We start from the raw sequence: 144179 nt of genomic DNA, 5'->3' as shown, positions 1-144179 counted from the left end.
TTGAACCTCCCCCACCCTCATTCAGATCTGGCGTTTGAAATTATTTTGGTTTTCATGTGACGTATGACCCTGAAGGTAAGCGAGTCATGGACTAAAGTAAAACAGTATGTTGGATGTGCCACGCATTGCTCAATTACATGGGTGGGAGCTAGTGTGTTAGCGCAGTTAGCTCATTAACGTGTTGGCCGTCCAGCCCCATGCACGGGGCGATCCGCGGTAGCTCATTAACGGAGATTTGCCGTGTTGTGGCGTTAATGTCATTTCAACGAGATTTACGGTGACAGCACTAGTGGGAACACAACGAATATGACTGCACATTTACGCCGACAAACAACAAGCACGCATGCTACAAACTTTACCCGAGTTATTTAGACAGCCGTTAGCACATGATTCTCCTTATGGGGACCTGATATGTTTAATATGCTGCTGAGAATATAGCCCAGAAGAAGCGTATAGTATATCTTTTATTTTGGAAAGAGCCATTTCTCTGTAATAAACTCTCTTTTCCAAAGATGAGTGATTCCTCAATCAGATACAGGGCTCACAAAATCGCTAGCCCGACGTCCCGGGCCTAGTGATTTTTCCAGTCGGGCTACCAAGATCTATCTCTGCCCTGCCCGTCGGCCTATCGTGGGAAGGAAAAATATTGTTACAACTTTGTTTTATTGATTTCAACAATGACATACAAAGTTAGCAACAGCTAAGTCAATCTTGATTTCAGAACAGTGGTATGTCCATTATACCCTCCAACCCCCCAACCCGAATTCTCCCCCTACCAGGTCCACACTAGACAAAACACCGCAGAGAACCAGTCTCTGCCCACACACACAAAAAAAACAAAAACAACATCTCAGGACCCATACACATAACAAGCATAACCCCCCCCCCCCGCAACCAAACAAACAAACAAAATCAAGCAAAGCAAAAAAAGAGAAAACAAAAGCAGAGAAAGTACCAAACAAAACAAAAGGAAAAAGAAATAGATAAGGTATAAGTAAGATTTAAAAAAGACAAAAAAAAAAACAAAAAAAAAAACATTATAATGTAGCTTCGCTCAGTTCACTTCAGACTCAGGAAGTAAAGTAATGGTGTCCACCAGCAAGAGAAATGATTTCCAGATTTTGTTAAATTCCCTAATAGAACCTTTTAGAGAGAATCTAAGTTTTTCCAACTTTAAGTTAAAGAGTACATCTCTCACCCAATGATCATGAGTTGGGGGGTGGGGAAGCTTCCACTTCAACAGAATAAGCCTCCAGGCCAGTAAAGTGGTAAAGGCTAGGGCCTGTTTGAGGGGACCAGATAAGTTCAAGTCAGGAGGAATGCCAAAAATTGTGGAGAGTGGGTTAGGAAGGACAGTCTGGCCATATGCTTGGCTAAGTGTGTCGAATATATTCCTCCAAAATGCACTCCATTTCGAACAAGACCAAAACATGTGGACATGGTTGGCAGGCGATAGTCCGCATCTGCTACAGGCATCACTGATGGTTGGATAGATTTTAGATAATTTTGCGTTTGTATAGTGTACTTTATAGACCACCTTGCACTGAATCAAAGCATGGCGAGCACAAATTGAGGACGAGTGAATCAATTTCAAAGCATTTGGATTATCTCCAATAAAGGTTGGAGAAAAAGGGAGTGGTGAGCTGAGTATTGATGATAATGAGTAACAGCTAGATGCAGTTTCCATTTGTACCCAGACTGTTGCAGGGGGGTCGTTATGAACCCAATGTAAAAGTTTTTGTATGCTAGCTGCCTAATAGTAGTGTCTAAAATTGGGCAGACCAAGACCACCGTCACTTTTAGAGGACTGAAGAATAGACTTGCGAATTCTAGCTTGTTTCCCTCCTCATACAGTGGGGCAAAAAAGTATTTAGTCAGCCACCGATTGTGCAAGTTCCCCCACCTAAAATGATGACAGAGGTCAGTAATTTGCACCAGAGGTACACTTCAACTGTGAGAGACAGAATGTGAAAAAAAAAATCCATGAATCCACATGGTAGGATTTGTAAAGAATTTATTCGTAAATCAGGGTGGAAAATAAGTATTTGGTCAATAACAAAAATACAACTCAATACTTTGTAACATAACCTTTGTTGGCAATAACAGAGGTCAAACATTTACTATAGGTCTTTACCAGGTTTGCACACACAGTAGCTGGTATTCAGGCCCATTCCTCCATGCAGATCTTCTCTAGAGCAGTGATGTTTTGGGGCTGTCGCCGAGCAACACGGACTTTCAACTCCCGCCACAGATTTTCTATGGGGTTGAGGTCTGGAGACTGGCTAGGCCACTCCAGGACTTTCAAATGCTTCTTACGGAGCCACTCCTTTGTTGCCCGGGTGGTGTGTTTTGGATCATTGTCATGTTGGAAGACCCAGCCTCGTTTCATCTTCAAAGTTCTCACTGATGGAAGGAGGTTTTGGCTCAAACTCTCACGATACATGGCCCCATTCATTCTGTCCTTAACACGGATCAGTCGTCCTGTCCCCCTGGCAGAAAAACAGCCCCATAGCATGATGTTTCCACCCCCATGCTTCACAGTAGGTATGGTGTTCTTGGGATGCAACTCAGTATTCTTCTTCTTCCAAACACAACGAGTTGAGTTTATACCAAAAAGTTCTAGTTTGGTTTCATCTGACCACATGACATTCTCCCAATCCTCTGCTGTATTATCCATGTGCTCTCTGGCAAACTTCAGACGGGCCTGGACATGCACTGGCTTCAGCAGCGGAACACGTCTGGCACTGCGGGATTTGATTCCCTGCCGTTGTAGTGTGTTACTGATGGTGACCTTTGTTACTTTGGTCCCAGCTCTCTGCAGGTCATTCACCAGGTCCCCCCGTGTGGTTCTGGGATCTTTGCTCACCGTTCTCATGATCATTGTGACCCCACGGGATGAGATCTTGCGTGGAGCCCCAGATCGAGGGAGATTATCAGTGGTCTTGTATGTCTTCCATTTTCTGATGATTGCTCCCACAGTTGATTTTTTCACACCAAGCTGCTTGCCTATTGTAGATTCACTCTTCCCAGTCTGGTGCAGGTCTACAATACTTTTCCTGGTGTCCTTCGAAAGCTCTTTGGTCATGGCCATGGCGGAGTTTGGAGTCTGACTGTTTGAGGCTGTGGACAGGTGTCTTTTATACAGATGATGAGTTCAAACAGGTGCCATTCATACAGGTAACGAGTGGGGGACAGAAAAGCTTCTTACAGAAGACGTTACAGGTCTGTGAGAGCCAGAGATTTTCCTTGTTTGAGGTGACCAAATACTTATTTTCCACCCTGATTTACGAATAAATTCTTTACAAATCCTACCATGTGAATTCATGGATTTTTTTTTCACATTCTGTCTCTCACAGTTGAAGTGTACCTCTGGTGCAAATTATTAAATTGTGCACAATCGGTGGCTGACTAAATACTTTTTTGCCCCACTGTATGAAATGTGACAGAATCTTTTCTAACTTGTCAAAAAATGCCTTGGTAAGAAGAATCGGAACATGTTGAAAAAGATACAAGAATTTTGGGAGGACACTCATCTTTATCAGGTTAACTCTCCCTGCCACTGACAATGGTAGAGAAGTCCAGTGGTCACAATCTTTCCCAACATTTTCTAGTAGGGATAGAAAATTCTCCCTCATCATTTTATGTATAGAAGAGGAAATAAAAAACCCCAAATATCTAAATCCGGTTTCTGTCCACTTAAAAGGCACTATTGAGTGGGGAAGAGCTCTGGCCAGGGAATTGAGGGGTTGCAACTCGCTTTTTTGATAATTGACCTTATATCCTGACAGTGTACCATATTGGTCCAGTATGTCAAAAAGCACCGGGAATGAGTTTAGAGGGTCAGAAATGTACAGGAGCAAGTCATCTGCATAAAGGGAGAGTTTGTGAGTCACACCACACCTTGTAATGCCTTTAAATCTATCCTCTAAACGCAGCCATATTGCAAGAGGCTCGATAGCAATGGGGAATAGGAGGGGTGAGAGAGGGCACCCTTGCCTAGTGCCCCTCTCAAGTGGAAAAGGCAAAGACAAGTTGTTGTTAGTACGAATACAGGTGGATGGCGAGGAATATAGTAGCTTAACCCAGAGAATAAAGTCAGCCCCTAAGCCAAACCTATCCATCACCTCATAGCTCCACTCGACGCGGTCGAAAGCTTTCTCCGTGTCAAGAGATACCACAACCTCTGGAATCGAGTTGCACGATGTATGGATAATATTCAAGAGGCGTCTTGAATTGTCATATGAGTGCCTGCCGGCCATAAATCCCGTCTGGTCAGAGGCGATAATTTGTTACAGAACACGTTGTAGCCTAAGTGCGAGGATTTTAGATAGTATTTTAAAATCAATATTTAAAAGAGAAATTGGTCTGTAACTGCTGCACAACAGAGGATCCTTGTCCTTTTTCAAGATTAAACAAATAGTAGCTTCGGACAAAGTCTTGGGTAATTGACATTTTGAAAAGGCTTCATTATACATATCTTTCAACAACGGTGCCATAAGATCAGAATTGACTTTATAGTATTCTGCAGAGTAACTGTCAGGGCCCGGCGATTTACCTGTGTTTAAGGATTTAATGGCTTCTTGTACCTCTACTACAGTAATAGGTCCCCCTAATCCCTTCGTCAGATCTCTATCTATTCTTGGAAAATGTATATTTTGGAGAGTTTCTTCTGATAGAGGGGGAGAGCTTGAAGTGTACAGATTGGAATAGAAACTTACAAATACTTCATTAATTCCCTCTGGGTCCGATATTATGTCACCAGCAGCAGACTTGACCTTTGGGATTAGCTTGGAGGTTCCTTCGGCACTGGCTTGATAAGCAAGAAGTTTCCCTGCCTTGTCACCGGATTCAAAAAAGCGTTGCTTAGTCTTAATTAATTATAAATTTAAAATAAATGTTAGAATCCACAAGGGGGTTCTTTATAAGTCTGCACTTTGCTTGATTAAGAAAATATCATATGTTACAGTGACATGTGGGGAAATTAACAGCTGATTTTAATTGCAGACAAAACTTGTATATCAATAACAAAACAAATTGCAGTTTCCGGTGTAGAAAAAGTTTAAAAATATTTATTTGGTAAGCAGAAGTCTTTATCAGACAGCAAATAACTAACTTGACACATTTATACATCAATCTGACAACAATCTGTACAAAAAGCTTCGAGCACATGAAATTTGATTTGTGTAATCTAATCCATTTTGCACTTCCACTACAACACCACAGTTAATTAACAAAATGCTTCTGTGCCTTGTTAAGTAACTGAAATTGTCAGCTGTACAGAACATAAAACAATTTGTGCTCATGCAAACATTTATTTGATCAGTGTCTTGGCAAGATGCACTAAGATTCCAATAAACACATGGAAAAACTGCTCACTGATAGACAATATGGTGTCATTTTTACTCTGCTCCTGTGCATCTGCAGAAATTCTATAGTCTCAGATGTATGGAGACCTTACTTTTATCAATTACGATCATGAGTTGTAGCCCAGGAGCCATGAGTCATATGTCTGAGATATACATGTTTAAAAAGGTTAAACATAATAGATGTAAAGCATATACATTTCCCTGACAGGCTGAAGAAAATAAGAGTATACGTGAATGGAAGGGAAACAAATCATCACGAGAAACAAAGTTCATTGTTTGTAGCTCTTGAAAAGAGAACCATTATTTCTTTGTGCACAGTATTATCACGGCTGGTGGGTCAAGACATAGACACCAAAGGATGCCTTGTGCCTAATTTGGCTGCCAGCTGCCTCTGACTATTCATGTATAAAAGTACAAAAAACAACATTCCCGTGGTGTAGGTGCACCCATTTGCTTTATCAGATGTTTTAACACTACCGTTGTGTGGTCTTACATGTGTATGTGCAACTACTTTCATCCTGCTCTAATGTCAACGTGAAAATGCTCTTTAACAACTTGGTGAGTGACAAAACTATCTAATTTTCCCTACAAAATACCTCTGTTGTTGACCTTAATGGTTGTTTTTAGTATTTTGAACATCTAAATCCGCGGTTCTAGTGTTCCATTTCATTTCTGCACTTTATTTTAGCCAATTTCTGGTTAAATCTGGTTTGCATTATTTATTTATTTATTTTTTGGGAGTAGTAATTAAACATTTTTTTTGCAGGTTTTATAGGGAAAAACAAAAACCAAACAGCTGAATTTCCACTCACCTGTGCTACTCTGGGATTTGGAAATCAAACCTGATTGCAGCAAAAACACCTGATTCACCTAGTATTTTCCAACACATAGCACAACCTCCAAATCAAATCAAATCAAATCACTTTTATTGTCACATCACATGTGCAGGTACATTGGTACAGCACATGTGAGTGAAATTCTTGTGTGCGAGCTTCACAAGCAACAGAGTTGTGCAAAATACAATAACATAAACAGGCAAAATACAAGAATGGCTACATCTGAAACTAATAAATATATGTACAATATATAATAGTATATGCATTTCTGGATGTGTATACTAAATATTTTTCTACATGTGTGTGTGTGTGTGTGTGTGTGTGTGTGTGTGTGTGTGTGTGTGTGTGTGTGTGTGTGTGTGTACACATATTTTACAAATTAAATAGAGTAAACAATAAATAAAATATATAAAATAAATAAAATAAAATATACAGAGTGAGACATGTGCAAAACAGTGGCATTACTGTACAGTATGGAGTGCATAATGTTAAAGTTCCAGTAGTGAAGCTGAGGTGTCTATGAAGCGTTCAGCAGTCTGATGGCCTGGTGGAAGAAGCTGTCTCTCAGTCTGCTGGTACGGGACTGGATGCTGCAGAACCTCCTTCCTGATGGAAGTAGTCTGAACAGTTTATGGCTGGGGTGACTGGAGTCCTTGATGATCCTCCCCGCTTTCCTCAGGCACCGCTTCCTGTAGATGTCTTGGAGGGAGGGAAGCTCACCTCCAATTATCCGTTCAGAGCACCGCACTACTCGCTGGAGAGCTTTGCAGTTGTAGGCGGTGCTGTTGCCATACCAGGTGGTGATGCATCCAGTGAGGATGCTCTCAATGGCACAGTGATAGAAGGTCCTGAGGATGCGGGGGCTCATGCCGAATCTTTTCAGTCTCCTGAGAAAGAAGAGGCGCTGCTGCGCCTTCTTCACTGTTTTGTTTGTGTGTACTGACCACGTAAGATCCTCAGCCAGATGTACACCAAGGAACCGGAAGCTGCTCACTCTCTCCACAGCAGCGCCGCTGATGGTGATGGGGGTGTGTACTTCTCTGCACCTCCGGAAGTCCACTATCAACTCCTTTGTCTTTGCGACGTTGAGGGTGAGATGGTTGTCTTGACACCAGTGGGTCAGGGCGCTGACCTCCTCCCTGTAAGCCGTCTCATCACTGTTGGTGATAAGACCCACCACTGTAGTGTCGTCCGCAAACTTCACAATGATGTTGGAGTTGTTAGTGGCTGTGCAGTCGTAGGTGTAGAGTGAGTATAGGAGAGGGCTCAGTACACACCCCTGTGGAGCACCAGTGTTCAGTGTGACGGGGGATGAGGTGATGCTGCCCAGTCTGACCACTTGGCGTCTGTCAGACAGGAAGCTAAGGATCCAGCTCCCCCACCCTCATTCAGATCTGGCCTTTGGAACTATTTTGGTCTTCATGTGACGTATGACCCTGAAGGTAAGCGAGTCATGGACAAAAGTAAAACAATATGTCGGATGTGCCACGCAATGCTCAGTTACATGGGTGGGAACTACTGCGTTAGCGCAGTTAGCTCGTTAACGCGTTGACGCCGTCCACCCCCACGCACTGGGCGATCCGCGGTAGCTCGTTAACGGAGATTTGCCGTGTTGTGGCGTTAATGTCATTTCAGATTAACCCTGACAGCACTAGTGGGAACACAGCGAATATGACAGCACATTTACGTCGACATCATCCTAGTGCAAAGACAAGTGGAAGCAGACAAAAACAACAAGCATGCATGCTACAAACTTTGCCCGAGTCATTTAGACAGCTGTTAGCACATGATTCTCCTTATGGGGACCTGATATGTTTAATATGCTGCTGAGAGTATACCCCAGAAGAAGTGTATAGTATAGCTTTTGTTTTGGAAAGAGCCATTTCTCTGTAATAAACTCTCTTTTCCAAAGATGAGTGATTTCTCGATCAGATAGATTTATTATTTTATCCCTTTGTTTAAGCAACATTAAATTTAAAAACTGTACGTTTGAGTTAAAATATATATTTATAATTTTAATAACTGACAAATTAAAAAAGCATGAAAATATTTTTGTATCAAAAAAATATCGAACCGTGACACCAATGTATCAAACCAAACCGTGAATTTTGTGTATCGTTGGACCCCTAGCCACAGCTGCCCTGGGGCAGACTGACAGAAGCAAGGCTGCCATATCGCGCCATCGGCCCCTCTGCAGGACACCGGCCCTCGAGGCCTGGAGTTGGACACCCCTGGTGTAAAGGAACTTGACTAGCCTGCACAGAGTCCTGGTCTCCACCTGATAGAACACCTCTGGGATGGGATTAGAGCACAGACTGTGAGACAGACTGTCTCATCTAACATCAGTACCTGACTTCACAAATGTGCATGCGTAAGAATGGCCAAAAATTCCCTAAAACACACTCATAAGTAGGGATGGGTATCATTTAGGTTTTATCCGATACCAGTACCAAACTGGTACTTTTGGAACGGTGCCGGTGCTTAAACTGTGCTTGAACCGGTGCTTAAAGAATGAAGAACACAAACTTTGTCCAAAACCCTCTCATGTTCAGCTGTTTTTTTGTAAAAAGATAACAATGTTAGCCTTTTCTGCAGCTATAGGGGATTTATGGTATCACTCTTGGCTGGAAGCAGTGTTTAAACAATGGGGGGAAAAAAACTATCCAAAAACCTCTCATGTTTAACTGTTTTCCACTGTTTCTTTGGTCATTTTAGCTTTTTTGGCCAGGGTGAAGGGAGTATCTGCCATCAAACAAGAAGACAGCCGCATGTAACTACGAGGTGTTTGCTAGTTCACCTTACGTGCATTAATGTAATAACGTGGTTAGCCTACTCAACGTAAATTACACATGGACAACATTAAGCTACTCACGCAGAGAAGAACGGCTGCTGCTGCCATCATCACCCGTCATCATTTCTGCTACACTGGCAGGGCTAGGGGCCAGGACTCTCCTCTTCGGGTTTTTGGGGGATGTTGCAAACTCCGGGACCGATAACAGGCAACCCACCCGGAGTAGATGTGCTTGGTGTGAGGTCTCGCAGCAAGCTATCAAATACGGTGCATTTCTCGGCTTTTAAAAAAAAAAAAACAATATGCGTCGCCAGGTGTTTCATCAGATTCAAGGTGTTACCTCCTTTGCACAGTATCACCTTAAAGCACTTGTTGCAGGCTGCTGAGTTTGCATCTTTTGCTGTGAAGTACAGCCAGACTTTTGACCGGTTCGCCTTGGGCGTTTTTAATCTGTATTTCTGCTCTAAAAGAACGTACGTACCTGGGCCTGCCTACTACGCTCGCAAAGGTAAAATGATTGGCTGGAATCCAAAGTGTGTGACATCTCAGGAAAAAAAAGCACCGAAATAAAGCACAGAAATGTGCGCTGCTTTTCGGTCTGGTTACTACCGTTTATGTCAGAACGCACCGGATGCCGGTACCCATCCCTACTCATAAGCCTTGTGAAAATCCTTCTCAGAAGAGTTAAAGCTGATATAGTTCCAAAGGCCAGCACACATCAAAGATTAAACCCTATGGATTAAAAAAGGGATGTTACTCCAGTTCAGTTTTGTGCATCTGTGAAGGCTTTTGGCAATATAGTGCATTTGTCTTGCCAGAATCTGCTTTCTCTTTGGATTGTTTCTAGAATAGGAAATAATGTGAACTTAAACAGCATATTGGATGCTCGTTTAGCATTTGAATTAGCCTGGGAGAGTTGATATGCCCTGTGTAGATAATAGATGAATTTGTCATAAAGTATATAAAACATAAAAAATATCAAATATAAAAAATAAAAGCTTAATTTCAATCACAATGTAAGCACATTTTGGTTGAAATCTATTTAGCCTTTTTGTGGGTGGTTGTTGGGGTTCTTAGCAGTGAATAACTAATCAAGATCCAAAAAGGAAACTGTAATTGAAACCAAGTCTCCAGTAATCATGTATTAAGCAAAGTCATTATTTATTTTGAGCAAAAATACAATGGAAATAATTAAAAGAGAGAATACAAATTCAAAGCAAGATCCAGAAATATGCTTTCAGAATCACAGTTGCCATTATACAATGACACTGATCACAATGTTAGAGAGAAACAGCATAAAAAGATGACTCATCACACATTTAAATTCATGTGGATGTAAATGTGACAGCCCATGCTTATACAAATGTAAATGCAGAATACATAGTAGCATTAGTAATACCATAATTTGTGATACAATGCTGCTAGTAGCAGTGGTCATATTATGTTTTCTTATAAAATTCCCCATGTCACAAAGTGAATAAATTCTTAAAATAAAAAGTTTAAGTGTTATTTGATGCAGGTTCAAAAAAGTCCCTACTTTCCAAAAGCCTGTGCTGTAAGAACATTAAAGTTACTTATTATTACATGAGGCTATGAGATTGCCAGAAAGCAACACTTAGTGTGTGTGACAGAGCCAAATGATTATAATTTTATGAAGCATTTGTATTACATTTGTACATCTCATGCTATTTTACTGCCACAGGATGGTCTTCACATACATGAAATGTCTTCAAATTACCAACACTCCAATATATGAAAATAAAATTATAGTTACACATGAACATGTAATTTGCATTAGCAACGACATATTATACTTTATAATATTACTAATATTATAATATTGTTCAGTAAAACAAAGCTGTCACAGACTGTATATTTATATTGAGCACACATTTCTTAAAAAAACAAAATAAAACCCACAATTACTGACAGGTTTTGGATCTGTTGTTTTTGAAAGAAATTTAATGAGGAATCAATTTAATATTTAATCACCACAAATCAGGGATTTTCCTTTATAAAATAACTACATAGATGTACTATACAGAGGCCCATCCAGTGATGTGTTACCTAATTTAAGGCTGATTGATCATTATAAAAAGCCTTTGCCAGTAATGGTAATTGCCGATTAAAGAAGCACCGCTTCTTGTTCCCTAGTGTAGTTGCATGTCTGGAGCTTCAGCTTAGGTTTCGATAACAGTCTCAAAAGGGGTAGAGATGCAAAGAAAAAAGCCACTCCTGATATTGGCCCAAAAGATCAACATGGGCAAAGGGACACAAAACCTGGACAGAGAAACATTGGAAAATGTGCTATGAACAAACAGTCTGTGTTTGAGATGTCTGAACCAAAAGAAAAACAGCTGTGAGATGTAGAATAAATACACAGATGCTGAAAGAGGTGGTTGGTCCCAACTACTATGGTTTAACATCATTCTAAAGTGAAACCAGATAATAACCAAAAGTTCAAAAATTATACACAAATTTTTAAAGAAGTTGGTCAGGTAACTTCAGGTCAGGTCAGGTATTCAGTAACTGAGTGGCCAACACAGGACCTCCACCTTATTACTAAGGTGTTGTGTGAACAGCGTATCAGTATGGTACAAAGTAAGTGCTCAGTAAACTAGGGCTGTGCGATATGACCAAAATCTCATATCCCGATATTAAAACATCTATTGTCCCGATAACGATATAAATCACAAAAATGTAACATTCTCTGTAAAGCTCAAGTTGCGTGAAGTGTTTCCAGCTGGGCGTCGTGTACCTGGAGTCGAGTGTTTTACTGATGCATGAAACTATAAATTTTTAGACATAGGTTGTAACGGCCGCCGTTTTCTTTGTGAGTATTTATTACACGGCGTGCTGCGGGGAAAAGCCTGTTCTAACGTTTGACTCTAAGGTTTATTTTTTAGCACCTGACGGCTCTTTTTTAATTGTCATCTGTAATTAATCTGCTCTTTCACGTGATTCAGTTTATTTTGAAAAGTCTAAACAGGATCTTGAGCTTTATTGTGAAAGGTTTATGTGGAACATAAACACGCGGTGGTTTTAGTTTTGTTGCTAACGACAACGCATAAAAACAAGTGCTTGTCCGTCCGTAGTGTGGTTATATTAAATATAAGAGAAAGAGAGAACTTTAAGAAATTAATATAGCCACTACAGTGACCATCAAAACGATGAAAAAATATTGCCGTAAACAGTTTATTTTGCGACACCATGAAACAAACGGTAGCGTAAAATGAAACGATAGACGTTTTTATATCGTCATCCGATATATATCGTTATATCGAACAGCTCTACAGTAAACCATCCTGATTTCATGAAGGGTATTCTCTCTATCCATCCATCCACTTATCCTTATCTAGCACAATCCTGCTAGCCCTGGTGGATTGTGCAAGCCCTGCAGGATTGCAGGGCTACCACAGAGACAGACAACCATTCACACTAATGGGCAATTTAGAATCACCAGTTAACCTAACCCCACTAACTGTTTGTCTTTGGACTGTGGGAGAAAGCCAGAGTACCCGGAGAGAGCTCATGCAAACACGTCTAGAACATGGGAACTCCACACAGAAAGGCCCCAGCCAGGTGGAGGATTTAGACTTGGGACTTTTTTTGCTATGAGGCAACAGTGCTAACCACATTGTGCACTGTGCTTCTTTACTGTTTTCCTTTAATTTAATATTTCACATTTGGATGTGTAAAGAAGTTCCAATATCCTACTGACAACTTTGAATAACTAAAAGTTGTCAATACAAGGTTCTGTTGATTTATCTTCAAATTTGAAGACATTGAGGGAAATGTGAGCACAAAAGACTATTTTTCCTCCTGACATTATCACTTTTACCTCCTAGGACCTGGCGTCCACATATGTGGACATCACATTTTTTGGGTTATTTAGACCAAAATACTCAATTTTGCTCTACAAGGGCCTGATATCCACTAACCAGGACATTATACTGCTACTGTTCTATCGAAATTTCAAATGAATATCCTCATATGTAGCTCTCATTTTTCTCAGAAACAAAAATTAGGTAAAAAAAAAAAAATCAGGTAATTCTTTGTTTTTATATTTATCAGGTCCCAATCAGCCCAAATATCAAAGAGAAATTAAAAATGCATGCCGTGGAAGAGTTCAGGTCTTAGGAGGTTAATCATGAAGCACAGAAGGTATTCGTTATTGTTTTCAGACAGATCTATGGTAGCTCCCCTCTGTTTTAGCTTAAACAACTTTTCTTGACAAAGCAGTTTGTTGGGTTTTTTTTGCCAAACCTTCAAATTAATCCAGTCAAAATTTAATGACATTTCCCCAACGTGTAATCAAGGAATGACTGTATGCAAATGGTTTGTAGCTCGTTTCAGTATTAAAGTGTTGCCATTATTGATGATGCTAAGAATGTTTGTATTTCTTCGCAGGCTTTTTGGAGGGAGAAGGGCTTTTCTGGGGAAATAGTGGCAGGGTCCTCCACCGAGTGTCCATTCTGTGTAACCTTTGATGCCACCAGCCCTTTTGGTAATGCTGCTCTGGTAGGGTTCATTGCTGGCCAGCAGGCTTCTCATTGGGAATCAAAAGAGGTAATGGAAAAATGCTGTAGAGAGGCTTTTAAGTAACTTTCTATGCACATGTCATTTAAACATGACAGTATTTTCAACATGTTTTAATAAGCAGAAACTTGCATACTCCTCCACCATCAGGATCATTTGCTTTTACTTGGATGTCCATTGCTAGTAGATATAAACTAAAGAGCTCCACAATCATGGGTATATTTAGGGTTAAGTCTTGTTTGCATTAGAGAAAAAAAGCCACATAGAATGCATTCTCAAAATGATATTGTTCAGTGGCAGCATTTTAAAAATGCACTCAAGATTGCTCATCACCCGAGTGCAGATAAAGCACTGCCTTTAGACTGAGAATTGTGGGGTACTGATGCAAGCTTTCAGTAACTGCAACTTAAGTGAATAACAGACAGAAGTGTTTTTTTTACCTGTATGGTAGAAAGAAGACTAAGAGCATTCCTAAAAATAGACAGTGGGTATTTTTTGCTTGTTAAGTGTTTAGAAATAAAGGGAAGGTGTTTATAATTACTGTTACCAGGTTTAAGTTTAAGATTTAAGTTGTAAAAGACAACCCACAAAAATAGAGAATGACTTAACTAAAATTTAAGATGCGTGGTTGTTCATGTTATTGGCCAACCAATCTGTTATTTCTTAACAAAGAGCATTTAAAATTATTTGGAATTGTACAAGTCTTGTCTTAATCCTTTAAATTCCTTTGAATTCTTTTCAGCAATAGCTTTGGTATAGGACGAATGCAGGCTTTATATGCCTTTAAGCATGTGTATGAGGTTTGCAACATGCTTTTTGCACACAGCCTACACGCTTTCCTTCTATATTCATAGAGACATACATACATACATACATACATACATACATACATACATACATACATACATACAGGTAGCAGTGTTTCCCTTTACATAAAAATATAAATATATTCAGCCCCATCTCTACAGTTGTTTTTGCCATCTAAGTCATCCTGACTGGCTAAAGCTCTTGAGTAACTATCACTATGCTGCTTTATTCTGTGTAGGATGCTAAATAATTAAACTCCACATCCCCCACAAAAGAAAGAAAAATCCCCAAACTATGGTGGTATATGTGAGTAGACGTGGCATCAGGCATGCAATTACGCACAGTATGTGCTGTTACAAAGTATGAATTTGTTATTATTTTATGTATTTTATGCGTTTTTGGTTTTTTGTTTTTTTTCTGTATTTCTTTTCCATTTTCAGGTCTCTTGCACTTTGCTGGCTTTCTATTGTTGCAGTTTTAAATTTGTTTAAATGTTCACTTGGATGCTCTTTCTTTGCCTGTTTTTTTGTAGTATGCCAACATTCCCAATGCAGAAATACAAGAGATTGAAGAATACAAGAGATTGAAGATCGCACAAAAAAATAGTGTAAACTTTACCGTTTATTGGAGCACATGGGATGACTCCAAAATTAACTTGACACTTCATTCACCTTCGTTGAACTCAAGTCTTTATAAATAAATAAATATAAATAAATAAATTAGAATTAACTACAACGTTCCTGAATTATAAATATTATTGCTCAGCTCATGTTTTATGTAATAGGAGGCCATTCTTGTTTGGTTTTACAGAGAAACTCAAACAGAATGACAGGCTGATGTTAGAAGAGTCGGTCAGAGTGTAAAAGACAAATCCGTGACTGTTGTGACACACAAAAAATAATGTATTATTTATTATTTTATTAGGAAACATAAAAAAACTACAAATAAAAACATTTGTAGGAAATCATCTGTGTTTGATTTACATACATTTACTGTAATAGATCACTTTCAGAAACACTCAAAAACATGATGTGTTTGGCTTTAATTATTTTCCTAGAATCTCTATAACACAATCAGAGTTTAAGTTATTGGATCTCCTTTTGTTACCAGGCCTCAGCTGCTCATCATGTGTGCTAATACAACTGTGAGAATGAGTTGCACAAATTCTTTACTTCTTTTGTCCAACTTGGTGATTTCTAGACAATACATTCATACTTTAGCACAAAGCATGTTGTTACAGTCTTGAGTTAGAGAAAGTGCCAAGTTACAACACACATTTCTGTTTCTGTTTTCTGTTTACAGGTTGGAGAAAGGAAAAACGCTGTGCTTTCCAGTCTGGTCAAATATCTAGGTCCTGAGGCTGCATCTTTCATGCATTATGAAGAAAAAGTAAGTGCTAAGTGCCAAATGTCTGGTGAAATAAAACAATATTTTTAGTTTAAGGTGGTTTTGTACAGTGCCAAAATGGATCCCATCTCTCTCACTCACTTTGCAGTTTTCTGGTTTGTATTCTTAAGGTATAAAGTTTTTGTATTATATTAGGGGGAAAAAATGCTTAAATTAAAAGTTATTTTAGACTTCACTGGGGTTTCACAGTGAGTCTAGAATCATTTCCACAAACCATAAATTGTGTCTAAAACCCTCCAAATTTGCATCCCTTTCTAGTGTGGAAAGTGGACAAGTTCTGTTAACAGACCTGCCTTTTTAAATTCCAAATGAGTAGCTGCTGCATTCTGTTATTCTTATTTTCCTGATAGTACTGCTTCTGATTACTCCGCTTTTAAAACATCTCAGGCACAAGCACAGCATGGTTTGCTCTTTTATTGACTGCATGAGCAAATACAAGAAACCTGAACTCCCAGCACCTTAGGAAATGAAAAACCAGTGGATTACACTTAAGTTGATGGCAATACCACCATAATAGGCAAATTATCTTATGGCTAGTGCTATCTTAGCTTTGATTTACTTTAGAACACCATATCTCTATCAATCTAGACCAGGGCTCGACAACCCTAGGCACGCGTGCCACACTTGGCATGCGAAGGGTTAACTGATGGCACGACCATAGCTGGACTAGCCATCGGTGGCCCGATGATTTTTTTTTTTTTTTTTTTTTTTTGTAACGGTATAAACAATGAAAGCTTGTGGATTGGCCAGATGCTGGCCGGTGTGTAAAAATAACTCAGTTGTTTGGTGGTGGCTATGGCGGAGCTTCCACAGATTCAGTAAAATTAACAAGTGGTGGAGGCTGGCAGGTGGATGAGGGAGAGGGGAGGCAGGAGGAGGAGAGACCCGAGACGGGGCGGTCCGAGTGTCAGGTGAACTGAACTTCAGGTAAGAAGTTATGACCTGCAGTCTATGTGGGTCAGATATGAACCAAGTTTAGGTGGAGTTTATTTTCGTTGTTCTGTTTTTTTAGAGTCAGTTACAATAACTCGTACTGCGTACTAGCTAGCATGACAGAGTTTCTATACAGCTGGGTGGGTGCTACTATGTTACTGATAGTGAACTTTGTTTTATTCATAAGGTTAGTTAGTAGAGTTGCCAACCGCCCTGTAAAAAGACGGAATTGTCCCACATTCAGAGAAAATATTACGTGTTTCGTGTTGAGCTGAGAAGGAACACAGTTTGTCCCGGACTTCAGCTAGGATGGAAAAAGACACAAAGGTGGAGTTATTCTGTCGTTACGCTGCACAGCTGCCTCTTCTTCTCCTCTCATTCTCTCCTGTTGCTACTTTAATCATGAAACTGATCAATGATCAGCTGATCGGCTCTCTTGTTTGTTTATCGCCCACTTTGCGCCAGAAAGAGGAAACCGCCGGATGTCGCGCTAAACAACAGCAGCACGTTTAAGCTTGATCAGCTGTTGTTAGAATGTATTTAATATTAATTTCTAGTATCAGCTTATGTTTGCTGGAGCCACAGCTGTAAAAGCTGCTGGTCATGATATCGGTTTGGATATGTGGTGAGAGGGAAACATGAAGATGAAACCAGGAGATGTCCTTACTGAACCATCAGAGCTGAACAGGTGATGGAGAAACAGGTTTACCTTTTAGGTGACATGGATGAGTTGAAGGGAAGTTATGAACTGTTTCTGAGAGACAAATAACACCAATATCATTTTCTATGTAGCTGACAGCTGGTAACTGTGCAGGGGCGGGTCTAGCAAAGTTTTGCCAGGGGGGCAGGTAGGGCATTAACAGGGAAAGGGGGGCACAAAGAAATACTTTCTCATTCTCATTTAAAATGTCTGGCTGTTCTTAAATAATTATCTGAAGCTTACAACCAAAGTTTTCATCTTATGTAAAATGTATAGAAATCATACATATACCAACAAGACAGCGTTTGTTTTCATTCAAAGGCTTTATGGCTTTAATACCTGGTGGGCCGGTCTTTAGTCAAAATGCCTGGGCTGTTTTTTTGTCCCAGTCCAGCCCTGGGCACGACACGCAGTGAATTAATCTGAGAGGGTAAAAAATAAATGGCCGGGCCAGCGGTGCACATTGCAAATCAGCTCGCATAGACACATTAGTTGACGATATCTTAGCTAACAGCCCCAACTACCAGATTCAACTTGTAATTGGCTAAAAAAAATAACTTACTTACTAACTCACCTACCGGTGAGAAGGACATTGTTAGCTTTCCACATTCCGACACTTCAAAAGCTTCAGGAGCTTTCCGCTCAGCACAGCATCAGCACCACGGAAATACACGGATACATCCGTAGACTCGAGACACAATGCATTTTTGGGACTTTCAGGTGTATGGACCAATGTTTTATTTTCTGATCAAACCAGAAAGCTTTAATGAGCAGCTGGGTTTTTCTCGCATTAACTGGCTGGGTTAATGCCAGTTAATGCAACATCGAAGCAGCTAGAATCCACAGCTGTGCGTGTTCATGGAGCTTTCATTTTCACCTGCTGGACATCACTACCTGACAAGTTTAACTGTCTTCAGAACATTGCAGAGGCCTTATTGACAGTATTTGGCTCTACATATCTGTGTGATCAGATTTTCTCTCACATGAGTGTCCTCAGGCAGCCATCTGAATGCTGGACACTTGGAGACCTGTGTCTCTGTATTAACAGACATGCCATATTGGCTTAGTTTATTTTTCTTATCATTCTTGTGAGGAGACCATAAATAGCATTTGTATTTTCTGTTGTACAGTTCATTTACTGTTATGGATAAAAAGTCTTTTTTTGTTTCAAAATAGCTGATAACTATTTACTGATAGCTGCCAACATCTGCGAACAAATATCATTCTATAAAGTGGTTCTATATAGTGTGTAACTGTTCATATAGAGCGTTATTAAATTTATTGCTAATGCAATCATGTGGCACACTGACTTCTGAGGAAATTTTAAATGGCACTCGCCATCAGAAAGGTTGCCTACCCCTGCTCTAGACAGATGGACGGACGGACAAAAAACACCACAATGAAGAACATACACAAACAATTAACATGACTGTGTCATCAGCCGCCAGAATAATGAGGACGAAAGCCAGAATAGAATCAAAAAGTATAGTGGTGACTCTAAATAAGGCTCATAAAAAAGGTAATTCTTGACTTGTGACAGCCCCTAGGGACACACTAAAAAAAGGTCACATTTTGAAAGTTCAATGGCAGACTTTAGGTGGCTGCTTTAAAAACATGATGTCAAAATAAGCAGAACCTGAATAAATAAGTCACTGGAAGGCAAGCATGCTGAATTTAGGCTGGGTCTCCAAATGGGGCACAATCACCCATTTTGCACACGAGATACTACATCTTCTACAGTCCTGCATAACAACAATGTACATGCAATAAACTTTGAAAGATATTTTAATTTTAATCTGCCTATCATCCTAAAAATGTGTCAAACATAAACCAAATAGCTCAGCTGTATTACATGACGTAGCACATTCATTTATGGCCTGTAAAGGAATACAGGCCAGATACAAGGCTGATAATTTATTCACTTCACCAGCAGCTGCGGAGACAGAAAATATATGGCAGGATTGCACTGGCACGATCTTAAAGTCACTGAATAATCCACAGGACTTGTTGAGAACATTTTTATTTCTATGTTTATATTTAGTTGTCCTTTCTAAGGTGTTATTTAAATGTGTTGTCATGAAGGCATCCTTACTCTTCTTTAACTGGATGACATCCTAGGAGGTGCAAGTTGAAAGATTAGTTTTCCTGTGTGCAGATTCAAGGTGTTGGATGATTAGTATTAGTCAGTGTTGGGCAAGTTACTTTGAAAAAGTAATTAATTATAGTTACTAGTCACTTCTTCAGAGAAGTAACTGAGTTACAATATTCTAAAAGTAATTAATTACTTGAAAAGTAACTATTGCGTTACTTTTAAAAAAATGGTTTAACCCTCTGGGGTCCAGGGTATAATTGGCCATTTTTAACTACTTTTGATTTTCCCTCCACATTTTACCTTTAAAAACTATTTACTTTGCCTAGTTTGGTATCATTCTTTTCACCACAACCTCACGTTTCTGAATTTACAGTTATGTTTTCATTTTGACTGCATTAACACAATTGATCTAAAATCAGACAAAAAACATAAAATCAGAGTAGAAAAAGTTATATTTTTTACTGTAACAACCACAAACATGTTTAATGAATCATATTTCATAACTTTAAATGCAAATATAAATTGTCAATTTTAAAATCCTATGCACAAGTTTTGCAAACAACAAAGTTATTTGCAGCCATTTACCTTTTACCTTGATTTTTTTAAATAACCATTTCAAACTATTTACAGAACAATCAGCTGTTTTGCATCAATAAGATGCCACACAAATTATTTGTGCCACTCCAAAAAAATAATTTCTGTTCACTATAAAGGAGAACATCACAGCCTGATACCTGCAGGTCTGACAGCAGCAGGTGTATCACTCCTGTTTCTACCTGGAGACAGCAGTCGCCTCATTGTTCTGACAAACAGCACAAAACTATCCACAACACTACACACTAACTACACAAGACAACACATTAACTACACAACACTACACACTAACTACACAAGACAACACATTAACTACACACTCCAAACACGCTAAACTTCACAAATCTCTCACACCACAAAACTCGCTCTCTCTCTTTTTCTGCTGTCTTTCTTTCTCTCTCTCTCCGTCACTCCTAAAACTTTCTGTTTTTTGTTGTTGTTTGCTCATAAGCAGAGAGTGCTTGCTAGCGCTGTCCTTAGACAGTAAACGTGACGAAACTATTGAGGAAAAAACACGTGTATATATTGTTTATCATGACTCACCTTGTTGCTTTGTCATCTTAAAGTGGTCATGTGATTGGCTTACCACGACTACTTTATTCTTCCTCAGTCAAACAGCAGCACTCATGCAATTGTTTTGCCCCCTTAGCTCCAGGTGTTGTGCTAGAAAGTGATCGTGATTATCGTCTGCGGGAGCGCGCAGCTGCTTAAAGCTGTAGCATCCAGATTACTTACAGCTACTTCCGTACAACTGATATAAGATGCGGTAAGCTGAACACAACTTCAACCGTCTGTTTGTTGAAAAATAGTAACAGACCGCATTTTCTTGTTAGTAACGGTAACGGCGTTGTAACGATAGGAATAGTAATTAGTTAGATTACTCGTTACTGAAAAAAGTAACGCCGTTACTTGTAATGCCGTTATTCCCATCACTGGTATTAATTAGTATTACACATTTTCCTCAACAAATAATTCAATATAGTTAACATTTTCCAAAGGAAAATTAGATGCTACATTTTGTACTTTAGGCCTCACTGGGGCTTAAAAAGAGTCAAATTCTGTATAATCAAAACTGTTATTATGTCTTTTTGGTCCCCGCCTGAGAATCATTATATATTTAAGTTTTCACACTAAAATGTTTAATATTGAATGATTGTAATACGAGTTTTACGGATTTAGGCAGCCTGCAAACATTAAACTAATAACAGCTTATTTAACATACTATACAGGAATGTCAAGGAGTAGTCCATGGTGTTTTCCATGGTCCATGGTTATGTCCTCATAAATTGTCAAAAATATTATGACTACTATGAAATCAAGTCATGTGATGTGAAACAATACTGAAAAATATAATTAAATCCATTTTCTCCTACAGGATTGGGCCAAGGAGGACTACAGTGGTGGCTGTCCAGTTAATGTCATGGCACCAGGTTTGCTAACATATTACCACCCTAGCCTGAGGAAGCCTTTTGGCAGGTAAACACCTTACTAATGGCATATATACCAGTGAATTACAATACTTATTCTCCCTTACATTAAAATAACTCATCGTCCATCTGTATTTGTATCCACACAAGATTAATATTAATGTTTTCAATGGCTAAACGTGTGGAGTTATAGAATTCACAGTTGTAAATGTTAACATAGTACAGAAGGTGACAGGATGAGAGATACTGAGAATATTTGCTGAATGTTTATACTATTTTTATACAACAAAAAATAGGTCTATTCTCCCTGCCAACTAGGTATTACTCACTAGCACCCAGTGCGTACAGATCATTGACATGAGTCGTGGGAGTGATTACATCTTTAATGATACATAGTAGTCCAGTTCTAAAGAAATGGTAAGAGGTCATCAGGAGGGGTGTTCTCATGGGAAAATGCCCTATAATCCATTTCTAATGGCCTCTTCAGAGATGCACAAAGCTGAAAAACGAGAGAGAGCAAGAGAGAGAGCGAGAGAGCGAGAGAGCGAAAGAGCGCGAGAGAGAGCGAGAGAGATGGGGAGGGGGATCCAGGTAATGCATTTCCATAATGACATCAAGTCCGTGGGGAGCAGAGGAAGCTCATTACATAACGTGACTGAAACAGCAGAAAGGTGATGGTAGCTCTCAGCCACATCCCTACCCCATATAGGAAATTGATTCTCAAGGGCATACTGTAACCTTGACACAAATCTAGCACATGTAATGAAGACAAACCCAAGACTGGTGGACAAAAATGCTGCTGGTGCTTCCAAGGTAATGTATTTACCAGTGCAAAAAATTTAGCTAGTGTCCCATTATGGGATTTGACATGGTCTGTATCTTTATACTGACAATGTGATTTTTACACTTCACACACTGACTAATTATTCTAGGTTAATAATACGCTTGAATAGACAGCATGGAGGATGTTTGAGAGCAGAGAACAGGGTATGTGAGGTGTGAGGAAAAACCAAGACATATGAATAAACTGACCTCAGTAGGTTTTACACCAAGTTAGCATTTTGTTTAAAGAAAGATTAATTCTTTAGTATAAATATAAATACGTAGTTTAAACAAAAGATCTCTGTTTTTTACCAAGGGAGGAAACATCTGGGATAATATGTCAAATCCAAAACAAGCACTGTTGTGCCCCTTTGTGAAAAAGGAGCAACTAAAAGTAGCTTGCTTGGTTTACACTAATTTGATTATATGTTTAATATAATTCCCGGGGCTTGCATCATTGTATCACTGAATTCTAACAACTTACAGAGCTATCACTCTCCATCGGATCTATGTTAAAGTCTGCATCTATTCAGTCAGTTCATGATTAGTCTGTGAGTCCCATCTAAGTCTGTCTTAACAGCAGCAGCCTCATTCTAAAATACCAGTATGAGTCCCTGTTCCAGTAGTTAAGGCCTGAACTTTCTTACTGTTTACAGGTGGTTAGCTCAAGCTAAAATAATGCAAAGGAAAATTAAGTCATGACAGATTTTCCACAAGCAAACCTTCAGGGGAACCACTTCATTACTGATTCTTTATGTATTTACATGGTTTACAATAAATTACATTTTCTTTGAAAACAAATACATTCTTTAAGCAAAACTTATCCTTCTGAATTTCTGAATCTTGATTTTGCCATAATCAAGGAACACTGATATATGACTAGGAAACACTGCACAGTAGGAGTGCTGAAAACATGCAAGGCACCCCCACTTTAAATGGCTGAGAAAAAAAAAAAAAAAAAGATACTGGCCACCAGTTCTACCCCTCAGCCTCAGGAGTGTTTTCAGAAAAGTTGATCTCAAGATCAAAGGTTTCGAACTCACACAGGCGACTGCATGTATGGGATGAATTTAAAAACCCACGTCACCTTGTTCTCGATTTATTGTGGTCACAAGATTTTTAGAAAACTTCAACTTTGACCATGACATTGAGGCCAAGGTCACCCGGGGTTCAAACTTGTCTGAGACGATTAGTTGCTTTAGTTGGTATCAATTTTAAAATCCTAGTTGACTTCATCATTCCCAGTTTTAGAGACTGTATAAATGTTATACTTGTGCATATCCAGCCGCACCTGTGTTATATGACTGACTTTTATACCACTACTTTTACATCCCACACACATTTAAGCTCACAAAACATTTCCTTTATTTTGAAAGAGCGCTACAGTTATGACGGCTGTCAGCTGAACGGTTTCACTTACTTCTTATCATTTAATCACCCATTTAAACAAGACACCAATCAAGTTCAATCAGGGCCAAAATGCAGACGTTTTAATTTGACAAGCTCTCGTTCTTTTCATCATAATGCTGCGGCTCATTATACTGTTTACTGCCACCTGCTATGCATGCCACTGTAATGGCCGAGTTGATTGATTTCCCTCTCCACCACTTCTGCATGTTTGATTTTTTTTTTTTTTATTCTTACTGGATATATTGCTTTCCTTTTTCATTATCATGTATCCTATATCTCAATGATATGAATCACTGCTGCATAAATCCATTACAGAGTACCCCTCAAGCAAGTGTGTAATCATATGCTGCAGTCAATTATCCTATAGTTGAGGTGATGTCTGGTACTTCCAAACATACATTCTGGAAAGCTAAACTTTACCTCTAAGCTTAGGCAGTTGTGTGTTGTGAGAGACAGACTCAGCATTACCAGCTCATTACCAAGCTCTCTGACATCTCAGACTTGGGTCTTAAAGTCTTAGAAATTCTGCTGTTGTTGAAGTTGCCTATTGGGCTGGACTAAACAGTCAAAATCCTTATTACACTCAACAAAAATATAAATGCAACACCTTTGTTACTGCTCCCATTCCCCATGGGATGGACGTAGAGACCTAAAATTCATTCCAGATACACAATATAACCATCCCTCCCAAACAGTGGTCACAAATCAGTCCAAATGTGTGGTAGTGGACACATCTGCTATATTGAGATAATCCATCCCACCTCACAGGTGTGCCACATCAGGATGCTGATCTGACATCATGAGTAGTGCACAGGTGTACCTCAGACTGCCCACAACAAAAGGCCACCCTGGAATGTGCAGTTTTTTGCGCTATTGGGGGTCTGGGGACCCAGAACCGGTCAGTATCTGGTGTGACCACCATTTGCCTCATGCAGTGCAACACATCGTCGCATGGAGTCTATCAGATTGTCAATTGTGGCCTGTGGAATGTTGGTCCACTCCACTTCAATGGCTGTGCGAGGTTGTTGGATATTCGTGGGAACTGGTACACGCTGTCGTATACGCCGGTCAAGCACATCCCGAACATGCTCAATGGGTGACATGTCCGGTGAGTATGCTGGCCATGCAAGAACTGGGACATTCTCAGCTGCCATCTGCCCTGAACAATGTGAACCATGATTCATCTGTGAAGCGCACACCTCTCCAACGTGCCAGACGCCATCGAATGTGAGCATTTGCCCACACAAGTCTGTTACGGCGACGAGCTGGAGTCAGGTCAAGACCCCGATGAGGACGACGGGCATGCAGTTGAGCGTCCCTGAGACGGTTTCTGACAGTTTTTGCAGAAATTGTTTGGTTGTGCAAACCAATTGTTCCAGCAGCTGTCTGGGTGGCTGGTCTCAGACGATCTTGGAGGTGAACCTGCTGGATGTGGAGGTCCTGGGCTGGTGTGGTTACACGAGGTCTGCGGTTGTGAGGCCGGTTGGATGTGCTGCCATATTCTCTGAAACGCCTGTGGAGACGGCTTATGGTTGAGAAATCAACATTCAATGCACGGGCGACAGATCTGGTTGACATTCCTGCTGTCAGCATGCCAATTGCACGCTCCCTCATTGCTTGTGGCATCTGTGGCATTTTGCTGTGAGACAAAACTGCACATTCCAGGGTGGCCTTTTGTTGTGGGCAGTCTGAGGTACACCTGTGCACTACTCATGATGTCAGATCAGCATCCTGATGTGGCACACCTGTGAGGTGGGATGGATTATCTCAATATAGCAGATGTGCCCACTACCACACATTTGGACTGATTTGTGACCACTGTTTGGGAGGGATGGTTATATTGTGTATCTGGAATGAATTTTAGGTCTCTACGTCCATCCCATGGGGAATGGGAGCAGTAACAAAGGTGTTGCGTTTATATTTTTGTTGAGTGTACATTCACACTGCAGCTTTGCCACACATTGACCCTCTGTTTACTCCTGATTACGCTCTATTCTTTTAGCACCTTTGCTGAATGGTATTTTAGTTGTTCAATTCAGTGTTCACATCTATTTGTGGATTTCATCGACATAGCCCATGAAATCCACAAATAGCCATAGTGTGAATAGAGAGTAAAGACTGTTTGTTGCAAAGACATCAAACACTATTGCTCAGACAACAGAAATTCATCAAGCATATTTGCCAGTAGGTCAGCTGAGGTGAAGCCCTTCTCAGTTGCATTGATCAGTGAAAATTGGTGGCTGCTGTAGTTTCAGAAGAACCTTAAAACCAGTTAGATGAGGTTATGTTGAACTGGACAAACATAATTAAAGTAGTCTAGATCAGCGGTTCATAAAGTGTGTGCAAAGGCCAATAATGTGGAACCCAGTGCAAATGAACAAATTTTAAAAAGCCGGGGGGGTTAAATCAGCACACCCATTATTCACACACATTAAACTCATAACTTCAACTGGCTTGATTTCCTCTAACACAGTTATCACATGCAAGGAGGTAACCACCATGCTCCTGTATCATTATTCCTATTTTATTTTTATTTTTTTTGCATATTTGTCACATTTACAAGCTTTAGATCAAACAGATTTTAATATTAGATAAAGGTAACTCAGGTAAATGCAAGTTTTCTGTTTCATTATCCAAGGGAAAAAACTGCATGCCCCTTAGTAAGTTAATACATACATAACTCGATAAATTTATTTATTTAATTTAATTCAGTATTAAAATGCAATTGATGGCCTAAAACATGTAACTGCACACAATCATTGTGGTGGTGTAAGCAATAGCTTCTAAGTATCAAAACTGAGTTAGACTGGCATCATTTTTAACCAACGTGATTGGTTTATACGTCTTATTGTGGCATATGGTTTTTCCCTTTTTGTGGGTAGCCACAAACAAAGAAAAAAAAAATTGTATGAGAACAAAAGAACCAATCATATGTACCAAATTAAATGCATGGTTGCCATATGAAACCTTAGATAACCCACCTCTGACTGCAGGTCATTCAGATTCACTCCCACTGAGGAGGCAAATAGTTTTTTTTTTTCATAGATAATATAAAACAATAGGACAACAGTTACTACATAATGGACTGGCACTCTTACTTGCTGTAGGGCACTTGAACCACCCAGAAGATTGTTTCTCTTTAACCTGGAGAGGCTGTGAGTGACTCCATCAGGTCACCAAAACGTGGTACAAAAACATATTATATCCCAAAGAAAAAAAATCATCCACATAAAAAACCCTCATCATATCTAATAGTATGTTGAAGTACCTATAGTGTAGAAAGCTGTGAATAAAAAGCTACAAATCTCTAAAACATGCCATCCTCAAAAGGGGATTTGTCCAGTGAAAGCAAAAATGATCCTACATTTTATTGGTGTTAGATTCCAGTAAGACTGAGCGTTGTGTTAAAAAAAAAATCAAATTAACCATCATCTGCGTAAGGTGTGCAAACGCAAACATCAAAGAGACTGCTGGCAAAAAATACATAGTCAACAGACACAGGGAGGCAATGAGGTTAAGGGATATGTCCAGTTGCTACCTATATATCCGCAAACAGGTGGATAATTTACAGATACGTCCATAAATATTTGGACAATGACACAGTTTTTATAGTTTTGCCTCTGTACAACTCCACAGTGGATTTTAACTCAATCAGGGCGTGATTCAAGTGCAAGCTTTTTTTACTTTTAATTTAAGGAGTTTAATACAAATATTGCATAATTAGAGCCAGTTTTGTAAATAGTCCAACATGTTAAAGCACTTAAAAAAAATATACAATTGACTGAAAAGGAATTTCACAGCACGACAAGGCCTGGTCCTTTGTTATTTCAAGAATAATTAATTAGTGTTGAACTTACTTTTGTTTGCTCACCGACGATGACTAAAATGCAGAATAATTTCCTTGGTTAGTAAAAATGCCTTTACAAAATTTAGCCACATTGAGAACTCTTGCTTGACTTTGTCAACCTGTATTACCAAGAGAGACCTTCATAAATATAAACACAGAGAGTTTGCAACAAGGTACAAACTGGTTACAGTCAAGAACAGGAAGGCAGCCACTGGCACTAGTATTTATTGACGTTTTAACTGCTGACAGAAGTAGAAGGATGAAATTTGATGTGTTGACAGCTACTCTCCGCTGTGCTCAGATAATGACCCAAAGCATAGTACAACCAACAACCAAGTCAAAAACCTGATCTCAATCTGACACAGCATGTTTTCCACATATCAAAGACAAAACTGAAGTCAGAGATGCCCACAAACAAGCAGAAACCAAAGACAGCTACAGTAAAGGCCTGACAGGGAATAACAAGGACGGAAACACAGCATTTGGTGATCCCGATGGGTTCTAGACAGTCTTTGACTTTACTGGATTTTCACCCAGTTATTCGAAACAGTCATTGTCCAATTACTTTTGTACCTCTGAAAAAGTAGTAGATATTATATAGCTGTAATTCCCAAACAACTAATGCAATGCTTTTGTTAAACCCCTCTGAAAGCCTGCACTTCAGTCACATTTTGATTCTATGAGCTAAAATCTACTGTAAAGATATGCAGAGGCAACATTCTGAAAGTTTGATTGCCCCATATATTTCTGATCCTAACTGGTATCAAATGATCAGTGTGCAGTTGTTGATCGTAATTACGACTAAAAATTGTTGTTGCAATTAAGAACCAAGCAGACAGAAATGACTGTAGATGCCCTAATAGTCATTTTGTCACTACCTCTTCTGGTGAAAAACAACAGTGTGTATAAAATGGCCCAACTCCAACTGCTAATTTGAATCAGCCAATGCAGTAAGCACCCTTTAGAGGTAATTATTTACTGAAATAAATTCTCAAGGAGGTGCACAATTCAGTTCAGTGTACAAAAAAATGACAAAAATTACCTCTCGAAAAAATAGAAACAATTGACTCGGCTAAGCACAGATAGACTATCATCCAAAAGCACCAAGCCATGACACCCATCCCAATCTGCATTGCATGTTTAGTTTCTGCAGAATCTCAATTACAGGGTCAGGTCAGGAAACGTTACGTGTTATTATGCTTGTTTAGGAGCTCATGTTTGGATTTCCAGACCTTCCAGACAGTTCTTCAATACTATCCTACCTCTCGCTTCTATAGCTATTTGATTGGATCTTTGAAAAAAAATAGCTAACCTGTATCAACAGCAGAGGGTGGATAGTGGCCTCTTTGCATAATGTAGCTGATGATAAGGGACAGTAATGCATGCACTGTAGGTTTGGGTATCGTCACTGATTTCTAGAATCAGTTCGATTCCGATTCACAAGGTCCCGATTCGATTCGATCCACGATTTCGATTCGATTCAAATTGGGGAAATTTTGCCTCAGACAGTCAGAAATATTATATTTACCAGTACTGACACTTGTGAGACTGCATCAGAGGTGTAAGAATCACAGCAGGTGCCTTTGTGTCAAAGTAACTGAGGATAAAACACAGAAAAACATGACGGAGATTTTCCTGGCCTGGCTTTTTATAGTAGATAGCCTTAAAAATATTCTGTAGTAGAACAAAAACAGAAGAAGACCATCAATCAGCATATGAACATTACCTGATGCTGCTGAAGTGAAGCAGAGCAAAGTTACGGAGGTTTTATTAGAGACACAGCTAAGCATTTTGCAGTTTGTCATAATTTTAAAAAGTTTACATTTCTTCGGTATTGAACAGCAGAAGTGAGGCTTCCTTGTCAGAAGTCATTAAAAAAAACAAAACAAAACAAAACAAAAAAACAGCGGCTGACAGCGCTGTACACCAACGGTAGACTAGTGGGTAAAAAGCAAGCGAATAATGCAGAAAATGGAGATTTTAAGATGGGAAATTGTTCTTAAAGTACACAGAGAGGGAGAGAGAGCCCTACAAAGTGTGATTTTATTGTGGGGGAAGCAAAACAGCAAAAGTAGGAGGGAATTCATGACGATGTTTATGGGAAGCGAAATGTGAAGCTTAGTTTGGATCTTCTTTTGCTGCTGGTTCAGTGAATTTTGGTTGGAGAGTGATGAAACCTGCAGCTTCAGAATCTAGTGCAAAATAAGACGTAAACACAAAGCGCGGATCCGATGCATCAGAATCTTTGAGCTGTCTGCTTTCAGCCGCGACGGTGTGAGAAAACCGACGTCTCACTGATTCTGATGCGTCAGATTTGTGCTTTGTGCTTATGTGTTTTTGCACAATCCATTTACCTTCTGTCATTTCCTGTCTAGCTGTTTGTTTAAATAGTTTTGTGAGGTTTAACCTGAGATTCTGGGATTTCTGACAAAATACATGTATATTTAAAAATCAATTCAGGATCTTAATGAAATGATATTGCTTTATTCAAGCTAAAATCGATTTTAATCGATAAATCGATAATCCAAACCCACCCCTATTTAACAGAGCTTTTGTCTACTGTGTCTTTGGGATCACCAGATGAAAGCAGCTACATGCATTGCCATGGTATCTCTATAGTCTATGACCAGCGTTTGTTTTCCAGATTTCTTTCATTAGCTCAACAACAACACAGCACTTCTTTTGAGAAACCCACAATGATAGACTCTTACCAGTGACATAGCCCTGCAGTCTGCACAGTCTGGCTGAAGCTTACTTTGACAGCAATGTGTTCAGATCTGAAGCACATGATGTGGACTGATGTTGACAATAAAGCTGGATACCATGGGCAGTAATTTGTAAGATTTATAAGACATTCTTGGCCGTATTGTCATTACATGGAGCAGAAGAGGTGGATGAGGAGCAACATCGTTACTGTGCTTTTCCAGGCAGCAAGCCCTACAGTGTTGAACAGACCTAATCTAATTTGTTAGTGGGAGATTTCAGTGCACAGAGACATAGACCATCTAAGCCAGGAGAGATTTGTTTTATGGGTGAATCTTAAATTGTATCTGTTTGTGAGAGGAAATCTTATCAGTCAACACCATCATATGTATTATTATTTCTTAAGACATCATAAATACATTACTATCATGTATTGACAAGGGCAAGGGAACACTGAACTTTGTGTGTATTCGTATATGAATCACTAAATTTCTTGATTTACAGGATACATTGGGCAGGAACAGAGACAGCCACCCAGTGGTGTGGATACATGGACGGAGCGGTGCAAGCTGGTCAGAGAGCTGCTCTGGAGGTGCTGGCTGAAGTGTCCCACATGACTCTGACCACAGAGGAGCAGGAAGAATTGCAGCGCATTCAAAATGTCAAGAGTGCTTCTAAGCAAAGACCATCATCCAAACTCATGTACCTGCCTACAAGCAAATCTGTGGTTATAGCAACACTGACAGTAGGAGCCGTTCTTCTGCTGGCTCAGCATCAAAATACAGTATTAAAGATCAAAGAGTACTTCACAAATGCCTTTTCACCAATCAAGCACAACCTTCTGCTGTGATAACAAAAAACCCTGTAAACCAAGAGTACATTTAAACAAAAGCAATAAATAAAATAAATAAATTTAAAACAAGATGAAGGATATATTGGCAGCAACCAATGATATCAATTTCAAAAAGTTTTCACAAGATTTTCAAAAAACTTGACCTCAGACCTCTGATCTTGAGGTCAGACCACTGAAATTGGAACTCCATTCAAGGTTTTTAGTAGTTGCACCTGGGGTATCAATTTGAATGGTCTCCTTCTCGAGTTATTGCATTAACAAGCTTCCACAGTGCCCGCCTGCCAGCCGGGCAAGGTGACAGCAAAACCCCATCAGCCTTTTATGGCTGACGGGTAAAAAGCTACAGGTTTTGCTGGAATCTAAATTATTTTCACTAGCAGTGACTACAAAAACAACAACAACCAAATGCCCCCCCTAAAGTCATAAGGTTGTGCTTATGACATTAGGACCAGAATGCAGGACCTTTACATGTACTCTACTTTTGCTTGCAAGATGTAACTAATGAAGTGACTGGTGAATACAGATATATGTGGTAGAGCCTTTGGGAAAAATAGCTAAGAAAACTCAAAAGAAACTATTTATATAAATAGGAGGGGAAAAAAGGTCTGCACTGCAGTTAAAACCAGTTTGTCATGAGAAAATCAAGCCTTTACAGTGTATGCCTTTTGAGGTCTCACACAAAGCCATAACATCTGGATGAAAGGTTTGAAGCTATTCCACAAGCATGTTTTTTGACTCACAAAACCATCAAAAGATGAACGAGCGTAAGATGGATGAACCAGTCACACAATGGACATATCCAAGAGAAGGTGATTTAATCGCTATCACTTGATTGCACAGTCGATTGAAAGGATTTTTGTCACTTCCAATGTCTCCTCTAGAGAGAATCTCAAATGCCCACTAATCACTGTACGGTAGTCTGTGACTCCTTTGGCGCCATGGCTTTCCATTTGTCTTTGTTATCACTAGCTTGCACTGAATCAACTGCTTGTTCTCCCTGGTTTCACTTAAGCCAGCCCAGGCTGAATCAAGGCCAGTGTCCTAACATTTCTGAACATGTTTGATTATTTGTAGCATTTGATTACTGACCCATTTTTTGTTGAGAGTCAAATGAGCTGAAATCAGTGCAATGGTTCTCGTGTAAGTAAGTTCTGAATAAATTCAGTATAAAATGCAAAAAGATGCTTATGTACATTTTTCTATGAGTCGTCTGTAATACGTATAGTGGATTGTACTATTTTAGAACTCCTCATTGCTCTCAGAGGTACCTTATTATGATATATGCCATTGCCAGCTCAAGGCACACATGCAGTAATGTACCATCTGGGAGAATGGCAGCTTGCCTCGTCGGTTGCTATTTTTTACATCATTAGTTGAAATCCAGGTCTTGATTTTAATGATAAATGCATTCCCATCCCCATTCCCATTGGGATATCATGAGTACTAAGTAGAAAATAGTTGGCCAAACTATTGTGTTGAATGAATATGTGCAACATAAGTGAAACATGAGCCTCAAAAATGGCTCAGATTTTTAAAACAAGCATCAGCATACAGTGTCCATGTTAAAGTTTAACAAGTGTAGAAGCATGGATGCAAAAACCTAGTCATCACTGATAATAATGCCATAGTTCATTAGAAGTATAAATGCTTTGTATTTTTTAAAAATGACTGAAGACTGAAGCCACGATATTGTGGTACATCAACTAAAAACCCAAAACAAATTTCAGCATTTTTTACTATCTCTTGAGATTTTGCACTGTGGAGTGTTTTTTTTTATCCAATATCAAAGAAAAAAACAACAAAATAACATTTCTAGCAAAGTCTCTAAGTAATGTTCCTGTAATTACTGTAGCCTCTAAACACCTGTCAAATCACTTGCCATGGTGTTTGCCTTTGGGCAATAGCACCAACTTTAAAAATTCATACTTTCCAGTGCAGTGTAATCAGGGTGTGTAGCCATAAGCAACGCTTTTCACAGGACTAAACCAGAACTCAGCTAGTTTAAATAGATGTCATTATTATTTATTTAGACACGCAGTGGCTTGTGAACAGAAGTGTAACATTAATGCAATCATTCAAAACTGGAAGAAAGGATGCATTCATCACGTGAGCAATTAGTTGATACAATGCCGGCAACTATGTTTATCCTGTCTTTTCTATTGTTGTTATGCAAATATCCTATTAAGAGCCACTGAGTTAATGCTTGCAAGGACTTCCTCGTGGCCTCTACTGCCATTTGTCAGAGAAGACTTTCCGTATTCAACAAACATCATGATTTTTGAGGCCCTTTTAAAACTTGATGAGTCATTTATGCAGCTGCTTTAGCAGCTGTAATTTACTCACTTCAAAGTGAGAGGCCAGTTCGCTTTAGAATGTAATGTATACAAGATGATTTTCTAGCGCCAATTTGTACCCAATACCAACATCCAACTTTGTTTTTGTTTTTTCTTTGAAGAGAGAAAAAGTCTGGAGGAAAATGATGGGCATATAGCACATCTGACTTTGACATTGATATTTATGTTCCGCCTTAAACCAGCAATAAGAAATATGCTGTGCCAATTGCACATTTCAATCCTCAGAGTCTGACAATGACTCATGGTGAAGGGTTCAAAAAAAGAAAGGATCAAAATATATGCAGCTTGTGCATCAAACTCTGGTGCTCACAATCCAACTCAATTTGGTCAGAGATACATTTATGTTAAAAGCAGCCAAAGGATCATCAATTCACGAGCCTTGAGAAAATAAATAAATAAAAATGGAGACTGGTAAAAGAGCCCTAGCAGGAGTGCTCATTTCTTCAACTTGAATTCTTCAGCAACTTCCATCTGGAGCTACCTGGATATATACTTTTCTTTTTCTCTGACATGTGGTAGCACTATAACTGATGTGTGAAATCTGGTAAGCAGCCTTCAAAACATTGTCATCACATCAGTTTACTTTACTATTTATTTTATACATAACTGTTTACATAAATCATGCAATAGAATCTTACAAGACAGAGTTGTTTAATCGTTATCACTTGATTGCACATATTTGATTGACAGGATTTTTATCAGTCCCACTTTCTCCCCTGATGAGTATCTCCTAACACCCACTGATCACCGAGAGGCAGTCTGGTGCCATCCCTTGCTATTTGTCTTTGCTAGCTTGCAAAAGATCAACCGAGACAGTTGTTCCGAGTTTCACTTAAACCAGTCACAGCTGAAACACAACCAGCAACCTAAAGTTTCTGTCGCATATACAGGCAGATTTGTACTAGGAGTCATAAAAAGACTGCAATAGCAACTGGGTGTATAGACAGCAACCCAGGCAACTAGACCAAAAGAAGTGACCGTGCTGCCAAGCATTCAAGGGGATTCGGAATGAATTGTCATTCATGAATACACGAGGAAATTAGATACTGACAAAGCACAGAAATAAAAACACTCACTGCCTGCGCATTTAGCACCACGGACAGTGACAGCATGGACTAAACAAGAAAGCGCCGTGTTTGTGAGCCATATACAAATTAAGCCGCAGAAGAACAGAAGCACAATAATGCCAACGGGTAAAAATAAGCTTCACGCACCCTTGAAATAGCTGAAGGCGGACAAAGTCTCAGTTAAGCCGTGTGAAGATAGCATCTCTCCACTCATTAGTGCACTTGCGGTAAGTTCTCTCGAAGGCCAGCTGCAGTAACTTGGCCTTCTGTGAATTAAACCATGTTCACTGTGAGACTGAATCATAACTTATTTCTTATGTGGAAGTCGAGGAAAGAGATCTTTGAATGCTGCATTAGGGTGAACAGCGTTTGCTACCATCTGTCCTCATAATGAAATCTACAGATCCCACCCCTGTCTTTAACAAGGGCATAATCTTCAAAATGACTTGATTATAACTGAGGCCATCATCATCGGAGAGTTGACAGAGCTCGACGTAAAGCAGCACGAGAGAGTGAAGGAACACCTGTCGCTAAAGAAAACATTGTTTAGCTTTTAGCTTGAACTGACAGATGTCGCGATTACAAATGGTTGGTTTTCTTTCCCTTTTTTGCTCCAGCCTGGGTCCCAGCTCTTCCTTCATGTGCTACAGAGAATGCCTTTGTATTTGGCACAGACTTTGTGTCACAGGAAAACAATTTTACAAGTCCGTCGTCTCAGTCAGCCGGCTTGAAAACTAAAGCGCCCCATCCACTCACTTCCTGTCACATTAATTTTCACCTGTTGGGGAAATCCCATTAACAAATCCAACGTTCTATCCTTAGGTACATGTAAGTCCCACGCATGAAGATGTATTACTTTCTCCTTTTATTCAATACAATTTAATTTAATTCTCATATAAATATATACAGAAGTAAAAAAAAATTAAAAATGGATGGATACCGTACTGTAGTTGTTCACTCAGAGAAATCACAAAGCAGTCATCGTCGTACTGTTTCAGTTTCAGTTTCCTTCTGTTTTGCAAATATAAACAACAACTTAAGAAGGTACATCAAGTTCAATACCAATTAGCACCTTTTCAGCTACAAGAGAGATTTTGTAATAATTTACAAATGATGAGAAATGTTTCAAAACGATGTAAAATGTAGGTTTCACCACAACTTGATACTTTAAAACTATCGTTAGTAAGGTGATAGCAAGTTAAATTAATATACGCACTTATCACTTTGTTAGGTATTGGACACTTTGCTAGAACCAAGTTGGAGCCCTTTTGTTAATTCTTCTCAGGTTAGATTAAGTAATGTGTTGAAAATCGAGATTTTGGACCATATTGACATGATGTAAGGGTACCTATAAATAATATTCTTTACTTTATTATATATGTTGGTGGGTGATTCAGTAGGGAGTGGTCTCAAGCTGCTTTGAGAAATGTGTGAAAATAATGTGAGGCAAAAACATATAACAGCATATTCATTTGCATTCATGTGTGGCTTGTGAAAAACAGATTACCACTTATCTAAGTGTGTGAGATAGGGTCCCTACAACCCTAAAGAAAAAGACAGAATGCCAAATTAAATGGTAAAGTAGATAGTTACAGTTTTTGAGGGGATATTTATTTGTTATAGTCATTTGGCTTTTTTTTAACAAGCATTTTAAACTAGTTAAAGCAAAAAAAAAAAAAAAAAGAAGAAGAAAAGCACGTTTTGCTGAGAGAAAAAAGAGCATTTCCAGCCCATTTCATTTGTCATTCAAAAAATATGAAGAAATGATTGGTGTGGTAGCTCAAAGGTTTGCACAGTAGTGTGTTTTTGTCTTGGTTCTTATTTCTAATACTCTTTAGTCTGGTGTGTCAAAGACTGACCGAGGCTGTCTCTTCATAGTATCCACTCAGTCCATTTTTTCATCTCAAATACATGAAATTCTTTTAGCCTAACTCATAAAATAGGAAGTAGGAGCAGCTCCACAATTATGCTCTCTCTCATTCATAGGATTCGATCTTTGGCTGCATTTATGCTTAATATCTTTCCCTCAGGAGATACATCTCATTGATCCCAGTGTGTTTGGGAACATCATTGCTATGTGGAAAATACCCAGCTCTCTTAAACCTGCACACTTTAGCAGATAATCAATTGTATAAATCCCCTGGGTGACATTGCACAGTGGTGGGACATAATATCAGGTATTGAATGTGAGAATTAAAACAAAAATCTCTGTTGGCTTTAAAAATGTGCTAGATGTCACCATTAGATTTTTTTTTCTGTTACTGTAATCTTCAGTTGAGTCTTCAAGTGTGAACTTATACAAAGTAGTGATACATCTCCCCCCCTTTTGTATGTTTTTTTGTAATCATTTTACTTCTTTTTTTGTTAAGAATATGTCCTACAAACTGAATTATCATATTGGCCTTTTGTCTTTGTTTAAAACAGTTCTTCAGGTTGCAGTTATTTAAGGTTAAGGGTCATGGATTACCAAAGTGAATAACAGATCTATCTCTGGAGTTTGCTTGTGCTGCTTATGGTGACTAGCTTAATTATTTAAGTACCAGTGGAGGTTCCAGCCAATCTGATCTAAATACTCCAAACCATGGGGTCTATTAGACCCCATTCCTACAATACTGGTCAAAGAATTCATACCATTAATTAATACTTTTATCTTAAATATGATCAATCTCAGCTGTTACAGGTAATTATAGGTCAATCCCTATTCCCATCTTCCTTTTATGTCTAAAATCCTTGAAAACTAGTTCTAAAAAGGCCAAATGATTAGGTGCAGAGGGTTGGTTTATTTGAAGAGTCTCAGTCAGGATTCAGAATTCATCAAAATACAGAAACAACATAAGTGAAGACTATGGATGACATTTGTTTTGATTTTTGTGCTTAGAACATGCTGTATGCATGTTCTAAGCACTACAGCCAAATGAAACTAAGTCCCTACAGCCAAATGGCTGCTCTCGGGGCTCTAAGTACTAGAGGAATATCTTAAAGACATCAAGGCCCTAATGCTTCCCTAAAATTCTTAGAAACATACCAGATACTTACACTGGATAGCTTTACCTTGGCCTCCCATGACACTATGAGAGATATTTAATGCTTTTTTTTTTTTTTTACCATAATATGTGTCTCAGTGTGCTTGATAAACAAATATGTAGGACTGCTTTCTTGCATTTGCGCAATATTTCTATAATTAGAAAAAAATTCTTAATCAGAGTGATACTGAAAAATTTGTTTATGCATTTAATACTTCTAGGCTGGACTACTGTATTTATTACTGTCAGGTTGCTCTAAAAGTTCAACAAATACTTCAACTGATCCCAAATGCTGCAGGGAGAAAGAGACATTTCTCCCATACTGTTCATTGGTTCCCTGTTAAACTGAAAATTTCTGTGATACTTACCTCTTTTCACCCTCTATGTATACAGGATTTTGGATTTTTGTCTCCTCTGCTCTCTTCTTTTGCCCTCAACCCAATTTAATTATGGCAGATGTCTGCCCCACCCCCATGTGGTGCCAGAGGTTCCTTCCTGTTAAAAGGGAGTTTTTCCTAACCACTGTTGCCAAGTGCTTGCTCATAATCATTGTCTCATTATTGGGGTTTTCTTTACATTACTATAGTGTCTTTACCTTACAATATGCCTTGAGATGAATGAACTAAATTTTAAGTAAAGTATCAACTAATAAGTAGTAAGTAAAGAAGGCTGTGAAATTGATTCAATCCATAAAAGTAAAAAGTAGCTGTTCTGGCACCTATTTATAATTTAGTTTTAAATTTTAATTTAATTTAAAATTTTTATTTTTTACAAATTTAACTAAATCCTCATCTTTCATATTAACATGATAATAAAACCAATATTAATATAACAGAATACAAACTTTAAGTTAAATTCTAATGAATTTGCACGCCATGAACATGTATTATTTAGAACACAGGCAGAAACAAACCAATCAAAAGATTTAAAAGTAAAAAAACTAAAACAAAGGTCTGTTCACTCTTGCCTACATTGCCTGCTGAGATACATTGCTTTTTGTGATTTGAACTGAATTCAATAAGACATAACCAGATATTTCATGAGCTATCAAGGCTGATCTCCAAACCCCTAGAATGAATTAGAACATTAAATGTAAGATTTAATTTTCAAATCTAATGAATGTCACTGAGCACCTACCTTTGACAAAAAATTCTCTTCTTATTCTCCTGTCCTTTCTTTCTTACATCTTCTTTCATTTGTGAGTGAAGTTAATTCTTTTTCTTTTTTTTGTCTCCCTGGGAAATTAAGCAGTTATACCTTTAGCTAGCAGACATTGTGTGGCAAACTACTAGGGGTGGGGGAAAAATCGATACTGTGTAGTATCGTGATATTTTATTTGCTAATAATGTGTCGATACAGGGACAGCAGAAATCGATATTTTGTTACAAAAAAAGTTTTTGTGGACTGGAAGTCAGAGCATGTCGATCCTTTTTCTGAGCAAGAATCCTGACACTGTCCAAATGTGTTTAACTTTTTTTTGGCAGCAATAAACATGTTTTATTTTAAGTTTAAAACTTTTTTATTTAATGTAAAATTATATTTTGTTTTAATTTACTTTCAAATTCTTCAGTTGCTGAAGGGGCTGCATATTTTTCATAAATTGCATAGTTCAGAATAGCTATAATTGTACCAGATGGTTGCATTCAGTTAAGTTGGACTAGACTGTAATACAAACCGTTCAGTTTGTCAACAATAAAACTGACTGAAATGAGAGAAAGACTGAGTGTGAGACTTTGATGTTAGATAAAATGAATATTGATAAAGTTTACCTTTATGTACAGAATCTGAATATCGCAAAATATTTTCAAAAAATTGCAATAATATCGTATCGTGCGTTAAGTATTGTGATAATATCGTATCGTGGGATGTATGGTGATTCCCACCTCTACAAACACACAGGAACAGTTTTGTGTTCGTAGGGATTGAAATTAAGAAGTAAAAAACAGATACTTTAAAATTCTACTTAAGTATAGCGATTTAGTATTTATACTTTATTACTTCCCAACTCTGCTGCTATTCATTCAAGGGCATTCAAACATCTAGTTTATTCCGCATCAAAATTGAGAAGTTGATCATTGTGATGAACAATCCTCTTATTTATGTGAAAGTGCATAACAGCTAGTTATCTGGGGCATACTAACTGCTAATCAAAGCTTTTTTGCTTAGCTTTCCTTGAGACTGATTACATATGGTTGTTCTAACAATTAACCACTGTGTTGCCCATTATTACTGCAGTCACTTGAGTGTAATATACAGTAGATTGTATATACAGTTTTGTTTGTGGGAGTTAACCGATGTGACTGATTGGGGTACTGACTTACAGTGGGGCAAAAAAGTATTTAGTCAGCCACCGATTGTGCAAGTTCCCTCACCTAAAATGATGACAGAGGTCAGTAATTTGCACCAGAGGTACACTTCAACTGTGAGAGACAGAATGTGAAAAAAAAATCCATGAATTCACATGGTAGGATTTGTAAAGAATTTATTCGTAAATTAGGGTGGAAAATAAGTATTTGGTCACCTCAAACAAGGAAAATCTCTGGCTCTCACAGACCTGTAACGTCTTCTGTAAGAAGCTTTTCTGTCCCCCACTCGTTACCTGTATGAATGGCACCTGTTTGAACTCATCATCTGTATAAAAGACACCTGTCCACAGCCTCAAACAGTCAGACTCCAAACTCCGCCATGGCCAAGACCAAAGAGCTTTCGAAGGACACCAGGAAAAGTATTGTAGACCTGCACCAGACTGGGAAGAGTGAATCTACAATAGGCAAGCAGCTTGGTGTGAAAAAATCAACTGTGGGAGCAATCATCAGAAAATGGAAGACATACAAGACCACTGATAATCTCCCTCGATCTGGGGCTCCACGCAAGATCTCATCCCGTGGGGTCAAAATGATCATGAGAACGGTGAGCAAAGATCCCAGAACCACACGGGGGGACCTGGTGAATGACCTGCAGAGAGCTGGGACCAAAGTAACAAAGGTCACCATCAGTAACACACTACAACGGCAGGGAATCAAATCCCGCAGTGCCAGACGTGTTCCGCTGCTGAAGCCAGTGCATGTCCAGGCCCGTCTGAAGTTTGCCAGAGAGCACATGGATGATACAGCAGAGGATTGGGAGAATGTCATGTGGTCAGATGAAACCAAAGTAGAACTTTTTGGTATAAACTCAACTCGTCGTGTTTGGAGGAAGAAGAATACTGAGTTGCATCCCAAGAACACCATACCTACTGTGAAGCATGGGGGTGGAAACATCATGCTATGGGGCTGTTTTTCTGCCAAGGGGACAGGACGACTGATCCGTGTTAAGGACAGAATGAATGGGGCCATGTATCGTGAGAGTTTGAGCCAAAACCTCCTTCCATCAGTGAGAACTTTGAAGATGAAACGAGGCTGGGTCTTCCAACATGACAATGATCCAAAACACACCGCCCGGGCAACAACGGAGTGGCTCCGTAAGAAGCATTTGAAAGTCCTGGAGTGGCCTAGCCAGTCTCCAGACCTCAACCCCATAGAAAATCTGTGGCGGGAGTTGAAAGTCCGTGTTGCTCGGTGACAGCCCCAAAACATCACTGCTCTCGAGAAGATCTGCATGGAGGAATGGGCCAAAATACCAGCTACTGTGTGTGCAAACCTGGTAAAGACCTATAGTAAACGTTTGACCTCTGTTATTGCCAACAAAGGTTATGTTACAAAGTATTGAGTTGTATTTTTGTTATTGACCAAATACTTATTTTCCACCCTGATTTACGAATAAATTCTTTACAAATCCTACCATGTGGATTCATGGATTTTTTTTTCACATTCTGTCTCTCACAGTTGAAGTGTACCTCTGGTGCAAATTACTGACCTCTGTCATCATTTTAAGTGGGGGAACTTGCACAATCGGTGGCTGACTAAATACTTTTTTGCCCCACTGTATGTATAAATGCTGCTTATCTGCTTTCTGTTCAAGGAACTGGCAGGTCCTTATCCTTGTGCTTCATTCTCATTGCTGGCTTTCATTTTAACTCAGAACTGGCTGAAGGGCTTCTCCTGCTTGTTTTGCAAGCTTTAAATGGACTAGAAGGCCTTGACCTTTTAGGTCAGCCCATATAAGTCTCTTAGTGTTTCCACAGAGAGCTCAGCTTTTGAAGTTGCAAACCCTAGACTTTTGAAGAGCTCTCACTGTATAAAATCAAAAAAAAAAACCCACCTCATTTTATTCTTAAGCATCTTTGTGCAAGTCATGACTATGAATCTTATCACGGCATTTAGTTCATTTATTGTACAAGATTTTGATTATTGTTTTCATCTTTGATTACTGGTAAACTTGATTTAATTTGGACATAACTACCACAACTATGTGTTCAGTTTCATGGAACAAATAATATGCAAGGTTGTATCCACGTGTTTTTAGGCATATTTGAATTCCAGTCTCATTTGAAATACCCAGCCTCCCTAAAGTAACTTTGTCCTTTTAATTGAGTCAACATTTAAACCCCTTTGCTTTGGAGAAATACTCCAGACATCCATCACTCTGGAGAACATCAATAATGTCATTGAGCATGCGCAGTGTAGCATGAAACTGTCCAGAAACACTACTTAATAAAATGTGTGGCCAATGTGCATGGTAATCTCAAGCACACATGTCCACAGATAAACTAAAAGCACTGCTTTGTTCTGCTGTGCATGCTTAAATTTGCTGTAGCATCGTCCAACATAAATCTCTTAATTCTGTTATTAAGCTGCCTAGCCTGCTAACAAAGTGAACACAAAACAGTTTAGAGGAGGAAAAAGAAACAGGGTACACCTCAGGGGGCGGTTAGTCATATCAGTTGCCATACTCTAACAGGCTCTGTTTGTCTTTCCCTGCTGTTGTCAACACCTTGGTTTTCCCAAAGAAGGGCGTATTATCACTTTAGATGCTGCAAGCTACAGTTAGTTAAAAAAAAATATATATATATATATATATATATATATGAAAAAATCAAAAAATTAAATAAATAAGTACATTTTTATGGTGGGTTGATGTCTTTTGTGACCTGGGTATTAATTTCTGCACAAATGCTGAACTCATTTCAGGTGCTGCTTTTGCATTTTTATTGATAATGAGTTTATTTATTGTGGCTGACCTAAATTTTCTGTATTGCACTGTCTGGCAGCTCCAACACAAAGGTTTTATTGTGGTTTATTGTGCTCATGCATGAATATTATGGGATACATTGATTTTGCTGGTTATTGTTTCCTCTTGGCTTAGCAGAAGCTCATATGCTGGCAGAATGTAAAGTCTACTGCTGTCTTGCACATACAATTATTGGCTGTACAATTGGCTTTGTTGGGAAAATCCCTGTGTACAGGACGTTGACCTCTTCACATTTTCTCAGCACATTTCATACTCAGGTAAACATTAGAAACATATTTTGTCTCAAATGTGGTCATAAGAGAGCCCGTTTTGATAAATCCATCTAAACTACTGAACTTCTTTTAATCCGTGTATATGTGTAAACTTTGCTCCTCAGTCCAGTTGCATTCATGGGTAACATTTAAGTTCAGGTACTTTATGGTGATCTGCTTCTTGCAAATTCTACATCGCACTTCATCGCTCCAAGACATAGATTGTAGATTTTTATACCCATGAGATGATTATTATCAGCTCCTCCAATCTTAGCTTTCTGCTACATGTTATGTGAATTATTCGGTTTAAAATTATTCATTCCAGCTCATTATGTTTTTCCCTGCAGTGGGTGGAGATGCTTTGTTGAGGCGTGGCTTTTCAATGATGCCCCACAGATGCACATACCATATAATGTGTTGATGTATAAAATAGCCCACATTAACTTCACATTGTATGAGACATGGCTAATTGAGATGCATCATTTTCTTGACATTTGTTAATTTTGGAATTGCTGTAAAGAGGTATTCCTTTATGTTACTGTAAAGGTACTGTAGGGCCCCAAAAGTTAACGAAGCTAAGAAAATGCTCCAGAGGTGTATTTCAATATGTACTCAGTTATGTCTTTTAAAGGATCAGTCATACATGGTCATGGTATATATGGTGTTCCCCCCCCAGAAAAAAGAAGAAAAAAGAAAGGAGATGGAAGCATGTGAAAATATCAGACCAGCAGTTGGCAATGACTGAAGATGATCTCAACGAGAACCCTGCAGTCCCCCAGCAAGGAGCAGATGGCTTAAGCAGATGATCTGCTGATCGCCACTCCTGGTGTGTTGTGAAAGCAGTGATGTGACTGGTGCTTACGTAAAGATTTGCCATTCGTTCACTGATGGAGTTCGATATTTTAGCTTCTAACTCACTTCTCTCAGGCAGTCGCTGACTAATAGCTCCAGCAGTCGTAATTAAAGTGAGAGCCACCTGGTGAGCTGTGCTCCAAGTTGGAGATTATATGAGGTTATGAGTGATTAGAAGTCATTCCTAGAGAAGCAGACACAGTGCTATTTTAACATTAAAAAAAAAATACAAATCCTACTGTCTGAATGAAACTTCAGATTACAGTGTCACATCAAATTAACATGCCTTACATAAAAAAAGAATGATTCGGTTGTGAGTCAGGTTGAGGCTAGGCAAATTTATTAGTGGCACATTTGTTTGAAGTGACGACCAAGAGCAGGGAAGGAAAAAATAATGTTTTCTTGCATCCCTTTTCCAATTGGAAGCATTCCAATGGATGAAAACACTATAGATCAAGGCCCAACAGGGTCTCTCATAATTTTTGACTCCTTTCTTCTTCAAATTTGCCTTTACATACATTCTCAGTTTTGTTCTTTCATTTGTCATATAATCTGACATCTCTGCTATCATAAATTCTTAGAGTAATGTCATATTTTTAAATTCTCCAAATGATCCATTGTCCTACTTGCAGTGTATGTGACTGCAGCTGCTTCAAAGGTTTTTCAGATACTTTAAGCTATTCTTTCATATCCTGAGATGACAGCGATGATGTCTGAATGTTACGTTGTTTACGATGTCACGGGATTGGCTTGATGAATCTTGCATCAGTGTATTTTCCTCATAGTTTAACATCTTCTTCCTGGGGCTTTTCTGTGCAAGTGTTATAGACTGCCAACTGTTTGGACTCGGGTCAACAGGGAGCCCAAATCACATGAATTATGCATGGTGTCTGCTCTCAGGCATACAGCCCTGTCTGTGCTGCCACTGCACATGCAGCACCGGAGACGGAGACTGAGTTACAGAGATCATAGAGAACAGTGGCGAATAAAACCGATAGACAGGGGGGGAAAAAAGAGAAGGCGACAGAGAAATATAGAAAATATGACCAAACACAGAAATGTATAATACGCAATAGAGAAGAACAGGCCATTCAAAGTAGTGCTTCTCTAAAATTAAATAATGCTAGTCTAGCGTTTCTAAAAATACAAATGGCAGAGACGTTAAATTGCAACCCTTTTTTTGATTGTGGTAAATGTTTACTATTGGTGCCTGATAAATGCTATTTAAATGTTTTCAGACATCATTGTGGAAGTCTATAATTGCAAACAAAGCCCACCGTTGCAGAGTCTCAGATTTTGCATTTGTATTTTCTATAACTGCAAATTGAATATCTTTTTTTGTGCTCCTGAATTTCACAACACATTTGCTGGAAGAGTTCCTCTATCGTGCCATTTTCTTTTTTGGACTAGATCATTCTATTAATTAATTAAGCACACAACTGGGGTATTGATCGATACAAATATTAACTGTTGGATGCAGGCCGACCCCCATCTCTCTGCGTGTTTACTGTCTGTCTCTACTGTGCGCTGTCAATAAATAGCTGATTAATGAACCACTCACACTTCCATTCACTCCCATTGGAAATTTCACAACTTTGACACATGACCAGCTGACTTCATCAGCTCCGTGAAGCTACTGCACTCGAATGGAACAGCCCAGAAATGAAACCTACATTATTGAAGTATATGGTGTTAATCTTTTTTTTTTACCCATTTCAAACATAACTTATTTGCAACAAGTTTTATAATCTGTATAGCTAGATAGTATCAGGAATAAATCTCCTTTGATAAATTTGAGTCCACTGATGCTTTGAGGCAGATGGAGGGGAAGAAAGGATTAAGAGTGAGACTGTTATGCATAGGATTGGCCTTGTATGTCATAATAATATAAAGAAACTAAAAACGACTCAAGTATGGGCACCCAGAAAGGAGGAAGAAAGTGTGAGCAAGGGGGAGTTGCAGGGGGATAAAGGTAGAGAAGAGTATAAAGACTGCCCGACAGATTGGCCATCTGGACCTCTGAGCTGACAGCCTGACATGTTCCAAGCGCAGCAAATGTGGAGCAAATTCACTAAGCAGGGCCCCCACATTACACAGGAAGCATAATTAGAGGCATGGTGAGGCCTGCAGCATCACCTTGAACAGAATGGTCAAACAGAGATCAATGTTCTGCTCTCTAAATTAATGAGGCTAATGTTGGTGTGACAGCATCGACACTCGGGATCTGTGGGGAATCAGACAGATTTCACCATTTGTGAATGGAGACATGAAACAAGTACAAGCTTATTAAATTCCAGTGCATGCCAAAGAAAATGCCTCAAACACATAGCTAGAACCCAAGAAAAATGATTAATGAATATTTTAATTGGACCAATTCATATTGCTCACCAATAAAGTCATTATTTTCTTTATAAAACATACTGTCGAAAGTGAATAAAGAATACAGCTGCTTACTAAATATCAACAAATTCAAGGGAGGAGGGACAGAAATTTACAATAGAAAATTATCATTTTCCGCCGTAGAAAGGTTATGTCGAGAGGTCCAAAACAAACAATCCAAAACTCGGTGTGTCAAACTCAAAACGAATGAAACACAAGCACACGCAGGAACTACACACAGCAACATCTGCACTCTCCTTTGAGGAGAGAGGTGGGCTGATTATCTTAAGGAAAGTGAAGCATGTATTAAACAAAAGTCATACAATGTAAAGCAGTGCTCAGAGTCATCTTCCTTATGAAGACTGTAATTGTAAGATTTTTTTTTTCCACAAAGACATACACATTATACACATGAGAAAAGCCGATTCAGTAATGGAGCACTGCTGTACGTCAGGGGTGTTGAGGCTAGCTTAAGATTTTTTTGGGGGGAGGGGGGGTTATTTCATTTAAAAGAACCATTCCTGGATCTGTTATGGCTCTTATTTGGGAGAGCCAAAAGCCAAGAAGTATCCATTTGGCTCTTTGGTATTTGTCATTGAAAACTGCAGAAACACATATATATATTTATATATATAAAGTACAACGTTAACGACATTATAATTTCAGAAAATCACATTTTATCCTTGATAGGACTTTTTTTTTTCTTTTATCCCCTCATTTGCGTTTGATTGCCCTTGCTGTCCTCCAAATCGTACAAGACAGTCAAAGTTTGATTGCAGTTTATGACAACTTAAAAAAATAATTTCAAAAAAGCAAATAAGCAAACATCTTCACCAAATGTTATTGGCTGGGGGATAGTTTGCCTTCTTCAGGCAATTTTCCACAAGCTCCAAATGGAGATTCCAGCTGCTTACTTAATTTCCACCAGACGTCAGACTTCCTCTTTACTGGCAGGTGCTTAAAAACTCAGTGACTCGTTCCATAAATTTTCTGCTCCAGTGAGGCACATTTACATCATAGCCTTTGAATAGTCTTTCTTAAAAAAAAAAAAAAAAAAAGTAAAAAAAGTGAAAAATGACAGAACGATGCTTCATATGGAAACAAAATATGCAAGCCCACTTTAAATTATACACAGATTAGTTAACAGATTAGTTAACTAATTAGTTAACAGATCACCATTACTTGTTCAGTGCATTTTCATTGACGACTCATTGCTCGGTTTACACTTTTTAAAGCATCTTGAATTTGTACAGTGCCTCGTTGTCCTCATGGAGACAATAAGCTGTTAATATCTATACAATAAGCTTGGTTGTTGTTCATAATCATCCAGTTAGTTTTCATGAGTTTTCATCAAAAGGTCTACTGTGCAACATACAGTAAGATTGTATGTTCACAATCATCAGTGTCAGTATCTGTGTAGTGATGAAGCGATGTGATGGAACGGAGCAAAGCCAATGACCAAAGACCACAGGCCAAAAAAAGACATTAGAAAATTTTAAGAAAAAAAAAAAAGACAGTAGTGTCTCCTTGTGTTGGTCCGTGGTTGCCTTTGTTAGCATGGAATGCCATTGTAAGTGTGTCCTTAAATGTGAACTATGGGAGTAGGATCCTGGTGGGTTCTCTGCATGTCTCTCTCCTTGCGTCTCTGTGGTTTGCTGCATCATCCGAAAGCAGTCCGTTTGAGGGTTAATGGATGGTAGGCAAATCTCCCAACCAGGCACCGGGTAGGGGGCGTGGACATGTATACTCATTCTGCAAGAACAGAAAAAAAAATACAATGAAGACCATTTAACAGTTGGCCTGCACCAGTTACAGAGGTGGTGGTTACAATGTAAAGTTAATTACAGTGCCCAGTGATTTGATAACAGTACAATGGGGCTGTGACAGTGCCAGCAAAGCAAATTAGGGTAAGCAATTAAGCAGATGATGAAATCCCATAAGCTTAGATAACTTGGAAGGCTGAGGTGGAGTGACTTCCCAAATGTCTCACAAAGATTAAAAGGCAGCTCAGCACAAGTATTCTTTTTGAAAATGTTAATTAAAGCTGAAATTAAAATATTAAATTTTTCACTTTAGTCGGTAACTGTTTACTACTCTTTGATGATTAACATACAACTGGATTAATTATTATAACAATTTTAATGAATTATTATGGTTATTGAAAGAGGAGCATTTTCCCCCGTTATTTTCCCAGACTCTTGTTTTTAGAACAACGTGTTCCTGAAAAAAAAATATAGAGTAACTTTTGCATTATACATATCCATCCATCCCTCATCTGTGTGTTTGGACTGTGGGAGGAAGTAGCTGGAGAGAAGATGTAAATGCCACACGGAAAGACCCCAGACATGATTAAAACGCAGGACTATCTTATTGTGGGGCAACAGTGCTAACCACTACACCACCATGCTCTGAGTATCTTGATGCATGCTCAATCATCCAGGTAAGAAAATCACAAAAGGTTAATTCCTGATCCTCTGGACATAGTGTTTTCAGTGGGAGAAATGTTTTATGGACGAACCTTATTATAAGGTTCATCGACGAACATTGCCATTGTTCGTTAGTCGTGCTAGTTTTAGTCATTATGTAAATGTACTGTTTATAAGGCTGGAGAAACTTGCAGTCAGCTGAGAGTGAAGACGTCACTTGGATGAGTGGCGAAGCGTTTCGTCCACTGAAAAAGTCCAGATGAACAGAGTCAACTTTTTGGTCATGCTCTCAGCAGTTGTCTTTCTATCCATGTTAATTCTCTGATAGACCTGGTGACCTGTGCAGAGTGCACCCTGGGGGATAAGTGCATGGTCACACCTAAATACAGGGATAATAAAAGGCTCATTTCTATCACACAGCACATTGGATACACTAGAAAAAGTAAATTAGAAATCATCACAGGTGAATAATTTGGAACAGTTTAAATGTCAGTGCTTTCCCACAGGTCAAGTCAACCTTGTTGAGATGCTGCAAATAAGTAAGAATTTTGTTTGACATTTTACTCTAACCTGCTATGAACTGATCTCCACACGGAAAAAAAAGGCAAAGGCACACTCAGCCTCCTTATCCAATTTTGCCTCTGAGCATTTTTTTTCTCAGACCCTTTACAACTTAACCTTTAAAAGAGCCTATTTGTGACTTGGCTACAGGTAAATCCACATTGCATTAATAAGAAAAAAAAATGCTCAGAGTTTTGACAGGCTAAGCAATTTCTAAAGCTTTCTGAATCTGCTCAAAATTATTCCAGCTCAACTTTTTGCTGCTCAAGCTGAGATTGTTGTCAGTGTGAAGCAGATCTCTGTAACAAAGGGCTCAGACGAGTATGCCCCGAGCAGAACTTTGATTTAAACGTTATCAAACAGGCTGACAAGTCTTCACTCCACTCTTTATCTACCTCTCAGGTGGATGTGAAAGAAGTGGAGACAGCTGCACAAATTGTCATACCTTAGACAATTTCAACACAGCACAAAAACAGAAACAACTTGCAGCAAAACCTCAGACTGTGCATCTCTGAACACATGTGTAGCAACACAGAGACAATAAAGTGCACAACTCTCTGCAGACACACGCCTAAATGGAAGGAAATAATCCTATCAGGTACTGTGCCATCAGATCACCCACTCAGTAATTTCTGCCGTTAATCAGTATTGCAGACTTAATTTATCACATTGCAAACAGTATGCAGAATATGAGTGTCATTTGTTCATCTTGTAAAACATAATCAAATCCTGGCACGGTGTACAAGTTACTTTATACAGATTTATAAAAAAATACAATTATATATGCATAAACAAGCACTGAATTTCAGCCATCAGTCAGCAAGATATATGGAAAGGTCTTGAATAGATCTTCATAAATATGCATGTAACAGATGTGCCTGCAATCCTGGTAGATTCACAAATGCACTCAGTTGATATCCTCCCATGCATCCAATTGGCACATATCATTTTTAAGTTGCTTTAGTGTGCCTATAGTTGCTGCTGTGGCTACAAGCCACTTTGACACTTACAGTAACTCTATCCAAAGTCTGTTGTTGCAGATGCCTTCTCTGTTCTGCACCCGGGGCTGTTATTGCTTTTGCTGCTGCTCTCCTGCTCTGTGCATTGATGGGCAAAGAGGTCCCCTAACAACACATCACAACCAAATATAAATTGATGCAGAACTGTAGTGGTCCTGATTACAGTTTGCACAGTCTGTACTTTGCATTCCAGAAACAACTTGGAACATTACAGAATGTGGTCAGAATGGCTGTAATTTTAATCTGTATTCAAGAGCTATTCTTCACATAACTTGCTGAGTGATGGCAGAAGTGAGGACTGATGATAAAAGCCCACAATTTCCACATGTTAATTAATGAGCTTTATGTTGTTGTCTTGCATTTGTGCACTGCAATTATGCAAAATATCCTCTTTTTAGCACAGTGCAGACTTTCCTTCACGGCTACTGACATCTGAGCTGAGCTATTGCAAAACTCATTACGGTCCTTCAAGATGATTTTCTTGAATTGCTTGGGCAAATGAGTGCTATTGTAATAAACACTTAAGCTTATACCTCTTCAAACACTTCCAGTGCAAACAGCCATTAAATGGTCAGTGGCTTCTAAAGCTATACGTTTTATATCCTCACATGCTGGATGTCTAAGAATATCTTTGTTTCCAGACTCCATCATTCAAATCACTTCTACTGGTGAAAAAAGAAAAGATCATTAACGTCCTTCACAGCAACAGTGAAGGTTGTCCTATCCCCCCCCTCAAAAAAACAAAAAACAAACAAACAAACAAAAAAACAGTGAAGGTTGCCGTTACACAGCAATGAAGAAGTTTTGTCACCAGTCATCAGAAAAACGGACTTCACTTAAGCAGTTAAGTATTTTCTTATTGTAGAAAAATGACATTTTTTCTCTCCTGTTGCTTTCCCACCATTGTTTAGCAGGACAACTGGAGAGCAATGCTGACCTTTTTTTTTTTTTTTAAAAACCATAGCAAAATGTATTTGCAAGGGCATTTGACTTCTTCACCTGCTTGTTAAAACCTCTGCAGGAACTACTGGTATATTCAATGAAGCAACACATACGCTGGTGTGCTTTCTTTTTTCTAGTAGCTTTCCCGGAGTTTAAAACAGGTGGGAAAAAGCTCAATAAATTCTATATTCAGGGGTCCCTGCCTCCCACCACTGAAAAATTGCAATATGTGGTAGAAGTGTAGCTGCTGTTTACTTACAACTGAAAATCACAGAGAACCTATTTCACTGTGCCACACACACACACACACACACACACACACACACACACACACACACACACACACACACACACAAAATCTCCCCCACATTGCAGCCCTTTCCAGGCATCTGAACTGACAAACTTAATGTCCACAGTAAAGCCAGTAGGCGATAAGATAGTCCAAAAGAGAATCCAAAAATTTGAGGAAGATTTCTTTCTTTTTTTTTTTTTTTTTTATCCAAATGACACGTCTACTTTGTCATTTTAGATCTCTTGCCAACCCATAACCATCCACCCTCTTGGATGCTTGTGCAGTCCTGCTAGTTGTTCAGAAAAGAAGACATAAGAAGCTGGCGTTGATCCTGGTGGTTTCAAAATGGACAGTTCCCCCTGAATACACAGACAGAGATGGCTTGGCTTTTGTAGCACCAACCTCATCAGTCCCCCTATACAGATTTACTGGGGACAGAAGTGATGTGTAGGGTTCAGCCTCTCAAGGAGTAACATTGTGAATAGGCCTGGCACAGAAATCTAGGGCCGTCTGCTGTAGTGGCATTACTTAGGGCGATTATGGCTCAAGAGTTGACAGTTCGTCTTGTACTCGGAAAGTTGCAGGTTTGACAGTCTCGGCCGTTGTGTCCTTGGGCAAGACACTTCACCCGTTGCCTACTGGTGGTGGTCAGAGGGCCCGGTGGCGCTAGTGTCCGGCAGCCTCGCCTCTGTCAGTGCGCCCCAGGGCGGCTGTGGCTACAATGTAGCTTGCCATCACCAGTGTGTGAATGGGTGGGTGGATAGGTGGGTGAATGGGTGGGTGGATGACTGAATGTAGTGTAAAGCGCTTTGGGGTCCATAGTGACTAAGTAAAACGCTATAAAAGTGCAGGCCCTTACTTTGAAACACAAAGCATGTCCCCAAAAGTAGTACTGTATGAAGGCTCATGATTTATTCATAGTGAATCAAGTCCCACATTCCAACTCATGTACTAAACAGTTGTGGCTGATATTGTTGATAAGTATCCCCAGTACTCTACTCTACTCTAATCTTTTACTGTCACTCTCGATAACAGTGAAATTAATTTTCAGATGAAGCCTGCTTGTACAAGAGTATTCCATAGTCAATGTAAGTATGACTTAATAATTTCTTGAAAAAGTATGCATACAACCAGGGCCCATAAATGTGAGCCCTTTGCTTGTAAGCTTTCTTTTTTGAGTAAAATAAGTATTGCACTACTCTACACAGCTATGAATAAATTCAAGATAGCAAGAAGGTTTCTGGGTTTCAATCTGCTGGCTGGGGCTTTCTGGTGTAGAGTTTGTATGTTTCCCCTAAGCCTGGATGGGTTCTCTCTGGATATTCTGATTTCCAACCGCAGTCTAAAGATATGTATACAAGGTTAAGAGTTGATTCTTAATTGGTCATAGGTGTGAATGTGGTTGTCTCTATGTATTAGCCCTGTGATGGACTAGCAACCTGTCCACAGCATACCCTGCTTCTCAACCAATGACAACTGGGCTAGGCGCCAGCCCCACTGTATGCCTAAATTGCATTAGTGGTTAAGAGTTTCTATGGCCTTCTGTATTTGATTAGCAGTGGGAAATTAGTTGTTCCAAAAATGACCAAGTTGTTAAAGTGTGTACAGATGTATTTATTCAACGTTTGATAAACAGTTCTTATTTATCTCTATGTATTTATTTTTGTGTTTTGTACTTTCTGATCTTGGCACAAAAATCAAATCCATGGTGAAAGTCATGTTTCATTTCATCTGACATTGTAAGATTTGAAAATAAAGGTTAATTATATTTGAGCCTGCTGGTTTTGAATGATCAGTTATATTTAATTTCAGTATATAATTTTAACAGTCTAAAATACGTGTGGATGAATATTAGATTCAGATAGAATGCAATGCTAAAATCTTGACACTAATTTAACAGACTGAAAAGACTTCAAAAACAGCACAAAGGGGATGCTATAATAAACCGCAGAACATTTTTGTAGTTTTTTTAGGCTACAAATACATCCAATCTAGTTCTAAAATCATAATTTGACAACTACTAGGCCTACAGTTTTAATAGTATTCAAACCTTTAATCAAGTTTTTTGAAGGCAATATGAGTTTCCAAGGGTTGTTTTATGATTTTCATCATGGACTGACAGGTGTTTTAATCCAACCTTTGAGCAAGCTTTCTACACGCTGTGAAGTGCTTTCATATTAGGCTTGCTTCTGTCTTTAGTCTCTGTTCACTGACATGCGATTGCTTTTTTCAGCATTTGGACCTCAGTGTCAGAAGAAAGCCAGTACAATAATTTCATTTTAGAGACCTAGCGAATCCAAAGTTTCCAGTCTAGTTCCAAAATCCTCTCTCTCTTAACTTTCACACCGACCCACTGCATAACCCCCATCTCTGTGGGTTTGTGACTGCCGATTTCAGAATTCCTATATCATATCTTGCGCGCACACACACACACACACACACACACACACACACCTGTAAAACCTATATTCTTGATCACTAGTTAGGATTTATAATTGACACTTTATGTTGTGAGGGAATGTACTGGCTGTGAGTGCTGTGAGAGTGATTTGTGTTGTGTATATTGGCTGTATGGTTGCTGGTGTTTTTGTTACTCATTCTTGCAGAATATTATCTGAAACCATGCTCTGTAAACAAAGTGCTGCCAAATGACTTCATTATTTGGCTATTTGATTTGTGTTAGAATCATAGTTGCAAAATCATATGGGTGCAGGATGAAAAGAGGATGGGTTTCCATTAAAGTTAAAGTTAATTCTGAAAAAAATTCCAGATAATCAACAAAAGAAAATGTGACTTAAAATGCATTTCTTTGAAAATATCAGTCCTCTGTAATATGCTATTTATATTCTCTCTATATATGCTCTGTGGTGGGCAGATGTCAGTTTCTATTTCACAAAAGTATTCTATTAAATGTTTTGGAATTAAAGTCCACTCAAACATAGTCATACAATTGAATGACAAGCAGCTTCACAACCACTTATATTGCCACCTATTATCTTGGGACAAATTAAGCGGATAAATGATCCCGAGTTGATTCCAGGCATTTGGAATCAGAAGCTGCCAATTTGTATTTGGTAGCTGTTCACTGGAACTCTCTGTGAAGAGCTGTATAGTGATGAAATACAAGCGAAGGAGGACATCTTTAGACCAAAAGACAAAGAGATATAAAAACTGTAGGAGTAGAAAAACAATCTGGTGCAAAGAAGGGAAAAAATGGAATGAACTTGCCAGCTGGTTAACACCCAAAGGCCTGGAAGATCATTAAAGAAAACTAAAGTGAATGATCACAGAATCCTTTGGCAAAGTCGCTGTCAAAATCTGCAATTGATAGATGCTCTCATGTATGAAGTCCAGAGAATTTAAGGTTATTCCAAGTGGGGGGGGGGGGGGGGGGGAACCCCGGACAAAAACCTATATATTTCAAATTAGGTTGGTTTGTATAATTGGATAATCTGAGAATGTGGGACTATGTACATAAATGGAAATAATTCCTAAACAGTTAACACAGTACTTTTGTTAAAGCACTTTAATTGATCCTAAAGTTCTGCATTTAAATCATGCCTTGATTGTTTACCACAGAATTTGGCTGTGGTATAAAAATAAAAATGTATAAAAATGTATAAAAAGTGTATTAAAATGACCTGAAAGAGCCAAAAACAAAACAAAACAAAAAAACCCCAGACAAAATCTATTCTATCCACTCATGTACCCTAATTAAGGTGGGCTTATTCATTCCATCTTTTTCTCACCCTCGTTCTCTTCTCGTGCATCTGAGGTCTGAAGCAGCCAGAGCTGCACCTAGGCAGCTGCCCAAACCACAGCTGTTCTGATTTTGACACACAGCGCATTCTGTGTGTCAAAATCAGAACAGGATAGTGCTCAGTTAACCTCCCCACAGCCCTGTCTCTAACAACCTTTCTGGTTGGAAATCCAGCTTTGCAGTGTCGCTCAGAAGACACACAGCCGCTGCTGCCTGTTTTTTTTTTTTTTTTTTTTTACAACTGATTGTTCTTTTTCACAATGGAATGTCTAATATTTTAAAAATATTCATTTATGCAATCAAATTTAGAATATACAGTGGGGCAAAAAAGTATTTAGTCAGCCACCGATTGTGCAAGTTCCCCCACCTAAAATGATGACAGAGGTCAGTAATTTGCACCAGAGGAACACTTCAACTGTGAGAGACAGAATGTGAAAAAAAACAATCCATGAATCCACATGGTAGGATTTGTAAAGAATTTATTCGTAAATCAGGGTGGAAAAAAAGTATTTGGTCAATAAAAAAAATACAACTCAATACTTTGTAACATAACCTTTGTTGGCAATAACAGAGGTCAAACGTTTACTATAGGTCTTTACCAGGTTTGCACACACAGTAGCTGGTATTTTGGCCCATTCCTCCATGCAGATCTTCTCGAGAGCAGTGATGTTTTGGGGCTGTCGCCGAGCAACACGGACTTTCAACTCCCGCCACAGATTTTCTATGGGGTTGAGGTCTGGAGACTGGCTAGGCCACTCCATGACTTTCAAATGCTTCTTACGGAGCCACTCCTTTGTTGCCCGGGCGGTGTGTTTTGGATCATTGTCATGTTGGAAGACCCAGCCTCGTTTCATCTTCAAAGTTCTCACTGATGGAAGGAGGTTTTGGCTCAAAATCTCACGATACATGGCCCCATTCATTCTGTCCTTAACACGGATCAGTCGTCCTGTCCCCTTGGCAGAAAAACAGCCCCATAGCATGATGTTTCCACCCCCATGCTTCACAGTAGGTATGGTGTTCTTGGGATGCAACTCAGTATTCTTCTTCCTCCAAACACGACGAGTTGAGTTTATACCAAAAAGTTCTACTTTGGTTTCATCTGACCACATGACATTCTCCCAATCCTCTGCTGTATCATCCATGTGCTCTCTGGCAAACTTCAGACGGGCCTGGACATGCACTGGCTTCAGCAGCGGAACACGTCTGGCACTGCGGGATTTGATTCCCTGCCGTTGTAGTGTGTTACTGATGGTGACCTTTGTTACTTTGGTCCCAGCTCTCTGCAGGTCATTCACCAGGTCCCCCCGTGTGGTTCTGGGATCTTTGCTCACCGTTCTCATGATCATTGTGACCCCACGGGATGAGATCTTGCGTGGAGCCCCAGATCGAGGGAGATTATCAGTGGTCTTGTATGTCTTCCATTTTCTGATGATTGCTCCCACAGTTGATTTTTTCACACCAAGCTGCTTGCCTATTGTAGATTCACTCTTCCCAGTCTGGTGCAGGTCTACAATACTTTTCCTGGTGTCCTTCGAAAGCTCTTTGGTCTTGGCCATGGTGGAGTTTGGAGTCTGACTGTTTGAGGCTGTGGACAGGTGTCTTTTATACAGATGATGAGTTCAAACAGGTGCCATTCATACAGGTAACGAGTGGGGGACAGAAAAGCTTCTTACAGAAGACGTTACAGGTCTGTGAGAGCCAGAGATTTTCCTTGTTTGAGGTGACCAAATACTTATTTTCCATGAATAAATTCTTTACAAATCCTACCATGTGAATTCATGGATTTTTTTTTCACATTCTGTCTCTCACAGTTGAAGTGTACCTCTGGTGCAAATTACTGACCTCTGTCATCATTTTAAGTGGGGGAACTTGCACAATCGGTGGCTGACTAAATACTTTTTTGCCCCACTGTATGCTGACAGACTGCACTGTGCTTCTATTAGTCAAAGCCCGTCCAATCAGGCTTTTTTATTTACAGTCTATAATTATATAGAATTTGATGCAGTTGACAATATTGTCCTATTTGTCTTAAAGGGCTTTTTCTGTTAGGGTAAGGAAGTTTTCCTTTAACTCTTCTCTGACCTTTGGGGTTCTGCAAGGCTCAATCCGAGACCAGTTATTATTCTCTTTTTAGATCCTTGCTTTAGCCAGCATCTCAATCTTTTTTTTTTTTTTTGGCATTTCTTATCATTTTTATGCAAAAGACATTTAGCTGCATATGTCTTAAGCCTCACCAGCTGGATATGCTGTCCAACCTAGTTCTCTTTTTATCCCAGATAACTGACTGGCTCTCCAACAATGACCTTGTTTTAAATTCCAATAAGACTGAGGTCATGATTATGGCTCCTCCTGAAAAGCTTTTAAGAATGAGTGCAGTGATTGCTTCCTTTTGTTCATCTGCGAACTCCAGTGTTCGCAATCTCAGTGAAATATTTGATCACATTCCTCTCTTTCTCTCACTTAGGGGACACTCATTTGGGAGCTATAGTCTGTTCCCCTGAATTGGAGGAAATTGTTCATGCATTTGTGTCATTGCATCTAGATTACTGTAATATCCTATTTACCATATTAGATAAATCATCTCTTTCCCACCTCTAAGCGATACAAAATGTTACAGCCACGCTCATTACATAATCTAGCAAACAAGTTGACATTACCCTAATTTTATACTTTCTATATTGGCTTCCAGGTATTTTGAGAATTAATTTTAAAATTCTCATACTTTCAGTGGTGGGAATGAGAATCAGCACCTCCAAATCTGAGGCCATGGTCCTCAGCCAGAAAAGGGTGGAGTGTCCACTCCGGGTCAGGGACGAGACCCTGCCCCAAGTGGAGGAGTTTAAGTATCTCGGGGTCTTGTTCACGAGTGATGGGAGAAGGGAGCCGGAGATCGACAGATGGATTGGCGCAGCGGCTGCAGTGATGCGGCCGCTGTACCGGTCTGTTGTGGTGAAAAGAGAGCTGAGTGTAAAAGCAAAGCTCTCAATTTACCGGTCAATCTACGTCCCTACCCTCACCTATGGTCACGAGCTGTGGGTAGTGACCAAAAGAACGAGATCGTGAATACAGGCGGCGGAAATAGGTTTCCTCCAAAGGGTGGCTGGCCCCTCCCTTAGAGATAGGGTGAGAAGTTCGGCCATTCGGGAGGGCCTCAGAGTAGAGCAGCTGCTCCTCCACATCGAAAGGAACCAGTTGAGGTGGTTTGGGCATCTGACAAGGATGCCCCCTGGGCGAGGTTTTCCGGGCATGTCCCACCAGGAGGAGGCCCCAGGGCAGACTCAGGACACGCTGGAGAGATCATATCTCTCAGCTGGCCTGGGAACGCCTTGGTGTTCCCCCGGATAAGCTGGAGGAGGTGGCTGGGGAGAGGGAGCTCTGGGCTTCTCTGCTTGGGCTGCTGCCCCCGTGATCTGGCCCCGGATAAGCGGAAGAAAATGGATGGATCATACTTTCATACAGAGCATTAAATCGACTAGCTCCAGACTATTTATCTAATCCTAACCCTAACCTACTTCTTATTAAACACACCATTGACACCATGGTGTGTGACCATTGATTAACAACCACTGACCAAAACCCACTGATCAATGGCCGTGAGTACCATTCACAGAGAGTTGGGGAATGGCTGCAATCACAGCATTGTAAGATGGCAAAAGATGTACCATTAGGCCCCCTCCTTGATTCAGAGATGGTCTTTCCCTTTTCACGTAAATGGCTTCCTTGACTCCGCACTCAAACCAACGTTCCTCCCTGTCCAAGATGTGTACATCCTCATCATTGGAAGAGTGTCCACTGGCCTGTAGGTGTAAATAGACTGCAGAGTCCTGGCCTGATGAGGTAGCTCTTCTGTGTTGTGCCAGGAGGATTGCCAGGATTTATACATCGGGAAAACCAAACAACCTTTGGCGAAGCGGATGGCACAACACAGAAAAGCTACCTCATCAGGCCAGGACTCTGCAGTCTATGTACATCTACATTGGACACATTGGACAATCGGACCATCTCTCCCTGTTCCTCACACCTCGGTATTCACCACTCATCCAACGTGTGAAACCTGGTGTGAGGACAATTAAAGTGTGGCCAGAGGGGACAGACGCAGTGCTCCAGGACAGATTTAAAAACACAGACTGGAATATGTTCACCCACACAGACCTGGACCAGTACGCCTCATCTGTACTGGATTACATCTCCAAAACCACAGACAGTGTCACCACCCAGAAACGGATCACCATGTACCCCAACCAGAAGCCTTGGATGAACCGGGATGTTCATCTCCTCCTGAAGGCCCGCAACACTGCCTTTAGGTCAGGAGATGCACACGCCTACAGTACAGCCAGGGCTAATCTAAAGAAGGGCATCAAAAAAGCCAAACACCATTACAAAAAGAAGGTAGAAGAACACTTCTCCAACTCCAACCCCCGACACATGTGGCAAGGACTCCAGACCATCACAGACTACAGGACCACCAAACCCTCCCCCGCATCCTCTGATGTCTCCTTCCTCAACGAGCTCAACAACTTTTATGCTCGTTTTGAGCGAGGGAACCCCACAACCACAACCAAAGCAGACATGACGCCAGACCACCAACCTATGACTCTCTCCCCCACCGATGTAGGAGCGGTGCTGAGCAGGATCAATGTCCACAAGGCTGCAGGCCCTGATGGCATCCCCGGGCGTGTTCTCAGAGCGTGTTCTGGGGAGCTTGCAGGAGTGCTCACAGACATATTCAATCTGTCCTTGGCCCACGCTGTGGTACCGGCCTGCTTCAAATCCACCTCCATCGTCCCGATACCCAAAAACTCCAACCCATCAAGCCTCAATGACTACCGCCCAGTAGCACTCACCCCCATCATCACTAAGTGCTTAGAGCGACTGGTCCTAGCACACTTCAAATCCTGTCTCCCCCCCACCCTGGACCCCCACCAATTTGCATACCGCCGGAACAGGAGCACAGAGGATGCAGTCTCCATCGCAATGCACTCTGTCCTCTCACACCTGGACAACAACAACACCTACGCCAGAATGCTGTTTATAGACTTCAGTTCAGCATTCAATACAATCCACCCCTCACAACTCATCAGGAAACTGACAGACCTGGGTATCAGTTCCCTCATCTGCAAATGGTTACTGGACTTCCTGACCAACCGCCCCCAACATGTCCGGCTGGATAACCGCTGCTCATCTACCATCACAATGAACACCGGTGTACCACAAGGCTGTGTGATGAGCCCTTTCCTCTACTCCCTCTTCACCCACGACTGCAGACCTGCTGATGGTTCCAACACCATCATTAAGTTTGCAGATGACACCACGGTGATTGGCCTCATCAGTGACAACGATGAGGCCGCCTACAGGGAGGAGGTGGATCGTCTGGCTGAGTGGTGCGACAGAAACAACCTGCTGCTTAACACCGAGAAGACCAAGGAGCTCATCGTGGACTACAGGAGGAATGCTGACCCACATCCACCCATCCACATTAAGGGGACGGCTGTGGAGCGTGTGAGCAGCTTCAAGTTCCTGGGAGTCCACATCTCCGAGGATCTCACCTGGACGACCAACTGCTCCAAGCTGGTCAAGAAGGCTCACCAGCGCCTCTTCTTCTTGAGGACTCTGAGGAAGAACCACCTGTCCTCAGACATCCTGGTGAACTTCTATCGCTGCACCATCGAGAGCATCCTGACCAACTGTATAACAGTCTGGTACGGGAACTGCTCTGCCTCGGACCGGAAGGCGTTGCAGAGGGTCGTGAAAACTGCCCAGCGCATCGCCGGAGCACCACTTCCTGCCATAAAAGACATCTACAGGAAGCGGTGTCTGAAAAGGGCTGGGAAAATCATCAAAGACCCCAGTCACCCATCACATGGACTCTTCACCCTCCTGCCCTCTGGGAGGCGCCACAGGAGCCTCCGGACTAAGACCACCAGGTACCGGAACAGCTTCTTCCCCACAGCTGTCAGACTCCTGAACTCTGCCTCCTGACATCTGACCCACGTTAAACTCATGGACTGAACATACACACACCCACAATGGACAACTGTACCCTCAAACACAATAATAACATGGACTGAACCACCACTCACAACCACTAGCACTTTATATAGCCTCTGTAGAAACTATCTACACCCTCACTTATCTTAACTGCACTACTGTATAGCTCTGTGTAAATAATCATTCTGTACATTCGATAATCTTTAATCCTACAACTGTTTACAACTTGCATAGTTCCCATTTCTGTATAGCTGTATATCCCAGATTCTGTAAAGTTATTTATTTCATATTCTGTATAGTTTTTCATATTTATATCCTGTTCATATCCTGTACATAGCTTGTACTCACTACAGCCTGTACATACTTATAGTTATAGAATATTCACAACATACTTCATACCGTGTACATTATAACATACCATAATAGACCCATTTCTGTAATATACTCACATATCTATATTATTGCTAATATATATTGTAATATATCTATATCACTAAAGCACTTCTGGATGGATGCAAACTGCATTTCGTTGCCCTGTACCTGTGCATGTGCAATGACAATAAAGTTGAATTCTATTCTATTCTATCTACACCGGTCAATGGTTGTTGATCAATGGTCATGAGAATTTCCATAATTAACATTAAGGAACTGACCTCCCAGCCCATTGTTCTTTCAGTGGGCTGGTTTCAGTCATTATGCAAATGTCTGTTTATAAGATTGGGGAAACCTGCAGTCAGCTGAGACTGAAGAAGTCACTTGGATGAGTGACGAAACGTTTCTCCCACAAAACGCTACGTCCAGATGAACAGAATCAACTTTTGCAGAGATACATTCGACTCTGTGGACTCGTTCAAAACTTTAACCAGGCCTTCTTTTTTAAATCCTTTTTGTTTTTTTAAATATGGTTTTGTATTCCTACTAAAGTGTAATTCTATTAGCTTTCATGTTTTATTGTGGTTACTCCTAACATTTGCTTATTTTATTGTAAGGCACTTTATGTCCGTGAAAAATATTCTATAAATAAACTGTACTGAGTTACTTATAAATGAGTAAATAAATAAATAAATAAATAAATAAATAAATAAATAAATAAATAAATAGTGTTTGTGTGTGGATGAAGTATGCGAGAAAAAGAATTTAAATCCATGTATTTTTACTGAAAAACAAAGAAAAGTACAAGTAATTTTAATGAAACTCTGAAAACAGCGTGGCAAACTCACACAACTTTCTCTGCTTGTATATAATTACATAGAAAAAACCTACTAAAAAAAACACCATCATTAAAAGCTTCATAATTATAAATGTTTCTCTTATGCTACATAGGCATACCAGTGAACAAATGAGCACTTTTAAGACTAAGTCCTGGTCTTTTCAAGAACACAGGTTACATGTCCAGAGCTGAACCTACTTTCATCCACCCCCCGCTAAAGCGGTTATGTTTTTAATTAGGATACTAATTAGCATTGTGCAAACATGATGTAATTAGTTTGCTCTCAGTTAGGACAGCTGGAAGTAACACAGACATATGCCTGCCACACTCAAAAGGATCACAAGCTTCTTGCTCCACTCAGAGCACCAATTACCCTGTTCTAATTCTCCGCCCTGTTTGTGTGAAGTTGCACGTTCCCTCAAAGTCCCTCAAAGGCAGGCAGACAATATGAACTTCACAGAATGTGCCAATTGTGAAATATAAAGTTAATGAGACAAAGGATATAGTTTAATTTTAAGTTATAAGTTTATGTATGAAAATAGCCACTCTTGTGTGTTCATGTACATGAATGGAACACCTCTAACCATCAACAAGGCAGGAAAATTAAAGCACCACAACCAGGCATATTTTTACTCAAAGAAAAACAAAGAACAAAACACAATAACAATTAAACAGGGGAGCTCTTTCTGGGGAGCTAATGCCCATACAGTGGGGCAAAAAAATATTTAGTCATCCACCGATTGTGCAAGTTCCCCCACTTAAAATGATGACAGAGGTCAGTAATTTGCACCAGAGGTACACTTCAACTGTGAGAAACAGAATGTGAAAAAAAAAAAATCCATGAATTCACATGATAGGATTTGTAAAGAATTTATTCGTAAATTAGGGTGGAAAATAAGTATTTGGTCACCTCAAACAAGGAAAATCTCTGGCTCTCACAGACCTGTAACGTCTTCTGGAAGAAGCTTTTCTGTCCCCCACTCGTTACCTGTATGAATGGCACCTGTTTGAACTCATCATCTGTATAAAAGACACCTGTCCACAGCCTCAAACAGTCAGACTCCAAACTCCGCCATGGCCAAGACCAAAGAGCTTTCGAAGGACACCAGGAAAAGTATTGTAGACCTGCACCAGACTGGGAAGAGTGAATCTACAATAGGCAAGCAGCTTGGTGTGAAAAAATCAACTGTGGGAGCAATCATCAGAAAATGGAAGACAAACAAGACCACTGATAATCTCCCACAATCTGGGGCTCCACGCAAGATCTCATCCCGTGGGGTCAAAATGATCATGAGAACGGTGAGCAAAGATCCCAGAACCACACGGGGGGACCTGGTGAATGACCTGCAGAGAGCTGGGACCAAAGTAACAAAGGTCACCATCAGTAACACACTACAACGGCAGGGAATCAAATCCCGCAGTGCCAGACGTGTTCCGCTGCTGAAGCCAGTGCATGTCCAGGCCCGTCTGAAGTTTGCCAGAGAGCACATGGATGATACAGCAGAGGATTGGGAGAATGTCATGTGGTCAGATGAAACCAAAGTAGAACTTTTTGGTATAAACTCAACTCGTCGTGTTTGGAGGAAGAAGAATACTGAGTTGCATCCCAAGAACACCATACCTACTGTGAAGCATGGGGGTGGAAACATCATGCTGTGGGGCTGTTTTTCTGCCAAGGGGACAGGACGACTGATCCGTGTTAAGGACAGAATGAATGGGGCCATGTATCGTGAGATTTTGAGCCAAAACCTCCTTCCATCAGTGAGAACTTTGAAGATGAAACGAGGCTGGGTCTTCCAACATGACAATGATCCAAAACACACCGCCCGGGCAACAAAGGAGTGGCTCCGTAAGAAGCATTTGAAAGTCATGGAGTGGCCTAGCCAGTCTCCAGACCTCAACCCCATAGAAAATCTGTGGCGGGAGTTGAAAGTCCGTGTTGCTCGGCGACAGCCCCAAAACATCACTGCTCTCGAGAAGATCTGCATGGAGGAATGGGCCAAAATACCAGCTACTGTGTGTGCAAACCTGGTAAAGACCTATAGTAAACGTTTGACCTCTGTTATTGCCAACAAAGGTTATGTTACAAAGTATTGAGTTGTATTTTTTTTATTGACCAAATACTTATTTTCCACCCTGATTTACGAATAAATTCTTTACAAATCCTACCATGTGAATTCATGGATTTTTTTTTCACATTCTGTCTCTCACAGTTGAAGTGTACCTCTGGTGCAAATTACTGACCTCTGTCATCATTTTAAGTGGGGGAACTTGCACAATCGGTGGCTGACTAAATACTTTTTTGCCCCACTGTATAAGCTCTTGATCTCTACAGCATGAATACTTACAAAAAGCCCTCAGTCTGACTTTCTTTCTGGAACAAAAACAAATACTCAATCCTCTTATTCTTTAGGAACCAATCGTATTTCTTGGTTAATAATTTGCAACACTTATTCTGCATGAACATGACAATATAAAAGCCACTGTGAACAAAGATATCTGTAGATGGTTTGAAGTAATTAGGGTGTCTGTGAAGGTTCTCAGTCATCCAAGTAAGCGTAGTCTAAGGAGCTTGGAAAGAAAAGCGTCTGGACTTCTTTAAGTTGCTTGAAGACGTTCCACCTCTCATCCGAGAAGCTTCTTCAGTTCTAGGGTCAAATGGTGGAGAGTCCCAGATTTAAGCTCTGTGGGAGTAACCCACAGAGGGACAATGGACCCCCTAATGATCTTCTACCTAATGACATGAGCCAAGGTGTGAAAATGGGTGTAGGTCACAATCAGCCAAGGTTTCGGGTGAACTCATTGTGAAACCTAGCCCCACCCAATAATGTGATTTCTGACCTCAGGAAATCACATGATAGGGTGGGTTAGTCCCACAGAGCTTAAGTCTGGGACTCTCCACCATTTGACCCTATAACTGAAGAAGTTTCTTGAATGAGAGTTGAAACGTCTTCAAGCAACTTAAGCTTGAAGCTTTTCTTTCCAAGCTCCTTAGACAAGTAATTAGGATGCTCTCTTTATATAACAGTGTTCAGTAGAAATAAAAGGTATAAGGTAAAATAATAGACTCTCCACCAATGACTTGAAATTCATCCATTAAGGACCTCTAATTTAGTTTTTAGCAAGGTCTGTCAAATGTGACTTGTTGCTCACAGTGCTACATAGAAATATTGGGATCTGGGCAACTACACATACTGTATATAAAGCAAAAACAGAGTTTGTACAAATGTAAAAGAACAAACAAACAGCAACTTTGAAGTACATATTTTGAAATAACCTTGTAATTTCTTTAAGCACCAAGTAGTTCTTGGACAATATTCAAAGAAACTGTCTGCCTTTTGTTCCATTCTGTGTCTAGATGATTCCACACTGCTTCAATAATGTCGAGATCCAGGAAAGAAATTCATGCCTGATCGCATTCCATTCTATATTTATTTTTCTATTCAGGTATGCTATATTGTATTGGCAATATGTTTGCAAGCTGAGAAATGAAGCTTCTGCCAGTCAGATGCTTTCCAGATGGCACTGTATTGTGGGTCAAAATCTGATCGTATTGTTCTGCGTTCTGTCTTCAAGAACGCAGAACAGTGGTATTGTGACAAGATTCACAATACCACTGGAAATACAGCGCATACAATATTTATTTTATTTTGTTAACACAAGGCTGCCGACATTCACTGTTGTACACCTCATCCATACATGTTTACAGTGACTTGAAATGTATAAATGTAAAATTTGGATTCATGACTCCATAGGAGTCGTTGCCATTGACTGTCAGTCCAGTTCTTCTGGACAGAAAATTCATTCCTTAAGAATGACTTCTTGACAGCTGCCATGATACCATTTCTGATTAGGCTTCAGCAAACTGTAGATGGGCCAACAGATGCAACTGATGTCAGTTCTTTATTGCACTTTTTCTATTCCTTAAGGACGTGACTTACAGATACTGATCATCTGCTGTAAATAGTTTAAGCCTGCCACCGCTTCTTTTATCCTCCACTTGTCCACGGGACTCCCACAGCACCATGGCATGATAGGACAAATTTTTTACTACTAGATTTTTGGGAATCAACCTTGTTGGGGTAGAAATACAATTTTATGCCTGTAGAACTTTGTTATCATAGGCATTTTTCAAAATTCAGCTCAAGAAATGGGAACCAATGGTGTGTTTTTGTGACAAACTGCCAGTATCAAAATATCTAAAGATAAAATATAAAAACTATTCTTTGCCAAGTTTTCTGTCATTCGTAGACACAACATTGGTTCATCTGTTGAGTTAGGTAACCTTGCTTACAGTATGTCTGAATGATCCATAAGTCAGCGTTTAGTGGCTTAACAAACAAAGAAAAACATGTCTCTGAAAATGGTCAAGCACAAGGATGGGACGCAGAAAGGGTAAAAAACAAACAAACAACCAAACAAAAAAAACAAAAAAAAACAAACAAACAGCCAATATCCAAGGAAAAGCTTTGAAAGACCTTTAGAAAGTCAGGAGAACTGTTCTCCTGAAACAAGGTGTGGCTCAACATTTTTGCATAGTACTGCACAGTAAAGATATCCACTTTGAAGTAGGCCAGTACAACCAGAAGTAAAAGTAAACTGTTCTTATGTCATGTGAAGTTGAAAAAAAACAAACAAACAATATTCTATTTGTACAAATTAAGGGAGGCATTTAATCCATGGTCTATATGTAGAGCTCAACGATTTCCCTGAGCACATCCGATTCAGTGATTTGTGGCTGGGAGCAAAGTGAGCACACCCCTAATGAAATATCTCAATGTGTATGCATATTTATTTAAGTGTATGCACATGCATGTTTATCTCTGCTTGAATGTTATGATTTATGATAGCTGTGATTCAGGCAGGTGATGGATGACCGCATTAGAAGCAGCAGTTTTTTTCCCTTCAGGTCTTTCTCTGTATATATTATGTAGCACGCAATAAATCTGACTTCACATATCTCAAACAATAATACATAAATAAATAAGGCAAGTAATAATTTTTGACCTTGTTAGGTTACATGCATCATTTCAGCAATCATACTCAAAAAGGAATGTTCTGCTAGTGTAATGAAGGACGTGGCCACAGTGTCATACATTATTTGTGTTATTTCACTGCAGGACTTAAAACAGAAAATCTTCTCACATCTCAGCATTTGAGTCTCATATCCAAATGTTGGATACCACCAATATTATTTCCTGTGCCTTAAAATGCTGCTCACATTAGGTAACACAAAAGGGCCAGCTAGGAAAGTGTGACGAGGTTAGACTGCAAGATTTGACTAATTTTGAAGTACGTTTCATCACACAAAGCTTCAGTGATTATCTGCTTTGAATCATGAATATACTTAAACTAGAAGAATAAAGAACAGTGTTGCATCACAGACAACAGGATTTTCAGAGGGTCTTTCACTCTATTGCATGCACAGACTCACCTCACTCCCCTTTTCTCTACCTTCCGTTGTCAGAACACATATGGTTACTTTCTCTGTCTCCTTGTCACACTTGTTAACGTTCGTCCTTCATCTGTGAATGTAAAGCCTCAGCAGTTTCAACAACACTTCTCCTGCAGCTGTCTGTTAAACCTGCCAAACACTAATGCAAATGCTAACAAATTGAAAACTTAATGACAGAATTGCTTGTCTTTTTATTTCATCATAGAGGCATGTGATAAAATAGAACCCCTTTTCAAATAAATTCAAATTTACTGATTTAGAGTTTAAAAATACATTTGTCTCATTCCAGGGTAAATCCAATGTGTTTCTGCTGGACTGATGTGCGCTGATGATACTGCAGTAGCATATCGGTTCACAATCATTGATCAAATGGCCTACTTGGGAGTGGCAAGGTACTATGTTACACAGCTAACTACTACTTACTAAATTTCAGCAAAACCTTGGAGCTGGTTATAGAAAGCACAGCTGGATGCTCTTGAAACTGCTTAGTTCAGAACCATAAAACTACCCTACCACAAGATCTACTACTCTCCACTCCACCTCATCGTGCAGAACCAAAACTAATGTGATTACAAAGAATCCTCTACATGACAACGGTGACATATGCCAACTTCTGGCAAACAACTATGTAGCAACAACTGCAAAATGGTGACAAAAGAATTTAAAAAACAAAAACTAAACATTAGAGATTTTTTTTGTTTTAGCTTTTGTGTATTCTTAACCTTATTAACTGCTGTCTTCACTGAGCCCACTGGATTGTTTATTGACTTGAATGTTTCCTCCATCTTTGAAAAGTGAATTTGTACTGTTTGATTTGAAATTGCAACATATACATAATACATTTGTACATATATGTTTTTTTATTATTATTTTAATTTGTAAGGAGCGAGCAAGAGGGAAATGGTCAGCAGAATCAAACCACAGCATGTGTCATCTCCTCAACCACGTGAGCTAAAGCAGCACGCAAATCATTTTTTAAACATCACACTATATGGTGATAAGCAATTTTTAAAACTTTTCTAAACAATAATGTATGTTAAATAACCTATAATCTGTATATTGGTAATGTATAATCAACACACTTACAAAAAGTACAATTTCTTATTTACAACAATCAAACCCCAGGGCTCTCCAAATTATAGTCAGGTGTATCGTCTTTGCTTCAATTATCCTTGAGATGTGTCAAGAACTAAATTAAAAGTTCCACTGTGGCTAATTAAATTCTTTAGAAAAGTACACAAGTGTGTATAAAAGGATGTGTGTCAAGAAAAATGAATAAAATGGCACAATGAATTTGTGAAACACACATTAGGGGAAGGGTTGAAATAAATTCAAAAGCTGAGTATTCATAGGAGTACCTAGAAACGACGTACTTCAGAGTAAAAACCAAGAGCTGTCACATTCACGCTAATAGAGTTTCAGAAATTCTCTGCAGAGACAAAATAACCTGACACAAGGACGACCATGTCAACAACTTGCCATCAATAAATACTTTATCATGAGTGCGAGCATTTAAAACAAATCTACACAGCAAAATCTCCAGTGTTAAATTACCACTGGAGAGTGTCTATATGGGTCCACACCTCTGAGTGTTAAATACAACTCTGTTGATTGTTAAATTAACACTTTTGACAGTGTTATATGTTTAAAAGTAACCTAGTCAGTTTTGAAGATTAACAATGGCTAACACTGAGCAGTGCTGATTTTCTAACACTGGAATATTTCTAACATTTTGAGTTATTTTCCAGTGTTAGAAAATCAGCACTGCTCAGTGTTAGCCATTGTTAATCTTCAAAACTGACTAGGTTACTTTTAAACATATAACACTGTCAAAAGTGTTAATTTAACAATCAACAGAGTTGTATTTAACACTCAGAGGTGTGGACCCATATAGACACTCTCCAGTGGTAATTTAACACTGGAGATTTTGCTGTGTATGAGCATAAGGAAAACCATTGAGTCAGAAACTGAAATATTTGGATGAAGCATGTGGCAGCATGATACTATGGGTGTGGATCTCACCCATAGGGACACAGTGAAAGCGGACAGTTTAATTTTAATTTGGCCACTAAATTGAGAAAAGTCTCGTTTTGTCCATAAGAGGCCCAACTAAAACCCAGAGGGAACATTTGAGACCTGGACGTTTCCAAGCACTTTGACAATATCAGTCCAGAAGAATGTCATAAACTGCACGATTTCAGGTGTGAAAAGCCTATGGAGACTTATTTAAAAAGAATGATGGCAGAAAAGGTTGACAAAGGGTCTTCAAGTACCAATTTAATCTCAAACAATTTGTAAACAAGAAATTTCAGGTTTTGTCTCAATTTCACTTTGAAATTGTGAGCTGTCAAGTGAAGATGTGTAAGGTGTATGAATTTAGTCATTTTAAAATTAAACACTAAAATGTGGGTAAGAAGTAAAATGATCTGGATATGTGATATGGTGTTATTTTTGTGCCACTATTCTGAGCACACATAAAATAAGTTTGCAGGTGCAAGTGTTGCATTTTGAGGAGAAATTTATTTTGAGCGAAGAAAAGCTAAATTTGAGTGAACAAAATTCATTGCTGCGTGCAAAAAATGTATTTCAGTGTTTGCTATTATCCGTGCACGCGAACACACACACACACACACACACACACACACACACACTAGCAGCCCCTCTCGCTCAGTTTTTGCATTTGCGCTTGCTCGCAATGTGTTGCTCGCGCTCTCAACATTTCTGCCTGTGCGCGCTCAACTCTTTCTGTACACCGTTATATTTGTGCCACAAAACCAGCCAAACTTCAAATAAACTTCAAATATCTGCTCGATTTATCAAGACATCACATATTTCCATAAGTGCTCTAATGTTTTCGGAGATGCCTGTTACCCACTGGCATCCTCACCCTGAAGTTTACACAGCACCGTTCTCGCATGAAAATATCTTAAAAAGTTTATTTTGTGAACCAGAAAGAGTGATATTTTAAACGCTGCCACTCTGTGTTCCTCCGCCACTGCCTCGTTTGAATTTTGGACGAAATGGATTCTGGGATACTGCATTTCGTCATTTCGAGCTGATTGGTGACGAAAAAAGTCCGATTTTTTTGCATCCAAGTCTGTGATTGGCTGGTTTTGTGGCACAAATATAACGGTGTGTACTAGGGCTGCCACAAACAATTATTTTGATAGTCGACTAGTCACCGATTATTTTTGCGATTAGTTGACTAATCAGATCATGCATCCATTGGACGTAAAACGTACAGCTTATTGCACCAGCATGCATCTGCTCTTATATAACTATCATTAGCTTACAGCTTTAAGTGTTTAAGGTATGTGCTAACTAAAAATAAAGACAAGATGATAGTTTATTAAATTTTAAATGAAATTTGCAGATTGTTTCGGTGAAGTTTAATAAACTCCTTGCTATCTAAAATATAACAGGACACCGGAGTATATTCTCGAGCATCTCACGCTTCTGATTATTGGACTCATCTCGGACGGGGATGAGTCTGCCTACAGGAGGGAGGTTGAACGTTTGGTGTCCTGGTGCAGCCACAACAACCTGGTGCTGAATGCCCAGAAGACAGTGGAGATTATTGTGGACTTCAGGAAGCACACAGCTCCACTCCCCCCCATCATCCTGACTGACACCCCCATCACCTCTGTGGACTCATTCCGCTTCCTGGGTACCACCATCACCCAGGACCTGAAGTGGGAGCCAACCATCACCTCCGTCATTAAGAAAGCCCAGCAGAGGATGTACTTCCTGAGGCAGCTGAAGAAATTCAACCTGCCAACACGGACGATGATGCAATTCTACACTGCAATCATCGAGTCCATCCTCACCTCCTCCATCACCGTGTGGTACGCTGGAGCCACTATCAGGGACAAACAGAGACTGCAGCGTGTTGTGCGCTCTGCTGAGAAGGTGATTGGCTGCAGACTCCCATCTTTGCAGGACCTGTACACCTCCAGGACATTGCGGCGTGCAGCTCGGATCTCAGCTGACCCTTCTCACCCTGGACACAGTCTGTTTGACCTGCTCCCCTCAGGCAGGAGGCTCCGGTCCATTCGCACCAGAACCTCTCGCCATAAGAACAGTTTCTTCCCCTCTGCTGTTGAACACATGAACAATAACCGTATGACTGTCCCCGCCACTAACACATGACCCTACGCTGTGTCACTGCACCATTCCATGTTTGGCACTGATCACCACCTGCACTCATGTATATATCTATCTATCTACTTAGCACTTTTAATTCTTATTCTCATTTTTATTTTCATGTCTATTTAAGCTTAATTTATAACAGTATGTTTGCACCGAAGCACCGCAGCAATTTCCTAATGTTGTAAACCCGCTCAACATTTGGCAATAAAACCCTTTCTGATTCTGATCAGTTGTTTGCTTGAAGTTTATTCAGCTGTGTAAAAACTATAACTTTAATCTCAGCCAAACCGATTTACTCAGGAACAAATAAAATACTAAAAAAAGCCAAACAATAACATTTTTAAGTTATCTAAGTGACTTATATATATTTAACCTGAGTAGCGAAAGACGGCGGTGGGTTTGAAAACGATTTGCCGGGAGTCCGGTGTTCTCACCGGCTAGCTATCGAGCTAGTGGGTAACAGATGTCTCCGAAAACGTCGGAGCGCTTTTGAAAATATGTGGTGTCTTGATAAACTGAGCAGATATTTGAGGTTTACACAGCTACATTCTCACTTGAAAATATGTTAAACGTTTATTTTGTGACCCAGAAAGAATAATAAGAGTAATATTAAAACTAACTAGCTGCCGCCATTGTTGGAAACTGAGCTGGGCCGCGCTATGAATTCTGGGACAGAGCTTCTTCTTCTTCGGGGTTTAACGGCAGCTGGCATCCTTGTACATGCAGTGCTGCCATCTTCTGTTTCAGTCCGTTATTACACTTAAATCCTACTACTTATTCCTGCGTCTTTTATGATCTTACAAAGGTTCAAACGACCCGTCGACTATTAAATCAGTCGTCGACGATTTTGATAGTCGACGTAATCGTGGCAGCCCTACGGTGTACAGAAAGATTTGAGCGCGCACGGGCAGAAATGTTGAGAGCGCAAGCAACACATTGCGAGCAAGCGCAAATGCAAAAACTGAGCGAGAGGGGCTGCTATTGTGTGTGTGTGTGTGTGTGTGTGTGTGTGTGTGTGTGTGTGTGTGTGTGTGTGTGTGTGTGTGTGTGTGTGTGTGTATGGATAATAGCAAACACTGAAATACATTTTTTTTTTGCATGCAGCAATGAATGTTGTTCACTCAAATTTAGCTTTTCTTCGCTTGAAATAAATTTCTCCTCAAAATGCAACACTTGACTTGCACCTGCAAATTTTTTGTACGTGCGCTCACATTTTTTTTTTTACGTGTGCTCAGAATAGTGGCACAAAAATAACGTCATAATGTGAAGGCTTGGCATGATTCCTAACTCTCCCTACTTACTGCCCTCCTGTGCCACCTTCCTGCATCACTGCCTACTCCACCCTAGCACGTTGCACATGTGTGCAACTGTCTCCCCTGTATATTTAAACTGCATTTTCCCCCATACCTCTGTCCAATCATTGGATATATTCTTACAGTTCCAGCAGTTTATTAGTCTTAGCTTCCCCATATATTTGACACAGTTCTGTCTCATTCTTTTTTGCCTTGGTCTACTCTTTTTTTGTGTACTAAACCCATCTTTACCTCAGTAAAATGCTTAAAGCCTTGGGGCTAGGGATGAGCACAAGGATGTCTAACAGGATATCAGTTGAAGATGAGGTAGGAAAACCATCTATTATCTGTATCAGGGATGTTAGCTTTATAAGTAGAGAAATTACCTGAGTTTAATGTTAGCATCAACCTAACTACTCAGTCCTCTTTCGTTAAAATGTACCAGATACTGGATATCGGCCAGGTGTTCTGCATTAATCCAAAACCTAAGCAGAGATGAGTGCAGTTAAACTGGTAGAGTTTCACTCCAAATGAATGTATCAATGCAGGATTTAATAAGCACAATCAGCCAAACAGCATCGCTAAAAGGCAATCTTTTTTTCCCCCTCTCTAGCGAATTCTAAGAAAACATGATACATATTCCCACCAAAGCCATCAGTCTGCTGCTCTATCAGCTGTCACCAATTCCCACACTAAAAGTCTAAAAACATGTCAAACACAGAGTCTGACAAATAGTTATTAAACAGTCATGAACACACAGTAACAATGTGGGCTGTCTTGCTGCACAAACAAGCATTTATTTCTGTGCAAAAGCATCTACAGCCATCATAAAATCCATATCTCTTCTCAGACTGGTGGAGCTAATAGGTAATTTGGTTAATAATAGTTAATTTGGTAATCTTAAATTGGAGTTAATGTTTAATCTCCCAGTTAATCTATGAAGAAAAGCCTTGTTGTTGCTTCTGTCTGTTCAAATAGATTGTTGAGACCAGGTCTCTGTTGAGGCTGTACTGTATGATACAGGAGTCTTAAGAGTAGTCAACAAACTCTAAACCTACTACCATAGCCACACTGCGAAATTCACTTGAGGCAAATCAGATGCCTTCCAAATGAGGCTACATATTGTAAAAATCTGAACATCTTAAACTTTTGTACAGCAGTGTGGATCCAGATACACGGGTCCCCAAGCCCTCGGCAGTGCCTACAATGGCTTAATGAAACCAGACACGGATATAATCATTAGGAACACTACAGCAAAATCTCAACTGACAGTTGACACATTTTCTCATAGAATTAATGTTATTAGATCGTACAGTGTTTAAATCAAAATCTCCCCGTTTTTCCCCACACGTCTTCTGGGACCCCGCTAGAAATGCAGGGGCTCTTCTTTGGTCATGTTGGCTCCCCGCAGATCCTCTCATCTCAGAAATGGCATTTCCTTAGTTCTTCTCTATAACACTCAGCTTTTACAACCAAGTTTCTGCATTTGTTTGATTAAAAATTAATTCGTCCTTCCCCAGTGCCATCTTACTTGTATTTGTCTAGGTCATATCTTGGTAACATGGTTACAATCGTGATTATTGATTTCTGCAAGAGTGACACGAACGGGAGGTCAGTTTTCCATTTTCCTATTTTAGACCTTCATTTATTTATTTATTTATTTTACATTGGGAATAAGACTGCAGTGACTCACTTTATGAAATATTATCATGAAATGAAACAATAACTAATATAGGGAGAAAGTCACCCTGAATCAGAGTTCACGTGTTTTATTATGTAGTCAGAGACCGTTCAATTAATCAACATTTTATAAGCGTGAATAACTCATTAGCAAAGTGACACAAGGGAACCAACAGTATATGTGAGTTCATGTAATATGGTGCAAAACTGTCCTGCAGCAAGTCTCCTGAGCCTTTGCTCAGTATTACAGATTATTTCTAAATCTGAAGATGAGAAGGTGAGAAACCGTAATTTGCTTCTGTGTTTCCTTCACAAACTGACTTAATAAATATTTTAATAGGGAATCATGATCTGTAGTCACTGAGTAAATGAAATTCAAGTCAGGACTGTCTGATGCAATACAATACATTTTAATATGATTAAGTATGATAGAGATGTTGTAAACACTTTTATTATTCAATTATTTCATCTGGACAGTAGTTTGGCCAACGGTTACACAAGGGAGGTTTTGGCATCAGTAAGAGGCAAAGATGTAAATTAAAATGGACTCTTTCATAATGTAATGATCATGATAAAAACCTTTTTAGATGATTAATTGTATTGTGTTTAGGCAGTGGTACAGTTTCATTTTATAAGAGGTAAAAAAGAAATAAGTCAACTCAATTTAAGCCTTTCAAACACCCCATTGTTTATCCATAATACCAAACTGCTATGGTTTATATACTGCATGTGCAGTGTTTACAGTAATTGATTTCTATCATGGTTGGAGGGTTTTCTGTACCGCTTACCCAGCGCTATACTCCAGACTGTATACTTGTCAGTACTATTCAGGCTCTGTGCTTTGGCAAATTAATTTTGACATAAGACAATGAAGTGCACATTCAAGTGTCAAGTCTCTGCTTTAATTTGAGCAGTTTTCAATATAGAAAGAACTGTTTGGGAGCCCTTTTAGCACATAATCCCAAAGTTTAGAGCTTTAAAAAGTAATTGGACAAATACACAATATACAACTATGTTTAAAAATTTGTGAAAAATCTTTTCGATTCTACAGCGGTGTGAAATTGTGGACCTTCATCAGCAGACACCTTCAACGATGCTTTCACTGTAGTCACAGTCAGCTTGTTGTGTGATCCCTTTGCCTTTGATTTATGCTTCGGTAAGTAAATGTAATCTAATTATTGGCTGACCAGTCAAAGACCTACTTTGACTGGTCAGCCAGATACTGTCAAGCTCTTGGGTTACTATGAACCCATGTTTATAATTAATGGTCTTGTAAATGATGAAAATTGTCCATTGAATTTTGATGTTGACTCTTGGCTTAGAACCCTGAATTCATTGTGTTGATACTGTCCGCAGTATAAACATCAATAAATGCCAGCATGCCAGTTCCATTAACGGTCACACATGCCTAAAAGATAACAGAACCATCACTAAGTCTAAGTGATCACGATCTAAGTGATCACGTGGTACAGATTGGTTGGGGTGGTTTATTCCATTTTTATGCCAAGCCTTCTTTTTGTGAATGTTTTTGATGCACTAACATTTAAGAGACTGACAGAAGTCTTCACATGATATGAAAGGAAAGACGTTCATTTCTAATTTTTGGGTGTGTAAAGCAGCAATTTCTAATATGTTCATCTTTGGAATTTTATAGGGAAAAAGAAAAAAAGTTTGCTAATTTTAGGATTATGTCAGATGACTTTAAATCATCTCAGGCTATCAGTTATTAATATCCATATACCACACAATGCTTTTAAGGCAGATAGGGAAGCTGTTCCATTTCTAGGAAGCACTGGTATAAATAAAATGAAGATTTGAGACCAGGTAAGGTTTGAGATTAAGGGAGACTTAAACTGTGTTTTACCTCAGTATATACGGAAATAGTTTGAGGTTGATTTGAGACACAGTCTAGTGTCAGGTTAAAGCATCAGTTTCTCCAGGAAACAAATTTTAACTTTACTGAAAAATATACAATAATCAGAAGATAAATATAATGACATACATTCATATGATGGGTCTACTGAACTATTGTAGTACTTATCTGATCCTGGATTAAAGGATTTAGTATATATCTGAGGATGGGACGTGGACATGATCCTGTGAAATGAACAAAAAAAAAAAAAAAAAAAAAAAAAAAAAAAATTGTATCTCATTTGAATGAAATTTGTTAGCTACTAAACCACAGCTAAACTTTTAATGTGTAAAGAGTAAACTTATTAAACAGATTTGGGAACATTGCTGCCAAGTATTCAAGACTGACTGCAATGTCTTGTGAAATGTGTGATTTCCGATCTGAGATTCATGCACCATATGTGCCTTATTGCAAATATACTTTAAGTGTAAGAAGATCTCATTGTGATTTCATCACCCCTACAATTCAGTTGAACTGACTAGTGTAATGGGGCCGAAATTTCAAATTTATCTCCATTCACTATTTCAGAGAACAAGCTGTATTTCTTCTCACTCATGTATGCCTTCTACTCTGGAAAAAAAAAACTCCCATATTGTGTAGGCATTTGCGTTTGAACATGATAGTGCAGAAAACAAAATTACATGGGAGCAGGCTCTGCCTAAATGGTTCATTCAGTTATATTTTTGGTACTTGTTGAAAGAGGGGAAAGCATTACTCATACACGTTTCCTCCTCTGAATCTACAGTGGTTCTTTCGATCAAAAAGCCTACGTGTCATTTCCTATTGGTATACATAATTTGATGACATATAATTTTTATCTCTATTTTTCAAAAATAGATGTACTATTTACAAGCCAAACATATCTATCCATCATTACTTTCCTCACTTCAGAGCCTTAATCAACCGTGACAAAATTTGTTTAATACAAAAAAAAAGTCTCTAATAGTAAGAGCAGGCCGCAGAAATTTAAATGCATCTAAATGTAGTAGGAATTTGGCTATTATTCCTTTTACTACCAGGTATTTTAGCTTAGTTAATTCATTACGACATTGTTGTGTTTTTTTCTTTTTGTTTTATGCAAAACATGTTCACATGTTCCAAATCACTTTTGACTGTCTGACATAATAAGATTTTATCCTGACGAACTGCCAAACAGCTACAGGAGATATTGTTTTCCTTTCCCCTTTTTTCTACTGAAGTGGCTGTTGACACTTGCCAGAGGGTGCAAAAGTGCAAGTAGCACTCCAAATGCAACTACTAGTGACAGTGTCATACTCAGCAGTTAATAAATGACAGCCTCAATGTGACATTTAACAAAACTTGAATGTACATTATATTATGAACCAGAATATAAAACTAACTTTACACATTCTTATCCAAAAATGATCACCACTAATAATGCAGGAGAGTCCAGGAGATAGGCAGTTACTGTAGAAGAGCTGGACAGGGCCATAGAAGGTCCTCAACCCATCAGGGAAGTATAGCATTAACTTTGATGGAGGACTACAAAGTTACTTTTAGCAAGCCACTGGTGTGAATGTCTGATCAAAAAAAGTCATAAGCAGGGTTCCCCCTGAGAACATGTTACAGACATGAAAGCAGGCAGTCCCTGGAGGATGAAGGAATTTAAACCATTGTCAGGCCCCCAAGCTCCAGCAGAACACCTCTGGGACATTTGTTCCATCACATCTGACACCACCAGCTTGCACCTCAGACTGTCCGGGAGCTCAGTGACTGCCTGGAACAGATCTGGGAGGATATCCTCCATGACACTGTCCGTCATCTCATTAGGAGCATGCCACAACATTGTGAGGCATGGATACAGGCACGTTTTATTTTCATTAAACGATGTGGCATCCTTTCATTCCTAACACGCTACCCGGTCTATATCAGGATAGACAGATATTCAGCATGTGTTTTTTGTCTTGTTTTGGGGTTTTTTCTATTGAGATCTGATGCATTTTTGAAGTGTATATGACAAAGCTGTAGGTGGTGTGTGATGCTATCATGTCAAAATGGACCCGTGCTGAATCAATACAATGAGGAAGAAAATGCAGTTATAATACATGCATGTAATTAGATAAAAATAAATAAATAAAAATAGCTCCATAGCTCCAGTCATCCTCAAAGTCATGGAGTCGCTGTGCCTAACTGACACTGGGAAAGAGGCAGGGCTCACCAACCGCAGGTCACTACTCACATGGGTAACACGGAGAGACAGATAACCTACAGCCATTTTTGAGTCACGATTTAACCTACCAAGTGCCATTTCACCCTGTTATAAGACACAGTCACACAGGGTGCACCACAGGACCATGGAAACAGCAATATAATGACGGGAAGTGGGATTAATTTGTTCACACAGAGGATGTCTTCAGATAATATGCAAGATCAATTAGTGATAATTTAATTAAGTAGCAAAATTTATTACAAACAGTAGCCATGCAGCCATTACTCATAGAAAGCACAGGGCAACATAAATGTAAGAGGTGTGTGAGGTAGGCTATAGGTATTTTATTTAAACTTTTTAAACTAGCACGGGTCACTTTGAGTAGAAAAGGCACTTCAGGCAGCATTATTCTGGTCTACTAAGACATGCTTTTTTCATGGGTGGATGTGGATTTTCAAAAAGAAAATTGTGCCTATAGGGAGCCATTTAAAAATATGTGATCTCCTCAAATATTTCTGTTCCCTTTAGGAAACCACACTTTAATGATTTAAACATTTGTAGAGAAAGAACCAGCAACTTTGCGCAGGAGGAGAGAACCCCCCCCCCCCCACACACACACACACACACCTCTAACAAAAACAACAACACACACACACAAAAAAAAGAAAAAACAATACCCCCCCAGTTCTGCACAAAGGTTGCAGTCCTATTTGATCCTTATTATATAAGCAATGCATAAAGAGGGCAAAAATAATATTGTACTTACTTTAAAAAATGTATGTAAAACCGTTTGAATTGGTTAAATTGGTGGTTTTTTTTATTTTTACCTGATAGGCCTTGGAGCCCAAAATAACTCTTTGAGATTTCATAACCAAAAAGCATTGTGCAGTTCAAACTATTGACACACAATTAATTACTCTAACCTATGTCTTTTGAAGAGAACAACGAAGTATTTTTTATGACTAAACTACCTTCACACAGTTTCAAGGTTCATAGGGTACAGTCTGTCTAGCGCAGACAGCTTGTCAGGATACACTGGTCATTGCTGTAAACCCTCTTATGATACTACAGCCATGCTCTTCCTACATAGAGGTGATTTCATGGGATTCCTTGCCTGGCTGCACATTAGCCACCAACCTCTTAATGATATAAATAGCACAAATGGCATAGTGCCTCCTTGTTCCACATTTTCATTCCAGCCGACTTCCTTCAGCCTTTATTTTCTCACATTTTCTAAACTCAAATGCTTCACAGTTGGAAATAAAACAGCAATGAGGAATCAAAAGGTGCTACAAGGGAAGTTTTAATAAGACAAATGGGAAGATAGTTGTGGATGCTTATTCCCTGCAGAATTAGAATGCTACACTACAGGGCTCCAACTAATGAGTAAAGATTCATTGTGAGGGTTTGAAAGACGATTACAAGGATCATCATGGAGAAGAAAAAAGAATCAGCTCCATAAAGTACAGCATATTTAGGCCCTGCAGTGGACGTTTGGTCTGCTGCTTTGGTCCAGTCTGAAATATCATACTTTTTTTTTTTGTCCTTCGACACTGGTGTGCATTGCACTGGCTGTACCATTTTCCCTGGATTAACTCAGTGAGTTAACTTAGCCAGTTAACCTATAACTAGCAGTGCCCTTGGAATGTTGAACTTTAATATAGCCAACACTCAGCCTGATCAAGACACCAATACCAAAGGAAACCTTGTTAATATCAGTCTGATGCTACTGGCTTTGAAAATGTGAGTATTTGATACCCTTGTGAATGACAATGTTTCCATACTGGTATTTGCATTAAGCTGAAATCATAAATGTCCATCCATCCATCCATCGTCATCCGCTTTGTCCGGGGTCGGGTCGCGGGGGCAGCAGCCTAAGCAAAGAGGCCCAGACCTCCCTCTCCCCAGCCACCTCCTCCAGCTTGTCCGGGGGAATACCAAGGCGTTCCCAGGCCAGCCGAGAGATATAATCTCTCCAGCGTGTCCTGGGTCTGCCCCGGGGCCTCCTCCCGGTGGGACATGCCTGGAACACCTCACCCAGGAGGCGCCCAGGGGGCATCCTTGTCAGATGCCCGAACCACCTCAGCTGGCTCCTTTCGATGTGGAGGAGCAGCTGCTCTACTCTGAGCTCCTCCCGGATGGCCGAACTTCTCACCCTAAGGGAGAGGCCAGCCACCCTTCGGAGGAAGCTCATTTCTGCCGCTTGTATCCGCGATCTCGTTCTTTCGGTCACTACCCACAGCTCGTGGCCATAGGTGAGGGTAGGGACGTAGATCGACCGGTAAATTGAGAGCTTCGCTTTTACACTCAGCTCCCTCTTCACCACGACGGACCGGTGCAACGTCCGCATTACTGCAGCTGCAGCCCCAATCCGTCTGTCGATCTCCGGCTCCCTTCTCCCATCACTCGCGAACAAGACCCCGAGATACTTGAACTCCTCCACTTGGGGCAGGAACTCATCCCCGACCCGGAGTGGGCACTCCACCCTTTTCCGGCTGAGAACCATGGCCTCAGATTTGGAGGTGCTGATCCTCATTCCCGCTGCTTCACACTCGGCTGCGAACCATTCCAGTGCGAGCTGGAGGCCTTCACCCGATGAAGCCAACAGAACCACATCATCTGCAAAAATCAGAGATGAGATTCTGAGGCCACCAAAGCGAAAGCCCTCCGCCACTTGGCTGCGCCTAGAAATCCTGTCCATAAAAATTATGAACAGAACCGGAGACAAAGGGCAGCCCTGGCGAAGCCCATCACCCACCGGGAACGAATCCGACTTATTGCCGGCAATGCGAACCAAGCTCTTGCAATGGTTGTATAGGGATCGAATGGCCCGTAGCAATGGGCCAGACACCCCATATTCCCGCAACACCTCCCACAGGATACCCCGAGGGACACGGTCGAATGCCTTCTCCAAGTCCACAAAACACATGTAGACTGGTTGGGCAAACTCCCATGCACCCTCAAGTATCCTGGAGAGGATAAAGAGCTGGTCCAGTGTTCCGCGACTAGGACGAAAACCGCATTGTTCCTCCTGTATCCGAGGTTCGACTAACGGACGAACTCTCCTTTCCAGCACCCTGGCATAGACTTTCCCAGGGAGGCTGAGGAGTGTGATCCCCCTGTAGTTGGAACACACCCTCCGGTCCCCTTTCTTAAAGATGGGGACCACCACCCCGGTCTGCCAGTCCACAGGTACTGCCCCTGATCTCCACGCAACATTGCAGAGGCGTGTCAACCAGGACAGCCCTACAACGTCCAGAGCCTTCAGGAACTCGGGGCGGACCTCATCAACACCAGGGGCTCTGCCACCAAGGAGTTGTTTAACTGCCTCAGTGACCTCGCCCCCGGAAATTGGCGGGTCATTCCCCTCATCCCCAGACTGCTTCCTCCTCGGAAGACGTGTCAGTGGGATTAAGGAGGTCCTTGAAGTATTCCTTCCACCGCCTGACAATTTTCTCAGTCGACGTCAGCAGCGCTCCGCCAGCACTATACACAGTGCAGGTAGAGCACCGCTTTCCCCTCCTGAGACGTCTGACGGTTTGCCAGAATCTCTTCGAGGCAGTCCGAAAGTCTTTTTCCATGGCCTCTCCGAACTCCTCCCACACCCGAGTTTTTGCTTCAGCCACTGCCCGAGCCGCATTCCGCTTGGCCTGTCGATACCTGTCGGCTGCCTCCGGAGTCCCACAGGCTAACCAAGCCCGATAGGACTCCTTCTTCAGCCTGGTGGCTCCCTTCACCTCTGGTGTCCACCATTTGGTTCGGGGATTACCACCACGGCAGGCACCCACCACCTTGCGGCCGCAGCTCAATGCAGCAGCTTCGGCAATGGAGACGCTGAACATGGTCCATTCGGACTCAATGTCCCCGGTCTCCCTCGGAATGCTGTTGAAGCTCTGCCGGAGGTGTGCATTGAAGATCTCGCGGACTGGGGCCTCTGCTAGACCTTCCCAGCACACCCTCACTACGCGTTTAGGTGCACCAGGTCTGTCCAGCGTCCTCCCCCGCCACCTGATCCAACTCACCACCAGGTGGTGATCAGTTGACAGCTCAGCCCCTCTCTTTTACCCGAGTGTCCAGAACATATGGTCGCAGATCTGCTGATACGATTACAAAATCGATCATCGACCTACGGCCTAGAGCGTCCTGGTGCCACGTGCACTTATGGACACTCTTATGTTCAAACAGGGTGTTCGTTATGGCCAAACTGTGGTTAGCACAGAAGTCCAATAACAGAGCACCGCTCGGGTTCAGATCAGGGAGGCCGTTCCTCCCAATCACGCCCCTCCAGGTCTCGCTGTCGTTACCCACGTGAGCATTGAAGTCTCCCAGCAGGACAACAGAGTCTCCAGGTGGAGCACCCTCCAGCACCCCCCCCCAGGGACTCTAAGAAGGCTGGGTACTCTGAACTGCCACTCGGCGCATAAGCGCAGATGACAGTCAGGACCCGTTCCCCGACCCTAAGGCGCAGGGAACAAACCCTCTCGTCCACCGGGAAAAACCCCAACGTACCGGCAGCAAGCCGAGGGGATATTAGGATACCCACCCCAGCCCGCCGCCTCTCACCAGGGGCAACTCCAAACTGAGACAGAGTCCAGCCCCTCTCCAGGAGACTGGTTCTAGAGCCCAAGCCATGTGTAGAGGTGAGCCCGACTATATCTAGCCGGTACCTCTCAACCTCACGCACTAACTCAGGCTCCTTCCCCACCAGAGAGGTGACATTCCATGTCCCTATTGCCAGTCTTGGCAGCCGGGGGTCAGTCCACCAGGGCCTCCGCTCCTGGCCGCCACCCAACATAAATGTACATGTTGATTTTGTGCTACTACCACTCCTCGCCACACTGTTTGGTAGAAAGACACATGTATTTACTGCACTTCATAATTCTCTACCTGAGTAAATGTATTCTGCTAAACCTAATATGAAGAATCAGCAGTCTCATCCCAACAAACCATATGCATTTCTCCATCTTGGCATTTGCATGCTAGGTTATTGCTGGAGTTTTGTTCAGCTGCACAATGCTGCAAAGAAAACCGTCTCAAATACAATTGAGAAAAATCTCAACTGAAGGCAACACACTTTATCCCACATCCCAGCATTCCTACTTAATTTGAAAATCTTTTCTCAACACACCATTGTTTCTTCAAAGAATGGAGAATAGCGGATAAAAGTTTCTGGTTAAAAACTACTAAGAGTATCAGCAATAAAAAGCAAGGACAACGTCTTACGTGAGTTGTTTATTAACTACTTAGCCAATCACGCAAAGATCTTATTGCTTCACTAGCTTTAGGGCACTGTCTTCCACACCCATTTACACCCATTTACTTGTATTAAATAAGAGCAGGATGAAGAAGTGTGCTGGAGATGAATTGCTGTATTCTGCAAGACTAGCACTGCAGGCAAATGGAAAGTCAATACAAAGTAGATTCATTTTTGAAGTTAATTTCATACTGTGTGGCTTAATTTTAAGTAATATTAAATTTTTTAAGAAGTTAGTTTCATTTAAAAAAAAAAAAAAAAAAAAAGAAATCCCCTTTTTTGTGTGATGACACTTAATGAGGTTTTGTGGCTTCTGGCATGAAACAGACACGCTCTTGACTAGATGGGTGTTGTTGAAATAAATCCTGCTGACTATGAAGGTGACAAGAACTGCCCATTCATTTTTGATCTATTGATTGATTCAGTTTAAGGCAGTAAATGGTATGAAACGCATATGGCATATGAGTGTCACATTAAGACAGAGGTTCAATATATGTTTATTCACCTATTTTTTTGCTGTTGCTTACTAACTTAAGATACGTGTCGCAGAGGTCAGACTGCCTGCTATTACAGTTCAAGAATGGCCAGAAACATTTGTTGCAAGTTCCTTACCTTTTTTTTTTTCCTACCTTTATTTTCTTTATCCTTGCTACATTTGTCAGTTGCTTTACTAACATTAAATGCATAATTACTACACAATTTACCTGTGTCAGTGTGTCTAGTTACAGTGGGGCAAAAAAGTATTTAGTCAGCCACCGATTGTGCAAGTTCCCCCACCTAAAATGATGACAGAGGTCAGTAATTTGCACCAGAGGTACACTTCAACTGTGAGAGACAGAATGTGAAAAAAAAAAAAAAAATCCATGAATTCACATGGTAGGATTTGTAAAGAATTTATTCGTAAATCAGGGTGGAAAATAAGTATTTGGTCACCTCAAACATGGAAAATCTCTGGCTCTCACAGACCTGTAACGTCTTCTGTAAGAAGCTTTTCTGTCCCCCACTCGTTACCTGTATGAATGGCACCTGTTTGAACTCATCATCTGTATAAAAGACACCTGTCCACAGCCTCAAACAGTCAGACTCCAAACTCCGCCATGGCCAAGACCAAAGAGCTTTCGAAGGACACCAGGAAAAGTATTGTAGACCTGCACCAGACTGGGAAGAGTGAATCTACAATAGGCAAGCAGCTTGGTGTGAAAAAAAATCAACTGTGGGAGCAATCATCAGAAAATGGAAGACATACAAGATCACTGATAATCTCCCACGATCTGGGGCTCCACGCAAGATCTCATCCCGTGGGGTCAAAATGATCATGAGAACGGTGAGCAAAGATCCCAGAACCACACGGGGGGACCTGGTGAATGACCTGCAGAGAGCTGGGACCAAAGTAACAAAGGTCACCATCAGTAACACACTACAACGGCAGGGAATCAAATCCCGCAGTGCCAGACGTGTTCCGCTGCTGAAGCCAGTGCATGTCCAGGCCCGTCTGAAGTTTGCCAGAGAGCACATGGATGATACAGCAGAGGATTGGGAGAATGTCATGTGGTCAGATGAAACCAAAGTAGAACTTTTTGGTATAAACTCAACTCGTCGTGTTTGGAGGACGAAGAATACTGAGTTGCATCCCAAGAACACCATACCTACTGTGAAGCATGGGTGTGGAAACATCATGCTATGGGGCTGTTTTTCGCCAAGGGGACAGGACGACTGATCCGTGTTAAGGACAGAATGAATGGGGCCATGTATCGTGAGATTTTGAGCCAAAACCTCCTTCCATCAGTGAGAACTTTGAAGATGAAACGAGGCTGGGTTTTCCAACATGACAATGATCCAAAACACACCGCCCGGGCAACAAAGGAGTGGCTCCGTAAGAAGCATTTGAAAGTCCTGGAGTGGCCTAGCCAGTCTTCAGACCTCAACCCCATAGAAAATATGTGGCGGGAGTTGAAAGTCTGTGTTGCTCGGCGACAGCCCCAAAACATCACTGCTCTCGAGAAGATCTGCATGGAGGAATGGGCCAAAATACCAGCTACTGTGTGTGCAAACCTGATAAAGACCTATAGTAAACGTTTGACCTCTGTTATTGCCAACAAAGGTTATGTTACAAAGTATTGAGTTGTATTTTTTTTATTGACCAAATACTTATTTTCCACCCTGATTTATGAATAAATTCTTTACAAATCCTACCATGTGGATTCATGGATTCTTTTTTCACATTCTGTCTCTCACAGTTGAAGTGTACCTCTGGTGCAAATTACTGACCTCTGTCATCATTTTAGGTGGGGGAACTTGCACAATCGGTGGCTGACTAAATACTTTTTTGCCCCACTGTATATATGTTAATATCTTTTTCGACCTGTCTCTGCAGTGAATGTGATGACATAGTGAGTTATCCTTATTCTCATTTTTGTATCTGCACATTTTAGTACGTGTGTGTACATGTGCCAGCTTTGCAGTTATTAAGACTGAAGCAAAACAAGATGTTTGTGTGTTTGTGTGCCTTGTGTTTGACAGAACAAGTGAGGTGGGTGGGTTGATGCTACTGTTATCTGAGGATGAAGTATACAGTGGCTGCCAAAGCCAACGGCAAGAAGAAGGGAGAGGAGGGGGGCAGGTAGCAGATTAGAAAATTCAATTTAGGGCAAACGCGGAGGTGGATCTTTTATATAAGGTGCCACTGAGCTGTTTTCCCCTTTTCAGTCTAAAAACTGTTCAAAAAAAATATACTATAGAATCTCCTCTCTGTTTTTGGTGTGATATCCAGTAAAACAGAAGATCCTTATTTGTCTTAGCTCCAGGGCCAAATCAGGCTCCAGAAGCTGCTAAGAATACACCACTCACCGGGGTTTGTGTTGTGTATGTATGACTGCATCTCTTCATGTGAGATAGGAGGGAGTGCCTAGGGTGCAGAATCACATCTACATTTTAGTACATGCATCATCATCCAGCACAACCTTCCTGGGAGTTCTTTTGAGGATGACCCAGCAATCGAGGGAAAAGGGCATGAAATTGTCCCTCTGAGAGGGCTAAGAGGTTTGTTGCACCGAAGAAGTGGAAATACTTCTCACCAAGGGACATCTTGGCATTGTCATACAAGCAGCTGTTCCAACTGTCCGCCATTTTAAATGATGATAAAGTAAGATGTTTTGCAGTTTTTCTCTGTTATGTCAACTGGAAAAATACTTGGGCCGTGCAGCCAGAAATATATATCGCTCCCTCATTAGCCCTCCGTTTCCATTAAAAGAGGTTCAGTTATTGGCTGACAGGAGCAGCAGGATCTTGCTCTCTGGAGCATAAGACACAGAAAGTTTAAAAAACAAGAGAAAACAAGACAGAAAGCTTACTATAGACCAAAAAAACTCTTAATAATTCAGTTACTTTAAACTCTATCTTGCACGATCACAGAAATGATGAATTTAATAATGTAAGACCGGAGAGGATTGCATGATGCACATATTAAAAGCTGTTTTAGTGCCTGCAAGGGAGAATTTGGGGCAGGAGGGGAAGTGAGGGAGCAAATGACTAAACTGGAATCAGGGGTGTGAGACTTACTGTATATTCATTGAGATCTTTCTCAGTAGTGTATGCCTGCTTGCACTTAAGCTCTTAATGGTTCCTTAGAGCTGATGAGGTAAAGGGGAGAGAGAGCAGAAAATGAAAGTGTTCTTCTAAATGGTTTTTGGAAGAACGCCTGTCAAGTGGAACGGGACTAGAGGGGAAATTAGCCAGGGGACATGCAAAGTGTACGCTGGGGCTGACTGTGTAACACCCGCCTCTCTTCAAAGCCATGTTAACGTAAAGGGTGGGGGTAGGATACCAGCACAGTATCTCCCAGAAGCAGGGATCGCTTGAGGAAAGACCAATGAGAGAATGAACTGCCAAATCTACTTTTTCAGTTTATCCTATGGGACAATCAAACATCACTCACCTCATGTTGATTTCTTAAACTGTTTTAGTGACTGTTTATGTCAAAGCGTGCTATTATAACAGTATTTTAAACATATATGATTGCCTTTCCACACACATACAACACAATACTGTACAACATTAAAATCATTACAACTGCTTACCAAAAATACATGTAATGAGCTCTTAAGATCAAAATATGCATCCCAGTATTATTTATTTTAACTGCCCTATAGGTATGTGTAACAATTTGTACTACTCAATAATCTGTCAACATGTACGAAGATCACAAACAAGCCCAAGATGAAGTTAATTTATGCTTTGAAGTCTTAAAAAGAAATGCAGCAAAAACATCTTTAAAAAAAATAAAATAAACAAGATGAACCAATTCGCCTGTTATTATAGCTCACACACAGAGTCTGTGAATTTCATTGTCTGGGCAGAATTGTCAACTTTATCAACACCAAAACTGAATACAATGAGTTCAAACTGTGCACTGCTATATTATAGCCACAGAGCTGAGCAGCATGACGTAATGCTCACACTGCAACCATGCTCGTATGTTTTACTACTATCTTTTTCTTATAATTGTAGCTATGTCAAAATATGTATAATTGACCTTTTACAATATCACTTTATAACAGAATTTGTTAATAGTTGTTTTACTGCTGACAGAAAGAAATATGTTTCTTAAATTACATTGATTTTTTTTTCAGTTTAATTATAATAAATTGTGTATTAACTGGGGTATCATTTTTTATTATTTAAAAGGCATTCCAAAGATTTAGAAAATAATTTTAGAAATATAAAAATGTGATTGAAACATATTCAGTGTTATAACAAAGACTATTCCAATTTTTCCAATATTTCAAAGTAGCTGAACCCATCTACAATGAAATACAGCACTGTGTTGCCAACCGAATGTGATCAGCAACAAAATGAATCAGAAGGCAAAGATTATCATTCTAATATTTAAAAGAGTCACCCATTTATGCTTTAAACTTCATGCCGCCTGTTAATGTAATGCTATTATGTAAATTAAACTTCAGCATTCACTATTTTGAAGATTCATGAACATCACTATTTTGGTATAGAAACAATGAGTCAATAGGCCTACCAGGGCTTATTAAAGCTTCAAGGGAAGTTTTAATAAGATGAATAGGATGATAGTTGTGGATCTCGAATAGCAGAGTATACCCACACATATGAGCTTCCTGAAATAAGCCGTGTTTCATTTCTATTTGTGGTAATGCTTGCAATCATTTAGGCACCACGTCTAAAGCTGTTTTTTTTTTTTCCTCCAATAGCTGTAAATTTTCCACAACTCCTACATGAGAGACCTGCCCATATTTGAATTCTGTACATGGTGTATTACTGATCCATTTTGGTGATCTCAGCAAACGCCATGCATAACTGCAGCTAACCTCAACCTGTGAAACCCCCCCCCCCCCCAAAAAAAAACCCCAAACCTCTGGAGCTGCACAGGCTTTTAAGTGTTGAGTTTCTTGCCTCAAAATCTTTAGGATATAAGTAAAAAAGACATTGACTTGTCTCCTGCTGGGCCGTGTCAGTCAGAATACCTCACCGAATTCTAGCCACACCAGAGTAAATGTGTTGTGCTAGCTTTTGTTCGTCCCCATTGCCACCCAAAAGGGACTGCTGGCGTTGCACACAGCCGTAATGAAAGGCACAGCCAGCAAGATGGCACTTTCATCAAACTAAACCAGGCTGACACCAGCTTCTCAATTATTAAACGGCTGAAATAGGCAACAGTGTAGAACGCCCCCAAGCAAACTACTGTAGACACCGTCAGTGATGTTGAAAAGGAAAGATCGTTTTTGAGATGATGAGATTTGGATTATGGTTATGTGGAGAGAAACAATACTTACACTGACACTGATTGCTACAGAAATATTTGCAGTTAAAAGAGAATCAGAGCATTGCTTTTGTTTGTATCAAACTGGAGTCAAGCTGTGTGCTGGTGACTAACACAGCAGTCACAAGACACTGTACAAATATAGATCTCTTAATCTTTTCAAATGAAGTATACAATACTTTTTTATCTTTAAAAGACATTCATTTTTTCAATTCTTTACAAAGAACCTAACTCTGATGTTATGGACTTCTTTGGAATTTGAATACATCTATAAAAACAAAACAATGAAAAAAAGCCCAACAAACTATTAATCTAAATGCTTTTTACCAAATTCCAAGTAGGATTTTGAAAGTGAGAATTAACTTTATTAACTGAGTTTGTTTTCCCACATTATTCTCTACAGTGAAAAGTTAATAACATCCTTGTTCAGAAAAAAACCGCAAATACTCCACTGAATAAAATCGGCCTAAAGATATGTAAATTTAACATAATGTCCTTTGTTCAGCGTAAATGCGTGTTGGATGCTTGGCCTTGTAGCAGGGTAAGCAATGCTTAAAAAACCTTCATAGTATGCAAGTGAGCAAGATACCTTTTATTGGCTGGTTTTCATTTGCAACTGATGAGCCCCAGATTCATTTATTCAGAGCAGAGAAAAGCTATACAGCTGTGTTTCTGATCTCTGGAGGGTAGATTAGCATTGGTCAAACCCAGGCGTAATCAGGCATCTGATTCTCTATTTACAAAAGCAAAGGTATGTTTCTTTTAAGAGTTTTCAATTGGGGTAGTTTTGGGGTACTAGTAAAGTTTAGGGGCAAACATCCATTCAAGCTATGGCTCATTGCACAAAATTGAGATTTCTTCAGCAAATATTACAAGCTTTGGGAAAGAGATATCAAAACACCTCCTCTATGCCACCAAGACATCTTGTAATTGAAACTGAATAAGCACCAAAGGGGAAGTGGAGAATTTTTTGAAAGAAGCCATAACCCTCTGGATGAATAGCATCCTAATTGGCTTTAGATTTGACATTAGTTTCACCCCTTAACCACTGGACTGCATCTTTGAAGTGCTCCTTCATTCATCCTTGAAGTCAGACTGCTTGATTAGCTGCTTTGCTCACAAAAATCTATGCATGAAACAGATCGCCATTTGTTTATTCTGTATATAAGTACATGTCATTTTAACACACACACACCATTTTTTTTAAACCTTGGGAGCACTTGAAATCAATTTAATCCTCGTACATTTCTCTTTATCGTTACTGCTGACATTATCCATTCGATCATAATGCAGTGCATTATGACTGAACTCTACAATAGCCCAATATCATGAAAGTGAATCATGAAAGCAAACCAGCTACCATTGTAACTGTCAATATGTCCTTGTAAACATATGCCATGAGGAAAACTGGAATAAAAATACTGCTATAACTGCAAGTAGGAGATTGAAAACAATTTTACTGTTGATGTAAAATGTTAAAAGCTGGACCTGCTCCATTGTCAATATCAAGTGAGTTACGACTTAGAGTATATGGAACAGGCTGATTTGATTAGGTGATTTGGTTGACTTGCTGTAATTCATTCGACCTCCCCACATCTGTAATGCTGACTTCACCTACAGGGAAGGAAAAAATATATATATTTTCTTACTGACATTTACTTATTATATTATAACTTCACAATGTGAGAAAATTAAGTTTATAGCTCAAGTAAAAATGAATAGTACCAAACAATTTAAATTTCAAAATTAAACATTTTGCTCAGTGAGCCTCTTTCACATTAGAACCCACAAAGTTTGAATATGAGTTAGGATAGCTAGAGAAAAAAAAACTATTATTTGATGTATTGTATCCTCCAATTCCCCCTTTTTTCAATTTAATTGAAATCAATCACATTTAAAATAAAATATTTAGACAAAAATATTTTAAGTATTTTAATTTACTTAAACTATCTTGGGCCCATTGGTGAAAAACACACAGGTGTGCAGTCATTACTTTGAAAGGTAAAATTTCCGTCCCAAAATTAGACATGTCTTCATGTTTGTGGTTGTAATTACAATGGTTTATACATTCACTCCTTACCAGAGCAGAGGGATCCTCATTTAAGCCATATCATAAGCTTTGGGATTACCATAGTGCCTCCCCTCTATGCAGATTAACATAAATTTCCTCAAGTGAGGAGGCATGCAGTGCGCCAGACACACTCAGTGCAGATCATCAACTTTAGACATCTATAATGGATGTTCAGCTGACGATAGGCAATATATTTGAACTTTATGTTCTATCTAGTATTGATCAGCTGCTCTCACTTTGTGACAGCAAAACTACCAAATTCTTACTTAACAGCATTGCACTTCGTAGACCCTTGCCATTTTACCTTAATAGATGCTAAATATAGTATATTTGGCATTTTTCAATAGAAAAATTAATTATGTAGGCACACATTTATGCATTAGTCCACAAACACGCACACAGAAACACATCATTCTCACTTCTCCAAACACGCAAGCCAAAAAAGCTTTAAAACATCTAAGCCATGCAATGCTAATGTGGAGTAGTGTCTACAAATTAGTTAGACAGTTTCCAATTATTCCCTGTGCTTTCAAGTCTACATACCATGAAAAACATTTTCAAAAGGGTAGCTTTGAAAAGATCATCCAGATAACCAGTGATACAAAGATAAATTCCAAGCAAAAGAATGGTAATTAAAGCCATAACCAATATAATTCAGAGAACAAAAAATTATGCATGCATTAATTATTGTGTTAATGCAGTCCTCTGAGACCATGATGTAGATTTCTTTTCCTAGATCAGATCAGATTAGCTGTTTTGTATTTTCCCCTTTAGAGTCGGTTTCAAAATAAAAAACTGGAATAATTGGAGACATCTAACATTTGGAGTCAAGCGTGCTTTAAATGAAGAGTTAAGGGTGCTTTACTGTGATTAGTGTTTTTACAGTACATACTTGATAAAGGATTTACCTCTCTGTTGGGTCTTGTATTTTGATTTTGAGTTTTTATTTTTAGGCTGATGCGATCGATCATACCTCACACTCCCTGGAGCCAGAAATTGTGCAAGTGCAGGAACCAGTGCCATTGCCTAGCACCTCCAATGCTTCCGGTGTTGCAGCAGGATTGTAGCTCATGTAATACTCTTGGAGCTGGGAGCTGAGGTTCTGTTCTGGCTCTGGACTCTTTTTGCGACGCTTCCGTCCCACCATGGATCTCTGCTGCAGCAACCTGGTTGCACCTGGGTAGCGCCGCCACAAAACATAAAAAACTGTCAAGATTAATGACATGGTGAAGAAGAGTGCTACGCTGCCCACAACCACTTTGTGCAGAGTCATGTGCTCTATCTCTGGGGGTGGTATGTGAGTGGGTCGAGGGCGAACCACTGAGTCTCTGGGATCTTTGCTCATATGCCCGGGAAAGGTAGGATGAGGAATGGGTCGAGGTCTAAATGGTGGGAGAGGACCAAAGGTACTGGTCGGTGGCATAGGTGGAATGCCACTTGTGGGGCCAAAGGTTGGTTCGGCAGTGGCTTCCGAAATGAGCTCTGATGTTGGTGAAGGTGTTTCAGTCAGAATGTAATCGGTTTCCTCACAAATACCATGGCTCCTTGTAGCATCCATGACTTTTTCTCCCTGGAGATACTTTGGGCTGCTGCATATCATTGTTGTGTCTTTACTACCCCGAAAATTTCTCAACCAAGCAACAAGTGGGCATATCCCAGTTCCACAATCCCAGATATTGCCAGCAAGACTTATTGAGGTCAGTGAGATCCACGCTGACACTGCCTCCTGAGACACATTGGACAGCTTGTTGGATTCCAGGTTTAAGACTTGCAGGTTGGGCAAGCAGTGAAACACAGCTGGGTCCAGAGTCTGAATTTCATTTCCAGACAGATCAAGCTTCTGCAGTGTATACCATGTCCATGGCAGACCCTGGTTGACCACCCTAATTCGATTCCACTGCAGATAAAGTGATCTTAGGTTGGCTAAACGTGGAAACAAAAAAAAGTTGATCCGAGAGAATTGGTTATGTTCCAGATGTAACTCCATCAGCTTCTGTAGACCCAGAAAAGTTGTGCGGGTAAGAGCTTTGATTCGATTGTAACCCAAATCCAGAAACTCCAAACTTCGACACTCCAGAAATGCTCGAATTGGGATGTTGGAGAGACCATTGGAGCGTAGGTGAAGGTTTTGTAGTTTTCGTAAGCCATGGAATTGACCGGGCTGTAGATTTTCTAATTTGTTGTAGGACAAGTCCAGACTTCGAAGATTTGGAATTCCATGAAATGTTGAATTGTGTAGGGCTGTAATCCTGTTGGAGCTCAGAATGAGCTCTTTGAGTCTGCGGACCCCCTGGAACGCTCGACTGTCAACAACTGAAATCTGATTGTGGTCTAAGTAGATCCAGAGAAGCTGGCTGAGGTGAGCAAACTGATATGGTAGCAGCGTATGCAGTTCATTGTATCGCAGGGAAAGGCCCTGGCAGCCTACTGAGATGTTTTCTGGAACATCTAAAAATCCAGATGAATCACAATGGACAGTTTTTCCCTCACATCGGCAGCTATTAGGGCATGTTCGCTCACCAAAACTGAATAACAGGGGAGCCCGCAAGAGAAGAAGCAAAGGGAAGAGGAGGTGTGTCAGTCGTCCATCACACAGCAATGGACCTACAAAACATTAGGAGAAAGAGATACAGAGAAAAACGTAAAGATTTGAATGGTGATCAAGTTATATTTACAATTTCAAAATATTCATGCTGTCAAACAAAAAGGACTAAGAAGTATTATTACTGATTTACCATGCAAAGTCAGCAATGTGTTGCTTGGGCTGGTGCAACAACAGCTTTATACATGCATTGAAAACGACTTAAATATAAAATCTCTTCTACAAAGATCTCAAAATTCGACACTGGTAAATATAATGTTTTTTTTAAATTGTGGGTTTTTTGTTTGTTTGTTTAAATTATTTCTTTAGTGATCTAAATAGTTTATCATTCAGCAGTGGTACTTTTCTGTTTCTGTTGAGATTGGCCCTTATTTAAGTATCTTTATGACTTCTCTTTACATTCTTTTTCTTTACATTATGTCATGAAAAGAATCATATTTACAAAAACCCGCCAGTCATGTCATGACCTAACACACAGTTGGGACAGTGGTTCTACGTAACCAACCGGTCATGACAATGGTTTCTTAAAAGAAATACACTAACTGACATATAGTTCTCCTCATAAATGAATATTCTGAACAGACTTCTCAAGGTCGATAACAGCATGATAAAAAATATACACATCTGATTAAGTAACCAGAAGACCTACTGCTTAAATGTGCAGCATTTTAGGTTTACAGGATGATGTAAAAGAGATATTTTCTCAGAATAAGTATTAGCCCTCATCAAGTTGTTTTGAATAAAAAAAAGCTTCCATGATTTCATACACCTTACATGACATTTGTTCTGTCAAATGGCTCTGTGAATCATTTACAATACCATTAGACCAGGAGTGGGCAACGCCAGGCCTCGAGGGCCAGTGTCCTGCAGGTTTTAGATGTGTCCTTGATCCAACACAGCTGATTCAAATGGCTACCTCCTGAAAATGTCTTGAAGTTCTCCAAAGCCCTGGTAATGAACTAATCATTTAATTCAGGTGTGTTGACCCAGGGTGATATCTAAAACCTGCAGGACACTGGCGCTCAAGGCCTGGAGTTGCCCACCCCTGCATTAGACTATAGTATCTCAGGTCTTTTATATAGGACCTTAAGACCTTGTGCAGCCTATCAACATGGCCTTAGCACAACTTCTGCCTGTTGCTTCAGTGGCAGCCTCATCTGCCATGCAAATGCAGCGATTGTCCAAGTATTAAAGCTGATCTTAGATCTTGGCACATTTTTTGGACATTCAGCAAGACAACCAAAACAAGTTCACACCACTCAAATTATGTAAACACACCTTCATATCAATGCTGACAGGCAGACCTTGATTTCAGATTCGGCTGTATGTTTAAAGATGTATCACTGTCCTAACACATTCTGAGTCTGAGTTATAAGATAACTTATGTTCAACGAACAATCCTTTGAGATTATTTCTTTCCAGAACGTTGAGGACTGACAGATGGACCAATATCATTAAAGATAAACAGATATCATAACAACAACAACAACAACAACAACAATGCATTCCTTTTGGTAAATTCTTTGAATTAAACCTGAAGGTCTGCAGTTCAATAAAATCTTGACTGATTTTAAAACCCTGTGTGATTTACAAAAGTAGAAAAAAAAACCCCAAACAAAAACGCCTTACTGTCCAAATACTAAGGGGCCTGACTGCATATCCGTATCCACACATAACCGAAGTCTCTAGAACTTCCAGCTTTCAACTATCCAGTGCTGTCAAAATTGAGCACATTCTGTATCACAGTAATGGTGAAAAAGTATTGTTTGGCATGTCTAAGGTGGACTTTTGTAATCCCTGTGTCATCCTTTAGTAATATCATAATATCGTTATAAGCTCAGGCTGCTATGGGGACCTTCCATAATGTTCTAAGTAATTATCCTCTACTCTCCACACTTTAGACTTCACTTTTACATTTAATTAACTTTGTGATATTCTCTCTCCTGCAGTTTGTGCCCTTTCCTCTCTGTCCTCTTTCTTCTTACCTTTCTGCCCGTATCTCTGGTTCCAGAGCTGTACATGTCTTGTCTGTAGTTACTGGCCCCAACAGCCTGCTCAGTGTCTGCTATCTCTTAATGATCAACCTTTTTTTTCCCCCTCTTTGCTCTCCTCTCACCCCACCCAGTTGAGTCAAAAGCTGTCCTCCCTGAGTTTGGTGCTGCCCAATGTTTCTTCTTGTTAAGTGGGTCTTTTTACTCCTCACAATTATCAATTGCTTACTCATGGAAAGATCACAGGGTTTTCCTCTACAACACTACAAGCTCTCTTTCGTACTGTATAAACTGTCCTGAATGATTTTGTGTTACATTAATGAAACTAAAAAGAGGTTGAATAAATAATTGTTTATTACTAGCTTCAGAAAATCCAATTTTTGTACAGTTCAACTCTTGCACTTTCTCTATACTAACCTGCTGCTGTAAGCTGCAAAGTAAGAAAATAAAAGACAATTCTTCCCCTGTGCAGAAAATGGTATGCAGAAAATATTAGTATGCATCATTAATCCACAACTTAGGGGTTGTCATACAGCACAGTGACAATTTCATGCTAAAATGGGCAACAAACATCCAATGTCATACATGAGCTGCCACCACAAACTGCAAAATGCAGCTATGCTATACTTCAACACTGGCAGGTAACTTTTGACCTTTACGGAAATTACATTTAACCAGTGATTTGATTTACTCCTGTACGCTTCCTGAATCAGTGCGGTTTTAAATTTGCAGTGTTTTAGCAGTTTTTGCCATGCCTTCCTTGGAGAAATTATAATAGAAGAATCAGAATACATTATTATTATTTTACATTATTCCATTACATTCAATAAAGAAAGATGGATGGAAACTACATTGGGTAACCTGGTCGACAGCTCCTGTGAACATGAATTAGTCTATGCATCAGTCTATGCTTTAGAGGACACGATTTCACTGTCTTAATGTGTTCCAACAACAATTACCTTGTGGCCACTGGGAGTGCACACACCAACTTTGAGAAAGTGTGCGTTATCAGAATAACACAAAATGTCAAGAAATCATTAATCTGCATCTTGAGAGATAAGAGGTACAGATTTTCTTTGAAGTAACTTATCTGGTTTCAGCATCTCATCCAGCCTTCCCCTGTGTTTAATGAGTTATGTGACTGTTAAAAGGAAAATCATTCAAAATAATACTTTTCAGATTTCTTACATATCCTGCTATGATCCAGACAGGCATACAAATTCAGTTCAGCACTCTACATTTAATTATATCATAAAATAGCAAAACATAAGTAAATAAATTTCAAGAATAAAGCTATTTTGTGAATTGTACAGCAGGTTATTGGGGGAAATAAACGGAAGCAAATGAGTGCATGAAAATAAGTCAAGATAAACTCAACAAAAAAATAATGGTTTTATAAATAAATCACTCTAATCCTTGAAGCAAAAGATGCAGTGGCACTTCCATCACCTCCTGTAACTACTTTGTGAACTCTCCAAGCATTTGCTGCACTACACGCAGCCATCAGTTTTCCCTAAATGATAATCCCATTGGAACATTGGCTGTGTTGTAAAACCCCAGGGCAACCTCACAATGTCATATCACTAAAACTACATCTGGGATTTCATGTGCATGTACTCCTAAAAAAAAAGAATAGCAAAATATGAAAAAACAAGAGGAGGTTATTAGATGGCAGAAAACTCAAAGCTATGCAGCCACAATAATGTGCCACTGGGCTCATAGACGCCTACGCATGACAGTGTCTTTAATTAGCACACAATGGTTCAGCATGGATTTCTGCATAGAGAGAATAGTAATAAAAGCCCCTTGGACATATGTGCGCTAGGTTCCCATGAGAGGCTTTATAGAATACAATGAAGAGAAATGTTTACTCTCAGTACAGTTTCATTAATCAGAAATTAAATGGGGTGCTACATGCAGGCAGTCATAGGCTTCCATTGATTTCACGTATTAGATGTACACCAGGGCATAAGTAAATATATCTATGATAACTATTACAAATAAATTATTTAATAATATAAAATGTGTCTTTCAATATAGCTGTGTTTGTGTCATTATTAAAGTTAAAAAAACAAAAAAAACAAAACAAAAAAAACCCCACACAACCAAAATATTAAAAATCATATATAGAAAATCATTAAGTTACAACCTTTATCTAAATACAGCTTAAATAAAATAGAGCTGCCACAGGTTGATATTAAATCCATTCCCCTGCAGATCAGATTTGATATGGGATTTGTGGTAAGCTACAACTTTCCAGCAGCAAGGCTCCTTCTTCTCAGTAGAGCGTGACCAATCAGAGCCGGAGGGTTTTACAGATTTCATATCTTGTAGATTTAACATCTTGGAGATTTCAACAAAACCAGCATAGTGCAGCAGCACCAACATTGCATTAAGCTCCAGTTTGTCACTGCCACCTATTTTACATTAAGTACAAAGAGCAGTAGGAGTTTGTTTGAACGGAAGTCTCCAGGCAACAAGTGACATCACTACAGACAATATCAGATCAGATTCTGTACAAATCCCTATAAGCCAGAAACGATTTGTATTAAACTTTGTGCAAATGTCTTCTTATAACCTATGTAACAGCCTTGTAAAGTGTATTTCACCCTTTAGCTTTTATTTGAAGTTAATTTTCTCTTACTATTTGTTTTAAAAAGAATCCTACATTAATGACTACCACAAGTCTTAAAGAAAAATCAAAAGTGACCTTGAAAATGAGAACCACGGTAAATCTCATTGTACATTTTGTCAACACATAAAGAGTAAATTCAAAGGTCAGAGAAAGATAAACAGATGAACGGTTTTATATCCAATGACCTGTGGGTACATCTAAATTTAAATCCATATAAAGCCGATGATTGGTCGAGCTGGAGTAGTAGTAAAATAGTAGTAGTCTTCTACCACAAAATATATTATATATTTTAGTGAATGCATTAAGTAACCTAGTTTACTGATTCAGTAAGGATAATCTAGATTATATTTCCTATGCACTCAATGTACACAATGACTCTCAACATGTACATAACAGAAAACGTTTCAGCAACCAAACTAGATGCAAATATAATTTTTGTTGCCTCAGATGGCCAAAAAAAACAAAAAAAACAAAAAAAACAAAAAAAAACCCAGATGGGACAGTGTCAAAAATTTCTAAAAGACTAAACCCATACCAAATTTAACACCACCTTTATTAGTTTAGCATTTCATTTAAAGATTTCTTGCAATAGCAATAAAAGGTTTTAAAAACAGATTTCTTATAAGATGGAATTGTACTCTTAGTCAAGTATGTAGGAGACAAGTAGAGCAGACTTTCTTTTATTTTGTGCAGCGACCAATGTTTCAACACAATTTGCAGCTGATGAAAATGCAATTGAAGATCATAAATATTAATTAAGAAACAAGTTCTGTGCTCCGGTATCCCTGGAGCTCAACAACGTCCTGAACAGAGGTAATTTGCTGAAGTTACACTTAAATGTGCACACTAAATGTCAGCTGAAATGGGTTCAAATGCAAAAAAAGCTAAAGTTATTACACAATATCCTAAAATATATATTTTCTCCAATTACCTCACCCAAGGCCAGGTTCCAGTGGCAACCTTCCCGAAATCCCATAAAAGTGACACTGCCCCTCCCCCCAGGACAGAGTGGTCTCTGGCAGGCCCAGCAGAGTCAGCTGTCATCTTCCTTGGCGGTGAGACAAGTTGATATTTCATTTGAATGCACAGTGCTCAGGCACTGATGCAAAGGCTATTACCCAGAGTGCCCAAGTGGGTTGGCCAATAGTACTACATGCTGCAACAGGCCACATGCTGGGGCACTTCAAAGAAATGAAAGTGTGGAGAAAAAAAAAGAAGAAGAAAAAACCTAAATATTTCTTATTAAATGTTCTACCATATAAAAGATAATACACATTAAAAGAGGGGTGTATGAGGTGGCTTTTAAAGGTTATTGACTGGCAGAAAAGTATAGTTAGCGTTTTATATTTAAACATTCGCTGCAGCTGTGCCTGTTTTAAATTGGAAAATAGAAGACCGTCTACACTATAGGCTTAATTGTCACTTTCTCTTTCTTTCTTCTCTATAAATATGCCAACATACTAAACTAAATTAAGATAGGATGTGACTGTGAGAAATACTGATCCCAATATGAGGCTTTAGTCTAGAAATAAAAGAGTATAATACATTCTAATCTGTATTTTTGCATAACCTAAAGCTTCAGGTAACACGATTTCTCCCAGTCCTACTTCCTGTGCATCCTTTTTTAACCTGACACTTCTGTTCTGACACAGCATCTAAGAATTTTAAAGTGTATGATGTGTGATTGAGCTTAGGCAAGCAAAACTGTATGGTACTACAGCATGTGTGATATATTACACTATTGAGTGTGTTCACTCAGATTTAAGGCACATAGAATTAAAAATACTTCCAGAGGACAGAAGAACGTGACATATTACCAGTCACGGGGCCTATCATGCAATTGTGATTAATTGGACACAGTGGCATTACAATATTGAAATGAAGTACCTTTTACACACTTAAAACCCATTATTTTACGGCCATTAATTTGAAAATTGGAGTCAGCTGTAATTTCAACTCGCAGCGAAAGCATGAAGCAGTATAAAACAGCTGATTTATGATAAAAGCTTATTTTACTACTACTGGAGCTGCACATACGTGCATACAGACAAGCAGCCAGTCCTACATACACAATACACTGCATATGGTGAGCAAAATATATGTAAAAGTGGAGCTTAATAGCAGTAATAGAAAAATACAGCTTAAATGGGGCAGCATCCATTAAAATTTTAAATGAAATGAGCAGTCAATTCTGTGAGCTCAGTTATTCTGTCTGGATTTGTGGGAGACGTAGTAACTGAGGTCTATTGAGTCCACGACCTACTCAAGCATAGCAGTTAAATGGGGAAATGAAGACAGACAGAGCTGCTCTTGCTGGAACCTTCACTAGGAAAAGAGGCATAGAGTTGTGTGCAAACAGAAAAGAAGTGCAACCACTGCAGCAAAGAATTAGCCAAATGTTAATTAACTTTTATGTCATTAACTTGATAAATAAGGGTGAAGACTGATGAGTGTTCCACGTAGACCCCATTTGTGCATCCACTCTGTACAGTTGTTTGAGGGTATGCTTTGACATTCTGCCCAGCAGATGCAAAGTGTCATCTGAAAGGCTTCTTTGCCTTGAGATCTTCTCCATTTCTACTTTTCTGCTGAACCGGAATTTCATATATAATAACAATGAAATCTGTTATTATGAAATATAGTCACATCTTAAAAGTGAACTTACTTCTAGTGGCCATGTGAACAAGTGCGTATAAAAAAGGAAAGAAATTAAACATCTTGGTAACTTAACAAAAGCAGTATGCATTCAGGATTTTAAAGTTATGCACGTTAACCCAAAACAAAAGTAAGGTACATTTGCACCGCCCTTCACAAATGTAGAATTGGACAGGGAACAGATCAAAGTGCTCTTCAGTGCACTTAAAGAACTCTTGCATCAGTTGCTTCAAACAGGGAAAAAAGTGGCTGATATGATGTTCAGTTGGTGGGTTGGTTGGCTATTTGTCAAGGAAATTGCAGAGAATTCAACCGTTTTGGGAGCATGACTGAATAATTTTGGTTGATAATCTGTTGCTTATACTACTCTACACATTGTTAATTTATAAAAGGTACGTGCATTCAGGAAAGCTTAGCAGTTCTTGTCATGAAATTTAAAAAAAGAAACCTGTTGCTGCATGGTTTTGTGTGTGTTTATGCCTCTTTAAATATGACAATACAAAATCTGTAATTTGCCAATAGGCACGCCTATAGATTAACTCTTTAAGACCTAATTTTGTAATCAGGATTTTCTAAATCTAAAGAAACTGAAGTCACTTGTTGGCAACCAAAGAACACAGAACACACGGCAGTCAAAATAACTGCTGTCAGCATCAAGAAGGCAGGTCCCAAGTGAAACTTTTCTCAATTTTGGGGTGAGCAATTAAAGTTAATCAACATATATCAGGGTTACCTAAGCAACTGGAGCCTGTAGTGACATTTCAGGCAACCAAAGGCCAACACGCCTCCTGTGTGAATGCCCCTTAAGCATATAATATTCCAGATCAATAGGATGAGTAACATAATTCCTTGTTTATGCATTTATTATTTATCCACAACTAACTGTAACAAACATCAATACCTATTTATAAATCCTGTGCAGAGGTGCTGAAAGTAAAGACTAACGATGGATATGCTGCTTCCACTGAGAATTCTTGGTTGTGACGGGCAGACAGTAAAACCAGAGATCACTGATGCAGGAATCAGTTTGTAGACCTAAATGAAAGAGCTAATATTAACCTGCAGTTAAAGACAGCAAATTCATGGCTTAGTCAAAGAATGTCAGGAAAAGGACTTTTCTTTAGCTAGCTACAGTGAAGAACGAGCCTGTGGGTCTAAGGGACTGCTGCAGGGGAAAGCAGAATGTAAATGTAACTGAAACCCCACGGAAAATAAAGACATTTGGATAAAGTTGCTAGTAAAGTATGGCAGGGAAAGTGGTGGTGCAACAGAAAGTTAACATCTCTGGATGTCTGTCTGACAGATAGAAGCAGGGGAGGAGAGGGGAAATAATGTCTGTGTGTGTCAGAAAGAATACCACAGTATCGCAGCTGGAATGGAGAAAGACTGGGTGTGATCTGTATTGTTTTAATTTGAGTATGTGCAAACAATTACTGAAAATTAACTTCAGGTTTTTCAAATTTGATAGAGCTTTAAATCTATGAGCCAGAGTGTGTGAAACATCATGTCTAAAGGTACGTGTTGCCTAGCAATGTGAGGATTTGCATTACATTTTAAAAACGGAACAAAAATTAGATGAACACAAAATGTTAATTAGTTAAATGGTTTAAAGCAAGTGGCCATGACCTACCCATGAACTTACTTCTTTAAAAATAAATGAATCTTGTTTATGTTTCCATGAGCTAAAACTAAAGGGTTAAGGTAATCTTAAATTATTTTATTTTCCATCAGAAAAACCAAAACAAAACATTTTCAATTTTCTTGAAAATAATTTGCCAGACCACATCAGGTAATTTGGCAATCATGTTTCAAAAAGGAAATGAATTAATTCTTTCACTTGTTGTTCTTTTTTGGAGGTGTCGACCAATTAAATAATCATTACTACAGTTTAGACTGGCGCTCTAACCGATGTCATTTAAACGAAGGAGCCCAGCAAATAAAAACATGACGACTAAAGTGATGTCTCACACAAGTCACAACCTAATGTAGAGTATTTGTACACACCACATTCTTAATTTGCAAAGAGGAAGACCTTTAAAAGGGCTAATTGGTAATTTTGAATGTCAACATTTTTATACCACCAGGTTTTCATGCCCATGAAAGCTGCCCGCTTTCAAAAAAGCCAGCCTTAATGAGAAGAGTTGGATGGAAGTGCTCTTAGCCATGTGACTTTTTAAAGTGAGCTTCAGCCAGCCCATTCTGGTCTGGTGCCTACAGTTTTCTCTCAGCCATACTGTTGGCCTGATATTGGTGTGACTTTGAGCCACATGAATATCCATAAATACACATCTGTTTATGCATGTGTGAGTAGCCTATGTGTTTCTGAATATCACAGACTATCACAAAAATGACATATTGAAAACTGAGAATAATAGATGGAAATCTGTGGTACTTAAGAGATGTCAGAGTACTGTTTAGCGTCCCCATTAAAACTTTAATTATCTGGTGGTTGCAATGTTTTGATCTGACATGACGTGTCTTACGAAGATCCATGAAAGACAGGAAGCTGCAGGAGTGTAATTAAAGTTATCAAACAGCGGACAGTTTTTATTATACCTTGATATCTGCTATTTTATCTAGCTATTGTACTCTTTATCTTTTCTAGTCTAGTGGAAGACGTTTAATTCCTTGGTTGAAAAGATACACAAAATTTTAAGTGCAATTTCTTCACAAATAACAATGCACAATATAAAGTAATAAGCACGTTTCACTCCAAAAAAAAAATTTCATATTATTTCCTTTGGCGCTACTTATCTACATTGCGTTGGTGCAATTAGTCCAGTTTGGAAATACTAGCTGTACAACTGTCTGTCTTCTTTTAACTATACAGGAACTAACTGAATTTGGTCTTCCAAAAAAATAAACACAAAACTTCCCTTCAAGTAATCATTACATAGAAATCCAAAAATCAGCCAGTTTATGAGACACAATGTAACCACTTGATGATCTCCACCTTGTCATATTGTAATATTAAATGGCTGAATATTTCTATTGGTTGGCAGATACTGTTTGTCAGAAAGACAGAAAAAGTCACTATGTAAGATTGCTTGGAGTAACTAGGTCATGACTTCTGCAATGAGATATTGCTGCTGAGTTTTTTTTTAATGTATTTTTTGGCACACTGCACATCACAAGGTCAGTGCCATTTAGTTTGTTTATGTTTAAAAGAAAGAAGACATCTTCATACAGTGGATACATCCAAAATAGGGCAACTCACACCAAAACAATCTTGATGGATAAAGAGATTTACGGGCCAGAAATTTTTTTACATAAATTTGATTTTGGGATGAACTGTCCCATTATTATGATGGAATTTACTGTTCTGGTTGGGGTGGATCTGCCTTTTATTTACCTACCTATATAATTTTTAAGAATCAGCATTTAGACACAAAGATTTTTCTTTAAAGTCCAGGCAGCATCAAACTGCATGAGGCAGACAGGCTGCTTCTCAAACTGTTCCACCCAATAAATCAGCCATATCACAAAGTCTTCCATCTTTACACCCACAGCGCTTTCCATCTCAGGCTGTCAGTGACAGCTGAAACTCTTCACAGCCCCATAACATCGTACATATCAAGAACTTTACTGCTCCTGCCTTTCCTATGGGCCTACACACTCACACACACATGCACAGCTTATTGGTTTATAAATCGGTGCAGAGAGCCAGAGAGCTCTGCAGATCAATATAAGTGCTGATGTCAAAAGATCAGCACAAACTGAACCGTTTAAGCTAGCCACTGCAAAGCGCGTCTGCTGTAAATGTTGAGGAATTAACAACAGAGATGATGTTAATGCATAAGTGTGTGTCCAAATGCGTGCGCGTGTGAGTGGTGGCATGCTGGTAATCAGCAAAGGTCGAAAGCATTGCAGGCTACTTTCATCCAAAATTGTGGCAAGACACATTTATGTTTAATCAGAATTCAACACTTTGTGCCAGTGATTAGTCAGTCCCAATGTGCATTATAATCAGTTTAATGATTTCTGTTGCTCATGCTGTAACCAGCTCATTTTACTTTGAGAAAGCTATATTGCATTAGATATCTGAACTCTGGATCGTGGATTCTGCCTTCATTATTTTAACTGCTTCTTACATTTTCTTTTTAACTGGCTCCAGTGAAAACCAAAGGAAAAAAAAAAAAAAAAAGTGGGGTAGCATAGATAGTTGAAGACAAGGTGCATTTTCTTTTTCCAAAATGCTTTTGCTAACCTGAAAAATCAAGACTCCTGGCAGAAATTCATCAGAATAAAGCACCCAATGCACAAATTGCTCTGAATAAAACATATCCAAGGCACAAAACTGGCATAAATATTATCTGAACAGTTTCTTCTTCTCTTCATGTGTCTTCACACACATGAAGATGAGCATACACAGGGATGCTATGGTAGTCAGAATAAATGACAGTGTTGGTCATTACTTTTCATTATTTTAAAGCCCCTGGAAATCTAATTTCTAAGTCAGCCTCTTACAGGTCATATGAGCGATGGGCTACTACATAAATTAACACTTTCTCTGCCAAAGTTAGAACCACTGCAGGTTCTTTCACATAACAAATTGTCATCATGTGCACAGGTCTGGAGTGTGGGGGACATTACTGGAATAAAGTGATGTCATGTACTTCCATGCAGGGAGTGCAACATAGTCATGAGTTGCATTTTACAACTGAATTCATCGTCTACCTAATGCATAATAGTTGCGGCCAGTTTAAGAAGATACGCCATTAGTCAGCGACACAGGTTTCATCCAGATTTTTGTTAAGGATTTGGGCAACGAAATTTCTTTGGTTAAGCTTACAGAAAAACTGTGCTTTTAGTCAGCTGAAGCAAACACCTCTGTCAAGTCACCGTAACCTTAACGACTCTCTTTGAGTGTCTAAATATAACCATAAAAAGTTGAATGAAGTTGAAGATTGCAGGCACTGCCACCGGATAATGTGATGGAAAATTGGATTGTGGGGAGAGAAAAAAAATGAACACAGTCAAGACATTTTCAATAACAATATTGTTATGATTTGTCTAACATATTAACTAGAAACCATTACTTATAGTATCAAGATATATATTATACTTCAATACAATAGGAAGTATAGAACACAGTCTTCAATAATTAAAATTGATGACAAACACATGGATGCTCAGCAGCCACGACACTAGGTACACCTGTTCAACTGTTTGTAAGGTGCATAACTAATCAGAGAATCACATGGCAGCAACTCTATTTAGGCATCTAGACATGGTTGAGATGACCTGCTGAAGTTCACACTCAGCACCACAATGAGGAATAAAGTTGATTTAAGTGACCTTGAAAGTGGCATGGTTGTTAGTGCCAGATGGGCTGGTCTGAGTATTTGAGAAACTGCAGGTCTGCTGGGACTTTTCCACACAACCATATCAACAGTTTACAGAGAATGATCAGAAAAAGAGAAAATATCCAGTGAGAGGCAGTTCTCTGGGTGAAAATGCCTTGTTGATGCCAGAGGTCAGAGGAAAATGGCCAGACTGCTCTGAGCCGATGGGAAGGCAACAGTAACTGAAATAACCACTCATTACAACCAAGATGTGCAGAAGAGCATTTCCGAATTCACAACATGTTGGACGCTGAAGCAGATGGGCTACACAGCAACAGAAGACCATAACAAGTACCACTCCTGTCATTTCAACTGGCTCACAAAAGCTGGAAAATTAGAGAATTTGAAAAACATTTCCTGGTCTGACTAGCCTTGATTTCCTGCTGCTTGCATCGTTAGCCTCGAAGATCACACTGAGTTCACTGTACTGCTTGACAGTACATTTATCATATTCAACTTCTGACAGAAAATAAGTATTTAAGCGAAAATTTAACCTTATATCATCACATCTAACTATCAAGCATAAAGAACCTTTAAGCTTGACAGAAATGTTGTTTTTATTTCTCAACTCACTATGTTTAAAGTTTTCTGACAAGTGACCTCTTGTGGCCACATGAATAATGACTGTGGTAACTGAGTAAGAGGTGTTCGATGATGTCATTGGCGGTTTCTTTTAACCAAAACCCAAATCTCTTTCCTATTTACCAAGTGATTTTAGTTGCAGAATCGTAGCAGACCAGAATAATTTTGGATAATTAATTATCTTTTCTGTTGCTCAGGCTGGTGGACTTGCAAAGAAAGCAAATCAAGCCAAAATATTAAGAAGCCTGCATAATCAAATGTAAAACCATGACAACCAAATTCAGGCCGTGATGCACCTCAGTGGCATAAAACGTTATCATATGCCTCTAGCTGCAGAATCTTTTTCTTCTCCAAGCTCAGCTCCCACTTCTTACTGCCAGACTTTGTTCTCAGTTTTGTGTGTCTGCCCATATTTCACCGTATCAGTTCAATGTGCAGGACACATTGTTTGGGAAAGCCATTCACAGCTGAAGTCATTGCAGGATTTCAAGAAAAGGAAAAAAAATTGGAAAAGGCATTGCTTTTCAAAATAGCCCAACAGTCTGCACAACAACAGGGACAAAAACCCTTCAAATCAATGACCTGGAGGTACACTGAAAGAATCTGCTATATTATGACAGTTTGATGGCACGAGTGGGAAGCAGTACAGAACATATTACTAAACCTCAGCAAAAAAAATGACTAATGGGGACTTTCAGTCATTCTCAGAATAAGGAAAGATTCCTCACAAAGAGAATAATTCTTAGTGGTGGCTTCAGCAGGTTTTAAAGTAGCTAGAGCTACAACTGTTTAGATTGTTCAAAGTCAGACTTTTTTGTCTCGATGTTTTCTATAAAGTAGAGACAGGGTTTTGTAAAAGTCATAAAGTCGTGCAAAGTCTAAAGGAAACTGCAACAAGTTCTGTTATAGTTTTAATCCATAGGGCAGAGAGACCTTGTCTTTTACATAAACTTATTTACTATATTTGATCTGATTAAAACTTGGCAGTATTACTGGCAACATGAATTTAAGAAGCTGAGGAAAAAAGTAGACTGCAGGAGCTGCAGAAAAGTGGATGGTTTACTGCCAAGAGCAACCTATAAACAACAGTAGATCTCCTAATTATCTGCACTATTATAAGCCTTAAAATGTGAAATTTAAAAAAAATAAAAAAGCTGTGCACACAGGTGACTTCTTCTTTTTTCTTTTCTTTTTTCTTTGTTTTCAAAGACATTCAGTTGAGGCTTTTCAAGAGTGCTCCGTGGACTAATTAGCGTCTCAGTCTGCTTGAGGAAACTGACGGATTATTGAATATAAGGGACGTTATTTCAGTCTAACGGCTCTGTTGCTCTTGTCTGCTCAGTTCTGCTACAGTAGATGAGTGTGTACGGACAGACTGGTGAACACAGAGATGCCGTGTCACAGAAACTCTTGCTTCACTCTTGGAGCTGAAAATGTAGCTTCCTTGTGTCATTTATTGTTGTGGGATGAATACAAGTTTCACTGCTTGGGCCATGGAGCGGGGAGTTCACATCCATCGCTGTTTAGCTGTCAGTGAAATTGCACACTGATAAATTACGCACTGTAAAAATATTACTTGATTGTTTGTTACCAGTTTTGAACATGAAATGGTCAAAAAGAAAAATGTGAGATGTGACATTTTATTGCATTTCTATTTTTTTTTTTTAATCAATGCAAATTGAATGCATTGAAGCTGAGTCAGTCTTGCAAAACAGGCACAGTGAAGAAAGTTGTTATGGGAATTATTCACAGTTAGACCAAGCTATTAATTGATTAATGAGAGGACAATTGAGCAATCTTCTGTTGATGCTAAACTGTTCAGCTGCTAGTTTTCTGTATATGATATTAAGATAATGCCAAGTTTTATTGTTGAATTCACAAAGAAAACTTCAGCCCTGCCAACAGCATAAACTTCCCCTAATTAATCAGCCCCTGAATGAGGGAAAACAAGGTGATGGGTGCGACTGGGATGTAAGAGAGCGCTTTAGTGAGAAGTGTGGATATCCTAACAAATGCAGCCACTTATTCTGGGTTATAGTAATTGTGATGACATAATTAAAATGTGCTCATTAGCAGCACTAAGCTCCTCATTACTTGGGAAAATGCCACAATTCTGCACAGATGTGTAGGCACCATGCTTTCCTTGGGCCTGTTTCAGCTTTTCATTAGATTTAGTAATAGAAAAATAAAAACAAAGAAAAGGCGCATAAATCCAACAGAAAATCAAGTCAAACAAAAAGAGTGGCTGCAGTGTTAGGAAGAGTTAGGAAAAAAGAAAACAACTCATATAGGTTTCAGTGCACCACATGCTCTGGTCCAATGGTGCGTGTACGCGCTCGTGCATGCCTGGATATGAATAATAGTCTTTCACTGAGCTATTCAACAACAAAAGTTGCACTGAAAGGAAAGGACATGAAACATGAGGTTTTCTGTTTGAGCAGCTCCAGACTGCTTGAAAGTGACAGCGTCATTTCATCGCATATTCAGTGACAATCCCAAACACCCACAACTTGTTTGAGGACCAAGTATATGTAAAAAAAAGAAGAAAAATAAGGAAAAAAAAAGTGCTGGAGCTGCAGAACACGAAGAATCCCCTGAAACACTGAAGAGAAGTGTGGGTTTGTAAGGCTGAGGAGTGAATTTAGCTTTGGAGCACCCACAGTCAGTAAAATGGAGGAGGTGATAGGCAGTGTGGGATGAGATTGTAGGTACCCAGAGCTGTCAGGAGAAGAGGGGCAGTCAAAACATGTCAGTGCTTAGAAAGGAGAAACAAGAGGGGGTATGAGGTGGAAGCCAAAGAAAACAGGCACATCTCACCACCATTTTTTTTTTTTTTTTTTTGCCCGTTTCAGGTCAGGTTCAGATTGGGTGAACAAACTTGCCATTGCAGCATAAAAATCAAGGACAATTAATGAGCTGTTCAGCTTCAGCTCGTGTTGCAATGTCTCGTCGACTGATTCAGATTAGGGCTACATCACTTCCACACCAACAAGGTGACAGTAGTCTTCTCTGTCTCCTCGCCTTGATATTCACAAGCATGAACTCTCCCGTCTGTTTCTTCCTTCCTTTCTCCCCTCTCCTCAAATTCCCAAATAGAAAACGAAAGCCTCTTTTTTTCAAGTACTCACACAGATTCTGAGCGAATAGGACAAAAGTAGTCTCCTGCTCTTAAATAAAGGAGATGCCAGCTTGCTGCGCATTAATATGCCACAGAAGACTTGGGGATTTTTTTCCCCCTAAACGTCTACACATTCACAAAGGGCGGGAATCGTTTTAAAACGACACAGTTCTCCACTTACTTACCCATATTGTCTCATCGGTCCGTTCCCTCCGTCCTCCGTAGTGCTATCCACCGCACAGATCACGACTTCTTCTCTCTTGTCTTTCCAGTACCTGGAGAGCCGAGGAGCTCTTTTCGCCCCTTACGCCACGGGTGACTCACCTGCCTTCATTCTGAAAAAACTGTCTCTTGATTATAAAAAAAGCTTTTAAAGTTTGCGCACATGCTTCCTCACACGAAGCAACTTTCCAGACCTGTCGCGAATAGCCGTGTCATTAAGCCCTAAGTTGGAAGCCAAACGCCTGGCTCTACAGGGTTCTTTTACCCTGATAGACCCTTGGTCTCGGAGCAGGTATCTTTAGAAAAAAAAACAAAAAAAAAACAAAACTGCAACCAAAAAAACAAAACAGTCACGCTGCAAAAGTTAAGAGGTTAAAACGAGCATTTACCACTGGGATCGCTTGCAATGAACGGCTGTGCGCCAGGTGTCCTCTGCGCAATCGTCCAGCGGAGCAGCAGAGGCGCTAGGCACGGAGCACAAGCAAGCACGGGCACTGTCGGGGGCTCCTGTGCAGTGCTTTGGCGAGGTTTGCGTGTGCGCGCACGGCCGCGCGAGGGAACGTGTGTTCGCGCATGTGGGAGAAAGAAAAAGAGAGAGAGGGAGAACACGTTCGACGCAGCATTCAACAGCTGCAGACATATTTTTGGTCATATATGAAATTTTTATTTTCTTTTGTTCTTATTTTTTTTTCTTTAGGTTCGCCTGCTTCTTCCACCGCCACCACAAATCAGCGGAGGAGCCGCCCCCCATTTAACATGCTTTTCCAAGTCTATTATGCAGGTGTGGAGGATATGCTGAGGGCTATATGTGGTCGTCATTATATCATGAGTGGGTAGCCTGCCTGATCCCACCTCGTGTTGCATAATTATTGCAGATAGATCGACGGGAAACCTGTTAGAGCGGGGAAACTGTTGGACAGGGTGTCGGGCTAATTAAAAATAGAGGAATAAAACATTGAAACATATCCAGATATTTCTCTGTAGGATGGCATGACACTACTGCTGAGAAACCAGAGAGATAGTGGTTGTTTAAGTTTTGCGTAATTGTAAAAAATTACATTCTGATATGGCATTCCTCTCTTACATTGACGATACCAGTTTATAATGATTTCAAATGTTTGATTTGGTGCTTCCTTTTTTGACTCACTTTACATTCTGACTAATCCCTGGGATGGTGTTAAGTCACCCAAACGGTACTTCCTTTATTTTAGATGATTCAGACACAGAGTTAAAAAAGGAAGATCAATTATAAAAATGTGCCCATTATGAAATAGCTTTAAGTTTAGGCTTGACAGACTGTGGGCTAAAGTGATTCACTGAACGTTTTATAACACCATGACATTGAAAGTGCAAGGTTTACACACATCTTTCTCTCACTCTCACTCTCACTACAAGTGCCTTATTGAGGAACAGTCCACATCTCAAGAGCCTGAGAGTCAAAAGTTAGAGTGTTGTAGTATTGTGTAAAAGTCTCGAGCTGCTACTTGTTTCCTAATATTTTGCTTCCAAGGATCCAGAATTTTTTTTTAAATTTGTTTCCAGGCTTTGTGGAGATCATTCCAAGTTTTTCTTTGGACACTGGCTGCTTTCACTCATTTTCAATCCTTGTAACTGACCATTGTTCTTCTTGTTGTTATGGCACTTAACACTGACCAGTGAATCATTTAAGTATTAAAAAAAGGCACCAAACTCAAGGGATGAGCCAGTGTTGTGTCTACACATCACAGATCACTTAGCAAAGAATCAATATTAAACGGTCTCTTTAGGTGCTTATTAGCAGGTATTAGCAGACTGTCACAAACACATAATTTGCTTCCACTGAGTGCTTGAAAAGAACAACTGACTTCTTCCTGATTTGTGAGTTCACCTTTCATCCAGGAGGCTTCTTCTGTTCTAAAACATCTGAGAGTCTGTGATATTTTACCCGTAGTTGTCCTGTTAAATGTGGTCCTGAGGGTCATTGCCACGTAAGTCAAGGAGTACACAAACATAAATTACTTAAATTAGTGAACTTGCACAGGAAAGAACCTCAGACATTATTGATGGAGAAAAAGGGGGACTAATGGAACAAGATTGTCATCTCTTCAATTGCGCGTTTGTCAGAGGAACTCCGAAGAAATTTCTTCAAGCATTACATTCCAGGACACTTCAAACACAGCATCAAGCTCAGACAAAACTAGTTAGGCTTCAGTGAGGATCCTTTACATGGGAGAAACCAAACGGCCATTCAACAAACACAAGGCATAGCACAGGAAAGCTACGTTAACAGGACAAGACTCAGCTGGACGCCTGCATCTAGAGAAAGGACATTGTTAGTGTTAGAAAGATGCTAATGTTCACATTTTGGACTGAGAAAATGAATGAACGAGTATTGTTGAACGGAGGCAGTGACTTACAATTCCAGCCAGCAGCCAGCTACAAGTCTTGAGATCCATTCCCAGGTGTTTCATCTCCCACTCACACTTTCATTTATGTGACCACAATAGCGCAAATGATGGTGGTGTTGGGAAATGTCTCATACAAGAATCACACCTCTGCTCTGGTGATGATAATGACCTGCACCATTGTTCACATCTTGTCTCATGTGGTAACTCACATGATTATTAGTGGGCAACGACACTCTGGACCACCTCCAATGAGACAACAAGGGGTTAAATACCCAACAATTTCCAACAGTTGTTTTTATGTTGTTGGACCCCTGGGCACAAATGTCTGGTGGGCCTTGGGGTACTTCTTTTGCTGATCAGTTTTGTTTTGTTTTTTCTTTAAAAATTCTACTAGAAAATGTATAAGGATATATTTAATATTTAATCTGTCTGTGCGCACACACACACACACACACACACACACACACACACACACACACACACACACACACACACACACACACCTGTTGTCTCCTTCCTCCCTCACCCTCTCTCTGTCTGTCTCCCTGATGATCTCCTTCTTTTTCTCCTTACATCTCGTCAGTACCATTTCTCTCCCTCTGTCTCTTACACTTGTTCACCATCCCTTTTCCCGATTAGTGTCAAAACAATAATTAATGCAAAAGCATTGCTCAGTGAGATTTTCTGAGAAAAAAGCATGCTTTTGGGACGTGTCCACTTACATGAGCAATAAACAAGTTTTTTTTTCTTTATTATAAATAAATAAATAATGCAGGCAACATTGACGTATTCCCTGGATGTTTGCATCCTTGCTTGTGAAGGACAGCGGGCCCTCCGCTGATGTGAGCAGCCTGGCTTCTTTATTGAGAGCCTACTAAATTTTCTGTATATATGTTATATATATATTCCACTGATTTTCAAAGGCAGGGTTCATGTGTAATAAGAGGAGTAAAGCAATGTCAATACAAACTGGGCCACACAGATGCAAAGCAGCATGTTTTCCAACCTATTTGTTTGTTCCTCGTGTCGCTGAGCTGAACAGCTGTAGAAGCACAGTGATATTTTATGGATCAAAACATCTTTGAATGTCAGATATGGTCATTTTCTTTGAACCAGCTGTAAACTAACAAGAGCGCCTTTATTTTACTCATGAATTTATTTATTTATTTAGTTGAATTTCAACTAGCAAGCTGACCATGTCTCCTTGAAGCTCCCAAGGCTCAGCCTTTCAGCTCTTTGCATACCACACAGCTCAAAAACATTCAGCTATGCTACATGTTCCATAGCGTTTTACACATTTTTGAAGTGGAATCTGCCGATAACACTTTCAGTGGCTCAGACAGAGAAAACACTTGCGATTAAGAGTGAGAAGTACTGTAAAATTTCATTTAACAAGCATATTGAGCAGCAAGTTTGAAGGTTTGTAGCTTGTTCTGCCACCTGGAGCCAGAGGCGCAAGGAGGTGGAGCTGTAAATCAGAAGGGCTTTAAAGTCCTGATGCACAGTCCCTCCTCCTTCTTCTTAACAGCAGACAAGGTCTTAATGCTGATAGTGAGGAGGAGGAGGATTGAATTGCAACAAAGTGTGGTGTCAGCAAAGAGATGTCATGTGGAATCAGATAGAAGTGTCCACCATGACAGAGTGAGGATGGTTGATGGAACTAGATTAGCTAGTGGATGGTGGTAAGAGTAAGGGAAGACTTAAATGACCAGACATGACAAAACATGGTATTACTTTCACTGTAGACGTTATATAAAGATGGACATAGCATTGCCCATTATGACTGAAGTCCTATCCCCTCCTGTCTTGAAACCACAAAGAGTGAAGAAGAGGGGGGGATTTTCAAAATTTAATACGGTAACAGCTTGTCAAACACAACTCTATAATTTACACAATATTATCATGTATTCAGTAAAAATTGAAACTAGAAACGGAGACCTTAATTTTATTAGAAAAGTGTGTACCAAGGTTATAGATCATGTGATCAATACCTCATGTTGTAGATAATGTGAGCAGAACGTTTATTTCTATGTGAGTGGACTTATTGGTGGCTACTCCAGAGTAGAACAAGCACAAAGGGAGTTTTAAGTAAGGCAAGGCAAGGCAAGGCAAGTTTATTTGTATAGCACAATTCAACAACAAGGTGATTCAAAGTGCTTTACAGAGACATTAGAAACAAAAACAAATAAAAAGCATGATTTAAAATTGATTAAAACAAGCAAACAAACAAACAAACAAATTAACAAACAAACAAACAAACAAAACCGTATATAAAATCAAAACAGATAAAATCAGAACAGTAGATAAAATCAGTAGTTAAAATATAAGTTTTGAAATTTAAGCTTAAGTGCGGATTTGGTGCTTTATTCAAATGCAGCTGAGAACAGGTGAGTCTTCAACCTGGATTTAAATAAACTGAGTGTTTCAGCTGATCTGAGGCTTTCTGGGAGTTTGTTCCAGATATAAGGAGCATAAAAGCTGAATGCAGCTTCTCCGTGTCTGGTTCTGACTCTGGGAACTGATAAAAGACCAGATCCAGATGACCTGAGGGATCTGGAAGGTTCATGCTGGGTCAGGAGGTCACTGATGTATTTTGGTCCTAAACCATTCAGAGCTTTATAGACCAGCATCAGAACTTTAAAGTCTATCCTCTGACGGACAGGCAGCCAGTGTAAAGACCTCAGAGCTGGACTGATGTGGTCCACTTTTTTGGTCTTAGTGAGGACTCGAGCAGCAGAGTTCTGAATGAGCTGTAGTTGTCTGACTGATTTTTTTTTAGGTAGACCTGTAAAGATGCTGTTACAGTAATCAAGCCTACTAAAGATGAATGCATGGACTAGTTTTTCCAGGTCCTGTTGAGACATCAGATCTTTTATCCTTGAAATATTCTTGAGGTGATAGTAAGCTGATTTTGTTATTGTCTTAATGTGTTTTTCTAAGTTTAGGTCTGCATCCATCACTACACCCAAATTTCTCACCTGGTTTGTGGTTTTTAGGTGTATCGATTGAAGTTCTCTGGTGACCTGTAATCGTTTTTCTTTGGCACCAAAGACTATTACCTCAGTTTTGTTTTTGTTTAGCTGGAGAAAATTGTGGCACAACCAGTCATTAATTTCCTCAATGCATTTACCAAGAGCCTGTACAGGGCCTCGGGCTCCTGGTGACATTGTGATATATATTTGTGTGTCATCTGCATAGCTGTGATAGTTTATTTTGTTGTTCTTTATAATCTGTGCCAGTGGGAGCATGTAAATGTTAAACAGAGGGGGTCCCAAGATGGAACCTTGGGGAACTCCACATGTGATACTTGTCTGCTCAGATGTGAAGTTACCTATTGATACAAAGTAGTTCCTGTTTTCTACGTATGTTTTGAACCAGTTTAGTACAGTTCCTGAAAGACCTGTCCCGTTCTCCAGTCGTTTGAGTAATATGTTGTGGTCAACTGTATCAAATGCTGCACTGAGATCCAGTAAAACTAGGACTGACATTTTTCCACTGTCTGTGTTCAGACATATGTCATTAAACACTTTGGTCAGAGCAGTTTCAGTGCTGTGGTTCTGTCTAAAACCTGACTGGAAGGCATCATAGCAGTTATTCTGTTTTAAGAAGTAATTGAGCTGTTGAGAAACTGCTTTTTCAATGATCTTACTTAAAAACGGGAGATTTGAGATCGGCCTGTAGTTGTTCATTTGTGTCTTGTCAAGATTGTCCTTTTTCAGTATAGGTTTGATTACAGCAGTTTTTAGTGATTCTGGAAACACACCTGATAATAAAGAAAAGTTGACGATCTGTAACAGGTCTGACTCCAAAGTCTTTGAGACCTCTTTGAAAAAACTTGTTGGCAGGACATCTAAACAGCAGGAGGAGGAGTTCAGTTGACCTAAGATCTCCTCCAGGTCTTTGCTGTTAATAGGGTCAAACTGTTTCATGGTGTTTAAACAGTTTTTCAGTGGACACAGTACATAGTCTGGATCTGCTGTTGATGTACCAATTGCTTGTCTAATCTTTTGGATTTTTTCTGTGAAGAATTTGGCAAAGTCATTGCAGGCCGTGGTTGAATGAAGTTCAGCTGCCACTGACACAGGAGGGTTTGTTAGCCTGTCAACTGTAGAAAATAAGACCCGAGCATTATGGCTGTTTTTAGTGATGACGTCAGAGAAGTAGGACCTCCTTGCACTCCTCAGTTGTAAATTATAATTGTGAAGTTTCTCTTTATAGATGTCATAGTGAACCTGGAGGTTTGTTTTTCTCCATCTGCGCTCAGCTTTCCTACACTCTCCTTTTTCATTTTTCACTAGTGTGGAGTTTCTCCATGGAGACTTTTTCCTTCCAGAGATAACCTTCACCTTAATGGGAGCAATAGTGTCCATTACATTTAACATTTTAGCATTGAAGCTATTGACGAGCTCATTGACTGAACCTCTGGACAGGTCAGGTGTTAGTGGGAAGACCTGGTTAAAGATCTCACTACTGTCTTCAGTTATACACCGTTTTGTGATCACTGCTGTTGATATATTTATGTGGGCTGAGATTTAACTTTCAAAGAAAACACAATAAGTACTCACATGTCTACATCTGCCTGTCTTTGGGGATGAAATTCTGTACATCAGCCAAGCAAGGTATTACAAATATTTAGCCTTTATTTAAAAGACCTGTTTTTTATTGGAAAGACAGATTCAGTGGGGGCACTCGACTAATACAAGATGGAAATTGGACTGACATTCAGTATTGATTGAATATTTAATTTGCAATATCGATTGGCAGGCCAAAGTGAGTAATATAAAAGCTTATCTTGCAGGAAATACTATTAAGTAGTCAGTGAAATTGGTATAAATAGTGTTTAATTTTTAAAGTTAATATTCACTTAATTTCCTACAAACTGAAATATTTTATTTAGTAAATGCTGTCAGTTTATACCCCATTTTGTTCTGTAGATCTAATTCCTCTTGGACCGACAGATGGAGCAAGACGTTTTAAAGGAGGAAGGATTGATTGGAGCGCTAGAGTGTCAGGTGTGACTGTGAGGCAATCGCAAATGATTTAAATGACTCATGGGTCACTTAGGAGGGCTCCTGAGCAAAATTATGCCTATACAGGGCCCTGGGGAGGTTGACCCTGCTCATGATCGGAGCATGTGCGCCACATTTTTCCATTCACTTATGTTTTCATTCATGTTAATTTTATTTTGGACAAGGATATATTAAAACCTGGAGAAATACTTTGGCTTAAAGCTGTAAGCGGTGAAGTTTTATAATCTATATGAACAGATATGTGAACACCTATCATGTGCATAATACACAATTAGTTGTTGTGACATCTGCTTAAATTTATATCACATCTGCAAAACTCTCACAAATTAAAAAAGGAAAATTCTCCACCATGGTCACTGGCCGTATATAAAACTGAAAGACTAAAAGCCTGCTCTCATAACTTTTTATGTGGCATCAAATTTCTCCCGATCTTTTGGCATACTGTTTTTTATTTAATTAGACTAGGATCTGGACGTGATTCTGCTGCTGCAAATCAGTTGCAAGTTGACGGTGAAAACTTTTTGTCATATCTAGGACAACAACATCTTGTACCGTGAATATGAAATGTTAAATGTCTCAACTAGGCAGCCATCTTTCTTGATCACATCGCCCTGCTGTTGTAAGGCATTACTGTCTGCAAATTATCTTAGGAGAGTCATGACTCTGAAGTAGACAATCACGAGAGACGTTTGCATTGGTAATGTAGAAACTAGACTTTAAACTATTTATAGTTGTTAAATTTAACTTTAATTTGCGATATAAGTCATATATCAATTAACTAATTCCACATATTTGTCTGATTTTTCAAATAGTGGAATAAGTAGGATAACATTGACAGGATTACTTTTGTAGCTTAGCTACAGCTAAATGTTTTGATAGATTAACATCCTCAGCTCTTTTGAAACATCAGACATACATGTAAGCTTCTGGTGTCAGTCTCTCATGGGGAAAGATTTCTTGTTCAAGAGGCAGAGATGAAAATACTGGGAGCTCACAATACTGTGCTGCCACCAGACAGTATTATCACAGACATGCCCTCATATACACCAACCATTTGACTTGCTGGGAGTATTTATGCTGCCACTCTTCAACCTTTTGATTCACCAGCTTCATGTCGGTTTCTTGTAGAAATGTGGGAACTAAGTAACTGAAGTAGAAATGAAAGGACAAAGCCATGGAGTAAAGGCCACAATGAAAGTAAAGTAATAAAATAATTTGCATGACACAGTTTAGCGTGTTCAATCTGAATAATTTACTTCAGCAGTCTTCAATTATCCACTGTAGTTTAGCCATGCAGAGATAAGTGGCTTAACTTTCTCAACAAGTGTTCTGGTCACTATTGACTGCTGAGTCTATAATGTGACAGCAACCAACAACCAACAGACAACATCATTCCAAAATCCAAGTTGAAATCTCAAATTTTGTTGTTTAGGACATTTTCTCAGGTATACCTTACTAGGACCTTCTTTAGCCTTCAGAGCTGTATTAATTCTTTTTGGCATCAACACTGTGGTGGAAACATTCTTCTGAAATTTTGGTCTATATTGGTGTGATAAGATCTTGTAGCTACTGCAAATTTGTTGACGGCTTATCCACGATGTCACTGTTTCATTTCACTATATCCCAAAGGTCCTCTCATCCCAAAGGACTGGGAGCTGTGGATTGGATTTAAATTATACTTATTTACTACTGAAGGGTCACAAAATATGACACTCCATTACACTGCTATCACAAGTATACAACAAAGCATTAGTAAAAGGCTGGGATATCATGTTATTCATGCCAGAATATCATAGCAGAAATTAAGATTTATCAAACCAGGCAACATTTTTTCAGATCCTCTTTTTTCCAGTTTTGTTGACTCTGTGTAAATTATAACTTTCCTGTTCTCAGCTGTGGCACCTGGTGTGGTCTTCTACTGCTGTGGGCCATCTGCTTTGAGCTGTTGTGCATACAGAGATGCTCTTCTGCTCGGTTTTAACAAGTGGCTATTCAAGTTTGTGTTCCTTTCCTTTTAGCTTGAAGTAGTTTGGCCATTTTCCTCTGCTCTCTGATAACAACAAGGTATTTTGGCCAAGAGAATTGCTGCTCGCTAGATATTTTCAGTTTTTCAGTCCACTTTCTGTAAACCGTAGAAATTGTTGTATGATAAAAGGTCAGTAGATTTGCAGTTTCTGAAATATTTAGAAATACAGCCTGTCTGTAAGCAACAACCATGCCACATTCAAAGTCACTTAAATCCACTTTCTTCCCAATTCGGTTGCTCAGATAAAACTTTAGCAGGTCGTCTTGACACAAATCACTTTCACTAAATCACTTTATCTACAATATATTTTTCTGATTAGATATTAGTATTAAAAATAACAAACAGGAGTTTAATTTAACAGGTGAACCTAATAACGTGTCTGCTAAATGTACATTTCAGAATGATGATGATGAAATTCTGGTTTTGGATTGCAGGGGTTTGAGCCATTCTAGCTCTAATTCACTGACTGTCCAAAGAGAAATCTGATCCCCCATTTTCACTGATATTCTTCCCAAATTCACTTTAATATGAGGTGTTTACAACTCTCAAATTTCTATATTAAACAAAAGTCATTTTATTTTGTTGTCCAAGATAAGGACAATGCTGGACAGTTCCTCCCACCCACTCCATGATTTGCAGGCCAGTCACAGAAGCATGTTCACTGAGATTACCCAAATATACCACCGGACAACACAGGAAATCATTCCTGCCTGTAGATCTCTCTCTCAGCTCAATTCCTAACTCTAAAGCACAGTACACGCTGCAATAGTTGCACACCCATAATATCACTTCCTCTACAGAGAAAATGTAATATAAGTCAATATAATAAGAGGGGCACCTCAATGTCAACTATTTATATTTAATTATGTGGAATATACTGGAATATTTATAATTAGAGCTATTTGTATTTATTAGAGTTTTTTGTTATATTTTGTCACTTTGTAATATATTGTAATATTAAATTTAGTTTGTTTAATTACTGTTCTTACTGTCACAACCTCACACAACCTCTTCTGGGATTAATAAAGCATCCCAATTCTGATTCTGACTGTGATTTAGCCACACCACTGATAAAAAAAAGTATTTGATATTTAAGGGATAAAAGCCAGATGATTGTGATTATATGAACAGTTTCTCAAAAATCAGTAAGAAAGATGGAGACAGACGTCAACAGCGGATGTTTGAAATGGCAATCAGAACTTACTGTGCAAATGTTTTCTTTTCTTTTCTTTTTATGTGGGAAAATGTGTTGGACAGTAGAGAGTAAAAACTTTCAATATATAGGAAAACACAAGGAGCTTCCAGTGTTGCCAAGCAACAGTAAATATTCTAGCCCAGAGGCAAACACCCTTAAGAAGTCTTGCCACTGGGCAGCCATCTTCAAATGCCACCTGCACCTGTTTGGGCAGTTATATTGAAGAATTATCTACATTATTTTCTGTGGACACACAGACATAAATACTGCATGCAATCAGCAGTTAACGTGATTAAAAAAAAGAAAAAAACTTTTTTTCTCCTGTTGTCATTCAATTTTTATCATCCTCTTTGCTGGGTTTTAAATTGTCCTATAAATTGGTGTTATCTGTCATATACATGACTATGCTAAAGTCATGTATATGTCAGATAAAGGACAGGTAACATCTTCAATGTTCTTGTTCATCGCCTCTTTATAACCACTTTCTCATCTACAACACATTCAGCCTTTTGTCTTTTTTTTTTGCTTCAGTATTATTGTTACTTGTCTGTTAGTAACATTACTACATTACTATTACTACCTACACATTCATTAACATTGCACATGACTGTGTAGCAGTTTCTCCTCATATGAGTAATGTAAGTTGACTCCAAAACTTATAAAGACTTTAAATGTGCTGCAGTTTGAGCCTAGTATGAAACAGTAAATCCTTACTAATTATAAGTATGTCAGAGCTATAATTAAATATTGTAAAAGGATAAACACTCAACAGCAATGGACTTTTTTTTTTTTTTGCCAGAAAGGTCTGTGGACATAGAAAGAACCTCCACTGGTTTTCTGGCAGTGTTGGTAAAAAAAAAAAAAAAGGCTTTCGCAAGACAATCATCATGCTGAATATCATTATCTTCAGTGAGAAATAATAAAACAATTTTTAAATGTAGCCTTTAGTTTGTTTTTAGATTTAACAATTTCCGTGTATCTTGCCATAACACCGTCCATGGCTTCGATCATTTCATGAATCACATGGCAGTTACTTTTGACTCCCAAAGAAGTGTCTAAAGTTTTTTGTGATAGTTCTTTAGGTCCCTTCAGAATACAGTTGGCCATCATGCAACTCTCACTCTCTCCCTCTCACACATGCATACACACAACACACACACAAAGTTAAAACAATGCCAGCCACATTGGTGCAGCTGGTAAAATGTGATACAGTATTAATTAGTGAGCTTTAGAGGTGCTGTATTGTTGAACTTTTAAGAGAGCCAGACAAGCTGTTATACACAGACTCAAGTCTTCTTGCTAAGGTACGATTAACAACTCCAAACCATAGCTCCATTAATTCATATTGTAGATATGAGAGTGATGTCAATCATCTCAGACAAAACATGTCTATTAGCAAAATTCTGGACTACTCCTCTATAGAAATACTGCTGCTGGAAAGTTATTCCTTGGCCAATTTACTGACTTGTAACCACTTCATTCATTTACATTGGTTTCTTAAATGAAATATCAACTGAGTTTTATCATCTCTATAGCGGATCTGTTTTGCAGCTTGCAGGGTCAGTAGCCCTTAAAAAATGCATGCGGTAACTGGTTTTTACCACATTCCTCAGATTATGTGAAGAGCTTTGAGTGGCGTGCTGGTATATCTCTGCATATCAGTGGTTTTCAATTGGAGCTCTCAAGGTGCAGAATCCTGCTGGTTTTCTGTCCCACTAGGCTGATAATTACATTTGTGTGGTTTCCAAATTCATTCTCAGTTTTAATGACTTAAAATAAAGGGATTCACAGCTGCAAGAATAAAAACATAACGGTCTGTAGTTTTCCATCTCATTATTGTAGGTTATTGGTCTCTTCATAGTACAAGTATATTTACTATTTACTAATATATTTATACAGATTTTTGCTTTTACTTCTTCTCTATTCATAGCGAGAAACTGGAATTGGTTACGTAGTATTTTACAAATAGAGTTATGAAAGATTTAAAAGAAAAGGACTGAATCGAGACCTTGGAAACATCTTGTATCTAAGCTGCAAAAAGGGAAAGTTTAAGTGCTGTCCTGTTCTTGTACATCAGTTTAAAAATACAAGAAAAGGCTTCAGGCTTTGTATGATTCTTAACTAGATTAAACGGCGCATGTTAAATTTGATATAAATTGTAAACATGCATATCAATTATTCAACAGTATAAGTAGAGGTCAATCAAGCAGATAAGGTCACATTACCATAATAAGACACCACTTATCCTGTCCAGTGAAGTTTTATCAATACCCAACAATGAGAGCCAAAAATTATTTCAGTGCATGAGCGCAAATCAGTGTATAATGCAATTTCTCAAACACATGGCTACATATGTAAGTGCTATTCAGTAATTACTGAACCTTTATTGGGATATAGCCTTCTGACAGTCTTTTGATGCTGAAAAAAAATGAACAAGTATGGTTTCTCTTTTTTTAATTTTATTTTTGGGGGCCTTTTTTGGATAATGGAGCAGTGAAATACACAGTTTGGAGTCAAACCAAGGTCACTGTTCAAAATTTATAGTGACGCCATCACAAACACCTTATATCAACTGCCAGTCACAATGGCAGGGGAAGGGTGATTTGGGTTTGTTTTGCAGCTTGCAGTCCCTGAATCTACCAGGACCTCCTTTTAAACCAAAGTATTGTAGAATCAAATGTGAGGCCATCTGTCCGACAGCTAGAAATTTGTTAATACAACAGAACACAACCACAGAATGGCTGAAAAAAATAAGCCCAAAGTCTACTTTAGACCTTAATATAGTTGTTCATAAACAAATGCTCAATGAACTAAAGTAAGATGATAAAGAAGAGTTTGCCACAATTCCTCCACAAAGATTTTTTAGAGATTGATAAAATTATACAGAAAATGATTCATTAAATTGAAAAGTGGTTCTACAAGCTACTGAATGGTGGGGTGCAAAGTTTTTCCTGTGAAAACATTTTAACGTGAACGTGTTTGTCATTCTAAAAGTGCATTCACTTGAGTAGATTTTCACATCTAAAACAGTCAGAGAAAGTCATGAAACATGTTTGCTGTTATCAGAGTCAGCACAAAGATGCAATGTAGAATAAGAAACTCTGCTTATCTCTATGTCCATCGTCTACTGTAATTTTCACATTGCCTAAACATGAGAGGTCTAATGAAGGTTGTAAAGTTATATCATTCTACTTGGATTTTTGTTTTTCCTGTAATATTATGATAAATAGAAGGACATTATCAGGGCATGGTGGATGGCCAAATTCAATGAGGAAATTTTTTACTAAGTTTTCTACCAAACTTGCTTGAAAACGAGAAAAAACACCAGCTGCTCTGCTGGGAAACATAAAATATATCTTTATTTTCTTGGATCAGACCATAAAACTGCTTCCGTGGTTTTATCTGACCATCGTATATAAAGGCTTGGTTCACAGCTTTATCAAATACATGACCTGGAAACACTGGGAATTGTGCCAGCAATATGTTTTTTACAGTCAAAATTAGCACTGATGTTTGTCCAACTTCCTAGATGCTAAAAGAAAGATGTATATAGAGGTATATAGGTCATAATCCAATGGGGCATATTGGAAGCAATCATCAGGGCCTCAGATCCTTAGTGATGCCTCTTTCCACACATTTGTTATGTAAACATTATTCACTTGCCATAACTCAATCTGCCAGCATGCGACATGCACAGACTCAGGACATTATAAATGATGGAACAGAAAAACAGCAGAGCTCTACTTTGGACAACCTGTGGTTTCACCTAGTGACAAGTTAATGCAAGGAATCATCTATTTTTCAAATGCTATATATGATGAGGAACAAGTATATTCCAACCAATACAAATAATCATTGGTCAGGAACTCTTGTTTCCACTATTTTCCGTGTCATTTTCAGCTCTAAACATGGGTACTTGGTGTTGAGATGTATCAATATACATTTACTGAAAAAGCAACAATTGGTGTCATATCAGGCTTAAGAATATATCCCCAAGCCTTTTTGATCCACTTCTGCATTTTGGACATTCAGGATATTGTCTACTCCATATTACACAATTTTTCCTTTGAAAGCAAAGACAGAAAGAGCTCACAGGGTGTACCGTATCCTGTGAGACAGGGGATTTAGAAAATGTAAAGGATATGATTTAAAGTTAAACATGTTTTAGATCTGCTTCATGAATATAGGTAAGGCTGCCACAGCATGTCCAGAAAGAACCACTCTGTGTAGTTCTTTCTGTCAGTGTTTTGCTCCTCTCTGAATCCGACAGATAGCAATTACAGTTCATGCATGCATCCTCAGCTCCTCTGAGCTTATCATTATCGCAAGAAGACTATCCATCATGGCCATACACATGATGAGTAGAGGCAAGACAAATGGCACGCACCTTAAGTGCACAACACTTGCAATGAAAGAAAACAACACTTGAAGATGATGAGCACTGAGAATTTCCAATTGAAAAAGAAAAATCCAATTAATTTTATTTTTCTATAGATAGATAGAGAGATAGACGTGTGTGTGTGTCACGGTTCTGGGTCCGTTGGACCCAGTATTTTGAGTTCATTATGTTTTGGTACTTTTGCATCATGGATTTTCCTTTATGTTTCTCTGGTACTTGGTGTTTCAGTTATCTTGGTGTTTTTCTATATTATGATTTATGATCTGATACTGTTGTGATTATGATTATCATTTAGTAGCCTTTGGTCAGTGTCAAGTCTGTCTCTGTCTAGTCTGTGTCTTAGTAAAGTGTGTTTTGTGTCCTGTTTTACTTTGAGGGTTCTTGTTCCTGTCTGATGTTAGTGTGTGCAGCTTTGTTCCCCCTGTCTCGTTAGCCCTGATCTCTCCCAGCTGTGTCTCCCTCCTGTTGCCGATTCCCCCGTTACTACCCTGTGTATATAAGCCCTGTGTTTTCCCATGCTCGGTGTCGCGTCGTACCATCAGATTATGCCTGTGTGTCCTTGGTCTCAGTGTTCCATCATCACTTCATGTTTGTTTTCCTGCCAGCAATAAAGCTGAGGGTTTTGAGTTTCAATTCTGTGTTCGAGTCCTGCATTTGGATCCTCATCTCTGCCTGCCCGCACACAGAGCCCTGACAGTGTGCGTGTGCGTGTGGTGTGTGTGCGTGTGTGTGTGTGTGTGTGTATATCTAAAGCTATAGGTATATCTACTATATACATACACACATGCACACACACACAAACACACACGTCTATCTATCTATAGAAAAAAAAAAAACCACATCACACAGACATCTAACTCTTTTATCTATATTTATATAGATAAAAAGTAACTATTTCTATGATTAACTATTTATCTGTAGAAAGTTAAAATCAATGGGAAATTCTCAGCGATTTTCAGCTTTATATATTTATATATATATATATATTGGTGGCCAGTGTCACTCCTGAAATGTATATGAATGTTTGTTCAGGCTTATACTGTGTACATATGTCAGAAAAATCACATCACCCTGGGATTACTTTCATTTTCAGTGATCTCAACAAACATTTGGTTTTCATAGCAACCATCCAATCATCAGCTACTTGATAGCCTGTGTGAATAGATCCTCCTGAATATGAATGCCATGATTTGAGACAAAAAGACCACTTTTACTACCCAAAGAGCAATAATGCTGGGAGTGAGTTTTGGCTGAGAGAAGGACGAGGTAGAGAGGATCAGATAGATTTATGATTTGATTTGTATTTAAGAGTGAGAGGAAGTTATTGCTTGGCATGAAGTCAAACAAAGCAAAACTAAACATAAACCCCACATCTTCTGGTTAAACTCAGCTCCTTCGACAAAGGAAAATCTAGCAGTTTTCATAATTTTCAATACTCAAACCAATTTGAGTAGATTTACAATAGTTATATTTGTCACAGTCTAAAATGACCTTTTATGTGTAGTGGAAAGAAAACATGAGAGCCAAAAGCAAACACAGGAATAAATAGGGAGGATGCCAGATTTGAAGATGGAAAATCTTGTCAGATCAAACACCGTCGTTTTTCATGGAGCATTTAAAAAGCTTTTTTCTGCTCTTGTAAGAAAAGGTGAGAGCAGCATTTGCCATTTATCTCTTTTTCATTGCAAAGACATTTAAGACATTTTTTAAGCAGGATGGAAATATTTAGCCCTATTTTCCATTTTAGCTGAATTGTCATAATATGTACTGTGTGATGTGGGCTAAGAAGCGGTATCAAAGAAAAAAAATGTAAATCTCCCACAGAAAAAATGTGGAAGGAATGCACCAATCAAACAAAGAGAAACATGCAACATGAAAATAATCTATTAGAAGTTGTGGCCTTCACAGTTGGGATTAAACGGCCTGCATTTGTATAACTAAGGTCCCTAAGGACCCCAAAGCGCTTTACACTACATTCAGTCATTCACCCATTCACACACACTGAAGATCGGTTGCTACAGACACCAATGGCTTGTTCAGATTAGCTCAAGTAGCTGATGATCAAAATGCTCTATACTTGTTCACATATGGTAAGGTTTACTTTTTAGAGTTTGTTTATAGTCAGTGGGGTCCATTATGTTGGTAAAGAGTCCATGTGGAGAGCAAAAAATGAATTTTCATAAATGGAATTTTGAAACTGATTAATTCTATAATTACACCATGCCTCCACTGGGTACTTATCATCAAGATATATCACAGCATCTTTTTGGCACTAATCAAGATCCATCATCACACCATAAACCTACACGGTCTCATTGTGAGTGTTTGCTTTTAAATAAAAACATGTAAAAGCAACTATTTTTATTTACTGGTCACTAAGACCTCGTGACTGTTTTAGATGTAAGTGCTGAAAATGAAATGCATGTGAAAATGGAAGTTTCCTGTAAAAAAGCTTATTTTTTATTTTTCATTTTATTTATTTATTTATTTATTTATTTATTTTTACAGTTTCCTGTAAGATCAACTATTGGATAGGATGGCTTGTAAATGCAATAACATGAAATGTCTTTATCAGTGTCTCACATCGTCATGGAGACATTTTGGCCAACTTTTCTTTGGTTATCTTATTTGGTTTTCACCAATGTTACACTGTGCATTATGGCCAAACATTTCTACTTTGGTTTGAGGTGTCCAAAAGACATTATTCCAGAAGTCTTGTGGTTTGTTTAAATGCAGCTTTGGAAAGCTAAGCCATACAGCCATCTTCTTTTTATGGAGAGGAGGCTTTCTCCTGGTAACCCTTCAAACAAGCCATCCTTGTTCAGTCTGTTTCTAGTTGTACTTTCTTGAACTTTAACATTTAGCAAAGTTACTGAGGCCTGTAGAGTATGAGATGTAGCTCTTCTTGGGCTTTTATGTTATTATTTAAGCACTGCAGAGTCTGACCAAGGGGTGGATTTTTCTGGGACATCCACTCCTCAGAACTGTGGTATTGTGTTAAGAGATACCTAAATGCTCCAGAGCAGCAAACTGCCAAAACTCTTGCTTTTATAGAGATGGTCACATGCACTGATAATCGGTTAATCAAATGCAGTTGGTTAGCAGCACCTGGTTGTTGCATAAGCTGTTTATTTTAGATGGAGATGATAAGAGTGTTCTAGTCTACTGCACTCACTGTACTAGTAGAGTGTAAGTTCGAAAGCTCTTACATTTTATAGCTCAAAATATAATGTCTATTCAAACAACTGACCTTCAGCGAGTGGTATTTAGACCTCGAGTTAGCTGGTGACATAGCAGAAACAGCAGTCCCTCACTCTACTTACAAATGTTAGCATTACTGATATGGTTTCCCACAAAGTGCAAATTATTATCATTTTTCTCTTAAAAAAGAAAAATACCTCCTACAAGAGAAAAAGCCCCAAATGGGTTTGCTGTGAAAATGAGTTTAACAACAACTGCTGCCTTCACCCATTCTCACAAAGGGGGAAAAAAAACGTACTTTTAAAAAAAATATTGCCAACAGTCTTTGATCTGACAAGGTTTTCCATTTTCAAATCCAAGGTCTTACCAATTATACTTGTCTCTAACGCTTGTGTTTTCTTTAAACTGCCTTTCAGCCTATTCCATTAATCCGTGCCAGAAGTTTTGCTTTATGTGAAGAGTCCTGAGTTTGAAAATCAAAGGTATACATAACTAGCAAATTTTCTTATAGAAGAATTACATCTATTCCCAGGCCGTCAAAAATGTTTTGCCAAGCAACTGGTATCTTAGAGATGCACACATGGTGTCCTTTGGCATCTGTGCTGTTATGGACTGTGTTATGGCAATTGTGAGTCACTCCCAGTGTGTTTGTCACTCCCAGTCCTTTGCAATTTCGTCATTCATAAAAGACCTCTCTGCATCACGTGTACACACATTTGACAGCCATGAATTTTTGGACATACAGGCATAATATTTTGAAGGAGCATACTTTTACCAAAAAATAACCAAGCTTTCTGGAGTTTAAACCTGACCAGCAAACAAATGAAGGCGGAGGCATCTAATATTGCTGTGGCATAAGCGCACAAAGACCCATAATGCTGCCTGCGAGCTGGGATTGAGAGAGGCAAGACAAGCCACTAAGGATCGAATAGATGAAATGTGTATTTAAGAATGGATGGAAGGTATTGCTCAGGACTCATAACATTTACTCAAAAAAGAAGAGGAAAGAAAAGAAGACAAGGCGAAACAACAACAAAATTTCCACTTCTGCAGTTCAACTTTGGTTAGATTTAATTTGGCCACAGCTACTTTGCTGTATACATGAATCAATTTTCAAACTATTCTGTGCAGATTTACATTGCCAATGTGTATAGTGTAACCACAGAAACGAGCGTGATGTGTAGAAAGGTGAAAATTTGCTTTGATTCAAACTGAGGACTCCAGTCTAGCAACCTCTGGGAGCTGGAAAGCACTGATGAGAGCTGACTGTTGAAAAAGAAAAGACATGCATCACAGTCTAAGAAGCAGTCCAAAGAAAACATAAGCCATTCAGCCAAACATAAGAGTAAATAGTTAAGACCCTAGATTTGGAAATGGAAAACGCTGTCAGATCAAAGACTGTTTTTCTTGCCCTTGTGAGAATAGATGCAGGCAGCATTTAATCTTGCTTTTATGGTGACCACGCTTAATGCATTTTTTTAAAACATCAACCTGAACTTGTTTTTCTTTTAGAAATATTTCAAGGCTAAGTGCGAAATTGTTGCCAGAAAATGTATCGACGTGGTGTGTGATACTGCAAATTTTGGTATAACTCCAAAACCTGGTAAATACAGGACCAGGACTGCCAATATCAATACTTTCAACTTATAAAGACAGCTTATGTAAAGGGGAGCATTGTGTTATGATTCATAAGCTGAATTTTAATTATCAAATTTAATCACCATTAAATCACTCGGAATTTTGCTTTCCATAATAATTCGTTAACACAATAAAACACACCTTTCAACTTTGAATGAGACCTGGAATGTAAACGTGTCTGCTAAAGCACTCATTGTTTAAATGCGCGATATAATATGAAATACCTGACCAGACATTCAGTACGAAAAGGTTAGTATAGTGAGACATTTTTCATAGCTCGTGTTTGAGGTATTTTTTTTCCATTTCCAATAAAATGTATTTAACACAGTTCAGTGGGTTGAATATATTATCTGAATATCTGAGGTGATTGCTCTGCTACAGTAGGCAATTGCCTAAAGTAACAACTACGACAATTGCTGAAGATCCAGTGTCAGTTATGACTGAGACATTACTTTCACCACTGAGCTACCTGGTTATTCTTTCCCTCTCTCAAAGGACTGTAACAATGGGCTCTGTCTCTGGTTTGGGAGTCTGGGTCTGTCTGATGGATTTCCATTTTTTCTCTCTTTTTTCTCTCTTTTACTACTTGTTCCAGGACAAAGTTCACTTTTTCATGGTTTTTCATGTCTTTCAATAAGTTGGTGGTGTTGCCAAAGTAGAGAATTTCCTTTCAGTAGGTATCATTGGTTGCAGTACTTTAATTTAAAGCTGCAAAGCACCTATACACATTGCTTTGCTTTCTCGCTTAAGTCAGCCTAGATAGCCCTGCTCATTGGCATATGAGTCACATGACCGTAGGACAACTAAACACAGCAGAGCGTGCAAAAGGGGGCGTAACAAAGTGTGCCTGCATGACAGGAACAGAGTTTGCACAGACATGTCTACTTTCTGACAAACAGGAGCAACATACTGAATTTACAGAAGAGAAAAAAACTAAAGCATCAATCTATCAATATTTGGATCAATCCGCCCACTGCTATGTTCTACTGCCAAACAGAGGCTTCTTTAGAATTTCTCATTTTATTTTATTTTGACAGGCTGGATCACAACATTTTATCATAATCTAATCAAATTTTTCTTCACCTATTTATTTATTTGCTGTTATCTTCATTACAGTTAATGAAGAAAAGGTTGTTTTACTAGACTGTTTCCCGCTTAAGTATCATCAAATCAAAAATAACAGTAAGTATGGAGGCAGTTTATGCAAGACTAGAATTTAATAGTCAAGGCTAAAGTTTTGCTCTGATGCCACAGTGGACACTGAAACTATTAGTGCCATTTGAGACAAAGTTTTCCAATCAGGAAAAACTGTTCTGGAAGGAGAATGATAATAAGTAAGCAAGAGGAACAGCTGCATTTATGAGGCTGTAGTAATCTCACACAGACTCCGACACCTGGATAGAAGATTCTGCAAACTACATTTAAAATTATGTTACAAAGGCAACAAACCACAGATCATCGTGGGCTCTGTTTTGTGCAGCAATTATTATCGTCAGTATTTAAAAAAAAAAAAAAATCAATTCTAGTTCTTTTGATTTTCGTTTATATCATGTTCATTTGATCAACCCCCATGACTGCGATATTGAGTTCTCTGTTTCATATTGAGTTTGGGTCACCAGTAAATATGAAATGAAGAATTAGAAATACAACTTTTAAGTATGAAAAGACATAACGCTTAACAGATGATTATACTAAACTTCTGATAAAGGTGAAAACTTTTTGATGTCCGTAAACCCCAAGCCAAGTACTGCTAAATTTTACGTAAAACATTTGACTTTAAAGGTTTTGCTAGTTACCACAGCAGTAACTAGCAAATGTTACTGCAATGGTCTTTACGGTAACTGCCAAGGGAATGTCTGGTCATGTAAACATGGTAAGTGGACTGGTTCTTATATAGCGCTTTTCTACACTGAGCACTCAAAGCACTTTAAGCAACCTCATTCACCCATTCACATAAGCACTTTTCTGTGTAAGTGTATCCAAGTGCTTTGGGTTACTATCTTGCCTAAAGATATTTGGTATGCAGAATGGTGCAGCCAGGGGTCAAACCACCAACCTTCTGATTAGTGGATGACCTACTCTACCTCCTGAGCTAAAGCCTGTAATATGATTACTTTGGATCATACAATAACTAGCTTAGCTCGGTCAATCTCATCCCATTTTGACCTCGGGACTTCCAGGCCATACTTGGCACAGATGTTCCTGTATACTATGCCAGCAACTTGGTTATGGTAATCAATGTGTGCCCTGCCTGCTAGCATCTTTCACGCTGCTGTTATGTGCTGAATGTTTTCAGGGGCATCTTTGCACAGCCTGCACCTGGCGTCTTGCCTCATGTGGTTGCCCCCAGCTTCTATTGATCTTGCACTGATGAGTACCTCTTGTGCATGCTTAGTGCCTCCGTGCTCTCTTTCAGTCCATTTTTTTGACTGGAGCCATTGGCAGGATTTCTGCATATCAGCCTCTTCCTCTATTTGCCAGTTCCTCATCTTGCTAGTGGAAGCCCCAAGGCAAGCTAAAGAGAGGACGCCCAAGAAACACCTAGTGAAGAGACCTCGAGGCAGAAGCGAAAAAGATGGGCTACACCTGGACACATCTAGAAAGAATGGCCCAGGATAGAAATCTGTGGAGATCTACCTTTGGTGGTCCATACCCTGGGAAGGGTGATGGGCAGTAGTAGTACTAGTTCTGACACTCACCAGTCCTCTGACTCCTTCCTTCCACTTAGTGTACAGTGTGTGGGTGATGGATCTGGGGTGAAACCCTCCAAGGAACTGGTAAGGCGCTTCCTTGTCTTAATGTCCACGGCTTCTAGCTCTTCACTTGGCCAGCTTATTATCCCAGCATGGTATCTGGCTAGGGGGTGGTGTGTTTTATTGCCTTTCAGACTTTTTGTTGTTAAAAAATTCTCTCACTGACAGAAACAAAATATCTAAAAAATGAACTCTGATACCTAGAATAAGTACTGACAGTGTTTTTAAAGACATACAGATAGATTCAGATAGATTTGAATTGTTCAGTGTTTCCTAAAGTTGAAAAAAATCATACATTTCTAGTGTAGCCTGTTGACTTGTCAACCTCAAAGTGTTATTATTACTATACTTGTCACCTTAATGAAAGTAGGGAAAGCACTATAAACGAAAGCACTATAAACATTTTCCAGAATGTTTACAGTGACCAAAAATCTTTATTTTGGTCACTGTGAGAATTGGCTCAGTTTATTATTTACAAATTCAAACCCTAGACAAATCATTCTGGACATAGCTTTTCATTTTAGGGCTTATCTTCACTTTCACTGACAAATGTTGGCTGTGGCAGCTTATATCAGCTCTTAAAAAGTACCTTGTTAAACAAGAAGATTAAATGTTACAAAGGGTCAAAAAATCAATTCAACAGTGACATATATATATATATATTGATACAACCACAATTCTTAGATTGTTGAGATTATTATTTTTCTGTGTGTGTTGAGTATGGAGGATCAAGGACTTCTTTTTCAGCAAACTGATAAAATAAACCTTAGAAGCTTAGTGTACTTTATTTGGAGCTGAAGATGAAGTTTCACTTTTTCAATTTGTACAATTTCATACAGGTTAATCTTAATAGAATCTTTTTCTCTATATGTGTGTGTGTGTGTTTGAAAAAGCTGAGGCACAGAGAAACACGAGGAAAGACAAAGAGGAAAAAAAGCTGCTGCTCATCAATCTAGCAATGTTCATCATTTGTATGGTCTTCATGTTGTATAGTGTAGCTATAAAGCAAACAGAATCGCCCGTGTTTGTATGAGATTCAGCCAAGACTGATATTTGCCTTGTTGCCTCGTTTGGGAAAAAATGTGAGCTCTGATAAACAATAATTACAAATATCAGACTTTTCAACCCAGGGAATGATTTGGGCTGCCATGTATAACAGTGCATACTTGCAAAAGGACTCTGACTTTAGGCTGTTCCTCATTTTGCTCAGTTTAGACTGCCTTTAAGTGGGTGTCCAAGTCATGATGTAAAGACATAGGCAGCAGGTTTGGTTGCTAGGTTGCAGAGACTGAAGAGATAGAAGGGAACCAGCAACAAAGAGAGCAGCAGCAAAATTTCATTTAAGAAGTGCTATTTTCCTCAGACTACACACTGATACTTTCCACATTGTCCACAGTATGCTGCACTTTAAATGGGTTATAATCTTGTCATTCATCAGGTTTACTGCAGGAGATATGAAAGGATTTTCTGTTGCATTGGATTTTATTTGTACACACAAGCTTTAGACACTTTAGACTTTATGACAATCAGAGAAGTTGACAGATTGCATCATTTTGCCTTGTTTTATCTCTTTGGTGATTTATCCTTGGCGCAGATTGGGGCTGAGCGTTAACTGTCATATATTTAGCACTGGCAGGCCCCATTGGCATTGTATTTTTATGCCATGGCTCACTCCCTTTAGTGAAAGTTTTCAGTGTGCAGGGTGGTCTAACCCAAGAGACCTTTAGCAATCCAAAGTAAGAGAAGCTTGTTGCTGATGTTGTGAAAAGTGTTGCAAAAGAGTCTATCCGATTGTTCAGTCTGACGTCACTAGCCATGTCTGGGTCTAAACTCCGCTACAGGTCCATATATCAAACGATCACTATGGCATTACTGAGAGTTGAAAAACTGTCTAAAGTCTTTAATCTTTAATAAAATGATCAGCGTTCTGCTCTACCAGGTGTAACAATTGAGTTTAACATCCAGGCATCCATGAAAACGGAATTTATGACATTTAACGGAGTTAGAAGTTAGCAGGAAGTTAGCTCGCTAGCTTCTATCTAAATACAATATAGCATGTCCTGACTGCGGGGTTTTGGAAACAAATTAAAACGTACAGCTCTGTTATCACTTCCAGCATAAATGAAGACAGAAAACTAAACAGCAGTGACGTTTGTAGGGTTACTGAAGTTGGGCTAGCTGGTATATAATGATGTGCTACGTGACCGCTAGCGACACAGCTATGTTGGCATAATATAAACAAGCTAACTTTTTTTCCACTCAATAAAAGTTAACGTGAGTGTTCTCGGTGGTCAGGAACAAATGTAATCGCATGGCAGGATGCTGTAAAAAGACCAAACTTCAGCCAGGAGAACAACTGAGATAATCCATCCACTAGGGATGGGTATTGATAAGATTTTCACGATTCCGATTCCATTTTCGATTCTGTTTAACGATTCGATTCTTTATCGATTCTCTTATCGATTCTTTTTAAAAAAGGAGAACACTAAGGTCGATTAGCTTAGAACTTTGGTTTATATTTAGGAGTAACATGGCCTTACAAACCCAACAGTGAAATCTTAAGAGATCCAGCCTACGGCTCTTCAATGGGGTGTCACAGGGTCCCCAGGAAAAAAAATTGTAAATGTAAAATAATAAAATAAATATTCTTCTGTAGCAATAACAAAGCATAACATAAATTATTCTGTAGCAATTACACAAGAATATCCAGTAATGTCCCTGCCTACAATTAAACACATTCACTTACCTAAAATTGGGGGCATCTGCTGTGGCAAATGGGTGCAAGCCTTTTACCACAAACTTAGTCACTGCTCGGTGACATTCATCTATCCTGGCCTGAAAGGAGACGCTACCGGTAGACTGCAGCGAGAACTGCCAGCATCTGAGCCAGACTCTGTCTGTCTGTCTCATCATGGTCACCTAAATGCACAGTAATGGCAGGTTTTGTAATAAGGCAGATCGCGCTAACATAATATGCACTGTTAGTTGATGATTTACCTGCCGCATTAACGGGAGAGGACGTGCAAACGTTACCGCTGCTGCTGGGTTGAGATTCACGAGTCCGGAGCGGAATTAAAAACATGACATTCATTTAAGGTTATCACGTGTTTTGTGAACAAATGCTTTTGCATATTCGTAGTGTTTCCTCCCTTAAATTAAGTATCTACTTTGGAAGTATTGCAAGTTGCCCTGTTGTCATCCGTTCTCGTAAACTTTTGAGCGTTTGAGCCGCTTACGCGCCGTGTTTCCTGCCAGGTAAATGACGCTCCGCAACGTGGTGACGTCATTCGGGGCGACTGGAATCGATAAGGGAATCGTTTGCAAAAATGGCAAACGATTCCAAGGAATTGAAACAGTGGGAATCGGTTCTCAACAAGAACTGGTTTTCGATACCCATCCCTACCATCCACAATACGAGGTTAGTCATTCATATACTGCTGCATGGGCTGGGCTGTAGTTACATCCTAAGGTTTTAAAAACTGAGCTTAAATAAATGATTAGTGATAATAAAAGCTGAGGGAGGTCAACAGTGATCACTGACTGTTTTAGGAGCTTTTTGAGATTAAATAGAAAAATAGAAGAAAATAAATAACATTAAACATGTTAAATTCAAATTCAAATTTTATTTGTCACACACACACAACCATACACAGTATGACATGGGGGTGAAATGCTTGTAGCTGTACAATGCCCGACCATTAAATGACAGAAGAAAAGTTTTACAATATTTACAATTTACAGTTTACTACAAAAATTGACAAATTAACTTAGGAATTTACAGTAAAGAATGTGCAAATAGCAGAAGAGATTATAAAGATAAGGATTATAAATTATAGGAATTATAGGATTATAGGAAATGTGTGGTGACGTGTGTGAGAGTCCAGTCTTATAGTGACGTGTTTGGGAGAGTCCAGTCCTACACCTGGTTCAGGCCCCGAATAGCCTGGGGGAAGAAGCTCCTCCTCATTCTCTCTGTTTTGGCCTTAAGGGAGCGGAAGCGCTTCCCAGACCTCAACAGTGAGAAGAGTCCATTGTTGGGATGGGAGAGATCCATCATAATCTTCCTAGCTTTGGACTTGCACCGCTTGGTGTAGATGGACAGCAGGTTAGGGAGCTCTGATTGAATGATGCGTTCTGCCGAGCGCACCACCCTTTGCAGATCTCGTCTGTCCTGCTTGGTGCTGTTCCCAAACCAGGTGCAGATGTTTGCCGTCAGGACGCTCTCGATGGTGCAGGAGTAGAAGTTCTTGAGCACCTTCAGTGGCAGATGGAAGTCTCTAAGTCTTCTGAGGAAGAAGAGTTTGCTGTTATCTTCATTACAGTTAATGGTTTGTAATTCCTCGCCTGCTTTGTAGTGAAGTCCACGATCAGCTCCTTAGTCTTGCTGATGTTTAGGAGGAGATTATTCTCCTGGCACCAGGTCTCCAGGTTCCTAATCTCCTCCAGGTAGGCCGTCTCGATGTTGTCGGAGATCAGGCCCACAACAGCAGTGTCGTCAGCAAACTTGACAATGGAGGTGGTGTCGGATGTGGCTACACAGTCATAAGTGTACAGTGAGTACAGCAGGGGGCTTAAAACACAGCCCTGAGGCACTCCAGTGCTGAGTGAGATGGAGGGGGAGACTTGTTTTCCCACCCTCACTGATTGGTGAAAAGCTTAGAGGGAATTATTGTGTTGAATGCTGAACTGTAGTCCACGAACAGCATCCTAACATAATTCCCTCTGCCAGTGTCCAGGTGACTCAGGGATGTGTGGAGCAGGTGAGATATGGCATCGTCTGTGGAACGATTAGTCCGGTAAGCAAACTGAAGTGAGTCGATGGTGGCAGGAAGTGAAGAAGTGATGTGATCTCTCATCAGTCTTTCAAAACACTTCATCACAATTGAAGTCAGTGCTACTGGACGGTAGTCATTGTGGCAAGCGGGCTGTTGTTTCTTTGGAACAGGGACAATAATGGACTGTTTGAAGCACGTGGGAACCACAGCTTGGGCCAGGGAGAGGTTGAAGATCTCCGTGAACACCGGTGCTAGTTGATCAGCGCAGGCTCTAAGGACCCGGCCAGGGATTGCATCTGGTCCTGCTGCCTTCCTGGTGTTCACCCTCCTGAAGGTGTTCCTCACGGCATGCTCTGTGATGACGAATGCATTTTCTTCACTGGTGCACTCCGAGTGCGCGCAGCCGTTTGTTGTTTTAATTGCTGCGGCGTCGAAGCGAGCATAACAACACAAAAGCCATATTAAACGCAGACTACTTTCAAATTCAAATTTTTATTTGTCACGTACACAGTCATACACAGTACGATATGTAGTGAAATGCTTGGACAACTGCTCGTGACCTAAAGAAAACAAAAAAGGAAAAGGCTATGAATAAGATAGGAAATAAATATGAAAAATTAAAAAGGGTAAATTTAACTAGGAAGGAATAAAATATAAATTAAGGTTAAAAATGAAATAACTGTACAACACAAATTAGAATGAAGGGTAAATTTAACTGGGAAAGAATAAGATAAAATACACTCAACAAAAATATAAACGCAACACCTTTGTTACTGCTCCCATTCCCCATGGGATGGACGTAGAGACCTAAAATTCATTCCAGATACACAATATAACCATCCCTCCCAAACAGTGGTCACAAATCAGTCCAAATGTGTGGTAGTGGGCACATCTGCCATATTGAGATAATCCATCCCACCTCACAGGTGTGCCACATCAGGATGCTGATCTGACATCATGAGTAGTGCACAGGTGTACCTCAGACTGCCCACAACAAAAGGCCACCCTGGAATGTGCAGTTTTTTGCGCTATTGGGGGTCTGGGGACCCAGAACCGGTCAGTATCTGGTGTGACCACCATTTGCCTCATGCAGTGCAACACATCGTCGCATGGAGTCTATCAGATTGTCAATTGTGGCCTGTGGAATGTTGGTCCACTCCACTTCAATGGCTGTGCGAGGTTGTTGGATATTCGTGGGAACTGGTACACGCTGTCGTATGCGCCGGTCAAGCACATCCCGAACATGCTCAATGGGTGACATGTCCGGTGAGTATGCTGGCCATGCAAGAACTGGAACATTCTCAGCTGCCATCTGCCCTGAACAATGTGAACCATGATTCATCCGTGAAGCGCACACCTCTCCAACGTGCCAGATGCCATCGAATGTGAGCATTTGCCCACACAAGTCTGTTACGGCGACGAGCTGGAGTCAGGTCAAGACCCCGATGAGGACGACGGGCATGCAGTTGAGCGTCCCTGAGACGGTTTCTGACAGTTTGTGCAGAAATTGTTTGGTTGTGCAAACCAATTGTTCCAGCAGCTGTCTGGGTGGCTGGTCTCAGACGATCTTGGAGGTGAACCTGCTGGATGTGGAGGTCCTGGGCTGGTGTGGTTACACGAGGTCTGCGGTTGTGAGGCCGGTTGGATGTACTGCCATATTCTCTGAAACGCCTGTGGAGACGGCTTATGGTTGAGAAATGAACATTCAATGCACGGGCGACAGATCTGGTTGACATTCCTGCTGTCAGCATGCCAATTGCACGCTCCCTCATTGCTTGTGGCATCTGTGGCATTTTGCTGTGAGACAAAACTGCACATTCCAGGGTGGCCTTTTGTTGTGGGCAGTCTGAGGTACACCTGTGCACTACTCATGATGTCAGATCAGCATCCTGATGTGGCACACCTGTGAGGTGGGATGGATTATCTCAATATAGCAGATGTGCCCACTACCACACATTTGGACTGATTTGTGACCACTGTTTGGGAGGGATGGTTATATTGTGTATCTGGAATGAATTTTAGGTCTCTACGTCCATCCCATGGGGAATGGGAGCAGTAACAAAGGTGTTGCGTTTATATTTTTGTTGAGTGTATATAAATTAAAGTTGAAAATAAAATAACTGTACAACAAAATACACAATATAGAACTATATAAGAATGTATGAAGAAATATAAATAAATATATACACAATAACAGCAGCTGTACAAGTATTAACTGGAAATGAAGAATGTAGTGACCAGTGTTGTGCAATCCACATTATGTCTTGTGCAGTGCAAATATGCTTAAAGTGATTTAAGTGATGAAGTGAAAACAATGTCCAGTGTGTGTGTAAGTACTGGGTCAGTACTGTGTGGTGGTGTGATTGAGAGACCGTATCGCCTGCGGGAAGAAGCTCCTCCTCAGTCTCTCTGTGATGAAGTCTCTGACCAGGCGTTCAAAGCACTTCATCACTACTGAGGTGAGGGCTACAGGGCGATAATCATTGAGAGAAGCAGGGTGGGGTTTCTTCGGGACAGGAACAATGATGGACTCTTTGAAGCATGTGGGGATCACTGACTGAGATAAAGAGATGTTGAATATCTCAGTGAACACAGGAGCTAGCTGGTATGCGCAGTCTCTGAGGATACGACCTGGGATGCCGTCTGGTCCTGCTGCTTTCCTGGTGTTCACTCTTTTGAAGGCTCTCCTTACTTCATGCTCGGAGGTGACGAGAACGTTTCCGGTGCTGGCAGTATCTTCCTGTCTGCAGCCGTTAGCGCCGCTAGCACTAGCATTGTTGGAGTCCTTAGCTGCAGCCTCGAAGCGAGCATAGAAAGTGTTCAGCTCGTCTGCCAGAGTCACGGCCGCGTTCGTCATACCGGTTGTTGGTGCTTTATAGTCCGTTATTGTCCTTAGTCCCCGCCACATGCTCCTAGAGTCACTCTGTTGGAGTTGTGACTCTAGTTTCCTCCCGTAGCGCTGCTTCGCCTCTTTCACCGCCCTCCGCACGTTATATGACGCGGCTTTGTACGGGTCCATGTCCCCCGTCGTGAGTCCCGTGTTGTAGGCAGCGGTGCGGGATCTCAGAGCGTCGCGGATGGTTTTATCCACCCACGGCTTCTGGTTGGGAAACGTTGTGATAGTCTTTGTCTCCACGGTATCATCCGCTAGTTTCCCGATGAATCCCACAACCGCTTCCGTAAACACGTTGACATCATCATCGGAGCTGTTTCTGAACATGCCCCAGTCTGCGTCATCGAGTGCGTCCTGTAACGCGGCCACCGATTGATCCGTCCAGCGCGCGACCTTCCTTTGAACCGGAACTTCCTGTTTCAGCCTTTCTTTGTATTTTGGCATGATGGCGGCGTGATCAGATTTACCAAACGGAGGGCGGGATTGTGCCTTGTAGCCGCCTTGACCGTAGTGTAGCAGTGGTCCAGTGTCCTTTCACCTCTGGTGGGGCAGATGATGTGTTGATAAAAGTTCGGCGCTGCGCGTTTGAGGTTGGCGCTATTAAAGTCCCCCGTCACAATAAGCGCAGCGTCCCGGTGTTGTGTCTGGTGCTGTGTGAGTGCCTCATGCAGCTTGCATAAGGCGGTGACCGTGTCCGCTTGTGGTGGAATATAAACGGCATTTATAATGACCAATGTAAATTCCCGAGGTAGATAAAAAGGACGACACATGATGGACAGTAGTTCCAAATTTGGTGTGCAGGAGCGTGTGAGAGGAACAATGTTCGCACTGTTGCACCAGTTGTTGTTCACCATTAAACACACGCCGCCTCCCCTTGACTTCCCCGAGTCCCGTGTCCTGTCCATGCGGTGAACCGAGAAGAACTCGGCCGGCTGGATGGCGTGGTCCGGCACCGCTGGGTTCAGCCATGTCTCGGTGAAGCAGAGGAGATTGCAGTCCCGAATGTCTCTCTGGAACTTTACCCTGGCCCTGAGCTCGTCAAGCTTGTTCTCCAGTGACTGGACGTTGGCGAGCAGGATGCTAGGCAGAGGTGTGCGGTGTGCACGAGCTCTCAGCCTGTTCCTGACGCCGGCTCGCTTCCCTCTAGGCCGCCGCCGCTTCCCTTTGTTCTCCCTCAAGATCTCACTCGGCCAGCTCGGATTCGGAGTTAAAAACTTCGAATTGTGAGTACATTGTATACCAATAGAAACAAGAGTGTCACTGTCATACCTAATGTACCCAATGGTGATGATTTTGCCGATTTAGAAACGCTGAAAACTAACTTAAAAAACAAAGACAAAGAAAAAGTGGTCGGAGCAGTCGTGACGGCAGCCGACCTCACCGGCGCCATCTTCTTTTACTTTAGACCAGGAAGTAGGATTCGTCGCGTCATCACTGAACAACCGGATTGCAAGGCAATCCATCAGTTTTTCGAAAACCTAACCAAATGCTTATTGTGCCTAACCCTAACCAAACTGTGATATACAACAGCTAAAAAGCTCATGTCGAGGTCAGAAGTTGTGTGACAATATCTCCCTTAAACAATTCTTTTTAATTGTGTCAATGTGATGGCCAACTTGGATTTGTCCCAGCACATCACTGACCAGTATATCAGACCCAAAAAGAGAAGCTAAATGACAAATCGCATCCAACAATGAATAGAAAAAATAACAAAATAAAAATGGTAAATGGCCTGTATTTGTATAGCGCCTTTCTAGTCCCTAAGGACCCCAAAGCGCTTTACACAACCAGTCATCCACCCATTCACACACACATTCACACACTGGTGATGGCAAGCTACATTGTAGCCACAGCCGCCCTGGGGTGCACTGACAGAGGCGAGGCTGCTGGACACTGGCGCCACCGTCCCTCTGACCACCACCAGTAGGCAACAGGTGAAGTGTCTTGCCCAAGGACACAACGACCGAAAACACAAATCAACAAAAGGGACTGAATGTACATTTATAGCCTGTAATCTTTAACTCACTTTAAACTGCACTGAAAAAAAATGGAAAAAAAAGTTTATTAATTATTCACGACTTAATCATGTATATTTTTAAATGATTTTCCTGTTGACTTTTTTATATTTTTTTTATTTGAATTATTGATGTATTAATATTTCACATTTCTAAAATAAACATTTTAATGACTCTTCTTTTAGTTTCAGCTAATTGGTTTGCCTGTTTATTTCTAAATTTATATTTCCTGTTAGAGAAATGAAATAATGTGCATTTTAACTGTTCAATTACTTGCTAATTAATGAAATGTTTCATTCCCATTTCTACAACAGTATTTGCCATCTTAATACATGATAAACATTTATGTATACAACCTCTATCTGTAATCAACAAACAGGTCTGCAGGGTGCCTGCAGGCAGGATCCACACTGTTCCCCCATGCCAGCAGCACACTTCAGCCCCCTACTGCATGTCAACACCACAGCTTCATTGGATTTGAGGGAAATGAAAGGAAAGGCTGAATCTGTATATGGTTCAGAGCATAGGCTACAGACCCACTCTTCTTGTGGCCTTTGTTCTTATA

General features: G+C 39.7%; 2 protein-coding genes across 5 annotated transcripts in view; one reads left to right on the top strand and one right to left on the bottom strand.

The window, feature by feature from the left end:
- Positions 1-32307, top strand: part of si:ch211-127i16.2 (putative flavin-containing monoamine oxidase A) — a 53939-nt gene extending 21632 nt beyond the window's left edge. The window contains exons 9-12 of the mRNA XM_004538416.5: positions 13404-13562; positions 15642-15728; positions 21441-21541; positions 30779-32307. Of these exons, the coding sequence (XP_004538473.3) occupies positions 13404-13562; positions 15642-15728; positions 21441-21541; positions 30779-31124 (693 nt within the window). The 3' untranslated portion in view covers positions 31125-32307. The remainder of the gene's footprint in view (positions 1-13403; positions 13563-15641; positions 15729-21440; positions 21542-30778) is intronic.
- A 13822-nt stretch (positions 32308-46129) lies between these two features.
- Positions 46130-111845, bottom strand: lrrtm4l1 (leucine rich repeat transmembrane neuronal 4 like 1). 4 transcript variants are annotated; one of them, XM_024803002.2, is made up of 3 exons: positions 111266-111845; positions 93126-94756; positions 46130-47935 (listed from the first exon to the last, which is right to left on the bottom strand). In XM_024803002.2, exons 1-3 carry the CDS (start codon positions 111267-111269, stop codon positions 47870-47872), a joined length of 1701 nt encoding a protein of 566 aa, XP_024658770.1. In that variant the 5' UTR covers positions 111270-111845; the 3' UTR covers positions 46130-47869. The 4 variants fall into 4 exon arrangements, 2 of the variants coding, with proteins under 2 accessions (XP_024658770.1, XP_004538474.1); XR_013099477.1 differs by having other exon boundaries at positions 47849-47935; positions 93061-94756; XM_004538417.3 differs by lacking the exon at positions 46130-47935 and adding an exon at positions 91235-91695.
- Between the last annotated feature and the right edge of the window lie 32334 nt (positions 111846-144179).

Source organism: Maylandia zebra, linkage group LG7 (assembly GCF_041146795.1).
Source record: "Maylandia zebra isolate NMK-2024a linkage group LG7, Mzebra_GT3a, whole genome shotgun sequence".
Taxonomy (NCBI): domain Eukaryota; kingdom Metazoa; phylum Chordata; class Actinopteri; order Cichliformes; family Cichlidae; genus Maylandia; species Maylandia zebra.
This window is presented reverse-complemented; position numbering and strand designations above follow the sequence as displayed.

What these genes read in the sequence shown, in the direction of transcription:
- lrrtm4l1 (XM_004538417.3), bottom strand. An exon ending in CTGGCTCCAGGGAGTGTGAG is followed by an intron (nt 91,696 to 93,125) that starts GTATGATCGATC and finishes CCTTCCCTGTAG; the next exon opens with GTGAAGTCAGCATTACAGAT.